Source organism: Pongo abelii, chromosome 10 (genome assembly GCF_028885655.2).
Source record: "Pongo abelii isolate AG06213 chromosome 10, NHGRI_mPonAbe1-v2.0_pri, whole genome shotgun sequence".
NCBI classification, from domain to species: domain Eukaryota; kingdom Metazoa; phylum Chordata; class Mammalia; order Primates; family Hominidae; genus Pongo; species Pongo abelii.
Genome location: NC_071995.2, coordinates 43,579,881 through 43,724,059, shown reverse-complemented (window position 1 = coordinate 43,724,059; position 144,179 = coordinate 43,579,881). Strand labels below are relative to the sequence as shown.

At 38.4% G+C, this 144,179-nt stretch overlaps 1 protein-coding gene and 1 long non-coding RNA gene across 7 annotated transcripts; one reads left to right on the top strand and one right to left on the bottom strand.

Moving 5' to 3' along the window:
- Positions 1-55,252: 55,252 nt before the first annotated feature.
- Positions 55,253-134,595, top strand: SCAF11 (SR-related CTD associated factor 11). Of its 5 annotated transcripts, XM_054527178.2 has the most exons (16): positions 58,530-58,879; positions 89,406-89,487; positions 91,734-91,891; positions 99,935-99,964; positions 102,064-102,141; positions 105,205-105,305; positions 108,436-108,500; positions 119,233-119,291; positions 119,453-119,562; positions 120,497-120,598; positions 122,159-122,265; positions 124,975-127,692; positions 128,650-128,996; positions 130,576-130,794; positions 131,145-131,264; positions 131,530-134,595. In XM_054527178.2, the coding sequence occupies exons 2-16, from the start codon at positions 89,427-89,429 to the stop codon at positions 131,674-131,676; spliced, it is 4,422 nt and encodes a 1,473-aa protein (XP_054383153.1). In that variant the 5' UTR covers positions 58,530-58,879; positions 89,406-89,426; the 3' UTR covers positions 131,677-134,595. The 5 variants fall into 5 exon arrangements, with proteins under 5 accessions (XP_024112443.2, XP_054383153.1, XP_024112445.2 ...); XM_024256675.3 differs by lacking the exon at positions 99,935-99,964 and having other exon boundaries at positions 55,253-58,879; XM_024256677.2 differs by lacking the exons at positions 58,530-58,879; positions 89,406-89,487 and adding an exon at positions 97,597-98,960 and having other exon boundaries at positions 91,754-91,891.
- On the bottom strand, positions 93,889-110,489 carry LOC129049111 (uncharacterized). Of its 2 annotated transcripts, none has more exons than XR_008511912.1 (4): positions 110,336-110,489; positions 108,076-108,191; positions 107,697-107,884; positions 93,889-94,044 (listed from the first exon to the last, which is right to left on the bottom strand). It is a non-coding gene; the product is annotated as an uncharacterized LOC129049111 (long non-coding RNA). The 2 variants fall into 2 exon arrangements; XR_010135756.1 differs by having other exon boundaries at positions 110,349-110,489.
- Positions 134,596-144,179: the final 9,584 nt, after the last annotated feature.

Below are 144,179 nucleotides of genomic sequence, written 5' to 3'. Positions count from 1 at the left end.
GAGGTACTGTATTCAATGTGTAGATTACTTTGGAAAGTGTGGTGATTTTAACAATATGAAGTTTTTTAATCCAACACATAGAAGGCCTTTCTGTTTAATTTATTTAATGTCTTTCAGCAATACTTTATAGTTCTCAGTGTACAAGTTGCACCTCCTTGGCTAAATTTGTTCTAATGTATTTTGTTCTTTTTGATGCTAGTGTAAATGAACTGTTTTCTTAATTTCAATTCAGATTTGTCACTGCTAGGTTATAGAAATAAGATTGGTTTGGGTGTGTTGATTTTGTATCATACAATGTTTTTGTGTATTCTCTAGAAGATCCTGGATTTTCATGTGATCATGTTATCTGCAAATACTGATAGTTTACTACTCCCTTTCCAAGTGTGGATACCATTTATTTCTTTTTCTTGCCCATTTGCTCCAGCTAGAATTTCAAGTACAATGTGGTGAAAGCAGGCATCCTTGTCATAATCCTGACCTTAGAAGAAAAGCTTTCAGTCATTCACCATTAACTATGATGTTATCTGAGGGTTTTTCATAGTTGTCCCATACAATGTTAAGGAAGTCCCCCCCTTCTAGTTCTAGTTTACTGAGTGTTTTTATCATGAAAGGATATTGGATTTTGTCAAATACTTTTACTTCATCAACTGAGATAATCATGCGGGTTTTTTCCTTGATTCTCTTAATGTTAGGTATTACCTCAATTGATTTTTGTATGTTGAGCCACCTCTACATTCCAGGGCAGGGGCAGGAGGGGACAAATTTCACTTGGTCATGGTGTATAACTTTTGTAATATGCTACTGGAATTGGTATGCTAATATTTTGTTGAGGATTTTTGCATCTATATTCGTAAGGATATTGATCAATAGTTTTGTTATTATGTCATCTATGGGCTTTCATAGCAGGGTAATATTGGCCTCATAAAATGAGTTAGAGAGTATTCTCTCTCCTCTTCTATTTTTTGGAAGAATTTGAGAAAATTGGTATTAATTATTCTGTAAACATTTGGTAGAATTCACCAACAACGCCATCTGGAGGTGGGCATTTCTTTCCAGAACGTTTTTAGATTACTCATTCAAGATCTATACTTGTTACAAGTCTGTTTAGATATGCTACTTCTTTTCAGTCAGTTTTGGTACTTTGGGCATATCTAGGAATTTATCCATATCACCAAGTTTATCTAATTTGTTAACTAAAATTGTTTCTAATATTCCCTTATAATGTGACCACTTTTATTTCTAATTTTAATAATTTGAGTCCTCTCTTCTTTTTTTTTAATGTTTTTCTTTTTTTCTTTTTCTTTTTATTATTATTATTATTATTATTATTATTATTATTATTATACTTTAGGCTCTATGGTACATGTGTGCAACGTGCAGGTAAGTTACATGTGTATACATGTGCCATGCTGGTGCGCTGCACCCACCAACTCGTCATCTAGCATTAGGTATATCTCCCAATGCCATCCCTCCCCCCTCCCCCCACCCCACAACAGTCCCCAGAGTGTGATGTTCCCCTTCCTGTGTCCATGTGTTCTCATTGTTCAATTCCCACCTATGAGTGAGAATATGCGGTGTTTGGTTTTTTGTTCTTGCAATAGTTTACTGAGAATGATGATTTCCAATTTCATCCATGTCCCTACAAAGGACATGAACTCATCATTTTTTATGGCTGCATAGTATTCCATGGTGTATATGTGCCACATTTTCTTAATCCAGTCTATCATTGTTGGACATTTGGGTTGGTTCCAAGTCTTTGCTATTGTGAATAATGCTGCAATAAACATACGTGTGCATGTGTCTTTATAGCAGCATGATTTATAGTCCTTTGGGTATATACCCAGTAATGGGATGGCTGGGTCAAATGGAATTTCTAGTTCTAGATCCCTGAGGAATCGCCACACTGACTTCCACAAGGGTTGAACTAGTTTACAGTCCCACCAACAGTGTAAAAGTGTTCCTATTTCTCCACATCCTCTCCAGCACCTGTTGTTTCCTGACTTTTTAATGATTGCCATTCTAACTGGTGTGAGATGGTATCTCATTGTGGTTTTGATTTGCATTTCTCTGATGGCCAGTGATGGTGAGCATTTTTTCATATGTTTTTTGGCTGCATAAATGTCTTCTTTTGAGAAGCGTCTGTTCATGTCCTTCACCCACTTTTTGATGGGGTTGTTTGTTTTTTTCTTGTAAATTTGTTTGAGTTCATTGTAGATTCTGGATATTAGCCCTTTGTCAGATGAGTAGGTTGCGAAAATTTTCTCCCATTTTGTAGGTTGCCTGTTCACTCTGATGGTAGTTTCCTTTGCTGTGCAGAAGCTCTTTAGTTTAATTAGATCCCATTTGTCAATTTTGGCTTTTGTTGCCATTGCTTTTGGTGTTTTAGACATGAAGTCCTTGCCCATGCCTATGTCCTGAATGGTAATGCCTAGGTTTTCTTCTAGGGTTTTTATGGTTTTAGGTCTAACATTTAAGTCTTTAATCTATCTTGAATTGATTTTTGTATAAGGTGTAAGGAAGGGATCCAGTTTCAGCTTTCTGCATATGGTTAGCCAGTTTTCCCAGCACCATTTATTAAACAGGGAATCCTTTCCCCATTTCTTGTTTTTGTCAGGTTTGTCAAAGATCAGATAGTTGTAGATATGTGGCATTATTTCTGACGGCTCTGTTCTGTTCCATTGATCATTGATCTATATCTCTGTTTTGGTACCAGTACCATGCTGTTTTGGTTACTGTAGCCTTGTAGTATAGTTTGAAGTCAGGTAGTGTGATGCCTCCAGCTTTGTTCTTTTGGCTTAGGATTGACTTGGCGATGCAGGCTCTTTTTTGGTTCCATATGAACTTTAAAGTAGTTTTTTCCAATTCTGTGAAGAAAGTCATTGGTAGCTTGATGGGGATGGCATTGAATCTGTAAATTACCTTGGGAAGGATGGCCATTTTCATGATATTGATTCTTCCTACCCATGAGCATGGAATGTTCTTCCATTTGTTTGTATCCTCTTTTATTTCCTTGAGCAGTGGTTTGTAGTTCTCCTTGAAGAGGTCCTTCACATCCCTTGTAAGTTGGATTCCTAGGTATTTTATTCTCTTTGAAGCAATTGTGAATGGGAGTACACTCATGATTTGGCTCTCTGTTTGTCTGTTATTGATGTATAAGAATGCTTGTGATTTTTGTACATTCATTTTGTATCCTGAGACTGCTGAAGTTGCTTATCAGCTTAAGGAGATTTTGGGCTGAGACGATGGGGTTTTCTAGATATACTATCATGTCATCTGCAAACAGGGACAATTTGACTTCCTCTTTTCCTAATTGAATACCCTTGATTTCCTTCTCCTGCCTAATTGCCCTGGCCAGAACTTCCAACACTATGTTGAATAGAAGTGGTGAGAGAGGGCATCCCTGTCTTGTGCCAGTTTTCAAAGGGAATGCTTCCAGTTTTTGCCCATTCAGTATGACATTGGCTGTGGGTTTGTCATAAATAGCTCTTATTATTTTGAGATACATCCCATCAATACCTAATTTATTGAGAGTTTTTAGCATGAAGCGTTGTTGAATTTTGTCAAAGGCCTTTTCTGCATCTATTGAGATAATCATGTGGTTTTTGTCTTTGGTTCTGTTTATATGCTGGATTACATTTATTGATTTGCGTATATTGAACCAGCCTTGCATCCCAGGGATGAAGCCCACTTGATCATGGTGGATAAGCTTTTTGATGTGCTGCTGGATTCTGTTTGCCAGTATTTTATTGAGGATTTTTGCATCAATGTTCATCAGGGATATTGGTCTAAAATTCTCTTTTTTTGTTGTGTCTCTGCCAGCCTTTGGTATCAGGATGATGCTGGCCTCATAAAATGAGTTAGGGAGGATTCCCTCTTTTTCTATTGATTGGAGTAGTTTCAGAAGGAATGGTACCAGCTCCTCCTTGTACCTCTGGTAGAATTCGGCTGTGAACCCATCTGGTCCTGGACTCTTTTTGGTTGGTAAGCTATTGATTATTGCCACAATTTCAGCTCCTGTTATTGGTCTATTCAGAGATTTAACTTCTTCCTGGTTTAGTCTTGGGAGGGTGTATGTGTTGAGGAATTTATCCATTTCTTCTAGATTTTCTAGTTTATTTGCGTAGAGGTGTTTGTGATATTCTCTGATGGTAGTTTGTATTTCTGTGGGATCGGTGGTGATATCCCCTTTATCATTTTTTATTGCATCTATTTGATTCCTCTCTCTTTTTTTCTTTATTAATCTTGCTAGCGGTCTATCAATTTTGTTGATCCTTTCAAAAAACCAGCTCCTGGATTCATTTATTTTTTGAAGGGTTATTTGTGTCTCTATTTCCTTCAGTTCTGCTCTGATTTTACTTATTTCTTGCCTTCTGCTGGATTTTGAATGTGTTTGCTCTTGCTTTTCTAGTTCTTTTAATTGTGATGTTAGGGTGTCCATTTTGGACCTTTCCTGCTTTCTCTTGTGGGCATGTAGTGCTATAAATTTCCCTCTACACACTGCTTTGAATGCATCCCAGAGATTCTGGTATGTTGTGTCTTGGTTCTCATTGGTTTCAAAGAACATCTTTATTTCTGCCTTCATTTCGTTATGTACCCAGTAGTCATTCAGGAGCAGGTTGTTCAGTTTCCACGTAGGTGAGTGATTTTGAGTGAGATTCTTAATCCTGAGTTCTAGCTTGATTGCACTGTGATCTGAGAGATAGTTTGTTATAATTTCTGTTCTTTTACATTTATTGAGGAGAGCTTTACTTCCAAGTATATGGTCAATTTTGGAATAGGTGTGGTGTGGTGCTGAAAAAAATGTATATTCTGTTGATTTGGGGTGGAGAGTTCTGTAGATGTCTATTAGGTCCACTTGGTACAGAGCTGAGTTCAATTCCTGGGTATCCTTGTTGACTTTCTGTCTCGTTGATCTGTCTAATGTTGACAGTGGGGTGTTAAAGTCTCCCATTATTAATGTGTGGGAGTCTAAGTCTCTTTGTAGGTCACTCAGGACTTGCTTTATGAATCTCGGTGCTCCTGTATTGGGTGCATATATATTTAGGATAGTTAGCTCTTCTTGTTGAATTAATCCCTTTACCATTATGTAATGGCTGTCTTTGTCTCTTTTGATCTTTGTTGGTTTAAAGTCTGTTTTATCAGAGACTAGGATTGCAACCCCTGCCTTTTTTTGTTTTCCATTTGCTTGGTAGATCTTCTTCCATCCTTTTATTTTGAGCCTATGTGTGTCTCTGCACGTGAGATGGGTTTCCTGAATACAGCACACTGATGGGTCTTGAGTCTTTATCCAATTTGCCAGTCTGTGTCTTTTAATTGGAGCATTTAGTCCATTTACATTTAAAGTTAATATTGTTATGTGTGAATCTGATCCTGTCATTATGATGTTAGCTGGTTATTTTGCTCGTTAGTTGATGCAGTCTCTTCCTAGTCTCCATGGTCTTTACATTTTGGTATGATTTTGCAGTGGCTGATACCGGTTGTGCCTTTCCATGTTTAGTGCTTCCTTCAGGAGCTCTTTTAGGGCAGGCCTGGTGGTGACAAAATCTCTCAGCATTTGCTTGTCTGTAAAGTATTTTATTTCTCCTTCACTTATGAAGCTTAGTTTGGCTGGATATGAAATTCTGGGTTGAAAATTCTTTTCTTTAAGAATGTTGAATATTGGCCCCCACTCTCTTCTGGCTTGTAGGGTTTCTGCTGAGAGATCCGCTGTTAGTCTGATAGGCTTCCCTTTGATGGTAACCCGACCTTTCTCTCTGGCTGCCCTTAACATTTTTTCCTTCATTTCAACTTTGGTGAATCTGACAATTATGTGTCTTGGAGTTGCTCTTCTCGAGGAGTATCTTTGTGGCGTTGTCTGTATTTCCTGAATCTGAATGTTGGCCTGCCTTGCTAGATTGGGGAAGTTCTCCTGGATAATATCCTGCAGAGTGTTTTCCAACTTGGTTCCATTCTCCCCGTCACTTTCAGGTACACCAATCAGACGTAGATTTGGTCTTTTCACATAGTCCCATATTTCTTGGAGGCTTTGCTCGTTTCTTTTTATTCTTTTTTCTCTAAACTTCCTTTCTCGCTTCATTTCATTCATTTCATTTTCCAGGGCTGATACCCTTTCTTCCATTTGATCGCATCGGCTCCTGAGGCTTCTGCATTCTTCACATAGTTCTCGAGCCTTGGTTTTCAGCTCCATCAGCTCCTTTAAGCACTTCTCTGTATTGGTTATTCTACTTATACATTCTTCTAAATTTTTTTCAAAGTTTTCAACTTGTTTGCCTTTGGTTTGAATATCCTCCCGTAGCTCAGAGTAATTTGATCGTCTGAAGCCTTCTTCTCTCAGCTCGTCAAAGTCATTCTCCATCCAGCTTTGTTCCGTTGCTGGTGAGGAACTGCGTTCCTTTGGAGGAGGAGAGGTGCTCTGCTTTTTAGAGTTTCCAGTTTTTCTGCTCTGTTTTTTCCCCATCTTTGTGGTTTTATCTACTTTTGGTCTTTGATGATGGTGATGTACAGATGGGTTTTTGGTGTGGACGTCCTTTCTGTTAGTTTTCCTTCTAACAGACAGGACCCTCAGCTGCAGGTCTGTTGGAGTACCTGGCCGGCCGTTTGAGGTGTCAGTCTGCCCCTGCTGGGGGGTGCCTCCCAGTTAGGCTCCTCGGGGGTCAGGGGTCAGGGACCCACTTGAGGAGGCAGTCAGCCCGTTCTCAGATCTCCAATTGCGTGCTGGGAGAACCACTGCTCCCCTCAAAGCTGTCAGACAGGGACATTTAAGTCTGCAGAGGTTACTGCTGTCTTTTTGTTTGTCTGTGCCCTGCCCCCAGAGGTGGAGCCTACAGAGGCAGGCAGGCCTCCTTGAGCTGTGGTGGGCTCCACCCAGTTCAAGCTTCCAGGCTGCTTTGTTTACCTAAGCGAGCCTGGGCAATGGCGGGAGCCCCTCCCCCAGCCTCGCTGCCGCCTTGCAGTTTGATCTCAGACTGCTGTGCTAGCAATCAGCGAGACTCTGTGGGCGTAGGACCCTCTGAGCCAGGTGCGGGCTATACTCTCCTGGGGCACCGTTTCCTAAGCCCATCGGAAAAGCACAGTATTCGGGTGGGAGTGGCACCCCTGGAAAGGGAACTCTCTGACCCCTTGTGCTTCCAGAGTGAGGCAATGCCTCGCCCCTGCTTCGGCTGGCACACGGTGCACTCACCCACTGACCTGCGCCCACTGTCTGGCACTCCCTAGTGAGATGAACACGGTACCTCAGATGGAAATGCAGAAATCACCCGTCTTCTGCGTCGCTTGCGCTGGGAGCTGTAGACCGGAGCTGTTCCTATTCGGCCATCTTGGCTCCTCCCCCTTTTTTTTTTTTTTTTTGTAGTTAGTCCAGCTAGAACTTTAACAAATATGTTGACTTTTTTTTTTTTTTTTTTTTTTGAGACAGAGTCTTCCTGTTGTTGGCCCAGGCTGGCATACAACAGCATGATCTCGGCACACTGCAAACTCTGCCTCCCGGGTTCCAGCAATTCTCCTGCCTCAGCCTCACGAGTAGCTGAGATTACAGGCACCTGCCGCCACGCCCAGCTATTTTTTGTATTTTTTAGTAGAGATGGGGTTTCACCATTTTGGCCAGGCTGGTCTCGAACTCCTGACCTCAAGTGATCCACCAGCCTTGGCCTCCCAAAGTGCTGAGATTACAGGTATGAGCTGCCACGCCTGGCCAATTTGTTGTCTTTTAAAGATTCAACTTTTGGTTTTGTTGATTCTATTGTTTTTCTATTCATTATTTTGTTTATCCCCACTCTAATCTCTATAATTTCCTTCCTCTGCTTGCTTTGGGTTTAGCTTGCTCTTTTACTGTATGTTGGGAGCAAGCCCCTCAAAATCTGGCCGTAAACTTGCCCCAAGACTGGCCATGAACAAAATCTCTGCAGCACTGTAACATGTTCATAATGGCCCTAATGCCTGAGCTGAAAGGCTGTGGGATTACGGGAATGAGGGCAAGGAATACCTGGCCCGCCCAGGGCGGAAAACTGCTTAAAGGCATTCTTAAGCCACAAACAATAGCATGAGCGATTTATGCCTTAAGGGCATGTTCCTGCTGCAGTTAACTAGCCCAACCTATTCCTTTAATTTGGCCCATCCCTTCGTTTCCCAAAAGGGATACTTTTAGTTAATTTAATATCTATAGAAACAATGCTAATGACTGGTTTGCTGTTAATAAATATGTGGGTAAATCTCTGTTCGGGGCTCTCAGCTCTGAAGGCTGTGAGACCCCTGATTTCCCACTTCACACCTCTATATTTCTGTGTGTGTCTTTAATTCCTCTAGCGCCACTGGGTTAGGGTCTCCCTGACTGAGCTGGTCTTGGCAATTGTAGTTCCTTAAATTAGTATGTTAGTTTATTGATTTCTTTCCTACTTTTAAACTGTACGTATTTACGCAATAATTTTCCTTCTTAGCACTGCTTGCACTGCATCCTATAAATGTAAGTATGTTGTATTTTCATTTTAATTTGTTTCACGATATTTTCTGATTTCCCTTCTGATTTCTTCTTTGACTATTGGTTAAGTGTGTTGTTTAATTTCTACAAATTTGTGAAATATCTAGGTTTCTAGCTTTATTTCATTCTGGTGAGAGAAGAAGCTCTGTATGCTTTTTCACACCTTTAATTTATTGATAATTTTTTTTTACATAACATGTGGCCAATCGTGTAGAATGTCTTATGTGCACTTGATAAGAGTGTGTATGGTCTTGTTAGATGCAGTGCTCTGTATGTCTCTGAGGTCTAATTGTTTCACATTGTAGCTTAATTCTTTATTTCTTGATCTTCTGTCTATATGTTCTAAACATTATTGAAAGTGGGGTGTTAAAATTTCCAACTATAATTATTGACCTATCTATTTCTCCCTTTGACTCTATTTTGTTTTGCTTCATATATTTTGGGGTTCTGTTGTTAGGTGTATATATGTTTTAAATTGTTACATCTTCTTGATGGGTTCACTCATTTATTAATATATAATGCCCTTAGTCTATTTGGTCTGATACTAGTATACCCACAACTCTTCTCTTTTAGTTATTATTTGCATAATGTATTTTTTCTACTCTTTCACTTTCAACCTATTTGTGTTTTTCCACCCAAAGAGTCACAGATAGCATGTAGTTGGATCATTTTTAAAATTCATCCTACTAATCTCTAACTTTTAACTGGAGATTTCAATTCCTTAACATTTAATATAATTAATGATAAGTGAGGAGTTACTCTGCCATTTCATTTTGGCATTTATTTTCTATGTGTCTCACATCTTTTTATTCCTCTATTACTGCCACTTTTGTGTTTCTTCTTTCTTTTTAAAATTTTATTTTATTTTTAACTGACAATAATTGTACATATTTATAGAGTACAATGTGATGTTATGATACATGTATACATCATGAAATGATTAAATCAGGCTAATTAACATATCATCTCACACTTATTATTTTATAGTGTGGTGAGAACATTTAAAATCTACAATCTTAGCAATTTTGAAATATGCGATACATTATTATTTACTATAGTCACCATGATGTGCAGTAGATCACTAGAAATTATCCCTTCTATCTATTTGAACTTTGTCCCCTTTGACTAACATCTCCTCTTTCCATGGTAGTTTTTTTTTAAAAAACTTTTATTTTAGATTCAGTGGGTACAAGTGTAGGTTTGTTATCTAGGTATATTGTGTGATGCTGAGGTTTGGGGTACAATTGTCACCTGGGTACTGAGCATAGTATCCAACAGTTAGTCTTTCAATGCTTGTTCCCTCCGTCACACCCCCCTCTAGTAGTTCCCAGTGTCTATTGTTGCCATCTTCATGACCATGAGTACCTAATGTTTAGCTTCCACTCGTAAGTGAGAACATGTGGTATTTAGTTTTCTGTTCTTCCATTAATTTGCTTAGCATAGTGGCCTCCAGCTGCATCCATGCTGCTGCAAAGGATAGGATTTCATTCTTCTTTATGGCTGTGTAGTAGTATTCCACGGTGTATATTTATCACATTTTCTTTATCTAATCCACCATTGATGGGCACCTAGGTTGATTTCATGTCTTTGCTCTTGTGAATAGTGCTGCAATGAGTATGTGAGTGCATGTGTCATTTTGGTAAAAAGATTCATTTTCTTTTGGTTATATATTCATTAATGGGATTAGTGGGTCAAATGGTAGTTCTGTTTTACATTCATTGAGATATTTCCAAACTACTTTCCACACTGACCGAATTAATTTACATCCCCACCAACAGTATATAAGCATTCCCTTTTCTCCACAGTCTTGCTACCATCTGTTGTTTTTGGCTTTTTTAATAATAGCCATTCTGAGTGGTGTGGGTTTTGATTTGCATTTCTCTGATGATTAGTGATGTGCAGCATTTTTGATGTGTTTGTTGTATGTCTTCTTTTGAGAAATGTCTGTTCATGACTTTTGCCCATTGTTTAATGGGGTTATTTGTTTTTTGCTTATTCAACTATATAATAAAGTCCTTATAGATTCTGAATATAGACCTTTGTCAGATACATAGTCTGTGAATATGTTCTCTCATTCTATAGGTGGTCTGTTTAATTTTTGGTAGTTTCTTTTGCTGTGAAGAAGCTCTCTCTTTAGTTTAATTAGGTCCACTTGTCAATTTTGGGGATTTTTTGCAATTGTTTTTGAGGACTTAGTCATAAATTCTTTCCCAAGTTCTATGTCCAGAATGGTGTTTCCTAGGTTTTCTTCTAGGATTCTTACAGGCTGAAGTCTTACATTTAAATCTTTAATCCATCTTGAGTTAATTTTTTTGAATGGTGAAAGGTAGGGGTCCAGTTTCATTCTTCTACGTATACCTAGCCAGCTATCCCAGTACCATTAATTTAATAGAGACAACATTCCCATTACTTATTTTTGTTAACTTTGTCAAGGATTAGATGGCTGTTAGTGTGCAGTTTTATTTCTGGGTCTACTATTCTGTTCCACTGGCCTATGTGTCTATTTTTGTACCAGTACTATACTGTTTTGATTACCATAATCTTATAGTATAAAGTAGAGTAATGTGATGCCTTTGACTTTGTTCTTTTTGCTTAGGATTGATTTGCCTATTTAGGTCCTTTTTTGGTTCCATATAAAATTTAGAATAGTTTTTTTCTGATTCTGTGAAAAATGGCGTTGGTAGTTTGATAGGAACAACATTGAGGCCTTGTGCAGTGGCTCACACCTGAATCCTAGCACTTTGGGAAGCTGAGATAGGCAGATCACCTGAGGTCAGGAGTTTGAGACCAGCCTGGCCAACATGGTGAAACCACATCTCTACTAAAAATACAGAAATTAGCCAGGTGTGGTGGCACGTACCTGTAATCCCAGCTACTTGGGAGGCTGAGGCAGGAGAATTGTTTGAACTTAGGGGGGTGGAGGTTGCAGTGAGCCAAGATCACGTCACTGCACTCCAGCCTGGGCAACAGAGCAAGACTCCATCTCAAAAAAAAATTAAAAAATAAAAATAAAAGGAAAAGGAATAGCATTGATCTGTAGATTGCTTTGGGTTGTATGGCCATTGTAATGACATTAATTCTTCCAATCCATGAACATGGAAAGGTTTTTCCATTTGTTTGTGATTTCTATGATTTCTTTTTCTTTTCTTTTTTTTTTTTTTTTTGATGGAGTCTCACTCTGTCACTCAGGCTGGAGTGCAGTGGTGCAATCTCAGCTCACTGCAACCTCCACCTCCTGGGTTCACGCCATTCTCCTGCCTCAGCCTCCGGAGTAGCTGGGACTACAGATGCCCGCCATCATGGCTGGCTAATTTTTTTGTGTTTTTTAGTAGAGACAGGGTTTCACCATGTTAGCCAGGATGGTCTCAATCTCTCCTGACCTGGTGATCCACCCGTGCTGGGATTACAGGCATGAGCCACTGTGCCCAGCCTGTGTCATCTATGATTTCTTTTAGTAGTGTTTTGTAGTTTTCCTTGTAGAATCTTTCACCTCCTTGGTTAAATGTGTTCTGACGTATTTTATTTTTTGTGTGGCTATTGTAAATGGAATTGAATTATTGATTTGGTACTCAGACTGAACATCATTGGTATATAGAAATGATACTGATTTTTGTACATTGATTTTTGTATCCTGAAATATTGTTAAAATTGTTTATCAGTTATAGTAGCCTTTTGCAGAGTTTTCTAAATATAGAATCATATCATCAGTGAAGAGAGATAATTTGACTTCTTCTTTTCCATTTGGATGCTTTTTATTTCCTTCTCTTGCCTGATTGGTCTGACTAGCACTTCCAGTATTATGTTGAGTAGGAGTGGTGACAGTGAGCATCTTTGTCTTATTCTAGTTCTCAAGGGGAATGCTTCCAGTTTTTGACTGTTCAGTATGATGCTGACTGTGGGTTTTTCATTGATAGCTCTTATTATTATGAGGTATTTTCCTTCATGCCTAGTTTCTTGAGGGTCATTATCATGAAGGGATGTAGGATGTTATCAAAAGCTATTTCCGTGTCTACTGAGATGATCATATGGTTTTTAATTTTGTTTCTGTGGTGAATCACATTTATTGATTTGCATATGTTAGAACCAACCTTGCACCCCAGGAATGAAACCTACTTGGTCATGGTAAATTAATTTTTTGTTGTGTTGTTAAATTCAGTTTGCTAGTATTTTGTGGCAGATTTTTGCATCTATGTTTATCAGGGATATTTGCCTGTATTTTTCTTTTTTGTTGTGTCTTTGCCAGGTTTTAGTATCAGGGTGGTGCTGGATTCATAGAGTAAGTTAGAGAGGAGTCTGTCCTCCCCCATTTTTTAGAATAGTTGCAGTAGAATTGGTACCAGCTCTTCTTTGTATATTTGGTACAATTATTTGGTACAATTTGGCTATGAATCCATCTGGTCTGGGGCTTATTTTGGTTGGTAGGTTTTTTATTACTGATTCAGTTTAGGAACTTGATATTGGTAGTTTCAGTGTTTCAATTTCTTCCTGATATCACCTTGGGAGATTGTATCATTCTAGGAATTTATACATTTCCTCTAGATTTTCCAGTTTGCATGTGTAGAAGTGTTCTGAAGATCTTTTATATTCCTGTGGGATCAGTTGTAATGTCAGCTTTGTCATTTCTGATTGTGCTTATTTGGATCATCTCTCTTTTTTCTTTGTTAATCTAGCTAATGTTCTATTAATCTTGTTTATCCTTTCAAAAAACCAATTTTTTTTTAATTCTTTGTGTGAATGTTTGGCTCTCAATTTCATTCAGTTTTGCTCTATTTTAGTTGTTTATTTTCTTCTGCAAGCTTTGGGGTTAGTTTTTTCTTGCTTTTTTAGTTTCTGTAGCTATGATGTTGATCATTAATTTCAGATACTTCTAACTTTTTGAGATAGGCATTTAATGCTATAAACTTTCCTCTTAACATTGCTTTTACTGCAGCCCAGAGATTTTGGTATGTTGTGTCTGTTTTATTAATTTCAAAGAATTTTTTTATTTCTCCCTTGATTTTGTTGTTTTATAAAAGATCATTCAGCAGTAAGTTATTTAATTCCATGTAATTTGGGGGGGGGCTTTTTTTTGTTTGTTTTTGTTTTTAGTTTGTTTGTTTGTTTTGAGATTGGAGTCTTGCTCTGTCGCCAAGCCAGAGTGCAGTGGCACAATCTTGGCTCACTGCAACCTCTGCCTCCTGGGTTCAAGTGATTTTCCTGCCTCAGCCTCCCAAGTAGCTGCGACTACAAGCATGTACCACCATGCCCAGCTAATTTTTGTATTTTTAGTAGAGATGGGGTTTCACCATATTGGCCAGGATGGTCTCGACCTCTTGACTTCATGATCTACCTGCTTCGGCTTCCCAAAGTGCCGGGATTAGAGGCAAATTGTGTGGTTTTGAGAGATCTCCTTGGTATTGATTTCTTATTTCTATTCTACTGTGGTCCAAGAGTATAATTGTTATGATTTTGAGCCTTTGAATTTATTGAAACTTGCTTTATGCCTGAACATGTGGTCAATCTTGGAGTATGTTCCATGTGTAGATGAGAAGAATATATATTCTGTGTTTGATGAGCAGAGTATTCTGTAGATGTCTATTAGGTCCAATTGGTCAAGTGTCAAGTTTAAGTCCAGAATTTATTTGTTACATTTCTGTCTTGATGATCTGTCTAACACTGTCAGTGGTGTTTTGAAGTCCCCCGTTATCATTATGTGGCTCTATTAGTCTTTCTGTAAGTCCAGAGTACTTGTTTTGTAATCTGGATGCTCCAATATTGGGTGCATAGATACTTAGAATTGGTAAATCTTCTTGTTGAATTGAACTCTTTATCATTATGTAATGCCCTTCTTTGCCCTTTTTTACTGTTGTTGGCTTAAAGTGTATTTTATCCAATATAAGAATAACAACCCCTGCTCTTTTTTGTTTTCTGTTTGCATGGTATATCTTTCTCCAACCCTTTACTTTGAGCCTATGGGTGTTACTACATGTGAGATGAGTCTCTTGAAGACAGCAGACAGATGGGTCTTGGTTTTGTTTTGTTTTGTTTTGTTTGACACAGAGTCCTGCTCTGTCACCCAAGCTGGAGTGCAGTGATGCAATCTCAGCTCACTGCAACCTCAGCCCCCCAAGCTAAGTTGATCCTCCCACCTCAGCCTCCCAAGTAGCTGGGATTACAGGTGCATGCCACCATGCCTAGTTAATTTTTGTATTTTTCATAGGGACAGGGTTTTGCCATGTTGCCAAGGCTGGTCTTGAACTCCTGGGCTTAAGCAATCCACCTTGGGTCTTGTTTGTTTTTTAATTCAACTTGCCACCATCTGCCTTTTAAATGGGATGTTTAGGCCATTTACATTCAAGGTTAGTATTGACATGTGAGGTTTTGATCCTATTATGAAGTTGTTAGCTTGTTGCTTTGTAGTTTTTATTGTGTGGTTGCTTTATGGGATCTGTGGTCTATGTACTTATATGTGCTTTTGTGGTAGTAGGTATCATTCTTTTGCTTCCATGTGTGGAACTCCCTTCAGGATCTCTTGTAAGGCTGGTCTAGTGATAATGAATTCCCTTAGTGCTTGCTTATCTAGAAGAGATTTTATGTAGTTTTAACTTATGAAGCTTATTTTGGCAAGATATTAAATTATTGGTTGGAATTTCTTTTCTTTAAGAATACTGAATATAGGCTTCCAATCTCTCCTGGCTTGTAGGGTTTCTGCTGAGAAGTCTGCTGTTAGCCTGATAGGGTTCCATTTGTACATGATCTGCCCTTTATCTCTAGCTGCCTTTAAGTTTTTTCTTTAGTGTTGACCTTGAACAATCTGGTGACTGTATGCCTTGGTGATGTTTATTTTGTATGGTATTTTCAGGTGTTCTCTGGGTTTCTTGTATCTGGATGTCTCCCTCTCTAGCAAGATTAGGGAAGTTTTCTCAAATTATTCCCTCAGATATATTGTCCAGGTTGTTTACTTTTTCTCCTTCTTTCTCAAGAATGCCAATAATTTCATAGGTTTCATCACTTTACATAATCCCATATTTCTCAAAGACTTCGTTCATTTTTAGAGTCTTTTTCTCTATTTTTGTCTGACTGGCTTAGTTCAAAAGACCAGTCTTCAAGTTCTGAAATTCTTTCTTCTGCTTGGTCCAATTTATTAATAAAGCTTTCTATTGTATTTTCAAATTCCTTAAGTGAGTCTTAAAATTCAAAAGCTGTAATTGATTTCTTTTTAAGATGTTTATTTCTTCCTTCACTTTCTGGATTGCTTTATAAATTTCTTTGTGTTGATTTTTGGTCTTGCCTTGGATCTCATTGAGCTTCCTTGCAATCCATGCTTTGAATTCATCTATCATTTCTGAGTTTCCATTTTTATTCGGGATTATTGCTGGAGAGCTAGTGGAATCCTTTGGTGGTGTCAATACATTCAGATTTTTCATGGTGCCAGAAGTCTTGCCCTGGTTCTTTGTCATCTGGAGACACTCGCACTTCTAATTTTTGTAATTATTTTCATGTGGGTAGAATTTTTCTTTTTTTTACTTTCCCTATAATGTTATTTTTTTCTCTCCCTTTTCCTTTTCCCCCCTCCCAGTGGGGAGGGGTAACTGTAGTGAATGCTGGGTAGGGTATTTTGACTTTGTTCTATAGCCCTATGCACTTCTTTCAGAATCTTTATATTGGGCTGTGCAGTTTAGCTTGCAAGCCCATAGATGGCGCTTATAGGTAAGAGCTGGCTATAGCCAACATGGCTGGGTATATACTTGATCCTTGTTTACTGGCAGAAGCTCTCTGTTGCCTCAGGAAATGGTCTGACTTATGGAATGCACAGTGGTCTCAGCTCCCTGCTCAACCCTGGGGAGGTGTAGGGCCATGAAGGACAGGGGCAGGCTTGGCAGGTGCACCTTCTTTTCCCCCAATAGCGGGCACCAGCACCAGCACTGAGGGAGAATCCAGTGGGCAGCCTACTAAGTGTCCAGAGGTGTGCCTAGGCATGATGTTGGGAAAACTTGGCTCCAGATTCACTGCAAGGGGTTTGGAGATGGCCTAAACTTCTAATCCAAGAGAGTGAGTGCTCCAGATGCCTAGAGATCTGCCTGAGTGTGTAGCAGAGAGGGCCCCACACACAAGGATCTCTGCACAGGAAGGGTGGGATGACTCAGACTGCTGAACCAGGCAAGCAGGTGCTCTGAATGCCTTAAGGTCTGCCTAGATGTGTAGCACAGAGGGTCACCCTGCACCAGGATCTCTGCACAGGAAGGGTAGGATGGCTCAGGCTACTGATCCACGTTAGACAATGCTGCAAATGCTTAGAGATCCGCCTGGGTGTGGTACAGAGAAAGTCCCACTGCACCATGATCTATGTCTGGGAAAGGTGGAGTGGCTCAGGCTGCTGAACCACTCCAAGTGGATACTCTTAATGCCTGGAGATCTGCCTGGGCACAGGACAAAGAGGGCCCCCAATTCCAAGATCTCTGCACAGGAGGGATGGGGTGGCTCAGGCTGTTGGACTAAGCAAGCAGGTGCTCCACATGTCTGAAGATTTGCCTGGGTGTGGAGCAGAGAGAGCCCCAATGCACCATGATCTCTTCATAGGAAGGGTGAAGTGGGTCAGGCCGGTAATACAGGTGAATGAATGCTCTGAAAGCCTGGAGATCTGCCTGGACATGGTGCAGAGAGAGCCCCACTGCACCATGACCTCTGCACAGAAAGGGTGGGTCAGTCTGCTGAATCAGGTGAATGGGTGCTCCAAATGCCCGCAGATCTACCTGGGTATGGAACAGAAAGAGCCCGCTGCAAAATATCTATGTCCAGGAAGGATGGGAAAATTCAGGCTGTTCATCCAGGCAAGCAGGTGCTCCAAATGCCTGATTTCAGCCCAGGGGTAGAGCAGAGAGGGCCCTGCTCCATCGCTATCTCAGGAGAGCAGGATGGAGGGCCCTGCTCTATCGCTATCTCAGGAGAGCAGGATGGAGGACCCAGCAATGGCACACACAGACCAGTTCCAGGTCACCAAGCTGGCCCTGGCTGCAAGTCTTGCCACCCAGGAAAAACTGCAGCTGCAGCAGCTCTCCTCCCACCCTAGGCTTGCAACAGGGGAGAACATGATTCCAGAGCCTAGTGGTGAGACACTCTCCTCATTTCTGGCTATGGAGGCTCCTACTCAGCTCCAGAGCAAGTGCTGCAATCTGTGGCCTGGGACTAAAATGCCCGCACAGCCATGCTGCTGGCTCACCAAGGAACAGCTGACTTTGTACACGCCCAGATTAAACATGGCATCCTGCTCTCAGCCCTGGGTCTAGGAAAATGTCTGCAGCTCTTCCTGGTTTTTTTCATTCACAGTGTCTCCAAGCCTCTCCCCAAGTTAGCTGCAGGGCTTGGGAGAAACAAAGTGCTCTCCTACAGCCTGGGATGATGAGATCCACAGTGACAAGGTGAGTCACAGAACGAGGCCCTCTGACTGTCTCATGTACTGGGGCTTCACTCACTTATATCAGCTGGACACCATAATGGAAGCTGTTTGCTGGCATTCTCCTTTCCAGGACTCGGACTGTCCTTCATGATTCCAGTGGATTCCTATTTTCCTTCTTAAATTAAAGCTCACAGAGTTGATCTTCATGTACTATCTTGCTATTTCCAAGTGGCTGAGGCATGCTGAAAGTCTCTAATCTGCCATCTTGGGGGAAAAAAGCTTTTTCTGTTTCATAGATATTTTCTTGTGTACCATTTTATTCCCTCCTGTTTCTTTTACTACATATTTTTTAGTTATTTTCTAACTGGTTATCTAGCAATTACAATTAACGTCTTAATTTATAACAACCTGGTTCAAATTCATACCAACTTAGTTTCAGCAGTATGCAAAAAACTTAGCCTTTATGTTGTTACTGTCACAAGTTACATCTTTGTACATTGGGTTATAAATTATAAACATATACTTATAATTATTGTTTTATGAATTTGCCTTTTAAATCATATAGGAAAGAGTGTTACAAATCAAAAATACATTAAAACTGACTTTATATTTACCTATTAGTTAACATTTTTTTAAATTTATATATTTTTTTGTTACAGAGTCTCACTGTGTTGCCAGGCTGGAGTGCAGTGGTGCCATCTCAGCTCACTGCAACCTCCGCCTCCCAGGTTCAAGCAATTCTTCTGCCTCAGCCTCCCAAGTAGCTGGGACTACAGGTGTGCACCACCACACCTGACTAATTTTTGTATTTTTAGTAGAGATGGGGTTTCACCACGTTGGCCAAGATGGTCTCAATCTCCTGACCTTGTGATCTGCCCACCTTGGCCTCCCAAAGTGCTAGGATTACAGGTGTGAGCCACCGCACCCGGCCATTGGTTATCTTTACCAGTGTTTTTATTTCTTCACGTGGATCTGAGCAGGTCTACTAGTACTGTCAAAGTTTATCTGGGAATATCTTAATTTTGCCTTCATTTTTAAAGCATAGTCTTGCAAAATATAGAATTCTTGCTTGTCTTACGCTGCTAGGACCACAATAACCATAGACTGGGAGGCTTAAACAGCAGAAATTTGTTTTCTCACAGTTCTAGAGGCTGGAAGTATAAGATCAAGGTGCCAGCAGGGTTGGTTTCTGGTAAGCCTATCACTTTGGCTTGCAGGTTGCCCCTTCTTGCTATGCCTTCACATGGGCTTTTCTCTGTGTATGTGTACTGAGAGAGAGATCTCTGGTGTCTCTTCCTCTTTTTATAAGGACATCAGTCCTATTGGATTAGGACCCCACCTTTATGACCTTATTTAACCTTAGTTACCTCCTTAAAACCCCTATATTTGAATACTGTCACATTAGGAGTTAGGACTTAATATATGAATTTTGGAAGGGACTACAACTCAGTCTATAAGAATTGTCTTTTGACAATTTGATTATAATGTGTCTTGGTGTGTACCTCATTGAGTTTATCTTAAGAGTTTTTTGAGCTTCTTAGATGTGTATATTCATGTCTTTCATCCCTTTGGGCCATTATTTCTTCAGTTATTCTTTCAGCCTCTTTCTCTTCTCTCCTCTGGGACACATGTTTTTATATGTTATGTAAATGGGTTGGAGATGGTCCTTCAATTCTGGCCTAAAATAATTCCCATGTTGTTTACTTCTTGACAGCAGCCCAGGACCATTAGCCCAAAGCCCACTGGTGCCAAACACAAATTCTCACACATCCAGTTCCTTTGGATATAGTCCAAACAATTTTTAGCCATTTACAACCTACTCACTTTACACATCCCCTGAAACTGCTCTCAATATTTTTTAACCATAGATAAGATAAACCCTGTAACTATTTTTAAAAACAAACAAACAAACCCACTGCTACTTTTTGAAGCTCTCTGACTTCCCACATTGCTACTTAGCAACATCACCTAGACATCTAAGCCCCTTCTCCTATTTTCACTTCTTCCCTGGGAGTGCTCTTGTCCTGTTTCCTTTCTAGGTGGTGGGTTCATGATGTTGTGTTGAAGATTTCTTCTTGGGAGGAACATCTTTCATGCAGCCCTATCTAAGCACTGCCCAACAAAGCGCATGTATTACTTCTTCTCATGGTCCTGTCTCTGCCTTAATCCTAGATGTTTGATGGTGACTCAGAAGTATCATTACCTCTGTTTATTTTTTCATCATTCATTTTTCTTTCTTCTACTCACACTGGATAATATCAATGGGCCTATCTTCAAGTTCAGGGATCCTTTCTTCTGCACACTCAAATCCGCTGTTGAACTCCTCAGTGAATGCTTCATTTCAGTTATTGTACTTTTAAACTTCAGAATTTCTATTTAATACCTTTCTATAATTTCTTACTCTTTGGCTAGGTGCAGGGGCTCATACTTGCAATCCCAACATGTTGGGAGGTCAAAGCAGGATAATTGCTTGAGTTCAGGAGTTCAAGGCCAGCCTTGAAAACATAGAGAGACCTCATCTCTACAAAAAATGAAAAATTAGCTGGGTGCAGTAGCATGCACCTGTAGTCCCAGCTCCATAAGAGGCTGAGGCTGGAGGATTGCTTCAGTCCAGGAGTTTGAGGCTGCAGTGAGCTATGATAATACCACTTGCACTTCAGCCTGGGCAACAGATCAAGACCCTGAGAAAGAAAAAAAGAATTAAATTTCTTACTCTTTGATGTTCTCTGATGAGGCATTTTTCTTGTGGTTTCTTTTTGTTCTGTATATATTTTTTCCTTAAGTAGTTTGAGCACACTTAAATTACTTGAATTAAAGTCTAGTAAGTCCAATGCCTGAGCTTCCTCAGAGACAATTTCTATTATTATTTTTCTTCTTATATATGGGCCATACCTTATTGTTTCTTTGCATGCTTTGTAATGTTGTGTTGAAACTAGACATTTCAAAATCTAAAATGTAGCAATATTATAATATTCTCCTCCCTCAACAGGTTTCTTACTGCTGCTTGTTGTAGCTGTGAACTCAAAAGTATGAGACAGGTCCAAATCAATTTGGAAAGTTTATTTTGCCAAAGTTAAGGATGTGCCCATGACACAGCCTTGGACGGTCCTGATGACATGTGCTCAAGGTGGTTGTGATACAGCTTGCTTTTATACATTTTAGGGAGACATAATACATCAGTCAATACCTATAAGATGTGTATTGGTTCAATCCTGAAAGGCAGGACAACTTGAAGCAGAGGCATTCAAGTTATACATAGATTTAAAATTTTTCTGATTGGTAATTGATTGAAAGAGTTAAGTTATTATCTAAAGACCTGAAATCAACAGCAAATAATGATATGATGATAAGGAGTTGTGAAGACCAAAATTTTATCATGCAGATGAAGCCTCCAGGTAGTAGGCTTCTGAAAGAATAGATTGCAGATGTTTCTTGTCAGACTTAAGGTCTAGGTTGATGTTAATGCTGGTTGGTTTTTCCTGAATTCCAAAAGGGAGGAGGGTATAATGAGGCACATCTAACCCCCCATCCCATAATGGCCTGAACTAGTTTTTTAGGTTAACTTTGGAATGCCCTTGGCTGAGAGGAGGGGTCCATTTAGATGGTTGGAGGGCCTTAGAATTTTATTTTTGGTTTACATAGTTATTGCTTGTTATTCAATTAATGGCTTTCCAAACTAATTTTCTAAAGTCTGTGTCCTTTATCATATGTAGCCACTGAAGTCTCTGTTTCATTAACTTAGTGGTCAGCTAGTGATTTGATAGAGATTTCTTTAAACACCTGGAACAGCAACAACAAAACTCTTCCTGTCTTTGCCAACACTCCCCGTCTGGGTTAGGGCACTTAGCCAAGCAGTTTACAATTCTACCTCAGCCTTCCCTTGCTGTTTGTGTGGACTCTGAGGGTCAGATAGAGATGAAGACATAAGGCCTCCTGAGGTATTTCATAAAATGCACCCAGCACTGGGCATCATATGGCCTTCTAGATTCCGCATAATATGCAGGAATTTATCAAGGTCTTTATTCCCCAAAACATCTGTTCTCTACCCTTGCCTTCCAGGCTTTTTAGCTTCTCTGTTGTTCATCCCAACTATTATTCCTTGCTCCAGGTGGCAGCAGCAAATACATTTGCATTATAAGTTAGACAAAATAAATGCAAAGCTCTGAGCTGGTATTTAGGAAGCCATCAGACAGGTCAAAACTAACAGCCACTATTCTTTGAGAATAACACCTATATTGCTCTTTCAGGTATCAGCAATATATAACAGGAATAAGGGCTGTGGTTCTTAAAGGTCACTGCCATGCTGGGGAGTGAGAAATGATACCAATGGTTCCAAGGAAAATTGTACCAAGCTGTGTATAATTTATTAATGGTTGCCTTTCTTGTAATCTTTAATTAGATTCCATAATCTCCACCCCCACCCTCGCAACACACACACACACACACACACACACACACAGTTAATTCTGACAGTTTTTGCCAGCTTATTCATTGCTTTTGTGGAATCATGGACTTTTGGAGTTCCCTCTTCTGCCATTTTCACTAATATCTCTCCAATCATCAAATTCGTTTGTTTGTTTTCCTATTGTTGAGTTTTAAGAGTTTTTTGTGCATTTTGGATACAAATTCTTTACCTTATATGTAATCTGTAAATATTTTTTCCAAGTTGATGACTCATTTTTCATTTTCTTAACAGTGTTTTTTTGCAAAGCAAAGATCTTTAATTGTATTAACCTAATGTATCAAAGTTTTTATTTTACAAATCATGCTTTCGGTATTGTATCTAAAACCTCATCACCAAACTCAAAATCATGTAGATTTTCTCATATGTTTTCTTCTTCAAGCTTCATAAATTTTTATTTTGTAGGTCTATAATCTATTTTAAGTTAACTTGTGTGTAATGAGTAAGGTCTGTGCCTAGGTTCACTTTTTTTTCTTTTTGCATATGGTTGCCTGATTATTCCAGCACTATTTGTGAAAAGACTATTCTTTCTCCATTGAATTGACTTTGCGTTTTTATCAAAAATCATTTTACTATATTTGTGCCAATATATTTCCTGATTCTATTAATATATGCTATTTCATTGATCTATATGTCTATTCTTTCACCAATACATGCTGCTTGATTATTGCAGCATTAGAGTAGGTATTAAAATAGGGCAGTGTCAGCTGAGTGCAGTGGCTCACGCCTGTAATCCCAGCATTTTGGGAGCCCAAGGCAGGCAGATCATCTGAGGTCAGGAGCTCAAGACCAGCCTGACTAATGTGGTAAAACCCTGCCTCTACTAAAAATACAAAAATTAGCCAAGCGTGGTGACACACACCTGTAGTCCCAGCTATTCAGGAGGCTAAGGCAGGAGAATCACTTGAACCCAAGAGTCAGAGGTTGCAGTGAGCCAAGATCGTGCCACTGCACTCCAGCCTGGGCAACAGAGCAAGACTCAGTCTCAAAAAATAAAATAGGTTAGTGTGAGTCCTCCCGTTTCTTTTTATTTTTTTCTAGGGGAGGGGGGTCTTGGGTTGGCTATTCTGTGTCCAACTCTATATCTTTGGCATTGTCTTTTTTAAACACCTCATAAATGAATAACCACCAAGCATGGCAAACTTTAAAACTATGAAATATTAGGTAAATGTGTTTGAGAAAGAGGAATAAAGGTGTACCATTGGTCCCCTGTTAGTCAAACATGAAAAACAATAGAAGGATTTGTTGAAAAGACATTTAAAAAGTATGAAAAATTAGAAAATGTGTGAAGCTTGCTACTCTAAAAAACTGCGAAGAATGTGGAGTTATTAACACCACAATTTTGGATCCCTAGACTCCATGTATGATTATCATACAAAAGATTTAGTTAGATCAATGTTCGAATTTGTGAATCTACTATTAAAAAAACTGTTACTATTACCAGAACCACTATGACACCTTGATCATCATGACAGAAATCTAACTTTACTAGATTTAACACACAAAGGCTTCGACCCAAGCCTATGCTTTAAAATTAGGATAACTAAGAGTGTTGGGATTTTCATCTAAAAGTAATGTCTGTGACAAAATGCACCCAAGAGATAGTCTGTCACATTCCATGCTAGTATTGCCAATGAATAATTTAAAAAAAATTTTTTTTTATTATACTTTAATTTCTGGGATACATGTGCAGAATGTGCAGGTTTGTTACATAGGTATACACGTGCCATGATGGTTTGCTGCACCCATCAACCCGTCATCTACATTAGGTATTTCTCCTAATGCTATCCCTCCCCTAGCCCCCCACACCCTGACAGGCACTGGTGTGTGGTGTTCCCCTCCCTATGTCCATGTGTTCTCATTGTTCGATTCCCACTTATGAGTGAGAACATGCAGTGTTTGGTTTTCTGTTCTTGTGTTAGTTTTCTGAGAATAATGGTTTCCAGCTTCATCCATGTCTCTGCAAAGGACATGAACTCATCCTTTTTATGGCTGCATAGTATTCCATGGTGCATATGTGCTACATTTTCTTAATCCAGTCTATCATTGATGGGCATTTGTGTTGTTTCCAAGTCTTTGCTATTGTGAAGAGTGCTGCAATAAACATACATGTGCATGTGTCTTCATAGTACAATGATTTAAAATCCTTTGGGTATGTACTCAGTAATGGGATTGCTGGGTCAAATGGTATTTCTGGTTCTAGATCCTTGAGGAATTGCCACACTGTCTTCCACAATGGTTGAACTAATTTACATACCCACCAACAGTGTAAAAGCATTCCTGTTTCTCCACATCCTCTCCAGCATCTGTTGTTTCCTGACTTTTTAATGATCACCATTCTAACTGGTGTGAGATGGTATCTCACTGTGGTTTTGATCTGCATTTCTCTAATGACCAGTGATGATGAGCTTTTTTCATGTTTGCTGGCCACATAAATGTCTTCTTTTGAGAAGTGTCTGTTCATATCCTTTGCCCACTTTTTGATGGGGTTGTTTGATTTTTTTTTGTAAATTTGTTTAAGTTCCTTGTAGAGTCTGGATATTAACCCTTTGTTGGAAGAATAGATTGCAAAAATTTTCTCAGATTCTGCAGGTTGCCTGTTCACTCTAATGATAGTTTCTTTTGCTGTGCAGAAGCTCTTTAGTTTAATTCGATCTCATTTGTCAATTTTGGCTTTTGTTCCCATTGCTTTTGGTGTGTTAGTCCTGAAGTCTTTGCCTATGCCTATGTCCTGAGTGGTATTGCCTAGGTTTTCTTCCAGAGTTTCTATGGTTATAGGTCTTACGTTTAAGTCTTAAGTCTTAATCCATCTTAATTCTTGTATAAGGTGTAAAAAAGGGGTCCAGTTTCAGTTTTCTGCATATGGCTAGCCAGTTTTCCCAACAACATTTATTAAATAGGGAATCCTTTTCCCGTTGCTTGTTTTTGTCAGGTTTGTCAAAGATCAGATGGTTGTAGATGTGTAGCATTATTTCTGAGGCCTCTGTTCTATTCCATTGATCTATACATCTGTTTTGGTACCAGTACCATGCTGTTTTGGTTACTGTAGCCTTGTAGTATAGTTTGAAGTCAGGTAGCATGATGCCTCCAGCTTTGATCTTTTTGCTTAGGATAGTCTTTGCTATACAGGCTCTTTTTTGGTTCCATATGAAATTTAAAGTAGTTTTTTTCTAATTCTGTGAAGAAAGTCAATGGTAGCTTGATGGGGATAGCATTGAATCTATAAATTACTTTGGGCAGTATGGCCATTTTCGTGATATTGATTCTTCCTATCCATGAGCATGGAATGTTTTTCCATTTGTTTGTGTCCTCTCTTATTTCCTTGTGTAGTGGTTTGTAGTTCTCCTTGAAGAGGTCTTTCACGTCCCTTGTAAGTTGTATTCCTAGGTATTTTATTCTCTTTGTAGCAATTGTGAATGGGACTTCACTCATGATTTGGCTCTCTGTTTGTCTACTGTTGGTGTATAGGAATGCCTGTGATTTTTGCACATTGATTTTGTATCTTGAGACTTTGCTAAAGTTGCTTATCAGCCTAAGGAGATTTTGGGCTGAGATGATGGGGTTTTCTAAATATATAATCATGTCATCTGCAAACAGGGACAATTTGACTTCCTCTCTTCCTATTTGAATATGATTTATTTCTTTCTCTTGCCTGATTGCCCTGGTCAGAACTTCCAATACTATGTTGAATAGGAGTGGTGAGAGAGGGCATCCTTGTTTTGTGCCAAAGGGAATGCTTCCAGCTTTTGCTCATTCAGTATGATATTGGCTGTGGGTTTGTCATAAATATCTCTTATTATTTTGAGATACATTCCACCAATACCTAGTTTATTGAGAGTTTTTAGCATCAAGTGGTGTTGAATTTTATTGAAGGCCTTTTCTGCATCTATTGAGACAATCATGTGGATTTTGTCATTGGTTCTCTTTATGTGATTGATTACACTTATTGATTTTCATATATTTACCCAGTAGTCATTCAGGGGCAGGTTGTTCAGTATCCATGTAGTTGTACAGTTTTGAGTGAGTTTCTTAATCCTGAGTTCTAATTTGATTGCACTGTGGTCTGAGAGACTGTTTGTTATGATTGCCATTCTTTTGCATTTGCTGAAGAGTGTTTTACTTCCAAATATGTGGTCAATTTTAGAATAAGTGCAATGTGGTGCTGAGAAGAATGTATATTCTGTTGATTTAGAATGGAGAGTTCTGTAGATGTTTATTAGGTCTGCTTGGTCCAGAGCTGAGTTCAATTCCTGGATATCCTTGTGAATTTTCTGTCTCATTGATCTGTCTAATATTGACAGTGGGGTGTTAAAATCTCCCACTATTATTGTGTGAGAGTCTAAGTCTCTTTGTAGGTCTCTAAGAACTTGCCTTATGAATCTGGGTGCTCCTTTATTGGGTGCATATATATTTAGGATAGTTAGCTCCTCTTGTTGCATTGAATCCATTTACCATTATGTAATGCTCTTCTTTGTCTTTTTTTATCTTTGCTGGTTTAAAGTCTGTTTTAATCAGAGACTAGGATTATAATCCCTGCCTCTTTTTTTTAGCTTTCCATTTGCTTGGTAAATATTCCTCCAGCCCTTTATTTTGAGCCTATGTGTGTTTTTGCATAAGAGATGGGTCTCCTGAATACAGCACATCAATGGGTCTTGACTCTTTATCTAATTTGCCAGTCTGTGTCTTTTAATTGGGACATTTAGCCCATTTACCTTTAAGGTTAATATTGTTATGTGTGAATTTGATCCTGTCATTATGATGCTAGCTGTTTATTTTGCCTGTTAGTTGATGCTGTTTCTTCACAGTGTTGATGGTCTTTACAATTTGGTATATTTTTGCAGTGGCTGGTACTGTTTTTTTCCTTCCATGATTAGTGCTTCCTTCAGGAGATCTTGTAAGGCAGGCCTGGTGGTGACAAAATCTCTCAGCATTTGCTTGTCTGTAAAGTATTTTATTTCTCCTTCACTTATGAAGCTTAGTTTGGCTGCATATGAAATTCTGGGTTGAAAATTCTTTTCTTTAAGAATGTTGAATATTGGCCCCCACTCTCTTCTGGCTTGTAGAGTTTCTGCCGAGAGATCAGCTGTTAGTCTGATGGGCTTCCCTTTGAGGGTAACCCGACCTTTCTCTCTGGCTGCCCTTAACATTTTTTCCTTCATTTCAACTTTGGTGAATCTGACAATTATGTGTCTTGGAGTTGCTCTTCTCGAGGAGTATCTTTGTGGCGTTGTCTGTATTTCCTGAATCTGAATGTTGGCCTGCCTTGCTAGATTGGGGAAGTTCTCCTGGATAATATCCTGCAGAGTGTTTTCCAACTTGGTTCCATTCTCCCCGTCACTTTCAAGTACACCAATCAAACGTAGGTTTGGTCTTTTCACATAGTCCCATATTTCTTGGAGGCTTTGTTCATTCCTTTTCATTCTTTTTTCCCTAAGCTTGTCTTCATGCTTTATTTCATTAAGTTGAGCTTCAATTTCTGATACCCTTTCTATTGCTTGATCGATTTGGCTATTGATACTTGTGTATGCTTCACGAAGTTCTCGTGCTGTGTTTTCCAGCTCCATCAGGTCATTTACGTTCTTCTTTAAACTGGTTATTCTAGTTAGCAATTCTTCTAACCCTTTTTCAAGGTTCTTAGCTTCCTTGCATTGCATTAGAACATGCTCTTTTTGTTCAGAGGAGTTCGTTATTACCCACCTTCTGAAGCCTACTTCTGTCAATTCGTCAACCTCATTCTCTGTTCAGTTTTGTTCCCTTGCTGTCGAGGAGTTGTGATCCTTTGGAGGAGAAGAGGCATTCTGTTTTTTGGAATTTTCAGCCTTTTTGCACTGGTTTTTCCTCATCTTTGTGGATTTATCTACCTTTGATCTTTGATATTGGTGACCTTTGGATGGGGTTTCTGTGTGGATGTCCTTTTTGTTGATGTTGATGCTATTCCTTTCTGTTTATTAGTTTTCCTTCTTACAGGCCCCTCTGCTGCAAGTCTGCTGGGGTTTGCTGGAGGTCCCCTCCAGACCCTGTTTGCCTGGGTATCACCAGTGGAGGCTGCAAAACAGCAAAGATTGCTGCCTGTTCCTTCCTCTGGAAGCTTTGTCCCAGAGGGGCACCCGCCAGATGCCAGCAGGATCTCTCTTGTATGAGGTGTCTGTCAACCCCTGCTGGGAGGTGTCTCCCAGTCAGGAGGCACGGGGGTCAGGGACCCACTTGAGGAGGCAGTCTGTCCCTTAGCAGAGCTCTAGTGCTGTGCTGGGAGGTCTGCTGCCCTCTTTGGGGCTGGCGGGCAGGAACATTTAAATCTGCTGAAGCTGCACCCACAGCTGCCCCTTCCCCCAGGTTCTGTCCCTGGGAGATGGGAGTGTTATCTATAAGCCCCTGACTGGGGCTGCTGCATTTCTTTCAGAGATGCCCTGCCCAGAGAGGAGGAATCTAGAGAGGCAGCCTGGCTACAGTGGGGTTGCTGACCTGCAGTGGGCTCCACCAAGTTCGAACTTCCCTGTGGTTTTGTTTACACTGTGAGGGGAAAACCGCCTACTCAAGCCTCAGTAATGGCGGATGCCCATCCCCCTACCAAGCTCCAGTGTCCCAGGTCAGCTTCAGACTGCTGTGCTAGCAGCGAGAATTTCAAGCCAGTGGATCTTAGCTTTCTGGGCTCTGTGGGTGTGGGATCCACTGAGCTAGACCACTTCAGTCCCTTTTCCAGGGTGTTTCATGTGTCCATGTGAAGAGATCACCAAACAGGCTTTGTGTGAGCAACAAGGCTGTTTATTTCACCTGGGTGCAGGTGGGCTGAGTCCAAAAAAGGAGTCAGCAAAGGGTGGTGGGATTATCTTTGGTTGTTATAGGTTTTGGGATAGGTGGTGGAGTTAAGAGGAATGTTTTGGGGGCAGGAGGCGGATCTCAAAAAGTACATTCTCAAGGGTGGGAAGAATTACAAAGAACCTTCTTAAGGGTGGGGAAGATTATAAAGAACCTTCCTAAGGGTGGGGGAGATTACAAAGCATATAGATCAGTTAGGTGGGGCAGAAATAAATCACAATGGTGGAATGTCATCAGTTAAGGCTATTTTCACTTTTTTTGTGGATCTTCAGTTGCTTCAGGCCATCTGGATGTATATGTGCAGGTCACTGGGGATATGATGGCTTAGCCTAGGCTCAGAGGCCTGACATTCCTGTCTTCTTATATTAATAAGAAAAATAAAACAAAATAGTGGTAAAGTGTTGGGGCAGCAGAGATACTGGGCTGCAATTGTTTGTTAAAGAAGGATTAGAAACGGCTACGAGAGAATGACTGAGATTGATAGTGTGGTGGAGATAGCTGGAGAGAGGTAGAGGGTGGCATAAGAATAGGAACCAGAATAAGAGTAAATATAAAAGTAAAGAATAGGACTTCATCAGGGTGAAAGTATTGGAGGGTACGTTGCCATTGAAGATGTTCTATCCACTTAAAGAGAGACTTAAGGGTGGCGATTTGAGGTAAAACCAGGAGCCACTAAATACTAAGAGCCTGAGAAACTGCTTGGGTGATTTGACTAATAAAGGCCAGCCCATTATCGGACTGTATAGAGATGGGAAGGCCAAACTGAGGAATTATGTCTGACAGAAGGGAAGAAATGACTGCGGTGGCCTTCTCAGACCCTGTGGGAAAGGCCTCTACCCATCCAGTGAAAGTGTCTACCCAGACCAAGTGGTATTTTAGTTTGCTGACTTGAGGCATGTGAGTAAAGTCAATTTGCCAGTCCTGGGTGGGGGCAAATTCCTGAGCTTGATGCATAGGGAAGGGAGGGGGCCTGCAGATGGAACACTGAGAAGTGATTTCCTTGAGGATAGATTTCCATGATGGAAAGGAAATGAGAGGTTCTAAGAGATGGGCTAGCAGCTTGTAGCCTATATGGAAGAGGTTAGGAAATGATGACAGAATAGAATGGGCCTGTGAGGCTGGAAAGAGATATTTTCCTTGGTCCAAGGACCATTTGCCTCATGTGGGAAGAGATTGATGGTGGAAACTTCAGTAGGAGAGTAAATAGGAGTGACCAATGAGAAGGAGAAAAACTGGCCATGAGGGACAGAAGTTGGAACGCCTGCTGCTTTTTTAGCTACCTTATCAGTATAATCATTGCCCTGAGTGATGGGATCTGATGCCCTTTGATGGCCCTTGCAGGGAATGTCTCCAGCTTCCTTTGGAAGTAAAGTGGCTTTGAGAAGAGTTTCTATTAAAGAGGCATTAATGATGGAAGACCCTTGAGTAGTGAGGAAACCTTTCAGCCCATGAAACAGCATGATGGTGCAGGATATGGGGTCAGTATAAATATTGACTCATAGTCCCTCTGCAAGAGTGACAGCCCGAGTTAAGGCAATGAGTTTGCCTTGCTGAGAGGTAGTGGAGGGGGCAGAGCAGTGGCCTCAATGATAGATGTGGAAGATACCATAGCATAGCCTGCCTTTGCTGGTGAGTGGCTATTAGGCCTAGTGGAACTGACATCAATAAACCAAGTGTGATCAGGGTGAGGAACAGGAAAGAAGGAAATATGGGGAAATGGAGTGAATGCCAAGTGTATCAGAGATACAGTCATAGGAGTCAGGTGTGGTATCAGGAATAATGTGGGAGGCCAGATTGAAGTCCGGGCCAGGAGCAATGGTAACTGTGGGAGACTCAACAAAGAGTGAGTAAGCTGAAGGAGCCGGGGAGCAGAAAGTATATGTGTCAGGGGTGAGGAAGAAAATAGATTTTGGAAGTTATGAGAACTGTAGAGTTCAGCATAGTTTGTGAGTTTGAGGGCCTCTAAAAATATTAGGGTGGCAGCAGCCACCATACACAGACATGAAGGCTAGGCTAAAACAGTAAGGTCAAGTTGTTTGGACAGAAAGCCTACAGGGCGCAGTCCCGGTCCATGTGTAAGAATTCCAACTGCAGAGCCCTGTACTTCAGCTGTGTATAATGAAAAGGGTTGAGATGAGTCAAGGAAAGCTAGTGTAGGGGCAGTCTCTAAAGCTGTCTTCAAGGAACGGAAAGAGGAGTGGGGAAAGGACTTAGGATCTGTGGGGTCAGCTAGGTTTGCTTTTGTGCGTTTATATAATGGTTTAGTCAGGATGGTAAAACTAGGTATCCAAAGGTGGAAGTACCTAACCATGCCTAGGAGGGAAAGGAGTTGTTGTTTTGTAGAAGGGATTGGGGTTTGGGAGATTAGCTGGACATGATCAGCAGGGAGAGCATGTGCATTTTCATGAGAACTATGCCAAGATAGGTAGCAGATGAGGAAGAAATTTGGGCTTGAGTGAAGTAATGGGGGCTGTCTGTGAAGCCTTGTGGCAGTACAGCCCAGGTAATTTGCTGAGCCTGATGGGTGTCAGGGTCAGTCCAAGTGAAAGCAAAGAGAGGCTGGGATGAAGGGTGCAAGGAATAGTAAAGAAAGCATGTTTGAGATCCAGAGCAGAATAATGGGCTATGGAGGGGGTGTGGAGGGAGGTATTGAGGTTAGGAGAGTATATGGCTTTGGCACCATGGGGTGGATAGGCAAGACAATTTGGTTGATAAAGCCCAGATCCTGAACTAACCTGTAAGACTTGTCCAGTTTTTGGACAGGTAAAATGGGGGAATTGTAAGGAGAGTTTATAGGCTTTAAAAGGCCATGCTGTAACAGGCGAGTGATAACAGGCTTTAATCCTTTTAAAGCGTGCTGCGGGATGGGATATTGGCGTTGAGTGGGGTAAGGGTGATTGGGTTTTAATGGGCTGGTAAGGGGTGCATGATTGGTCACCAAGGAGGGAGTAGAGGCGTCCTATACTTGTGGTTTAAGGTGGGGAGATACAAGGCGAGGATGTGAAGGAGGCTTTGAACTGGGAAAAAAAGGTGGCAGTGATGTGTGGCTGTAGCCCAGGAATAGTCAGGGAAGCAGATAATTTAGTTAAAATGTCTCGGCCTAATAAGCGAACTGGGCAGGTGGGGATAACTAAAAGAGTGCATAAAAGAATGCCCAAGTTGGCACCAGAGTTGGGGAGTTTTAAGAGGTTTAGAAGCCTGGCCGTCAATACCCACAACAGTTATGGAGGCGAGGGAAACAGGCCTTTGAAAAGAAGGTAATGTGGAGTGGGTAGCCTCCATATTAATTAAGAAGGGGACGGACTTACCCTCCACTGTAAGAGTTACCCAAAGCATCTGTGATGGTCCAAGAGGCTTCTGAGGCGATTGGGCGGCGTCAGTCTTCAGCCACTAAGCTGAGAAGATCTGGGAAGGAGTCAGTCAGAGCCTTGGGCCAGTTGGACAGTCCAATTTCCAGTGGGGTCCCACACAGATGGGACATGGCTTAGGAGGAATCCCAGGCTGTGGGCGTTCCTTGGCCCTCTGGCCAGGCTTTTGGCATTTGAAGCAAGGCCCATGAGGATGTTTTGAAGGAGCCCCTGGGAGCTGTGGCTTGGATGTTCTGAAGTTTTTGTTTGCTGGAGACGTGGTTGTGGGCTGTCTTACAGCGGAGGCAAGTAGCTGTAACTCAGAAATGCATTGCTGTCTGGCTACCTCCTCTCTATTATCGTACACTTTGAAGGCAAGGTTGATTAATTCCTGTTGTGGGGTTTGAGGGCAGGAGTGAACGGTTCTGTGCTGCTGGCATTCCAGGTGCCACTGGGTATGAAAAGAAACTCCTGCAGCTAGCTTGGTGTCTGCCCAAACAGCCTCCCAGTTTTATGCTTGAAACCCAGGGCCCTGGTGGCATAGGAACCCAAGAGAATCTCCTGGTCTGAGGGTTGAGAAGACCATGGGAAAAGAGTAGTTTCTGGGCAGGAATGCACCATTCCTCACGACACAGTCCCTCATGGCTTCCCTTGGCTAGGGGAGGGAGTTCCCCGACCCCTTATGCTTTCCAGGTGAGGTGACACCCTACCCTGCTTTGGCTTGCCCTATGTGGGCTGCACCCACTATCTAACCAGTCTCAATGAGATAAGCCAGGTACCTCAGTTGGAAATGCAGAAATCACCCACCTTCTGCATTGATCTCACTGGGAGCTGCAGACCAGAGCTGTTCCTATTCGGCCATCTTGCCAGCCCTCTACCAATGAATAAATTTTTTTTAAAAATGTTGCTAATATGGACAAATGCCCTATATTGATTCCTGATGTCTCTGAAAGATGTGAGTAAACCTGAGAAAAAGTCATAAGAGTAGGTTATTTCAAAGGACTGTAAAAACCCTTTTAGCTTCAGGGACAATTCAAGGCTGCAAAAGAATTAATGTTCCTGCCTCTAAATTACTCAAGGTACTCAGAATGATGGGTTTTTTAAACAAGCAAGAATTCTCAGGGAAATTCATTTTTATTATAATTTAAAAAGAAATTTAATAATTCTCACTTCTTCCCTTGAGTAATATAAATTTCAAATGTCTTCTCTTTAGTAAAAAATGTTTCAGAATTTTCAGGAAATGTTAAATGTTAGAACTAAAACAATACGATATTAAAATAATCAATGAGGATTCCTCTTGAAATAACTTTATCTCTACTTAAGGGAAACCGTCTATCCAATATTTTCCTCAGGAGACAATAGAGCGGGACAGCATTACATGGTCAATTATCTAACATCTCACTTCCTTGTGCCTCCAGAACACAGGAATTCTTTCTTTGGGGTTCTGTAATGAAGAAACTTTTTCTATTAGATGCTATTAAAGTTTTCTTTGTGTGTTTTAATTTGGAAGAAACAGTGTCGAAGTTGGTGGTCTTTAATCTAGATTTGTACTTTATTTTAAAATGTGCTGTGGGTGGGGGAGTGGAAGTTCTCCAATTTCCTTATTAGAAATTAGGAAGAGTCCTTTCTTCAATATAGATTAATACAAAAAAACATTTTGAAGAGTGAATAATGTGACTTATGGGTAATAAATATTGGCTTGCTCTATCCCCTTTCACACTGTATGTAAGCCATCCCCTTTCACACTGTATGTAAGAGGATGAAATGAGTGATATTTCATCCTCTCAGCAGATGAGTAGTTGTGATTTTAGTAGAGGTTCTTTCACCTTATTTGCTTCATTTCCTCAATGATTGCACTTCAGTCTAAGAAAAAAATCTTCTTCTTACTTATGGTAACAAGAGTAGGGAGGGCACAAGTCAAGGTATTACGTGGATATTAATATAGTGCAGCCTAAATTTCATTTGGCATCACTAATTATGACACAATGTTATTAACGTCCATATTTATCTCCTAGTTACTCCCTGATGATGATGCATAGTCTCTGATTTCTCACAAAGTGTCTCTAAGTATTCCTGAAATGTCTCATTTGTCCTAAACTTCTACCATATTTATTCCACTGGACTGCAAAAAAAAAAAAACTTCTGTTGTTCCATCTAGCAAAGTAATTCACTACTGATGACTAGTGCTACTCTATCAAGCACTTGTGGAAATTTAACGCCATCCCATACTGTTCCCCTATATTCAATATAATCCCTACTGAGACTTTGCCACATGCAGCAGTTCTCCAGAGATACACTTAGACCTCAAGGTGTGCAAACTGCATCGCTGTGCATATCAGGGATTAGCAGATGTTTCCTCAGCATTATAACTCACTCTATGAGTGCAATACGAAGGATATTTGGGAACCCGTGGGTTAAAGATTTTAATGAAACAGTTCTTTTGGTTTTTACTTAAATATGTAGTTTTCTCTCCCTGAAACCCAGAAATGTATCCAGAAGGCTGGATTGAAGACAGATTGATCAACAACCATCAGGCTTTATGCAGAATCCTTATTCTCTCAGAAGAAAATATGGCCAATTCTCAAGCTGAGATTTGAGAATCTTCTATGCTCAATTAGAGAGAAACTTCAACAAGTTGTTGTTTGTCTTATTAAATATAGTGTTCAAAAGGATAATATCTAACTTTCAACTGTTTTATTTTTGATTTGGCAGTTATTTATTATTCCTTCAAGTTTTTGTTTTAATCACTGTAAAGCTATCATGAGACTTTTGGTCTCTGCTCTAGCATGTAAAGAGATTGAAAGTCACCACGCCATCCTAATTACAAGTAAAAGCCTGAACAAACTGAAAAATGAACAACTCTTCTTAGATCTGTCAGAGGAGCAAGGTCACAGGGCAAACAATTGTCCTACAAATTGGAGACACAGAGAATCACAACTTACAGGAGCTGAAACTCTCAAGAAAAAAAATCTCCATGAGAACAAATGCCTGGGTAGCAAAATGTGAACTGTAACTGATGAATTGCTGGAGGCTCAGTGTGGAAAAACTCCAATGCAACCCAGTCCTAGGGCTGAAGCCATAGTTTTGTGAATTTTAAAATTCAGAACGTTGACCAGGTTTTCACAGTGAATATTGGAGGAAAATTCCTTCATGCTTATGGTGATGAAGGGGGAAAGAAACCTTTTGAAATTTGCCAGAACCTTTTGTCTTCTTAAGAAGGTCTGCTCTCCAGAGAAACTAATTTACCAGAGCCTAAATTATTGGGGTTTTGCTAGAGCTTAACTGACTTTAGGGAAGGAAAATAATCAACTCCAGCCTACTCTAACCATCTTGTCCCCAAATCTAAGAGGTGAGGGAGAGTGTCGGAGACGGAGAAGCACTTGGGAAATTCATAGTCCAGAGACACAGTTTCACTAAAAGACTGAGACCTAATCATAGGACTACAGAACACATCCCCATCCCCACATATTACCACCACATTACTAAAGTACCGTTTACAGTAATTCTTTAACTACAATACATCAAAAAAAAAGATTATAAGGCACACTAAGAGGCAAAAGACACATTTTGAAGAGAAGAACAAGCATAAGATCCAGACTTCAATATGGCAGGGATATTGAAATTATCAGAAAGGGAATTTAGAACTATGACTAATATGCTTAGTGTGGCTACAACTAACCTGCAGATAATCACCAGAGGTCCTCTCCCCGGCTTAGCACAGAAAGAGTAGGCAATAAACTCTAGCTCACAGCTTCTTCCAGAAGAGCAAAAGAGTTAGACTGCACATCTAATGCCCCAAATTATTTAGGTGCTACCTGAGGAGCTGGCTTCCATCTTTCTGTCTTAGAAAGTTGACATGGCCTGGCATACACTGTCTTCTAGGAGTGACAGAGAACAAAGCAGTGGTTTGAACTAGTATCCAGGCAGTCAGCACAACTCCTCTCTATGGCTCAATTCAGAGCAAGTGGGTAAAAAAACAAAAACCCCAAAAACCTCAGCAACCAGCTTATCCCTGCAGAGGGAAAGAGTTGGACCATGTACCTAGAGTTCCAACTTCTATAGGAGCTACCTGATGACTTGGCTTCTTTTCCAGCTATCTAAGGGTGTTGACAGAACCTGGCATACTCTAAAGGCCTGGAAGCCACTAAGAACAAAGACAGAAGTTTGAACTAGCATGAAGGTTTGAGAGGCCCACAAAAGTTTGGGCCACGTTGATTGGCGAAGCTCTTCTCCTGTACAAGACAAATCCAGAAAGACTGGGAGATGGTAAAGTTTTTTCTAATGCATAGATACCAACAGGAAGAATCAAGGAAAATTAAGAAACAGAGAAACATTATCCAAACAAAAGAAAAAGATTAAACTCCAGAAACTGATCCTAATGAAATGGGAATATATAAATTACTTCAGAGAAAAATTAAAATAAGTGTCACAAAAAATACTTCATGAGCTTGGGGGAGCAACGTAAAAACAAAAGGATAATTTCAACTAAGAGAGAAAATTTTAAAAAGGACCAAACAAATCATGGAGCTGAAGAATACCAATAGCTGAACTGAAAAAATCAAAAGAGGGGTAAAACATATGAGTAAAGCAAACAGAAGAAAAAATGAAAGAACTTGGAGAAAGATCACATGAAATTATTCATCAGAGGAGTAAAAAAGAAAAACAGCAAAGATAGCTTAAGGGATATACAGCACACAATTAAGAAAGACCAATACAAGCATTATAGAAGTCTCAGAAGAGGAAGAGAGACAGACAGCGAGAGAAAAAATAAGCAGAAAGCTTATTCTAAGAAATAATGGCTGAAAAAGTATCAAATGTGAGAAAGGAAATGGACATTTAGATGCAGGAAACTTATGGAACCCAACTTAAGATGAACCCTAAAAATCCACACTGAGAAACATTATAATTAAATTGTCAAAGACAAAGAAAGATTTTTAGAAAAGCAACATGTCACATATGAGGGAATCCTCATGAGATTATCACTGGTTTTTAGCAGAAATCTTGCAGGTCTGAATGGCATGGGATGATATATATTCAAAGTGCTGTGGGAAAAAACAAACAATCAAATAATAAAATACATGGCAACACTATCCTTCAAGAATGAAAAAGAGATAAAGACACTCTGAGACAGAAAGGGGCTTCCAGTTCCAAAAGTGGCATACAGTGCTGAGATTATCACCAGCAATATCCCAGAACTCAAAAATGAGATAAAGAAGTTCCTGGGGTCACAGGGAAGTGAAAAACCTCTGAGTAGATGATAAGAAAATCAGAATTCCATGTCCATAACACCCCTTCCCTCAATTTTCCCCACACCAAACATGCAGAAAATTTCTCCCCAGCTCACAATTTTTACACTGGAAAAACTGAGCTCAAGATGAATAACCAGCTTCCCCACTATGTTGAGTTCCATGACAGAAGACATGTCCCTGCCCCAACCCACAGGAAGCATTGTGAATGCCTAATGGGAGAAATAGCCCTGTGGACAGCCAGAGACAAAGGGAGATGGTGAGACTGCCATCCCCTACCCTGGAAAATGCTCTGTAACTCAGCCAAAGACGATACTAAACCCAAGTGAATGTTCAGCAGCACCATGCTGTAGGAAATGTGTTCCATAGGTCTCCTGAACATGAACCCCTAACCAGCCTTCCCATACTGCTGGGATGTACCTTTGGGGCATTCTCCATTTGGGACAGGCAGCACTCTGATCCTTTTCTAGACCTGAAACAAACCTGGGCTTAAAATACTGTCTAGTGCTAAATGGACACAGCAATCTAGTGGGAAAAAAAGAAAGAAATTCAACAGGAAGGCCAGGCGCAGTGGCTCATGCCTGTAATCCCAGCACTTTGGGAGGCCAAGGCAGGCGGATCATGAGGTTGGGAGATCGAGACCATCCTGGCTAACATGATGAAACCCCATTTCTACTAAAAATACAAAAAAAATTAGCCAGGCGTGGTGGCAGGCACCTGTGGTCCCAGCTACTTGGGAGGCTGAGGCAGGAGAATGGCATCAACCCAGCAGGCGGAGCTTGCAGTGAGCCGAGATCACGCCAATGCACTCAAGCCTGGGTGACAGAGTGAGACTCCATCTTAAAAAAAAAAAAAAATAGAAATTCAACAGGAAAATTACCAAAAAAAAAAAAAAAAGTCTAAGAAAACTATCCAATTAAAAAAAAAAAAAAAAAAGCCAGTCAGAGAAGACTGGAAAAATAAATAATCAGTGCAAAGACATAGATGCACATCATCAATAAACAACAGCAAAGAGGGAATCAAGACCTCCACAAACGAATGAAGCAAGAAACCAGTGATGGACCCTAAAGAGATGGCAATATGGTAAGCTCACTGACCAAGAATTCAAAATAGCAAATTGCTGGGTGTGTTGACTCACACCTGCAATCCTAGCACTTTGGGAGGCCAAACTAGGAGGGCCAGTTGAGCCCAGGAGTTTAAGACCAGCCTGGGCAACATGGCAAGACCTCATCTCTACAAAAAAAATTTAAAAATTCGCCAGGCATGGTGATACGTGCCTATAGTTGCAGCTGCTCAGGATAATGAGGCAGGAAGATCGCTTAAGCCCAGGAGGTCAAGGCTGCAGTAAGTCAAGTTCAGGCCACTGCACTCCAGTCTGGGTGACAGAGTGAGACCCTGTCTCCAAACACACACACACACACACACACACACACACACACCAAGGCACAGTTTTAAGATAATTCAATGATCTCCAAGATAACCCAGAAAAGCAATTCAGAATCTTACCAAAAAATCTAACAAACAGATTGAAATAATGAAATCAAATAGAAATCTTGGAACTGAGATATACATTGGCTGAACTAAAAAATTCATTAGGAGGTCCTCAATAGCAGAATGGATCATGCAGAGGAAAGAATCAATGAGCTTCCCCTCTCCCCTGCAAGATGGGGAATTGGAGGCAATGTCAGCATGCCTTTCCACTTGGAAGGACAAAATAGTGCGTAGAGATTCACATTGTGAACTTTTTTCCAAGAAGCAATACAGGAACTTAACAGGAAAAGTGAAAGAATCCACAGACTCTTTGAAAGAAGTGGCAAGCTTCAGCCTACACCGTGAAACAGGCCAAAAACTAAGTCCCCAGAGTGTTAGAGTGGGAGAGAGTGCCTCCAGGATACATATCCCCATCAAGGAACTTATAAATCCAGGCCACAGGTGAAGGCCTTAATCCAACACAGAACTGGAACTGATTTAGGGAACAGTGAAATATAAAAATAGAAGCAGCAGTGGGAAGTGCCTTGCAGGCATTCCCAATCTCCAATGCAGACCAAGGGAAGCCATTCCTTATTATATCTCACAGAAACCTCAGCAAAGTCAACCAACCAGCTCAGACATTAGTCACAACTCCCAACTGAATTTCACAATATAACATCAAGTGGGGACAAATTCTCTTGGCCAGAACCCTGGAGGGGTGGGGTCGGCAAGTGGAAAGTATGCTATATTCGTGAGCAGAGGAGCCAGGCACCCATCCTTGCAGGTGGATGGGGAAGGATGTGGCCTGAAAGCTGTGGTTGCTATCCTCATGGGGAAAATTTATGGCCTGAGGAAGGTTTGAGTTCTGAGTGCAGGCTACCTGAAACTTAGCCCAGTGCTACTAGCAGGGCACTGTGGGAGTGAGATTAGCCTGGCCAACTGTGTGGGATCTAAGTGAGGCTTACTGCCACATATTACTCCCCACCTCTTGTACAAGTTCTTCTGAACAGCAGATGCAGTTACACTCACCTATGGAACATTACCTCAGAGGCTTAAGAACGACCTTCCTACCCCAACAGGGGTCACAGCTTGCCCCACACACAGAGAGTCAGAACGCAGACCCACCTGACTCAGACCCCACCCAGTTATGGCCCTCCACACACCCTGATAGCTTAACACAAAGACAGAAACTTTGATGATCATATGCCTCTTCCCTAGCACCAAGGAAGATTGCAAAAGTAAATTTTTTTAAATTCTTTTTTTTTTTTTTGAGATAGGTCCTCGCTCTGTTGCCCAGGCTGGAGTGCCATGCAGTGGTGCGATCACAGCTCACTGCAAGCTCCAACTCCTGGGCTCAAGTAATCCTCCCTCCTCAGCCTCCTCTGTAGCTGGGACTACAGGCACAAGCTACCACACCTGACTTTTCTTTCTTTTTTTTTTTTTTTTGAGACAGGATTTCACCATGTTACCCAGGCTGGTCTTGAACTCCTGGGCTCAAGCAATCTGCCCATCTTGGCCTCCCAATTATAGGCATGAGCCACCATGCCTGGCTTTTAATTCTGATAGTAAGAAATAATATTAAATTCGTATAGTAATAAAAATTTGTTTTAATTCTTACAGTAAGAAATGGACTTTGCCCCCTAGCAAGACTCATAAAGAGTTCCATTTCCAGGTACCAGAATGAGTGCAAAATGACCAAAACAGTCTTATCTGGGGAAGTATCAGGAAGTGGACATGCTCCCCATTTGGCCTAATATCTGGACATTGACAAAGAATCAATTGCAAAGTACAGAAGAGAACTAGCAAATGGAATCCAGAAACACATAAAAAGAATTATACACCATGACTAAGTAGGGTTTATTCCTAAAATGCAAGCTGGCTAATATTAGAAAATTAATTAATTTAATATACCATATCATTAGGATAAGGAATAAAAATGACATAATTATATCAATACACGCAGAAAGAGCATTTGACAAAATCCCTTCAGGATGAAAACATTCAACAAACTAAGAATACAAAGGAACTTCTTCAACCTGATAAAAGATATGTCTTTCATCAGGCATCTCCCTCCGACTTCTCCCTCCTCAACCGCCTAAAGTGTTAAGATTGCAGGCGTGGGCATGGTGGCTCACTCCTGTAATCTCCACACTTTAAGAAGCCAAGGTGGGAGGATTGCTTGAGCCCAGGAGTTCAAGACAAGCCTAGGCAACATAGTGAGACCTCTTCTCTATCAAAAAAAAAAAAAAAAAAAAAAAAAAAAAGCTAGGCACGCTGGCACACACCTGTGGTCCCAGATACTCCAGAGGCTAAAGTAGGAGGATTGCTTGAGCCTGGGAGGTTGAGGCTGCCATGAGCCAAGATTGGACTACTGCTCTCCGGCCTAAGTGACAGAGTGAGACCCTGTCTCAAAAAAGAAAAAAAAAAAGATATCTATGAAAAGCCACAACTAACATTATACTTAATGATGAAAGACTGAAAGCTTTCCTCCTAAGATCAAGAACAAGAAAAGAATGTCTGCTCTCACCACTTTTATTCAACATTGCATTGGAGGTTGTAGAAAGGGCAATTGGGCAAGAAAAAGAAGTAAAAGGCATTCAGATTGGAAAGAAAGAAGTAAAACTATATTTGTAGATGACACAATCTTGTATATAGAAAATCCTAAGGAATCCACTAAAACATCATTACAACTAATAAATAAGTTCAGCAAGGTTTCAGGCTACAAGATTGATATATGAAAATTAGTTATATTTCTATATGCTGCAATGAACAATCTGAAAATAAAAGTAAGAAAACGGATGCAATAGCATCAAAAAGTATAAAATAGTTGGGAATAAATTAAACCAAAAAACTGTAAAACCTATATCCTAAAAACTATAAAACATTATTAAAATAAATTAAAGAAGAATTAAATAAACGAAAAGGCATTCCATGTGCTGGATTGAAAGACTTAATACTGTTAAAATGGCAATACTTCTCAACTGACCTACAGATTCAACCTATCGTTGTCAAAATCCCAGTTAAATTTTTTACAGAAATTGACAAGCTGACCCTAAAATTTATATGGAAATTCTCTTGAATTTCCTTTAGAATAAGTTTGAATTAGCTTTAGAATAAGAAAAACAACCTTGAAAAAAAAAGAGCAAAGTTGAAAGACTCACACTTCCCAATTCCAAAATTTACTACAAAACTACAGTAGCCAAAATGGTAAGGTACTGGCATTAAAGATAGACATATAGATCAATGGAAGAGAACTAAGGGTCTAGAAATAAACTCTCAAATTCATGGTCAATTGGTTTTTGAAAAGGGTGTCATGACAATTCAATGGGGAAAGGATAATCTTTCCAGCAAATGATGCTGGTACAACTGCATATCCACAAGCAAAAGAATAAAGTTGCATGTACACAAAATTTATGCATATACATAGGCAAAAATCAATGGATCAAAGGCCTAACTGTATGAGCTAAAACTGTTAAATTCTTGGAAGAAAACATAGGCATAACTCTTTGTGACATTAGATGAGACAATAGTTTCTTAGATATGACACCAAAACACATTCAAGGAAAGAAAAAAAAGGATAAATTGGGCATCATGAAAATTAAAAACATTTGTGTTGCAAAGGACACCATCAAGAAAGTGAAGACAATCCATAGAATGGGAGAAAATACTTGCAAACACATATCTAATAAGAGACTTGTATCTAGAATACGTTAAGAATTATTACAACTCAATAATAAAAAACCAAATAGCTCAATTAAAAGTGGGCAAATGATCTAAGTGACATTCAAAGAAGATACACAAATGACCAACAAGCACATGAAAAGATGTTCAGCATCATTAGCTATCAGGGAAAGGCAAATTAAAACCACAATGAGATACCAATCCACACTCAACAGAATGGCAATAACCAACAACACAGACTATTACAAGCGACGTTGAGGGCATGAGGAAATTGGAACTCTCATGCACTGCTGGCGGGAATGTCAAATGGTGCAGCTGCTTTGGAAAAGCAGTTTGGCAGTTCCTCAAAAAGTTAGACATAGAGTTACCATATGACATTTCACTCCTAGATATATACCCAAGAGAAATGAAAACATATGTCTACACAAAAACTTGTACATGAATGTTCATAACAGCATTATTCATAATAGCCAAAATGTAGATACAACCCAAATGTTCATTAACTGATGAGTGGATAAATAAAATGTGATATGTATATACAACAGACTATTATTCAACAATAGAAAAGAAGTACTACTACATACTGTAAGATGAATGAATCCTGAAAACATTATGCTAAGTAAAAGAAGCCAGTGGCAAAAGCCCCCATACTTGATTATTCTATTTTTAGATAATATCCAGAGAGGGTAAATCCACCCAAAAAGTAGATTAGTGGTTACCTAGGACTGGGGGGTTATGAGAAAATAGAGAGTGACTGCTGAGGTATATGGGGTTTTAAAGGGTGATGAAAAAAATATTGTGGCAGGGCACAGCGGCCCATGCTTGTAATCCCAACAGGCATGGGCCTGTTTGGGAGGCTGAGGTCAGTGGTTTGCTTGAGCCCAGGAGTTGGAGACCAACTTGGGCAATATGGTGAAACTCCATCTCTACCAAAAACACAAAAATTAGCTGGGCATGGTGGTGTGAACCTGTAGTCCCAGCTACTTGGGCAGTTGAGGTGGGAGGATCACTTGAGCCTGGGAGGTGGAGGTTGCAGTGAGCCGAGACTGGCCACTGCACTCCAGCCTGGGCAAATGAGTGAGACCCTGTCTCAAAAAACAAAAAGAAAAGAAAAGAAAAGAAAGAAAAGAAAAGAAAAGAAAAACATGTTCTAAAATTGATCGTAGTAACAGTTGCATGTCTCTGTGAATGTACTAAAAACCACTGAAGTGTACACATTAAATATGTGAATTGTGTAGTGTATGAAGTATATCCCAGTATAGCTGTTATTTTTAAAAAATGGAAAAGAGAAACCAATTAAAGTCAGAAATTAAACCCAGAAATTACTAGAAATAAAGTAAAATCCTGGAACTTTCAGAATCACTTGAAGGACTCTACCCCAAGACACAGAATAGAAATTTTAAGAAAATCTTAACTAGTTTTTAAGGGAAGAGTGACTTGCATATGCAAGAGGACTACATTTGTCACAGTCCACTTAGTGTTGCTGTAATGGAATACCTGGCGCTGGATAATTTATACAGAAAATAGATTTATTTGGTTCATGATCCTGGTGGCTGGAAAGTTCAAGATTGGGCAGCTATATCTACAGAGGGTCTTGTACTGCTTCCTTACACTCATGGTAGAGAGTGGAAGGTGGGGGAGGTGTATGCAAAGAGGCCACATGGTGAGAGAGGAAGCAAGAGAGAGAATCCGAGGAACCCAGGCACTATTTAGCAAGCTGCTCTCTCTGATGTAAAATAATCCATTCCTGAGAAAGGAAGAACTCATTGCAGCCGGAAGGCATTCATGACAGTGGTGTCCCCATAACCCAAACATCCCCAAGTAGGTCCCACCTCTGAATACTGCTGCCACATTGGGGATCAAATTTCAATATGAGTTTTGGCAAAATAATCACATCCAAACCATGGCAACATTATTGTTGGTGAATATATGAGGAAACTGGCACTCTCATGCCCTGTTGGTATATAGGTGAATTGGTACAATGTGCCAGATTTCTGCACATGTGTACCATTTGGCCTAACAAACCCACTGCAAAACATGAATATACAAAGGTGTTCATCAGAATATTTTTAGTATTGAAAATTGAAGATACTCTGTGTCCGTCTACAAGCAGTGCTTCTCAATCCCAGTTGACTTCGTGCCCTTTTTATAATAAATACTTTGTAACACTCCTCACAGTCCTGAAATGAAAGTCATAGGTACATACAACAAAATATACCTAACTGTAATGTGAAAAAAAAAGTAATTTATAACAAAATATGTATTTCATCATGTACATAGTCTAGACACAAAACATACTCTAGAGGGCAGTACCACTCAATTAAGAATTCTTTATCTATAGGAAACTGGTTAATTTATGTTATATAAAAATAGTGTTTAATCAAAAAGCAGCAATTTGGATGGGTTCAGTAGCTCATGCCTATAACCAAAGCACCTTGGGAGGCTGAGGAGGGAGGATTGACACCAGGAGTTTAAGGTCAGCTTGGGAAACACAGCGATACCGTCTCTACAAAAAACAAACAAACAAACAAACAAAAAACAATTAACCAGATGTGGTGGTGTGCCTATAGTCCCAGCTACTGGGGAGGCTGAGGTGGGAGGGTCATTTGATCCCACGAGTTGGAGGCTGCAGTGAGTTTGATTCTGCCATGGCACTTCTGCCTGGGTGACAGAGCAAGACCCTGTCTCTATAAACAAAGTAAATAATAAATAAAAAATAAATTACAGATATAGTTCTATTTGTATAAATATATAGTAAAAGGTCTAAAAGAATGGTCACTAGGATACTGATGAATCGACAAATTGTCTCCAGTTATAGGATTTGTAAAGATTTTTATTTTCTTAAGCATTTCAATGTTTGAATTTCCTTGCCTTTGTAAAAATAAAAAAGTTCACATCAAGTCCCGTTTGAAGAATCACAACACAGATCTCTATGGTTATGAAGCAAGGTCATGCCATCTGCAGTGCAGACTTAAATCCCTTTGGTAAAATAGTTCCTGGCCTTTTCCAAGTGGCTGTTGAAGATGTTGAAGGGGCAGGTTCTGGTGATCAGATGGCCTAGGCCTCTCCTGAGTTGCCTGGTGGTCATAATGGCCAAGTAAGTACTGCTGGGCAGGAAGCTGGAGGTCCTGCACTGCAAGGACATCAGCATTTTTATCAACATCTACAGGAACAAGTTTCAGTATCTAACCTTCCACAAGACCATGAGCACCAACTCTCTCTTTAGACCCTACCACTTCTGGGTCTCTTCTACTTTCGGGCACCTAACTGCATCTTTTGGGTGAACCATGAGTGGTATATTGCCCCATAAAACCAAGTGAGGCCTGGCCACCTTGGACCACCTCAAGGTATTTGATGTGATCCACACCCCCTGTGCCCTGCCCTTTGCAAAAGTGGATGGTGATTTCTACTCTACTCAAGGTTGTGCACCTGAAGCCCACACAGAAGTTTGCCTACCTGGGGCACCTGGTTCATAAATTTGCCTGGAAGTATCAAGCAGTGACAGCCATTCTGGAGGAGAAGAGGAAGGAGAAGGTCAAGATCCATTAGGAGAAAGAATGGGGAGGGGCAAAGGGAGAAGGAGCAGTTTATGAGGCTGCAGAAACAGGCTGAGAAGAATGTGAAGAAGAATATCGACAAATACACAGAAGTACTCAAGACCCATGGACTCCTAGTCTGAACCCAATAAAGACTGTTTATTCCTCACTCTTGGCCTAGCCTGCCCTTTTTCCATTGCTGCCCTAGTTTTTGGGGGGACCCAAAGGTGACAGTTCTGATATGCAAGTGCCACAGGCAATCACTTAGGAGTGGCCTGAAAGACAGTAGTGAGGAGAATACCTCTAAGTGGGCAGAGCTTTGGTTTGTGGCTCAAAGTAAACTTACACATTAATTTATGGGCACTAGCAAAAGGCTTACTGTTTGGTCAGGGGCTGGAAAAACAAAGATTGGGGATAAAGAGTTCTGGGAAAGAGGCATGTGGATGACCCTATAAAATGGATATGAAATGCGAAGATCTTTGCTTCATGTGTTAATACCCAACAGAGAGAATCCATCACAGAAGAAGCACTAGACAACCATAAGGAACAATGTCCTGGCCAGATGACATCAGCCAGTCTCTGCCATTGGCTACACTAGTATTGGCCCAATAGGCACATGACAAGGGTAGCCATAGGTGCAGAGATGGAGGTTATACATGGGCCTAATAGCATGGCTCCCAATTAACAAGGCTGATCTAGCTACCACCACTGTCAAATGTCCAATTTGCCAGCAACAGAGGCCAATGCTTGGCCCCCAATGCAGCACCATTCCTTCAGTAGACCTACCAGCTACTTGGTGGCAAGTTGTCTACACAGGACTCATTCCATCCTGGAAGTAGTATCAATTTATCTTTATTGGAACTTAAACATATTCGAAGTTGGATCTCCTGCCTGAAGGGTCTCAGGTAGTACCACTGAGGGCTTAAATTGTTTGATCCACTGACCTAGGATTTGGTGCAGCAGTGGGCACAGGACCATGGGCTCCACTGGTCCTACTATATACTATACCACCTCGAAACTGTACTGATTGAGCATTGGGATGACCTGTTAAAGGTTCAGCTGGGGTGCTAGTTTGCAAAGGATACCCTGTGAGGAGGCATCATACCCCAGGACTCAGTGTACACTCTAAATTGATATTCTCAAAAGTAAGAATACAAGAATCCAGGAGCTAAAGAGTGCAAATAGGAATATCTCCATACATTATGATTCCCAGGGATTTGCTTAGGGAAGTTGTACCTTCTTTCTCCTTAAGTTAGAGATTTTGGCTATGAGAGAGAAAATGTTTCCACTAGCAGACACAGGCAGAGTCCCATTAAACTCTAGCTGCTGCCTGGTCATTTTAGTCTTCTCATTCCAAGAAACAAGGAGAGGAGTCACCATTCTGGCAAGGGTAATTGATTCTGATTTCAGTAGGGCAGCTGTTCCACAAAAGGGATAGGAAAGAATATGTTTGATACCCAAGTGACCCATTTGTTTTTCTCTTGGTTTTCGCTTGCCCAATTTACATGGTCCATGGAAAAGTGCAGCAGCTACAACCTGGGAAGAATTTGGTGATGAAGGACTTGGGTCCCTCACTGAAGAGGGTTTGAGTTATTCCACTAGATAAGCTACTGTCTTACTGTGTTTGGGCTGGTATAATAAATATCACAAATTACATGGCCTATAACAACAGAATTATTTCTTGTAGTTCTGTAACCTGTAAAATCCAAGATCAAGGTACAAGCAAATTTAGTGTTTAGTGAGGGCCCACTTCCTGGTGCCTTCTTGCTGTGTCTTCACATGGTGGAAGAGGCAAGGCAGCTGTCTGGGACCTCTTTTATAAAGGCACTAATTCCATTCATGAGGACTCTGTCTTCATGACCTAATCACTTCCAAATCACCCACCTCCTAATACTATCACATTGGTGACTAGTTTCAATATACAAATTCTGGGGATACCCAAACATTCAGTCCATAGCAACTACCTAGACCAGCAGAGAGTGAGGGGACTCTAGAATGGGTAGTGGAAGAAGGAAATGATCAGCACCAATTATGGCCCCAAGAGCAGCTTTCAAGGCTGTAATTAATCCCACCAACCTTCTTCTAGTAAGTTTCTCCAGTTTCTTGGAAGCCCCAAAGAATTTTGGAAGAGCTGCTCCTAGATCTTATATTCATAGAGGTAGACAGTAGTGGATATCATGCATGGTGTATTGTAGATTTCTCCCAATCCAGGAATGAAGCAGTCATTCCACCAGATGCTGAAAGTGTTCGAGGCTGACAACTCTCAACTGAATCCTTCAGTATCACTTACCCTCTGCTGAAGAGGGCCTCCTCACCTTTCTGGGTACAGCCAAAATGATTGGTCAATGAGATGGCATAAAGTCTTCAGAGTTCCCTGTAGGAATGGCTGAGACCTCTGTTGGACTTCACTGCAGGTCAACTTCTTCCTTTGCCTAAGCCTGCTTTCTTTACTCTCTCTACAGGTGGATGCTAAGAGCACCCACCAATGACATTTCTGCACTCTAATCTTTATCTTAAAGTGTTTCCCAGGGAATTTGACCTGTGACAGTTTCCTTTCCCCACATATCCCTTAACTGCGAAGACCCTTAGTATTGTAAATTTTTAAAAAATCAAAATTGCTTAAATAATGAAGGGGACTTATTGGCTTACATAACTAGGCAGGTATCAGGATTTATTTGATCAATGGCTTACCAATTTCAACAAGAAACTAGTTTTGCTCCACCTCTCTTCTGGGCCTTCCACAGAGGCAGCATTATTCCAAAGCTAGGTTAGTTTATGATAACAGAGTAGCTACAGTAATTCCAGGTTTAAATTCTCACTTCTCATCATCCAAACAGGAAGAGAGCACACTTTTAGTAGCTTTATCTGAAGAACAAGGAAGTCTTTCTCAGTCACCAGCTCTTCAAGTGTTACTGACACAAATTGGCTAAAGGAATGCTTGTGTTTCCTAAACTACCCACTGTAGCAAGAAGTATAGGATTACCTTGAATGGTTTAAAATAGTCAGGGCTGATTCCTGGAATTGGTGTTGTGTTTTAATCTTTGCCCCCCCGCCCCACAATCGCATGACTACTACACAAGCGGTTAGAATGGAAGGGATGTTGTGGAGGCAAACTCTATTGGTTTGCTAGGGCTGCCATAAAAAAAAAAAAATCACAGACTGGGAGGCTTCAACAAACAGAAATTTATTTTCTCACAGTTCTAGAGGCTTGAAGTTCCAGATCAAGGTGTTGGCAGGATTGCTTCTTCAGAGGTCTCTCTACTTAACTTGTAGATGGCTGTCTTGTCTCTGTTTTTATGGTCTTCCTTCTGTGTGCACACATGTCTGTGTCTGTATCCCCTCTTCCTATAAGGACATCAGTCATATTGGATTGAGGCCTACCCTAAAGAGCTCATTTTAAAACAGTCACCTCTTTAAAGACCTTATATCCAATAGGGTTATGTTCTCAGTTACTGGGAGTTAGGACTTCAACACATGAATTTCAGGGGACACATTTCAGCCTGTAACATAAACCCAACATCAGCATCAATTACAAACTAATTATGTTGATCTGCTTGACTGCTGCACTAAACTGTAATTTCTTTAAGGGCAAGGACAACATGCCTAGTGTAGAGCTCCGTACACAGTAGGTACTCAATATGAGATAATTGCTTGTTGAGGACTATAAAGAGTTCATTGTAGGCCGAGTGTGGTGGCTCACGCCTGTAATACCAGCACTTTGGGAGGCCAAGGCGGGCGGATCACCTGAGGTCAGGAGTTTGAGACCAGCCTGGCTAACTAATAGTGAAACCCCGTCTCTACTAAATATACAAAAATTAGCCAGGCATAGTGGTGCATGCCTGTAGTCCCAGCTACTCAGGAGGCTGAGGCAGGGAGAATTGCTTGAACCTGGGAGGCAGAGGAGGTTGCAGTGAGCCAAGATTGTGCCACTGCACTCCAGCCTGGGTGACAGAGCAAGACTCCTTTTCAAAAAACAAAAAACAAAACAAAACAAAAAAAGACTTCACTGTATTTGGCATGTATGAGGTCACAGTGACTTTTTCCAGGTCAGACTTGACAATATAAAAATTAAAACCTTCTTATGACAAAAGCTACCATGAGCAAAGTCCAAAGATGATTATGAAAAAAAAAAAGTACCTGCACATATGGAACACCAGGAGTTAAGAGTTGTAATACACAAGGGATCATATAAACAGATCAGAAAAGGATGAAAACTCAACACAAAAATACAACGACTATGAACAGTCCAAAAATATATGAAAAGAAATCAACCGCACTAGCAGTCAGCTAAAAGCGAATTGAAACAACAGTGAAATAGCATTTAATGCCTATCAGACTGACAAAAATTTAAGATTCATGCATTAGTCCCGGCAAGGGTGAGGGAAATGGGTTTCTTCTACATTTAGATTGGAATATGAACTAAAATAATCCTAGAGGTAGAGGTAATCTGGCAGTGTGTCAGTCATAACAGCATTGGTCACAAGTAACAGCAAACCCAACTCAAAAAAGTTACTTATTAAGTCACATAACTGAAAGTCCAGACACAGCTGTATTTAGGTTACCTAAATGGTATCATCAGAACATAGTCTCTTTTCCTGTCTTACTTTTGTTCTCTGAGAAGTCATTCTCAGTAAGGGTCTCTCTTTGTGAAGGGAGCTTACATATTCACATTGACAAGTCCAGCACAGAACAAAAGTCTTTGATCTAATTCTGCTTGGCTTGAATTGATTCATGTACCTATCCCTGAACTACAGAACATTAAAATTAGTGGGGTACTACATTCTTATTAGCCAGTCCTGAGTTGAAGTCCAATGTAGAAGCCAATGGAGGACCCAATTCCATTGGTAACCCACAGATTAAGAGAGGAAGAAGACTAATTCATCTGAAAACTGTTACCAAAAAATCCCAACAAAACAACAAAACATAAAACCTCACAACCCTCTACAGGCAGTATCTATTAAAATGTATTTTTAAAGGCACATATCTATGATTTTGACAATCTCACTTTTAGGCTCAATTCTATACAAAAATGCATAATTTAAAAAAGATATACATATAAGGATATTTATTCCAGCATCACTTGTAATGACATGAAATCTGGAGAAATCTGTATTATTTATCAATACAGAAATAGTTTCAAAAATTATAGTACAACCGGCCAAGTGTGGTGGCTCACATCTGTAATCCTAGTGCTTTGGGAAGCTAAGGCAGGAGGATCACTTGAGGACAGGAGCTGGACACCAGCCTGGGCAACATAGCAAGACCCTGTTTCTACCAAAAGTTAAAAAAAAAAAAAAAATTAGCCAGGCATGGTGGCTCATGCCTGTAGTCCCAGCTACTGGCAAAGCTGAGGCAGAAGGATCACTTGAGTCCAGGAATTCAAGGCTGCAGTCAGCTATCATCACTCCTGGGTGATAATAGAGAAAGATCTCAAAAAAAAAATTATGGTACAATAATACTATATAATATTATGCAGCTAGTTAAAACAATGAGCTAAATAAGCTAAATATTTATAATTAACTGTTGAGTTAGAAAATTTGCAGAAAAACATACATAGTGTGATTACTTGTAAAAATAAAAATAAAAACCTCCTATGTGTTTCTAAAACACATTAGAAAAAGCATTGAGAGAAACGTCAATCTTTTAACATTGGTTTTGTCTAGGACTGGGATAGGGAGAAGAAAATTATCTTTTTCTTTATATACTTCTGAATATATTCTATATGGTTCTGTGTTGTTAGAATTGTTAAAATGAATGCTTATTACCTTTTAAAAAGAGTAAATAGAAACTGAAATGAAGAAGTAGTCTTAGAATTTAAATTGTGTTTAAACCTGGAGGAAAGAGACATAAGTTAGTCTTTAGTAAAGGAGACATTAAACCTATCGAAGACCAACTAACTCACGGAGCCACATCCTGAGGGGACAGAAGGGAGCTGTTTCAGAGCAGAGCCCCAATGTACAAGGGCTGTGATGTCTTCACTGTTCCACAGGGAAATGTAAACAAACAGAATAGTATTTCATAAAATTTAGTTTTTTTGGCTTGAAAATGTATTTCTTTTAAGAAATCATGGTGACAAATATGGAAGGACTTTACAAATATATAGTTATTTGTCAAGATTAAAAAGTTACCAGCCCTATATCTGTTTTCAAATTGTTAGAAATGTGAATGGCCTATAAATCAAAGTCTGAAAAAAACAGATCTACAGCACAAGTAGAAAGCTAAGCCATGCCTAGCGTTCCATTATTGGAACGCTAAGCATGTGGGAGTTATTTATATCCTACTGCTCAAGGTCATCGCCGAGGTCTGATTGCAAAAATTCAAAAAATTGTGGCCTTGCGCGGTGGCTCACTTGTAATCCCAGCACTTCGGGAGGCCAAGGCAGGCAGATCACGAAGTCAGGAGATCGAGACCACCCTGGCCAACACGGTGAAACCCCGTCTCTATTAAAAATACAAAAAATTAGCCGGGCGTGGTGGCGGGTGCCTGTAGTCCTAGCTACGTGGGAGGATGAAGCAGGAGAATGGCGTGAACCCGTGAGGCGGAGCTTGCAGTAAGCCCAGATCACGCCAATGCACTCCAGCCTGGGCGAGAGCGAGACTCCGTCTCAAAAAATAAAAAAATTTTGCAACCTCAGGAGTGAATGGGTTAAACAAGAGACTAGATAGTTCTTCCTCTGTGATAGAGGAAGACAAGTAGGCATGGATGTACACAGTTCTAGATAGACTTTGTCAGTAGAGGGAAAGAAGTTGAGGAGTTTCTCTCTTATAATGACTGTGGTGAGATCATTTGCTGGGTTCAGGGTTAAGGGGCTCAGCAGCAGTGGCAGTGAGGTTGAGACTTGAGGGAAGTGATAAACATGTAGAAGAAGTGGTGTCGGGGATGGAAGACCAACCTGAGAGTGTACTAGAGTCTTCAAATTTGGAATAATACCTGTCTGTATTTGGTTTGGGTTACCATTTCTTTAATGAAATTGTCTTTGGTTCCTGTATTAGGGTTCTCCAAAGAGAGTTCTCCCTGTCTCAAAAAAAAAAATTATGGTACATTAATTCTACATAATATTGTGCAGCTAGTTAAAAGAATGAGCTATTTATAATTAATATATTAATATAATATATTAGCTATTTATATAATGAGCTATTTATTTATAACTGAGTCAGAAAGAGTTGAAGAAAAATATATATGGCATGATTATTTGTAAATACACAAATGAAAACTTCCAAGTGTTTTAAAACATTAGAAAAAGTATTGAGAGAAACTTCAATCTTTAACATTGGTTTTGTCTAGGACTGGGATACGGAGAAGAAAACAATCTTTTTCTTTATATACTTCTGAGTACATTTTACATACTTCTGTGTTGTTTAAATTGTTAAAATGAATGCTTATCACCTTTAAAAAAGAGTAAATATAAACTGAAATGAAGAAGTAGTCTTAGAATTTGAACTATTTTTAGATCTGAGGCAAAGAGAACTAATAGGATATATAGATACATGAGGGGGGCTTTATTAGGGGAACTGGCTCATGTGATTATGGAGGCTAACGAGTCCCACAACAGGCTATTTGCAAGCTGGAGATGCTGGTATGCTGGGAGTGTGGCTCAGTCCAAGTCTGAAGACCTGATGGCAGGGGTGCTGGTGTTAAGCACTGGAATCCAAAGGCCAGAGAGCTTGGTGTTTTGATGTCCAAGGCCAGGAGAAGAGTGTATCCAAGTTCCAGAAGAGAGACTGTTTTTGTTCTACCCAGGCTCCCAGCTGATTGGATAGTGCCTGCCCACATTGAGGGTGGATCCTCCCCTTCTAGTCCACTCAGACTCACATGCCAATCTCCTCTGTAAACACCCTCACTGACATACCCCAAAATAATGCTTTACCAATTCTCTAGGTATTCCTAATCCAGTCAAGTTGACATCTAAAATTAACCATCGCAGTTTCCTTTCTATTCTCTCTTTCTTTTATTCCATCTCCCTCCCCAGGCTTTGTTTTTATTATTTTATATTCTTTTTATATTTATATTCTTCCTTAGTTTTTTGTTTTCTATTTTCTTTCAAGGAATACAACTTTGTCTTTGTACATATTTGAAACCACTATACTGTCTGTGAGACACTGTATTCATTCATATACAAGCTCAAAGCACCTCCCGAATAGATGTCCAATTAATTGTTGCTGAAATAAATTTAATTCCACATGGAAAATAATAGGATAGTATCATCCTGATTAAAATACTTCATAGTTGTGACATGAAATAACTATTCTTATTACTGGAGACAGGGTCTTACTCTGTTGCTCAGCCTGGAGTGAGGTGGCATGATCATGGTTCACTGCAGCCTCAACCTCCTGGGCTCAAATGATTTTCCCACCTCAGCCTCCCAAGTAGATGGACTACAGGTGTGTGCTACCATGCTCAGCCACCACTGGTTTTTAAAACCAGTGGTTTTAAAATTTTTTTAAAATTTTTTAAAAAATTCCTGCAAACTATTTTTTCCTCACATGGATATTGTATATTTGGTCATGTTTTCCTTACATGAATTTTAAAATTTACATCACCCCTTTTTTTTGAGACAGGGTCTCGCTCTGTCACCCAGGCTGGAGTGCAGTGGCGTGATCACAGCTCACTGCATCCCTGACCTCCCAGGCTCAACCAATCCTTCCAGTGCGCGCCACCACTGCTGGTCATTTTTTTAATTTTTTTTTGATTTGATTTTTAAAAATATTTTATTATTATACTTTAAGTTTTAGGGTACATGTGCACAATGTGCAGGTTAGTTACTTATGTATACATGTGCCATGCTGGTGTGCTGCACCCATTAACTCGTCAGAACACAGTTTTTTTAATTTTTATTTTTAGTAGAAACTAGGTCTCACTATGTTGCCCAGACAGTATACCCTTTGAATTCATACATTTTTATTGCCATAAAAATGCCAGAGATCATTAAAATAAAAATGTCCTGTCTTATAGAAACTAAAGACCAAAAAGTTAGGTGATTTATTCAAAACTGAAAAGGTGTTAAGTGACAGTATTAGAACCATGTTTTTCTTTTTTTTTTTTTTGAAATGGAGTCTCACTCTGTCGCCCAGGCTGGAGTGCAGTAGCGCCATCTCGGCTCACTGCAACCTCCACCTCCCAGGTTCAAGTGATTCTCCTGCCTCAGCCTCCTGAGTAGCTAGTAGCTGGGATTACAGGCACGTGCCACCACGCTGGGCTAATTTTTGTATTTTCAGTAGAGGTGGGGTTTCACCATGTTGGCCAGTCTGGTCTTGAACTCCTGACCTTAAGTGATCCAACGACCTCAGCCTCCCAAAGTGCTGGAATTACAAGCATGAGCCACCACGCCTGGCCAGAACCATGTTTTTCAATCCAGTATATTTATACCACGATTTCCTCCCTTAATTTGAATTTTATACTGTATCCTATTTATAAGTTAAATTAAAATAGCAGTTATTTCTGAAAAAGCTCCATCAAAATCAATACGTTGATTACCCATTTTTAAACGTGCCACTGTGGGTTTCTGTTGCTATGTGACAGGACTGATATTTTAAGTGCCTGGTAAAGTGCAACACACCAAGTGGACATTCAGTTTAAGGTGGTTTTATGATGCATACCATTTGTGCTTTTTACGGTTAAAATCAAATCTAAAATGTTGACAACGATGGTTTGTATATCAACTTTACTCCTCCATTTTATAGCCCATCTTTTATTGATTTAGAACTCTGTACCTCTTTATTATATTGTAAATTTTAAAAATATGAAAACATCAGAGAGAATAATAAATCTTTACGTCCAAACATAATAAGGAGGATGCTGCATATACAGAAATACACATGATCTTTTCTCTGGGAAGAATGGCCTATTACAAGCCACCACTCTCGTCTATTTGCACATGAAGGTAGAAACCACAGTGGCATTAAGAGCATTTTTCCTTAAGACATGCTCACATGATATCTAGGAGGCCAACAGTAAGAACGTGAAAACTTAATTTTCTGCTAGGAAATAAACACATCAAAAGATTTGGTATTTTTTAGTTTTGATGAAATCATACTGTTATTATCAATTTAAAATAGTTTTCTATTTAGCAGATTTTATCATTTGGGCTTTAATTAAATTTTGAGAAAAAACACTCTCCTAAAACAAAACTGAGATTTTTAAAAATATAGATTTTACACATACATAGATTTTTTAAAATATAAAACATACAGAGAAGCATGTTGTACCAGGAGTCCATATCAGGAGTTACATTCTCTAGAGTGAATCCTAGAGATTGTATACATAACAAAGCTACACCCTTATTCTGTTGGATGGCTCATAAATGTTGATATGGTTATATCTTTCCACACTAATTTTCACTATCTCTTAACAATCATCCTTTGTAATCATTCTTTATATCCAAATAGTATATATCCTTTACTATTTGCTCTGATTTTGACAGGGAAAGGTCCTTCATAAGAATTTCGTTCTTCCATCAGAAGAAAGCATTTTAACGCCTCTAGCTCATTTTTCCCTCAAATATCCCAAATACAGTAAAGCCATCTAAATTCCCAAACCCCATATCAAAAATAGTACACTGAAAAACTCCAAAGACTTTGACAGCTACAAGACCGCCATTCATGTGTTCCTTCAGCAAGTGCCAGACGCTGTTATGAAAGTGATAAGACACTGTCCCAATCCTCACAGTGTGAGACAGTGAGCAGACTCAACAGAATGCATAGGATTAAAGTGCCAGAAAAGCGACGTCCTCAGGGCGGGAGCAGGGGACGCGGCAACGTAGTCTGCGAGAATGCGGTAAGGCGGCAGTGAAACTGTCGGTCGGCGGGGCCGCGGCAAAGTGGGGAGGAAACTCTTCCCAGGCAGGCGTCAGGGTGGCTGGAAAGCGCAGCACGCGCGGACAGAACGGGGGCAGGCGACAGGAAAAGGTGTGAGCGCGCGACTGAAAGCGACTGAGACCTGGGTGAGCCGTGCGCGGGGAGCAGAGCTTAGTCCTGTGGGAGCCGCAAGCAGGACAAGGGCGTGGGTGGGAGGACTGGAAGGTCAGCTGGTAGATGGGGTACACTGAGGGCAGGCAGAGCAACCGGAAGCTTGCTGCAGTCGACGAGAAGAGAAACTAGAAGGTTAAATAACCAGTGACTTTGAAAAAGTCAAAATACTTCCGAGGTAAAATAAAACATTTAACAACACGCCGGGGGAAAAAGTGGAGGCACACACGTCACTAACCACAACGCGGAGGCCTTTTAAATAAATAATGATAAAGTTTTTGTTGTTTGAGAAAGGGTCTCGCTCTGTCGCTGAGGCTGGAGTGCAGTGGAACGATCGCGGCTCACTGCAACCTCCGCCTCCCGGGTTCAAGCGATTCTCCCACCTCAGCTTCCCGAGGAGCTGGGAGCGCAGGTGCGCGCCACCACGGCCGGTTAATTTTATTTTTTGTAGAAACGAGATCTTAATACGTCGCTCAGGCTGGTCTCGAACTGCTGAGCTCTAGCGATCCGCCAGCCTCGGCCTCCCAAAGTGCTGGGATTACCGGCGTGAGCCACCGCGCACCTGGTCCAAATTTAATTTTGTGATGTGGGGTTAAGACATGGGAAAGCCCCTAGGCTCGGGGAGTCAGGCGGGAAAGCTCTCCCCCCGGCATCTAAGAAAATGCCCACCAGAAAGGAGGAAAGGTGGGCTTCCAAATTGCCGACTCTTCACTCCACGGGCTGCATTTCAGGTGGGCAGCGCAGCCAGGTGAACACTCAATCCACCGCAAACATACGGACACGTTTCAACATCAGATTACCATGAAGATAGAGGAGCACACCCTGCGCAAAATCCTTCCTGTCCAGTTCCCTTAAAGCCTCTTTCATTGCCCTCCGCGACGCAGCCTGTAAAACTGCCAAAGGAGCGCAGAGGCCAATGTCCACGCGCTGCGCATGCGCACCATCCGCAGCGTGGGCGAAGGGCGGGGCTGGAAGGACGTTTCCCAGAAGGCCCCTCCGTCGCAGCTGCCCTTCCTCCCGCTCACAGGCCGCGTGACGTGACTCCACCCACCACGCTTCTCAGTCTCAAACAGCAGTTTGCCAGCGCCCCCCTGCGGCCCAACTGGGTACTGCGAACATGCACTCAGGGCCAGAACGACCGAGTAGGCAGAGTGCGGCGAGTCCGGCTGCCGCCGTCGTCACCTTAGCGCGCCGACAGTGAGCCGAGCGAGCGAGGGAAGGGAGGAGGAGGGAAACGCGCGGGGAGGGGAGGGGAAGGAGGAGGCTAGACAAGGCGGGGGATGGGGGAGTAGCGGTGGCGCAAGCCGCGCGGAGCAGCGCAATCTGGGTCGCTCCCTGCTTCGCCACCGCCTCCGGACCGAGCCAGCGGAGTCAGTGTCCTAGAGACCCTGTAACACCACAAAGCGGACGAAGGAGTCCATGTTGGGGAACTTGGCGGCGGAGTGACTGGGACCTGGGAACCTGCTGTGGGGCCGCGGCCGGACCGAGCGCCTCGACCTCGGCCTGAGGTAAACACTGGTCGACCCGCGGGGTGGATGGGCTTGGGCAGCTGTCTGGGCGAGACGAGGGTTAGCGGCCGGCGCAGAGCGCTGGAGCGGGCCTAGAGCGACGCGAGGGCTGACAAAGTTTCGGAATCTCGCGCGGCCCGTGCGACGTCGTGCGCTGGGAGGAAAGTTGGAGCTGCCTCTCGAGGTGGGGGAGGCTGCGGCCGGGAGGGCCCCTTTCCCTCTCGCTGCCCCGCGAGGGAGGCTCGGCCCGGCGCTGGGCCGCCGCCGCCTCTCTGTCGCATTCCGTCCCATTTCCTCCTTGTGGCCTACGCGCCTCCCGACGCCTTAGCCGGCGAAGCCTGTTCCCGCCCGGGTGCAGGGTCCTACGGGGGAAGAAGGGGCTCCACGCCAGAACCGCCGCAGACACCCTCCTCCCTGCAGTGGAAACGTGTCCTGCTGAGCTTCCGGGCGCTCCCGACCGCGGTGTCGGCTTTTCTTGGGAGACTTTGGTCGCGAGCGTCCAAGCCCGCTAGTGAAACCAAACTTTACTACGCCGTGACCTCTCGAGTGCGCGAATGGGGAAGAGCCGACGCTTCTAAGCATCAGCTTTTTTCACTCCGTGATCTGAACTTCAAACTACTCATCCACCCCCCAGTGTTTTAAATTCGCTACCTGGGCTGACAACTACGGGGCCGGGAGATATAAATTTAGCCTAATCAGTCGCTCCTCCTCAGACCTAGGAATTTTGAACCATTAAAAAGATTTCTTACAGATGGCTGGGGGTCTTGCCACCAACACGTATTTTGAAGTATTGTTTCAAAAGCAGACGCCTGATTTAGAGTACTTGATTTAGACATTCACGGATTCAAATGTTGAATTTTGAAATACCTCCAATATATTTCCGTATTGTATTACATACAGTGTCTACCAGCTGACTGTTGTTCATTCATTTTGGATTACATTTTAGCTAACATGCTACCACTGACCTAAGATACTTAAGCAAAACTGCTGAAAAATGTTTTTAATGCTTTGTGTAGTAGATGCTGATGTTACATTTTCTCCGATTTGGGAATTTTCCCCGAATTTTGGGAAAAGCATATTAATAGATGCATTATTTTTTCGTTTTAAAAGAAAAATTAATTTCTACATATCACTACCTACCTCAGCAGCAGAATATTAGGGCAGTACATTTTAAAATAACTGTTGGTTTTTGTATTTTATTAGTAATTGTATTAAAATTTTGACATGTAATCAAGTCTGTTTCTAAACAATTGCTTTCTCTTTCCTGTTTCTTTGGCAGTTGGCTTGATCTTGTCACTATTTTGGTTAAAAGATGCAAGAAGAAGTTTATGGGCCTTTTGTTTTTGTTGTTTTAACTGAGCAAGAGAAATGAAATCTTGAAACTGTCTTTGGATTTCTTTTGTTTTATATTATCCTATCGGATAATCTGAATTTATATTTTTTATGCAATGTGAGTTTTTTAAAAATAGTTCTTAGGGTAGCTGCATTTTAGCTATAATATTTTTTGGTGCTTGCAGATATTTTAACAGTTATTCGGTTTTTCACATTCAGATAGTGAACTTTTTCCCTGAGAGTTTGAGTACATTTTAAGATTTCACTGGGGTAAAATTTGGATGTTTGCTTACTGTAAGTACACTTATGCTTTAAAGACGTTCTTCAGTATAAAGGGGAAGAAACTGTAGAAGAAAATGTAAAGTTTCTAAATATGTTGCCAGAAAACATGTCATGGAGAAAATTTTACGGAGAATTTTTCATTTTTTTCTGTTAATACCTTCATGTGGTAATAGGGCTAGTGTGTTAAGATCGAAACTTTTCAGGAGTTACTTAGCTCTCTATCGTCCTTTGGCACCAACTAGAGCTTAGACAGTTTTCTTGAAAACCTGTGCTTTTATTCAGCAGAGATAGGATGAATCAGTGCAGTTACATGATACTGTTGATTCATCATCAGTAACATCTTTTAGTAATCAGAAAATACAGTATTATACTACCCATCAACTTAATACTGAACTTTTAAAGTATATCAGAGATAGTTGTAGCACCTTAATTAAAGAGAGTAGCAGGCATAAAAGTAATAAAAAGAAAGTCAACTGTAGAATAATTTTCATTGTAACTTCCCTTTAGCAAGCCCTGCTGTCACCTGCTTTTGTCTTTTAAGATGTAAATTGTACCTTGACTTACCTTGCCCAGTGAAATAAACTTAAAAATCCAGATTTTTAATTATAGTCTGTCCCCCAAAATAAGTTAATAACCTTGCACCTTGTCTTGCTTCTGAGAAGTAATAACTGTTAGTAGTGCTGAGTAGAGCCCAGAGTTAAAATATCCAATATCATTTTCTTGCTATTCCCAAAACTCATCTTTGCATTGTATTTTTTTTAAGTTGTGTCTATGAACTTAATGTATGAATTCCTAGTACATAGACACATAAAAATTCAATACAAAACGTAAAAACACAACCACTATTTTGCTTTCAAAAATATCTTCCTAAAGAGTCACTGTGACCTTTGCTGATCTACAGTCTTTAACACTCCATAGCCAGAGTGATCCTGATAAAATGTCAGGTCATATAACTTCTTTTCTCAAATGGCTTCCCTTCTCAGTCATAGTAAATTCCATACTCCTATGGTCTACAAGGCTCTATGATTTAAGTCTCTTCTTCCTCTCTGACTTCATCTCCTCACTCTTTCTCCAGTCTCCTTTCACCTAGACTGTTGTGGTCTTCTCTAACTACTGTGTATAAAACAACAGCCTTCCCCCTGATATTTCGTATCTGTTTTTATGCCAGATTTTTCTCCATAGCATTTATCATTTTGCAACATATTGTGTAATTTAACTTAGGTTTATTGTTTATTTTCTTCACTCTAATTTATCTTCTGTGAGATCAGCATTTGTCAGTATTTGTCACTGTTTTGTGCCTAAACACCTGAACAATGCCTTCAATGTAAGTTAATGAATTAACATGCTTGCAGCTGTAAACGTTACAAATAGTGATTGTGGTTTGAAACTTTAGACTAAGCAAGTCTCAGTCTGTGGCATAAACTGCCAAGTTACTTGTATCCATGCATGTGGGCCATGTTCATTTCAGGGGTTCTTGTTTTTTGTTGTTGTTTGTTTTTTTGCTTTCAGATAGCCTCTCGCTCTGTCTCCCAGGCTGGAGCGCAGTGGTGTGATCACAGCTCTCACTTTGGTGCCCAGGCTGGTCTCAAATTCCTGGGCTAAGTAATCAGCCCGCCTTGGCCTCCCAAAGTGCTGGGATTATGGGAATGAACCACCACACCCAACCTAAGGGGTCTGTGTTTTTAGAGGAGTATAACAGTATGTGACCTTGAAACTATCATTTGTCTTAATATAGAAGGAGCTAAGAATGCCTCAGCTAAGAGTAGAGCAGTGCATTAGCCTGTTTTCACACTGCTGATATACCTGAGACTGGGAAGAAAAAGAGGTTTAATTGGACCTACAGTTCCACATGGCTAGGGAGGCCTCAGAATCGTGGTGGGAGGAGAAGGGCACTTCTTACATAGTGGTGGCAAGAGAAAATGAGGAAGATGCAAAAGCGGAAACATCTGTTAAAACCATCAGATCTTGTGAGACGTGTTCACTACCATGAGAACAGTATGGGGGAAACTGCCCCCATGATTCAAATTATCTCCCAACAGGTTGCTCCCACAACACGTGGGAATTATGGGAATACAATTCAAGATGAGATTTGGGTGGGGACACAGCCAAACTGTGTCAAGCAGTATAACTATCTTATTGTTAAAAATGTTGTCATTTAGAAGCCGTATTAATTTCTTATAGTTCCAGCAGGCAAAACTAGGATTGTGGTGATATGTATTGAAAGGGAGGAGAGAGGCAGCAAGCGATCTGGGAGAATTAGTTAGCAGGCTTTTTTAGTAGTCTGGGAGAGATGAGGATAGCTTGAATTAGGATGATAGTTGTGGAGATGGGCTCAGTGGATGGGATTTGAGACCAGCAGGCCTCAGTTAATAGATTGAAAGTGGGGGAGAAAGAAATTTGAACGATGACTTCTGGATTACATTCCTGGGTTGTGCCAGATAAGGACCAGAGCTCTTTTGGTTTTAACATATCAGGCTTAAAGTACCTTTGGAGCTTTCAGGTAGAAATTCCTGTAAGCAATTAGATATATGGTTCAAAAATTCAGAGAAGTATGGGCCGTAAATGGAAAACTGGAGTTGCCCATACAGGTAATTGGAACTATAGGTATGGATGAAATTGCCTAGGTGAGGGAATATAACTTGGGGGAAAAAAAGCCTAGGATGGAACCACAATGACCTCTAACATTTAAAAAACTTTGCTGGAAGAACGTGAGCTCCCAGAGAATACCATGAAGATCAGAGAAGCAGAGGGTGAGTGGGGTGTTACAGAAACCAAAGAAAGAGAATGTTACAAGGAGAGAGAAGTCAAGAAGAGAGAGTTGGGTCAAGTGTTGATAAGAGCTTAATAAGGTAAGAACTAAAAAAAATTTTGTTGAGTGTAACAGTGTGAAGCTCATTGGCCTTTTGAACAAGCAGGACAGTAAGGTTCTTATTTTCAGATTGATGCTTCTCTAATTGCTTAACTAGATCTAAAAGTATTGAGATCAAAGTTTAAGAAATTATCACCCATATTACAGAAGACAGCTAATGTTTATCAGATATTTACTATGTGTCAGCCACTCTGTTGTAGACATTTTACATACATTTTCATTTGATCTTTTTGGTAGCCTTGCAGTGTTGACTGTATTAGTCCATTTTACAGAAATGAGTCTGGGGCTCTGGAGAAGTTAAATGACTTGTTAAGTGTCAGAGAAGTTGCTAAGTATCTATACCTGGGTCCATCTGACTTTTGGCCTTTAGTTGTTTCACTGATCTAGAGGAACCTCTAGATCAGATTAAGGTACTAGAGCTCAAACAGAATGGTAAAATCTTCAGTATGGGGTATCTAAGAAGTATAGGGTAAGGGGTGCATCCCAGGACAGGATGTCAGAACCTAAGTAGAGAAAAAAGTTATGCAAAGAAGGTAGGGAACAGCAAAGGCAATGGGAAACTGGCCACATGCAGGGGGTTGATCGAATTTAGTAAGTAATGATAATGAGTCAGAGTTCTCCTGGTGAGAAGGGAGTTATAAATTTGGTAATGGAGAAAATGAGAACAAATCTTGTGGACTGAAATTGGAGAAATTGGTACCAATTCATGGTTTTCTACACATAGACATTGAAATAATTAGAGCATCCAAATCTCGTTTTCTAAATACCTTTCTCCACTAAAAGCAACCACTCTTTGGAGGAATGGCTGCAGGGAAAGTACAAGGTGAGCTTCATTTTCTTATGTCCAAAAGTAAGAAAGTGGCTGGGTGTGGTGGCTCACACCTGTAACCCCAGCACTTTGGGAGGCCAAGGCAGGCGGATCACTTGAGGTCAGGAGTTCAAGGCCAGCCTGGCCAACATGGCAAAATCCCGTCTCTACTAAAAATACAAAATTTAGCCAGGTGTAGTGGCCCATGCCTGTAATCCCAGCTACATGGGAGGCTGAGGCACAAGAATCGCTTGAACCTGGGAGGCGGAGTTTGCAGTAGGCCAAGATCACCACACTGCACTGCAGCCTGGGTGACAAAGTGAGACTCCACCTCAAAAAAAAAAAAGGAAGTGCAAAGAGCAAGTCAAAAGAAAACAGAAACTATCTTGAAGGGCTTTCACTAGCCAAAGCTGAGATAATCTTGGAATAAATAAATAGGAAGTTTAATAAGGAATGGGCTATTTTTACAGTCTCAAAATACTTTTCCACAAAAATGCATGTTAATTACCAATGGGACAAAGTAACTACAGTGAAGACACTTGGACGATATTACCTCAATCAAGTTATCAAAGTGCACATCATCAGTAATGAGATAAACAAACTGTATGCCATTTGACAGGACACAATGAGAAAAACACATCATAATTACTGTCAAATAGTGTACAACCTGAATCTAACCATAAGGAAATATCTGGCATCCTACAGAAAGAAAACTACATCTGAAAAAAAAAAAAGAAGTATCAGGCAAACCCAAATTGGAAGACATTTTGCAACAAAACCAATCTATAAGCTTTAAGAAGTACAAACAAGGTCATGAAAGTTAAGACTGGGGAACTGTTCCAAGTTGAAGGAGTCTAAAAAGAAGTAATCCCTTTTTCTTTTTATTAAGGTAAAAAGAACCTTAATCTGGGTTCCCTCACTATTCATAACATGGGCATTTTGCTCACTAACTTGGGCTCCAATGCCTCCAGCCAGAATAGCAGCATACAGACATGTTCTTTTAAAGTTTATACTTATTCCTTTTTGTAAAAGATTATTATATCAACACTTTTAGTGAAAATTAAAAGTGTTCTCAATCTTTAAATTTAAACCCTCTTGAGTAAATTTAAACCCTCTTGAGACTCTCACATCTCTATTAGGGATAAGACTAAACTTCTTCCTTTTTTTATCCTTTCTTTTACCCTAGACTTCTCAGATGTACTTTTAGGATTGTCTTTTTATTGTAATTTTGCCAGTAAGGTAAAAATTAGTTCAGTCGTGTGTGTGTGTGTCAGTCAGACCTGATTTTGAACTCTGGTTGTCCTAGATGACTGATTGTCACCTTTTATAGGTGATCTAATCAGTATCTCAATTTCCTCACCTGATTTTTTAATAACATTTATCTAAGTCCAGTGGTAATAGCAGCTAACTCTGTCTCTGTTCATACTCTTTAAGTTAGCTCTGTTTAGTGGGTGATTTTTAAGCCTTTTTAATGCCGTGTTCTGTTGTTCAGTATTGACGGTGTTTTAATTTTTTAAATGTATCGTGTTCTGGTATTTTGAGGATTAAATGTGGAAAGGCATGCCAGAATGTGTAGTTCATTACCTAGTATATTGTAGGCATTCACTCTACCCATAGTTCTGAACTCCAGGTTTGTTGATATCTATGTGTCTATTAGGTCTGTGCCCTAGGGGAGCTTAGTCCTTATCAGGCCTTCTTTATTGATATCTAGTCTTCTTTCCATTTTCTCCTAACTAGTTTCTCGTACTTTCCATCTCCCCACCACCTCCACCTTTCTCCTACTACATTAAGCTCAAAATCCCCAATTTAAACATCTTATAAACCACTTTCAAAACAAATAAATGGGAGAGAGGTAGACTTGAAGTCCACCTAAGGAAACACAATGTAAGTCCTAATTTGGACTTAAGAACATTAACTTTTTGCACTTTATTATTATTTTTCTTTACTTGCCTCAGTCGTTAGTTAGTCCCCCACTGGCACATTTAAAAAATGTCTTAGGAACTCTTTGCCTATTTCTCACATTTGGCACTTGGCATATGCTATCTTGTTCATCTTCTGTATCCTATGTCTCCAAATCTACTCTTTGTACCGGGAAGGGATACAGTATCTTAATCCGTCTTTATATTCCAATACCAGGCTCAGTACCCTGACCACAGTAGTTATTTAGCAGCTTAAAGTAAACCAAAACAGAAATACGAACATGAATGAGAGCGGCCAAAGCAACACTGTTTTAAAAATTCTCTGGGATCAATGAAACAGTCTACAAATGATAGGTTTTGTTTGTTTTGTTTTGAGATACAGTCTCATTCTGTCACCCAGGCTGGAGTGCAGTGGCACAATCTCGGTTCACTGTAACCTTTGCTTCCCAAGTTCAAGCAATTCTCCTGCCTCAGCCTCCTGAGTAGCTGGGATTACAGGCGTGTACCACTACACCTGGCTAATTTTTGTATTTTTAGTGGAAACAGGGTTTCGCCATGTTGGTCAGGCTGATCTCGAACTCCTGACCTCAAGTGATCTGCCCGCCTCAGCCTCCTGAATTGCTGGGATTACAGTCATGAGCCGCCGTACCCGGCCCCAATAGGTGATTTTTTAATGTAAATATACTTATAGCACTATTTTGTATGCCTAGATGGCTTGTCAAGAAGAATGTTTCTGTAAACTGTTATAATGGGGAATAAATATTAATGACTCAAAAAATTTATAAGCTATCATTCACCTGAAAACTTCATCATAGAAAACCCTTCAGATAGGACAGTTTTAATGTAATAGGTCATATTTCTTTAGGAACTGTTGTGCATGTCCAGTTACTTAAGGCATCAGCTTGAGTAATATGAGGGAGATGCATGAAACGAAATAGCTTCATTGTTTCGAAACTACCACAGAACTAGATATAATTAAAACTGAATTGGAGGGTAAACAAATCCACTTAGACTCTTTAAAAAGGTTTAAAATATAGTTCATATTAATATAGCCATTCCAACCATCGTTTATTATTGTTTGCATTATTTGGCATATCTTGTTCTATACATTTAACCTATCTTTATTTTTAAAGGGAGTTTCTTGTAGACAGGCATGTAATTCAGTCTTTCTTTAAAATCCAGTTTGATAATCTCTTTTAATTGATGTGCATGATTATTTACATTATTTACATTTAATATAATTATTAATGTTTGTTCCTCTATTTTCTTCCTTTTTTGGGAGGTGTGGGGAGAGACAAGGTCTCACTCTGTCCCCTGGCTGGAATGCTGTGGATGGCCATAGTTCCCTGCAACCTTAACCTCCTGGGCTCAAGTAATCCTCCTGCCTCAGCCTCCAGAGTACCTAGGTGTCTCACTGTGTTACCCAGACTGGTCTTGAACTCAGCCTCAAGCAATCCTCCTGCCTCAGCTTCCCAAAGTGTTTGTCTTTTTTGGATTATATGAATATATTTTGATATTTTATTTTCAATGTATCCCTTGGTTTTTTAACTCTTATGTCTTTGTATTATTTTTTAGTGATTGCATTAGGGCTTCATGATCCAGTTGAGTAGCCAGTAACTAAATATGTGACTCTTGAGCACTTGAAATGTGGTTAATTTGAATTAAGATGTACTATAAGTATAAAATACACACTGGATTTTACAAAAAGAATGTAAAATAGCTCATTAAACAATTATTAAATCGATTGCATCTTTAATAATTTTTAAATTTATTGCATGTTGAAATGATAATATTTTGGACATACTGGGATATACCGTTTGATCCAGCAGTCCCACTACTGAGTACCCAAAGGAAAAGAAGTCATTGTATGAAAAAGACACATGCACACACATGTTTATAGTAGCACAATTCGCAATTGCAAAGATATGGAACCAACCTTAAGTGCCCATCAACCAACAAGTGCATAAAGAGAATGTAGTATATATACACCATGGAATACTACTGAGGCATTATGTCTTTTGCAGCGACTTAGATGGAGCTGGAGGCCATTATTCTAGGTGAAGTATCTCAGGAATGGAAAACCAGATATTGTATGTTCTCACTTATAAGTGAGAGCTAAGCTATGAAGATGCAAAGGCATAAGAATGATATAATGGGCTTTGGGGTGGGTGCTGTGGCTCATGCCTGTAATACCAGCACTTTGGGAGGCCGAGATGGGTGGATCACTTGAGGCCAGGGGTTTGAGACCAGCCTGGCCAACATGGTGAAACCCATCTCTACTAAAAATACGAAAATTAGCCAGATGTGGTGGTGCGCGCCTGTAATCCCAGCTACTCCAGAGGCTGAGGCGTGAGAATTGTTTGAGCCTGGGAGGTGGAGGTTGCAGCGAGCTGAGATTGCACCACGGCACTCCAGCCTGGGCGACAGGGCAAAACTGTCTCAAAAATAAATAAGTGGACTTTGGGGATTCGGTGAAAGTTGGCAGGGAGTGAGAGATAAAAAACTACATACTGGGTACAGTGTAACGCTGCTCAGGTAACAACTGCACAAGAATCCTAGAAATCGCCACTAAAGAACTCATCAAACTATTGACATAAAAATAAATGTAAAAAAAGATTTTTTTCTTCATGTTTGCTTTGCTGCAGTTGATTATGATTGATTGATTGATTGATTGATTTTTGAGACAGAGTTTTGCTCTTTTTGCCCAGGCTGGAGTGCGGTGGCACGATCTCAGCTCACTGCAACCTCTGCCCCCACAGGTTCAAGTGATTCTCCTGCCTCAGCCTCCTGAATAGCTGGGATTATAGGTGCCTGCCAACATGCCCAGATAATTTTTGTATTTTTAGTAGAGACGGGGTTTCACCATGTTGGCCAGGCTGGTCTTGAACTCCTGACCTCAGGCAACCCACCTGCCTCGGCCCCCCCAAAGTGCTAGTATTACAGGCTTGAGCCACTGTGCCTGGTCTTTGATTATGATTTATAAGCATGTTTTTCTATTGCCTTTATCTTATTTGGTGTTCTCTGAGCTTGGTGAATTTCTAAATTTGTGCCCTTCTTCAAGTTTGGGAGGCTTATGAACATTATTTCTTCAAGTATTTTTTTCTGTACCAATTTCTTCCTCTTTCTGGTACTCAAGTGACAAATAAAACTTTTGATGTTGTCCACAGGACCCTGAGACTCTTTATTTTTTTCTTCTTTGTTTTATTTCTCTGTTCTTCAGATTAGATCATTTCTGTTGATTTGGCTTCGTGTTCACTGACTCATTCCTTTGCATTTCTATTCTGTTGTTGTACCCTTTTCTTAGACATCATATTTCTTACCTCTAAAATTTTAATTTTTTATACTATTTCACTGCTGAGAATTCTGTCTTTTCATTTTTTTGAAAGTGTTTATTTTTTTCTCCATGGAGAATAGTTATAATAGCCAAAGTCCTCAATAATTCCAGTATCTGAGTTATGTTGGGGTTGGCAATTATTGATTTTCTGTTCCTGAGAATTGGTCACATTTTCTGGTGCTTTGTATGTCAAGTAAGTTGGAACTGTATCCTGGACAATATTGTGTTATATAGATTCTAGGTCCTGTAAATAGTCTTCTAGAGATGTTTTGTTTCTGCTTTGTTTTAGCAAACAGCCCATTAGATTCAGTCCGTACATTTTGGTGAGGTTTTTGTTGTTGTTTTGTTTTTGAGACAGGGTCTCACTCTGTTGCATAGGCTGGAGTGCAGCGGCACGACCATAGCTCAAGCAATCCTACTGCCTCAGCCTCCCAAGTAGCTGGGACTGCCTGTGTGCACTACCATACCTGGCTAATTTTTTGTTGTTGCTGTTAGCAATGAAGTCTCACTATGTTGCCCAGGCTGGTCTTGAACTCCTGAGCTCAGTCTTGCCACCTTACCTCCCAAAGTGCTAGGATTACAGGCATAGGCCACCATGCCTGGCCTCAGACTGCAAACTTTGTCTTACCTTTTGGGGGTGATAGTTCACCTTTAGTTTAGTTTTCAAAGTCTTTGCTGTATTGCCCTGGGTCTGTCCTGTGCTAACTGAATGCTTGCATAGCTCAGCTAGGACTTGGGTAGATTCATGCAGAGAATTAAGGAATCCCCTTGATCAGACTCTCTCCAGAATTTTTTCTCCACCCTGCAGTGTCCCCTTTTCCTGGTTCCTTTGGCTAGAAACGCCCAGAAAAATGGGACTTCTCTCAGACTTTTAGCCACCTGTGCCACTGCCACCGTGTAGCCACCCTTAGGACAAAGCTATGAGAGAAAAGATGAAAAATAAAACAGGAAGACTCAATGCAGTTCACTTCTCCAGATTTTTACTCCCCTCCACATTCCACCCGCTTTAATTTACTTTTCAGAGTATAGTACTTGGATGAATTCCTTTAGTATTCTGCCCAGATTTTTTGAGATAGGTTATAATGGGGCCTACTTTGTGTTAGCCAAAACCATATTCTAAAATATGTCTGAAAATAAAATTTGAATCAAATATTTCTAAAACTTAAGAAATTTGAAAACCAGTGGACTAGGGAGAATACTCCAAATTTTCAGACTGAATAGCCCCGTGAACAGCCTAGAGTTAATCTGTAACTAGAATAACTGGGGGAAATGAGATAAAAAACAAAAGCGTATTTATTCAAGGATGACAGATTATATTTATTCCTCAGAAAATGGGAGAATGGTGTTTGGGTCTTTGGATCTTTTTGGGAGACAGGAATCTCAGAGCTCTAAGGGGCTATTTGTTTAGAGATTATTTTGATACAACTTTAAGGGACTTGGATTAATATCAGGGTTATTTCTTTGGCATGGATTTGTAAGACTGTTCTCTACATTATCACATCATTTAGAATAGTTTGTTTTAGGGATGAGTTCATTCATCGTTTTTGACTCTTCATCCCTGTTTCCTTTCTCATTAACATGTCTTACTGATATACTTTTATAGTGTCAAACAAATCATATCCTGTGTTAGTCATGGCGAACATAGCAGAAGACTGACCAGTTAGAAATTTCACTTGAAAAGGTAGTTGGCAGTTTGTAGCATTTATAATAAGATTACATTTAGGCGATAATCCGAATATCACTCAATCTCTAACAGCATTATTTTGGTCTGAGTTGTCTCTTCCAAAAACCAACTATATATACTCTTTGACAATATTTCTTTATTTTGTTAATTTATAAATCACCTGCCCTGTTTCCCTAAAACAAACTATTCTAAATGATGTGATATATTAGGTTATGTCCTAAGACATTGACAACTAGTATCTTACTAATATCAGTTTAGCTTTTCCTATTAGTGTATTTTGGGAGGAGGAACACTAATGGTATTTTGGAACCTGGTGGAGCAGGACAGTCTTAATCCAGTTATTCTACTCTCAGATTCTTTGCACTAAAAGGGCATGAGAGTCACTCACTAAATAGAGCTAATTTAAGAGAATAGAACAGAGTTAGCTGCTATTTATTACCACTGGACTCAGATAAATGTTACTTAATTAGTTACTTAAATACTGTAAGGATATGGTGTTCAGGTGAGTTTTTGGGTAACTTATGACCCTTATAGTGATCTTTTTGTGTGTTAGGCTGTTTAGTGTCAATGGTTAAGAGCATAGGGGAGCCTGATTACCTCAATTTCAGTCCCAGCTCCACCACTTGCTAGGTGTTTCCACAATAAAATGGGGGTAATGACAGTATCACTGTAAAATGAAGTTAATCTCTCAAGATCATAGTGGTTTGTTAATATATGTAGAGAGAGGGGCTAAGTGTGTTTAGAATCATGCCTGACAAATAACATGTGCTATGGTTGCTAAACATATCCATAAATAATTGGGCACTCCTTTGAAGGCATGCTGTTGGATCCTAGTAATATGGTGATAAAGAAGGCAGGTTAAAAGCTTAACATTTTTGCAGTCATTTGAATCATTAAGAATGTTACCACTTCTTGTTGTTTGAATACTCGTAATTTCTAGTGACTTGGATTAATATTTGTGTTATTTGTTGGTAAATTGCTAATGGGTTCCAGTCCTACTACTTAATGCTGGCTTTTTGATCTTGGGCATGTTACTTATTTTCATTGTATGTAAAATTGAGATACCTCTTTCACCAGGTTCTATAAAAGTTAAATGAGATAATTCGTGACCTGTTAGAAAGTAGTAGCTAAAAATAATATGAAACACTTAACACAAAAATCTAGGTTATGGGCATTTGTAGCATTTGTAATATGATTACATTTAGGAAAGAACCCCAATACCTATTCATGCCTTATGCTAATGTGGCAGAATTTTTTTTTTTTTAATTTTAAGTTTGCATAGTATGTAATACAATCAGTATCTGGGTTAGAGTTGTATTTCATAGGAGTAAGATTGTGAAATGCTTCTTTAAATTATGTGTAAAATATTCATATGAGGGCACATTGATACATATACATTTATGTAACATAATTGTACGTATCTCTGAGGTACCTAGAAGGATGAGTTTGTGTTTAAGAAATTCAGATAGTAGGCATAGCTAGAGAAAAGAGTAGATGTCCTGTTTACACTGTGCAAGATAATTGCTTTTTTCTGTCTTGGTTTTGTAATAACTACTTGTACCAATTTGTAAGGGATTAGTATGAAGAAAGTGATCAGTTCTCAAGAAACCAATGAAAGAGTAACTTTCAGCGTTTGTGCAAAATAAACTAATTTCTGGAATTGAAACTCTGTAAAGTTTTAAAAATCTTGTTTAAACAGAACAGGATAAAATTTCAGAAGCAGTGTTTTGAACGTCATCCCTTTTTTCCTATTAAATCCATTCTCATTTTTCTGTAACAAGTATTTTTATGTGGTCATTTATTTTCACTAATTCTCCCCCTTTAACTCTTAGGATTTTTCTGTGGTTTCAATGTTTACGCTGTCTCCAAAATTCATGTTGAAACTTAATCCTGAATGCAACAGGATTAAGTGGTGGGGCTTTTAGGAGGTGATTAGGCTGTGAGGGCTCTGCCCTCATGGATGGAATTAGTGCCTTCTATAAGGGCTGGAGAGAACTAACAGGGCCCTTTTATAAGGCACTAATTCCATCCATGAGGGCATTGCCCTCACAGCCTAATCACCTCCTAAAAGCCCCACCACCTAATACTTCAAGATGCAGTAACAGATGCCATCTTGGAAGCAGGGACCGGGGTCCACACCAGGCACTGAACCCGCTGATGCCTTGATCTTAGACTTCTTAGCCTCCACAACCGTGTAAGAAATTTCTATTTTTTATAAATCACCTGTCTCAAGTGTCTTTTTTTGTTTGTTTGTTTTTGTACAGCAGCACAAATGAACTAAGAGAGCTTTGTTATTTGCAAGTATTTTCTATTTCCTACACAATTTTCCCATCTCCCTTTTTTGGGAGGTGAGTAGATGGACAGGCATTGTCATTTCTGCTCAGAAGTCTTTCCAAGGTACACCAAGTGTTAAAGTAAAAATATAGTTGACAGTTTTCCTGTTTTTCTTAAAAGGATAAAAATTCACCAGTTCTTCCTCTACTTCCATATTTCCATCCAGGATGCCTTTCTTCTCTTTGTTATTCTGCCTCCCAGATGTGAAAATACAGTGCTGTCGATCCAAGTGCTCCTGTAGTCTTCTTGGGAGGTTTGGTTGTAAAATGAGTCTGTAACATCTCACTGCTCTTTTGCTTTTTGTCACTAATAGGCATAAAGTTTAGTTTTCTACATGTAAACTCTACTTTTCCAAACGTATAACTCTTCCCTTTAAAGTACCTGTAACAGGCATTCAGAAATTGCCTGGCGGAAATAAATACAAGAGAGCTTTAGGTTTGCCCTTAGCATATAAATTAGTTATGTCATTGTACTTCAGTAAATGGGGATGAGAATCTTGAGGATAAATGAAGATTGTGTAACCAACTCTTTGTATTCTGTCCTCCATACCTTAAGCAGGAGTGGGGTTATTAGACAACAATTGCATAAATATATTGAAGTTATCAAAGGACATATGCTACTGTTTACAGTTGTTTCTCATTTGGAGAAATAATGGAAGCCTGTCATATTTGATGATTTTTCAGACTCTCATGGTAAACTATCCAGGCACATAAAAGGCACTCATTTTTATTTTCTTAAATAAAGTATTGTGTTGTAAATATATTCTTCCCATAGAGTGGACGACTGTCACATAAGAGTGTAACCTAACTGGGAGTCATAATAGATGTCTTCCTTTGGTGATCACCAATGCTATCATTAGGGTTTTGGAACTAATCTGTTTCTGCAACTCTGCCTTAGAATTTAGTGCAGTTGTTAAATTGAGCCTGTTGTTTTTAATCTCTGTATCTCTACAGGTTATAGATATCTGTTGTCTCAGACCTGTCAGTGCTGTAGAAATGGAGAAAGCAGAGATAAAACATTCAAACACCCCCTCCCAAGCTCATCTTGTGGCAGTATAATTTGGGTGCCTTCTGTGTTGGCTGTAGTTATAAGAATTGGAACAACTGAAACTATGAAGTTGACAGTGAAAAAGTGCCTTTCTTGAAAATGTTAACAATTTATATTTTAGTTCATAATATTTTCAAAAAATTGCTCTCATGTCTTTTTAAGAAAATTTAACTTTTATTATATACAGTAAAATTGAGCTTTTTGAGGTGTATAGTTCTGTGAGTTTTAATACATGTGTAGACCTGTATTACCACTACAGTCAAGATTTGCAATGGTTCTATCATCCCACCCCCGCCAAAAACTGTGTTGTTCTATCTCTGTAGTCATACATTCCCCTAACCCAGGTAACTGCTAACAAGTTCTTCATCACTATAGTTTTGCATGTAAATGCAATTCTAGAATATGTTGCCTTTTGAGACTGGCTTCTTTCACAAAATAGAATGCCTTTAAGATGCATCCAATTTGTTGCATGAAATGCTAGTTCATTCCTTTTTATTGCTGAGCAGTATTTCATTATATGATTGAATGTACCATAGTTTTTGTTTTGATGAGGAGCAGAATATAAATTTGTTCTTTTCATGTACTTTTTTTTTTTGTACAAGGATATTGCTGGATTCATAAAATGATTTGGGAAGTGCTCATTTTCCATTTTCTGGAAGAGATTGTGTTGATTTGGTGTTATTTCTCCTTTAAATATTTCTTAGAATTCACCAGGGAAATTATGTGGGCCTAGAGGTTTCTTTTTTGGAAGGCTTTTAACTACAAATTCAATTTCTTCAAATAGTCCTAAGGCTATTCAGGCTACCTACATCATCAGTCTGGCAAGAGGTTTAAATTTTATTGATCTTTTAAAAGAATGAGCTTTTGGTTTCATTGATTTTTATCTGTTTTTCTGTTTTCAATTTCACTGATTTCTGTTCCTTTATTTTCTTCCTTCTGCCAGTTTTGTATATACTTTGCTCCTTTTTTAGTTTAAGATGCAAGTTTAAATGACTGATTTGAGACCTTTTCTGATAGAAGAAATTTAATACTATAGTGCTTTTGCTACATCTCACATATTTTAAATATGGATATGTTTGGGTTCAGGTCTATTTTCTGTTTGTTCCTCTGTTTTTGTTCCTCTGTAACTTCCTTCTTTGGGTTATTTGAACATTTTTTTAGTATTCATTTTAACTGGCCAACTTGGACTGATTTGAAGGGAACTGGGTATAGTAGTTACCCCTTTTCCATGTGGGATATATTCCAAGTAGATGCCTGAAACTACAGATAGTACCAAACTCTGTGTATATCATGTTTTTTCCTATATGTACATATTCATGATAAAGTTTAACTTATAAATTAGGTGCAGGAAAAATTAACAATAACAAATAATAGAACAATTATAACAATATACTGTAATAAAAGTTATGTGAATGTGGGCTCTCAAAATATCTTACTGTACTTTACTCACCCTTCTTGAGATGAAGGTGGAGCGACACAAGACATTGACTAATGTTTTTAGTGGTAGCTCTAAGAATTATACATACTTAAAATTTTAGTCTACTTAGAATTGATATTTTACCACTTGAAGTGAAATAGAGGTCTTCCCACCGTGTATGTCCCTTTACCTTCCCCCTTTATGTTGCAGTTATCTTGTGTTAAATGTACACATATAGGCACACCTCTTTTTATTGCAGTTCAGTTCATTGTGTTTTGTAGATACTGCATATTTTACAAATTGAAGATTGTGGCAATTCTGCATCAAGCAGGTTTGCTGCCGTTTTTCCAACAACTTGTGTTTACTTCATGTTTCTTTCACATTTTGGTAATTGTCACAGTATTTCAAATATCTTTGTTATTATTATATCTGTTGTGATCTGTGATCAGTGATCTTCATTGTTACTATTGTAATTATTTTGGGGCACCACGAAGAGTGCCCATATAAGACAGGTAATTTATGTTTGCCTGTGTGCTGACTGCTCCACTGACCAGCTGTTCCCTCATCTCTCCCCTTCTGCTTGGACCTCCCTATTTCTCAACAATATTTAGACCAAACAGCCTTGTCACTGATATGAAGAAAGTTTGACTGATCTGGGTAGAAGGTCAAACCAGTCGTAACATTCTCTTAACTCAAAGCCTAATCCAGAGCGAGGCTCTAACGCTCTTCAAGCCAATGAAGTCTGAGAGGGATAAGGAGGCTGCAGAAGAAAAGTTTGAAACTAGCAGAGGTTGGTTCATGAAGTTTAAGGAAAGAAGCCATCTCCATAACATAAAAGTGCAAGGCGAAGCAGCAAGTGCTGACGGGGAAGCTGCATCAGGTTATCCAGAAGACCTAGCTAACATCATTGATGAAAGTGGCTATACTAAACAAAAGATTTTTAATGCAGATGAACCAGCCTTCTATTGAAAGTAGATGCCATCCAGGACTTTCATAGGTAGAGAGGAGAAGTCAATGCCTGGCTTCAAAGCTTCCAGTGACAGGCTGACTGTCTTGTTAGGGGCCAATGCAGCTGGTGACTATAAATTTATAAACCAGTGCTCATTGACCGTTCTGAAAATTCCAGGACTCAAGAATTATGCTGAATCTACTCTGTGCTCTATAAATGGAACAACAAAGCTTGGATGACAGCACATCCATTTACAGCATGGTTTACTGAATATTTTGAGCTCACTGTTGAAACCAAATGCTCAGATAAAAAGATTCCTTTCAACATAGTACTTACTTATTGACAGTGCACGTAGCCATCCAAGAACCTGATGGAAATACACAGGGATAAATGTTGTCATGCCTGCTAACACAACATCCATTCTTCAACCCAATGATCAAGAAGTAATTTTGACTGTTAAGTCTTATTCTGTTAGAAATACATTTCATAAGGCTACAGCTGCTTTAGACAGTGATTTCTTGGATGGATATGGGCAAAGTAATGGAAAGGATTAACCATTCTAGATGCCATGAAGAACATTCGTAATTCGTAGAAGGAGGTTAAAATATGAACAGGATTGTGAAGAAATTGATTCCAACCCTCATGGATGACTTTTAGGGATTCAAAACTTGTGCGGAGGAAGTAACTATTACAGGTGTGGTACAAACAGCAGGAGAACTATTATAGAATTAGAAGTGGAGCCTGAAGACATGACTGAATTGCTGCAATTTTATGATCAATCTTGAATGAAGAGTTGTTTCTTAGGGATGAACAAAGAAAGTGGTTTCTTGAGATGGAATATGCTCTTGCTGAAGATGTTGTGAACATTGTTAAAATAGTATTTAAACTTAGTTGATAACACAGTGGCAGAGTTTGAGAGGATTAACTCCAATTTTGAAAGACATTCTGCTGTGGATAAAATGCTATCAAATAGCATCTTGTACACAGAGAAATTTTTTGTGAAAGGAGTCTGTCAGTGTGGCATACTTGAATGTTATTTTAAGAAATTGCCACAGCCAACTCTGCCCTTCAGCAACTACCATCCTGTGATTAGTCAGCAACCATCAACATCAAAGCAAGACCCTCCACCAGCAAAAAGATTATGACTTGCTGAAGCCTTGCTGAGATGATTGTTAGCATTTTTAGCAATAAGGTATTTTTAAATCAAGTATGTACAGTTTTTAGACATAATGCTGTTGCACACTTAATGGATGACAGTATAATATAAACATATATACTAGGAAACCAAAAATTTTGTGTGACTTGCTTTATTGCAGTATTGTTTTATTACTCTGGTCTGGACCTAGACCCATGATGTGTTTGAGGTATATGCCTGTACTGGAAATCTTACCAGAAAGTGTTATAAATATTTGCTTTAATGCCAAACATATTTTAAAGAATTCAAGATGAGAATAGTTAACTATGTTTCCTCAGGCATTTACTGTTTCTGTTGATCTTCCATCATTCCTAACATTGTTTTTCTTCTGACACAACTTCATTTAAGAATTTTTTTAGAGCTAGGAAAGAATTCTCATCATTTTTCTTCCACTTTGAATACCTTTTGTTTCACATTCATTCCTGAAGGATATTTTCACTAGATAGAGGATTTTAGGTTTACACTTCTTTTCCATTTTAGCGTTTGAAGGATGTTGTTCCCCTTTCTTCTGACTTGCATGGTTTCTGATGAGAAATCACTGGTGATTCAAATCATTAAAGTCCCTCCCCCTCGTAAGTAATGCATCATTGTTTTTTCTGGGTGCTTTCAAGGTTTTCCTTTGTAATTTTCAGCAGCTTGACTCTGATGTGTGTCCAGGCATGGATTTCATTGGGATTATTCTGTCTGAGGTTTTGAGAACTTCTTAAATGTAGCAGTTTATGCCTTTCACCAAATTTCAGGAAGTTTCCACCCATTATTTCTTCTTCTTCTTCTTTCTTCTTTTTCTTCTTCTTTCTACTTTCTTTTTTCTTCGTTTCTGCAGTGATTTTCCTTTCCTTGCATTCTTGATGTGAATGTTGGGTTTTTGGTACTGCCTCACAGGTCCCTAAGCCTTTAATTTTTTTTTCCAATATTTTTCTCTTTGTTTTTTAGGTTGGGTAATTTCTATTGGTTTATCTTCAAGTTCACTGACTCTTTACGCTTTTATTTCCATTCTTCTGTTGAGTCTATTCAATGTATTTTTATTTCCGTTTTCACTTTTTTTTGGTTTCCATTTGGTTGTTCTGTATGTCTTCTATTTGTTTGCTGTGATCTTTTGGCTTTCCATTTGTTTCAAAAGTATTTACTTATACTTGTTGGGATATATATATACTGGCTTTAAATCTTTGTCTACTTGTTAGGTAATTCATTTTAGATAGTTTACCCAGCTGTGTCATCTTGGTGGTGTTTAATTGTCTTTTCCCATGAGAGTGTTATTTTTCCCAGCTCTCTCTATGCCAAGTAATTTTGGATTGTGTTCTGTACATTTTGAATATTATGTTACAAAACTTTGTCTTTTGTTTAAATGCTATGGAAAATGTTGATGTTTTTGTTTTGGAATTTTTTTTTTTTTTTTTTTTTTTTTAAGAGACAGGGTTTTGCTGTCGCATCCAGGCTGAAGTGCATGGCATGATTGTACCTTCCTTCATCCTTCAACTCCTGGGCTCAAGGGATCCTCCTGCCCCAGTCACCTGATTAGCTGGGACTACAGTGACACACCACTACGCTTGGCTACTTTTTTTTCTATTTTTTTGTAGAGAGAGGATCTCCCTTTGTTGCCCAGACTGGTCTCTAACTACTAGCTTTAAGCAGTCGTCCCATCTTGACCTCTTAAAGTGCTGGGATTACATGCTTGAGTCACTGTGCCCAGCCAATATTTTTATTTTTACAGGCAGTTGATCCAGTTGGGTTCAGGTTGGCCACAAGTTCCAATCAGCTTTCTGTAGGTTGTAGTTTTTTAACTTCAATTCTGTTTTCAAAACTTTACATTACTATTTATACTTTTTCAATATGCGTACCCAGTAGGCAGTCTGTGACATGTGTGAGGTTTATCTTATATTTCAGTTTTCAGAGTCTGTGGTATGCTGCTTGGGTTTAAATCCACATATGTTCAGCTTGGGTGAGCTAGTAGTTCAAAAACAGCTGTTACTTTCTTGAGTTCTTTTCTCTCTGTTATATCCATGGTATTTTCTAGATCCCTGGGACACTCTTTTCTGTCTTTTGGCCAGAAAATTGGTTTTCATTTACTCCATTTCCTATAACTGTGTCTGGATCCAAGTAACAGGAAGACAGAAGTCAACAAGATTGGCCCAGAGTTTTTTTATTTGGTGAGGATGGTTCATCTCTGTCTTTTCTTAAGAGTTTTAGGTTTCTGCTGCTGCCACTGTTGCACCCACTACCACCACCAGATCATTTGGGAGTTGGGGACATGAGGAATGAGGAACAGAGAAAGGGGGAACACAAAAAAAAAAGGAGCAGTTTCCCCCTCTCTTTCCGAACATTAGGAAGGAAACACTCCTTCCCCCCAGCTCCCCTACCCATTACCCACCTCACTTTATATTTAGAGGGATTCTCTTAGAGCTTGCTCTCTGTTGTTACCAATGCCTACTTTCTAGGTTTCAGGCTTTATTAATCCCAGGCTAGGGGATTCTGGATGGAGAAAAGGTGGTAAACTTACTGACAGTTTGATGATGCATCAGATTCTGGTGTCTTCTCTAGTCCATATGCTATTATTTACTCCTGAGTCTTCAGATAGCTGCTCCATTCATTCTGTCAGTATTTTGTAGTTTCATTCAGTGAGATTAACAAGGTTGGATGTGTTTATTCCATCTTACCTGGAACTGGAACTCCTTGATCTCACTTTTGATCTATTTTAGAATGTAATGCCAACTTTAATCACCTCATATTCATGTTAAATACAGTTTGAGAATTATATTTTATAATTTTTTTCAACATATATGTGACCCTGCTGCATGCAACAGTACAATTTCTGTTAAGGAGATGATGCTACATTAAATGAAGAAGGAAGCAGGAAAATTAATTTCTTTTTTTAGAACACTTCTGATGAACTTTCTAAATAAATGTATTAGCTTTGAAAAACTTGTCCTATTTTCACTTTAGTCTTCATTGTCTGGCTGAGGATTTCTGGCTTGCCTTTCACTTTGAAAATGTTTTATTCTTCATTCATTTTACTCTTTAGAAAATGATTTGTTTCAATAATTAGGTTTTTGATCATTGTAGAGCATAGTGTGAGGTGACATGCATCATTATGGATTATTTTGGCACTCGCTTCCACACTGCATGAGAATTTTAGAGACGTTCTGAAACATATCCTTACTTTCTGGATTGATAAAGGAAACTGATTTTATTAAAAGACCTGTAAATGTGGGTGACTTCAGCTTCCTAATTTTCCGTTTATCTGGTAAGCACAAGATAATAGGATAATTTGTTCATCAGTGAATGGTGCTTGGTCCTTTTCTTAATATAGGTCCACAGTGGAGGAAGTGAATATGAAAGATTCCTAGAAATTGCTTTTGTTGATCACCTGCTAACAAGCAATCAGGTCACTGATAATCTTCTTAGAAACTGAACTAGAAACTAATTCCGGAGACTGGTATGCCCTTGGCATAAGTGTGCCCAACATAGAGACTGCTCCTACTTTCCCTTTTATTCAACCCTGTCTCTAATTTATCATATCAGTGCTCTTCCATAGTAGGGTCTGTCATGGCAGGATTGGGCTTGGGAGTAGGGTTGGTAATAGTGTGATATTTCCTCATGGCCATTTATATCCCTCTTCTTTCTGTGTAACCAGAGAATCTAATTCTACCTTTTTGACAAAATATCACTAGAAGGCTGGGCACAGTGGCACATGCTTGTAATCCTGGCATTTTAGGAGACCAAGGTGGGAAGATTGCTTGAGGTCTGGAGTTTGAGACCAGCCTGGGCAACAGAGTGAGACTCCATCTCTACAAATAAAAAAATCAGTTGAGGCCGGGCGCGGTGGCTCATGCCTGTAATCCCAGCACTTTGGGAGGCCAAGGCGGGTGGATCACGAGGTCAGGAGTTCAAGACCAGTCTGGCCAAGATGGTGAAACCCCGTCTCTACTAAAAATACAAAAATTAGCTGGGCATGGTGGTGGGCACCTGTAATCCCAGCTACTCAGGAGGCTGAGGCAGAGAATTGCTTGAACTTGGGAAGCGGAGGTTGCAGTGAGCTGAGATGCGCCACTGCACTCCAGCCTGCACTCCAGCCTGGGCGACAGAGAGAGACTCCGTCTTAAAAAAAAAAAAAAATGGTTGAATGTGGTGGTGTGCACTTGCAGTCCTAGCTACTTGAGAGGCTGAGGCAGGAGGATTGCTTGAGCCCAGCAATTCAAGGCTGCAGTGAGCTGTAATTGTGCCACCACGCTCCAGCCTGGACGACAGAGCAAGACTGTTTCTCTTAAAACAAACACACACACACACACACACACACACACACACACTCTAATAGGAGACTTGATCAATTTAGTTGTTATTTAGTAATGTTGATTTATCTTTTTTCAGTCGTTGCATTTGCTTTAGGGAAAATAAAGTGGCAAGCAACAGTTTTATTACTATTTCCTATTTCTCTGTTGTTTCTCACAATAAGAATAATAATGATCTTGATAACAGCCATTTATTGTATGATGGTAGAGTTAGGATTTGAATCTAGACCTGTTGGATTCTAAAGTTTGTAGTATTAACCAGGATGTAGGTATCTTTAGATACCATGGGCTTACTTGAAGAACAGCAAGAGCAAGCAGGGAGAGGGAGTTTTGAAGTGAACTGGAAGGGAAAGGAGCTCTGTTTTGTAACAGCAGAAAGAAACAGACTTTGGAAGAAAAAAAATAGAAGGAAAGAAGGGTAGTAATTTGAAACCAAACCAGACTAGGCTAAAGAATAGTTTACATTATTAGGAACCCTGGCTACTTCTGATTCCCTGAGGCTTGAGGTACCCAGCAACTGTTACAATGGAATGTACATTCTTAGCATCCCAAATATAATTTGAAACAGGTTTTTAACAGCTGTGTTCTACCGTAGCAGTGCAGCTATTAAATATATTTTTAAATAGCTGTACAGTAGCACATTGGGCTATTTAAATTAACTAAAACTTCACAAAAATTTAAAATTTATTTTCTCACATGCACTGTCCACACTTGAAGTGCTTGATAGAAGAATTCCCTGTTGGGCAGCACTATTCTAGAGAACTGAAATGCCTTAATAAAGACCATTTTTGTTTTTTGCTTTTTTGGGTGTTCTTTAAGATGGAGTCTCACTCTGTCGCCCAGGCTGGAGTGCAGTGGCGTGATCTCGGCTCTCTGCAACCTCCACCTCCTGGGTTCAAGCAATTCTCCTGCCTCAGCCTGTAGCTGGGATTACACCACGCCCGGCTAATTTTTTGTATTTTTAATAGAGATGGGGTTTCACCATGTTGGTCAGGCTAGTCTCGACCTCCTGACTTCAAGTGATCCGCCTGCCCCAGCCTCCCAAAGTGCTGGGATTACAGGTGTGAGCCATTGTGCCCTGCGTCACTACCATTATTTGAATGCGGTATAGTGGCTGGCCTAGGACACTCATTTCCATGTATTCTACTGTGGGAAAATGAGTTTTGAGTTCCTAAAAAGTGATTTGTATCAGTGCTTTTTTTTTAAATTTTAAATTCCAAACTTTAATGCCTTATATGATAAATAAAATTTAAAACTTAGACCATTCTTCCCTAATTATTATATGAACATATTTGGAGTATCACTTTCAGTATCTAGCAGAAACAATATGTTAAGAAATGGAAAAGAGCAACTGGAAGATAGAAGTATGTTAGATCATTATATTAGGGGTAACAGACTAAAAAGATATTTTAGCTTGGAAAGATAAAGCCTAGGAAGAAACATTAAAGATTGACATTTGTAAATTAAAATAATCAGAAAAGCAAAGTTTACTGAAAATCTAGAATTAACATCCATTTAGTAAATGTAGAACCAATAAAAGAAAATACAGTTTCACTTATAGATAATTAACTTACAGAACTTAGTAGAGCTAATAAGTAGTATAGGTAGAATATAACTTATGATTATAAAGCTATAAATAGTTAATAACACAAAATTGAGATATATCTAACTTTTCAGGTAACTACAAGGAAGGGTAGTCCTACCTACCCACATCTTACCTCTTAGGGCTATTGACCACAAATTACTGGCTAGGACTATAACTCTGTGTGGTATTACTGTGTTCCTGTTAGTGGATATTCAAAGCAAAGCTTATATTCAAAAATACTTGTGGATCCTTGGATTGAAAACTGGAGTCCAGGCAGATAGAACAGATAAACAGGACAAGTTACAAGTTTATAAGTTGTTGAATTGAGACTTACGACTTTCATCTAGCAAAATGCTAAGTTCCTGTCATTTTAAATGACTAAATTAGTAACATGGCATAATCATTTTCAGGTATAAAAACAGTTAATACAGGACATGTTAAGGAATAAAGCGTGCAACTTCTAAAACTTTGGAATGCTTAAACAGTTTTTAAAGCAGATTTCTTTCTTTTTGAGATGGAGCCTCACTCTGTTGCCCAGGCTGGAGTGCAGTGGCGCAATCTTGATTCACTGTAACCTCCGCCTCCTGGGTTCAAGCAATTCTCCTGCCTCAGCCTCCCTTGTAGCTGGCATTATAGGTGCCTGCTACCACACCTGGCTAATTTTTGTATTTTTAGTAGAGACAAGGTTTCGCCATGTTGGCCAGGCTGGTCTTGAACTCCTGATCTCAGATGCTTCTCCTGCCTCGGCCTCCTGAAGTGCTGGGATTACTTGCATGAGCCATTGCACCCAGCCATTAAAGCAGATTTCTAAGAAAGGCAGTCTGTAACTTCATTGAGGTTTCTCAGTTTCTCATGTATATTTCACTATATGGGTCTTAAAATAGAGAAGACAGTGCTTACTATAAAATGTTAATTATAGGTTTGTTGTTGTTTTTTTTTTTTTAACAGGGTCTTGCTGTGTTGCCCAGGCTGGTCTTGAACTTCTTGGGCTCAAGCGATCCTCCCACCTCGGCCTTCTAAGTAGCTAGGATTATAGGCATACACCAATGCACCCCACTTTAAAATATAAATTATAAATTATGTATCAGGTTAGTATACTTAAAGGAGGAAATGTGAAAATAGCATAGGTTAGACTATTAAATAGGACAAATAAATCACTGCGTTACATAAAGGGATAGTATATTACATCTGAACATCTCTTAGGTTTTTAAAATATTGTGTTAACTTTCAAATGACATTTTATCACATTGAATTAACTCCAACCTTAATTTTTTTTATTCTCAGATATTTAGGATAATGAAGGAGATAGTATGGTATGAATTTCCCCAAATAAAAAATAATAATATACAGCAGTGCAATATAACTCTAAAAGTAACTAAATTGGGAAGTTCTCTAGCGTGGTGCTTCTCACACTTTAATGCACATATGAATTATGTAGAGATCTTGACAAAATGCAGATTTTGATTCACTAGGTATGGATGGTACCTGAGATACCGTGCATTTGTAACAAGTTCCTAGGTGGTACTGATGCTGCCTTTCTGCATGAATAGCAAGGAGATTAACCTGTAACTCTGAATTTTTAAAAAAGTTTTTCTTGATACATAATAGATGTATCATATTTTTCTTGGTACAGAATAGGTGTATCAAAATACATGTATGTGTTTTGGGGGTACATATAATACTTTACTACATTCATGTAAGATATGATCAAACCAAGGTAATTGGGATATCCATCACCTTAAACATTTTTCTTTATGCTGGGAATATTCAAATTCTCCTTTTCTAGCTGGTTTTGAAATATAAATAGATTATAGTCACCCAACTGACCTTACTCTGGGTCTCATTTCTTCTATCTTAACTGTATTTTTGTATCCATTAATCAACCTCATTTTATCCCCTGGCCCCCAGCCTCTTGTAACCACCAGTCTACTCTCTGTTCTCATGAGATCCACTTTTTTAGCTCCCACATATGAGTAAGACCATGCGATATTTGTCTGTCTGTGCCTGCCTTATTTCACTTTACATAATGACCTCCAGTTTCATGCATGTTGCTGCAAATGATAGGATTTATTCCTTTTTGTGGCCAAATAATGTTCCCTTGTGTATATATACCACATTTTCTTTATTCATCCATTGATAGACATTTGGATTGATTTTATATTTTGACTGTTGTGAATATGCTGCAGTAAATATGGGATTGCAGATAGCGCTTCATTATATTGATTTCCTTTCTTTTGGATATATACCCAATAGTGGAATTGCTGGATTTTATGGTAGTTCTCTTTTAGGTTGTTTTTGTTTTTGAGGTGGGGTCTTGTTCTATTGCCTGGACTGGTCTTGAGCAACTTGTCTCAAATTGTCCTCCCACTTCAGCTTCCTGGGTAACTGGGATTATAGGTGCACACTACAGCACCTGGCTTATTTTTAGTTTTTTTTGAGGAGGCTTCATGTGCCCTTCCATAATAGCCATACTAATTTCATATCTGAATTTTTAAAATAATAATCTTCTGTTCAATCAGCTCTATCATTTGAGCTGCTTAGATCAAAATACTTTGGAGTTATCCTGGATCCTTGCCCTCTAACAAATACTCCATATTGAATTTACCAGCAAATCCTGATGGCTGTATTTTCAAAACATCTGAAATCTGAGTACATTTCATCACCTTTGCTACCACTATGGTGTAAGCCACTGTCTATCTCTCCCCTAGATTATTGCAGTAATCTCCTTGCTGGCTTCTACTTTTTCCCTTGCTTCCTCTGTTCAGAAACCCCTAGTCGCTCATGTCACTCAGAGAAGCCAGTCTTACCTTAGCCTAGAAGGTGCTACATGATCTTATATTACCTCTCTGTCCTCATCTACTTTTCTTGTTTCACTGTATTCTAGTCATTCATCTCTTTGTTGTTCCTTGAACATACCAGACATGCCTTAGGACTTTCATATTGGCTATTCTCTCTGCCAAGAATGCTCAGCCTGGAAGCACTGGATGATATTCACATAACTGTCTCCTTTGCTGCTTTCTGATTGCCAGTTCAAATGTCCCTTTATCACAGAAGCTTTCCCTGAGTATTCTGTATGAAACAACAGCTTCCTCTTTTTTTATTCCTTAATAGCCACACTGTTTTTAATTTTTCTCCATAGCATTTCTCAACGTCTAACATACTAGATATTTTACTTACTATTTTGTTTATTTTGTCTTCCCCACTACAACATAAAGGTAGAGATTTCTGCCTTGTTCAGTACTAAGAGAATTGCCTAGTATACCTATAGTATTCTATAAATCTTGGAGCTAAAAAAAAAAAAAAATCCCACAAAAGATCACTAGGCCTTTGCTTGAATACTTTAATTGATAGATTATTCTACCTCCCTTCAGAACAGTTCATTTTATTTGAAGATAATTGCTAATGTTCTTAAGCTTTCTGTTCTTCCAAGCTAAACATCCTTACTAGTTTACCTTTCTGCGTATGATAGGGTTTCCAGGGCTGTCACCATTTTAGTCATCTTCCCTGGACATTTATCATTATGTTGTTTGTCCTTAAATACCAGAACTAAAACAAGTTAGTTTGCATCAGAACTAAAACAAATGTTGCACACATAGGCTAAGAGTGCGAAATATTCCTCATCCAAATTTATTGTCAGATTGATTGGATTAAAAAAATTTTTTAGATTCTAATGCTGACTCATTTTGAGGTTGTATTTAATCTGCTACAACATTTAAATCATTCTTACGTATGCTACTAAGTTTCTTCTGCTTTTATGGTTGGTTTTTGAACTATAAGTCTGGGACTCTGTATTTCTCCTTATTTAACCAAATAGGGAATTTTCCTGGGCAGTTCATACCTTTAATGTAGAAACTATCATATGTAAATTATTTTAGAAATTAATAGAAAAACCCATTCAGATACATAGAGGAGAATCACAACTGATAAAATCAGGGATTTCTTGTGCCTAGATATAAATGCATATTTGGACATTTCATTGCAATTATGTCTTGCATCAGTTCAGGAAGGAATATTAAGAGTTGATTTAAGCCCAGGTGCAGTGGCTTATGCCTGTAATTCCAGCATTTTGGGAGGTGGAGGCAGGAGGATCGCTTGAGCCCAGGAGTTGGAGACCAGCCTGGGAAACATAGCAAGACCCCATCTCTTAGGAAAAAGAGTTGATTAAAAAAAAAAAAGTTACTGTATGAATTTCTTGCCTTTTGCCAAATTAACATCCTTTCCCACTTTTCTCATTTTTACCTTTTTATAAGCACCATTTTCCTAGTCTTTTAGGCCAGGATATTGTCTCTTTCACTGTAGTTGCTCACCAAATCTCAGAAATTCTTCAGCCCTTTAATTTCGTGCGTTTCAAATATACTTCACAGCCAGTTATTTTAGCTATGCAAATATCTCTGCTTATAATCTCTTTGCATTGTAATCCAATCCATACTTGGCTGGCATATCAGTCTTTTTTTAAAAAATTCACTTATATCACTTTTATCTTGTCACTCTTCTTCAGAGAATCTATAAGATTGAATCTAAGGTTCTCAGTCAATCATTAGTGATCCATCTATAATCTAGCCATACTTGATTTACATTGCTCTGCTTATTTCTTATTACCTCTCACTGTGATTTTTCAGATAAAATTCATGGCTTACATGCCAACCCCCTCCTCAATAGAGAGACACACACACACACACACACACACACACACACACACACACAACTGTCTCTTTAGTAGACACACACACACACACTTTCACCCACTCTTTTCTCTCACCCACTCAATTGTGAGATTGGCCTAGCTAAATGCTATTGTATTTCTCCATACTGTGTTGCTCCTTGAATGCCTGAAGTTCCTCAACACATATAACCTATCACATTCTCTGAAAACTCTATTCCAAATTGATCTCTGTTCCTTAAGCTTCAATTGCATTTATGTCTGTGCCACAAAATATATCATTTAGGCTTTGTTGCTTAATAGTTATAAAAGGCTTTTCCTTTCCTTTTTTTTTTTTTTTTTTTTTTTTGAGACAGAGTCTCACTCTGTCGCCCAGGCTGGAGTGCAGTGGCGCGATCTTGGCTCACTGCAAGCTTTGCTTCCCGGGTTCACGCCATTCTCCTGCCTCAACCTCCTGAGCAGCTGGGACTACAGGCACCTGCCACCATGCCCGGCTAATTTTTTGTGTTTTTAGTAGAGACAGGGTTTCACCGTGTTAGCCAGGATGGTCTCGATCTCCTGACCTTGTGATCTGCCCGCCTCAGCCTCCCAAAGTGCTGGGATTACAGGCGTGAGCCACCGTGCACGGCCAAGGCTTTTCCTTTCAATAAGACTGTGCATTTTGATAGCAAGGAGTATAAAAGAGTACTGGATTATCCACAAACTGGCTTGGCTCGTACTGTGTTCTTTTATGTGTAAAATAATTTCTTACAGTTTAGGATTTTTTTTTTAATATTATTGGGAGAAGGCAAACATAAAAATTCTCTATTATAATTTATCTTATAGGAAACCCTTTTCCAAAGAGAAATGAAGAAGAAAACTGAATGTACCCTAAATATGGGAGATAAGAAGTATGAAGACATGGAAGGTAACTTTTCATTTTTATAAAGTTTGTTTGTTGAAAGCAAAACAGTTGTTTCCAAACTGTGCACTTGTATACATTTCAGAATACACAGGAGTTTTTTGTTATTGTTGTTCTTAAATTCCAAAATAAGCTGCCTAAGTATACACATTTTTTTTCTTCCCATATCTTATTTTCGACTGATCAAGTTTTTTGATTTGTTAAATTGTTTACTTTTCCCTTTTTTCTTAAAGGTTTACTCTCTACTGGTTTGGGAATTACTGTTTCTGTTTTTGTCCTTGTCTTTTTAAAAAAGAAAAAAAGTTAGTGTTGGTACTATCCTCTGCTTCTAAAGCTAATTTAATCTTCACTACCAACAGAAGAAGAACCCAAGAATGCTCTAACTCTGATAATCCTAATCTCAATTTATAGGTTATAGTTCCATTATTTGAGTTCTTTTATTTCAGACACCACCAGTTAGATGATGTTTTATGCAATGTTGCTTGAGTTTATTTCCTCTTCATTTCTTTTCTTTCTGAAAATAAATCTGAGAAGTTTCTTTAGTGAAGGTCTGTTGGTGGTAAACTCTGAATTTTTTTTGTCTATTTTATCCACTTTAAAACTATTCAAAGATAGTTTTACTGGGTATATAATTCTGGAATGATAGTTTTTTTTCTCTTAGCACTTTGAAGATATTAATCATTTTTTTTCCTTGCTGTCTGGAGATTTCTTCCCAGTCTAATTATCATTCTCTTTTGTAGGTGATCTGTCTTTTCCCATTTTCTGCTTTTAAGGTCTTGGTTTCGTCTTTGATATTTTACAGTTTTACTCCATTGTTTCTAGGCATGGATTATTTTTATTTCTCTTAACAGTATGCATTGTGTTTCCTTTGTTGGTTCATGTTTTTAATCATTTCCCGACCATTACCTCTTTGTTGCCTTTCCTTTATTCTCTTTTGGATTTCAATTAGTATGTTAGACCTTTCTGTAACCTCATTTCTTAACCTCTGTTTCACAGGCTATGTCTTATATTTCCTTTTCTGTCTCCTAGAGTCTAGCTGGTTTCCTCAGATTTGTCTTCCAATTCACAAGTATTTTTCTTGGATCTAATCTGCCGATTGTCCATTTTATGTGGTATTTGAAACTTCTGATATTTGAAGTTAGTGGATTTCTAAATGTGTTTCCTGCTGCTTCTCACTCAAGACAGCTTATTTTCTTAGGTTTGGTAATGTTTGATTATGAGCTTACATTTGATAAATTAAATCTATGAGGGCCTAATTTAGGTATTCTTTCCTCCAGAGGATTTGTATTTGTTTCTTCCCAGGCCCATGCTGGGACCTCTTTAGCCCCATTTTAAAGTCTTAGCTTGATACTGGAGTCTATCAGGATTAGTTTTCCTTCCTGAAGTGGTTCTAAGGCTTAGTCTCCAGATCTAAACACTGGTTTGGACAGTTGTGCCCAGGACAATTCCAACTTTGCTTGATATTTACTGTTCACATTTCAGCTCACCAATCCTTTATTTCTGTTTTATTTTTATGTTGAGTTTCAGAGTATCTATTATTTTCTTATGAGCCAGCGATGCATACTTTTGTATGAGTTGATTACATTACTGGTGGGAGTTTAAAGTAGTAATCCTAAGGAGAATAATTTGGCAATACCTATTCATAATACAAATGTATACATACATTACTCTAGCAGTTCCATTTTTAGGAACTTACACTACAGATATACTTTTAAAAATGTGAAATAACTAAATTTTTATTGCAACATTGTCATAGCCAAAAGTTGAAAACAAGTGAATGTCCATGAATAGATTTGAGTAAAGAAAAAAGCAGACTAGTGTGTGTAGTATTCTTGTATTTGTGTAAAGAAAGGAATGTGGAAGAGTTTGTATTAGCATTTGTTTTTCTGTACATTAAAAATTCTTAGGAAGAACACAAAAGAAATTTAACAGTTGTTACTTATTGGATTGGTTGGAACTGGATGGGGATAAATTTGAATGAGAAATTTGCTCTTAAATTTTTGAACCGTGTGAATGTTACTCACTTTAAATTTAATTAATGAAAAGTTTGTTTCACTCCCCCGTTAAAAAAATTTAAGAAAGTAAATGTTGGGCATGTTGAGCTCAAGCAGTGTGTTTGTTATATTTTATCTAAGATCTATTTTCTTTATAGTAGGAGGGTCCTTTAGCGTATCTAATCCACTATACTCTAGAAACACAAGATTTTTGGTCTGGAGAACTTGAAAGCACATATGGCTGTTTTACTTTAACAGGTGAAGAAAACGGAGATAATACTATTCCCACTGGTCTGTTGTACAGTGAGGCTGACAGATGCCCAATATGTCTTAATTGTCTAATAGAAAAGGAAGTTGGTTTTCCAGAAAGCTGTAATCATGTCTTCTGTATGACTTGTATTCTTAAATGGGCAGAGGTAAGTCTGACACATTAATGTATTTTAATTTCCTAGCATGATTTCATTTCACGTAAAGAGTTGATACTGCCTTTCATAAATTATTTCACAGTAATGTATTCCTACTTTGCACAAATTTCCTTGTATTATTCAAATTCTGTCAGTCATTTTCTTCTAATTTTCTTTTATCAGCTTTTGATTTTGCAAATAACATTTTAAATGCATACTCTTTTTTAAAAAGTTAATAACCTTACAGGAAGAACAGATCAAACATTTTTTTTTCTGGTAGAAATGCAGTAATTCATTTTTCAGTGTACTTGACTCTGTACTTAATAGGATAATATCTGTTTACCACTAATAACACCTTCTGTCTGCTTTTTGTTTTGTATTTTTCAGGGACTTTTCACATAGGTTATTTGATTTCTTCTTTATATCAGCCTTGTGGAATAACCAGAGCAGATACGATAGTGTCCTTCCATTTTACAGATGAGGAAACTTGGATTTTATGTTCTATGACTTGGTCAAGATCTCATAGTTTAAGAGGCAGAAGTGAATTTAGAACTGATTTTCTAATTCCTGTTTTTAATTTAGTGTGGACTAATTTCAGAGTCTGAATTAGAGATATTACCGTCATAGACAGCGAATAAGAAACAAGACATTTGTGACTTCTAATGTATTATGTTGACTCAATTTGGGCCAAATACTTTGAAGTAAATATTAATTTAATATAAGCCTTATTGTTATGAAATGCTAAGTAAAAAATTATTGTTCATATTAATCATGCTATATTTTCTAAGTTAATATTTGTCAGTCTGTAAAAATTAGTAAAGAAGATAATATCTTAAAAATATTTTAACATTAGCTGCATTCAAATTGTTAATGTTCTTAAATACATTGGAATTAATTGCATATTACATCATCGGGGTTTTCAAAGCGCTATGTTTTGCTTAAATTTTCATTAATAGTGTGGAAAGGAGAATATAACTGTGTAGTGACTCTGGCTGAGTTCTCAGAAGAGGGAAGAGAAGATTTGTTATACAAATTGAATTAATAATAGTATACATATAAACTATTTTAATTTAGTAAAACCTAAACTGGTCTTTAACAAGAAGTGACACTAAGGATAGGTGAAAATGTATTTTGGGGAAAAGTATTTTGAGTTTTGCTGAATTGATATGGTTGGTAAATCTCTCTCTGTAGGATCACTGTTTAATGAAATAATGCATATTTTTTTCTGCCACCCGAATAAAGATTTTTATCTGTGTTGAATTTAGTGCACATGGTTGCTTTGTGGTTAAATTTTTTTAGATATTTTGCTTTGGGTAAAGAAATAATATTGTTGGATGGGTGGAAGGTTTCAATACAGTGCTTTTTATAAGATTGTATTTGGTGACCACATAATTGTGAACTTCAACAACTTAATCTGAGTATATGTTTTTCTCTAAGAAAATTATAATGTGTATGTAATAAGCAGATAATGGTTCTCCATCCTTTCTTTCAACTTCAAGTGCATCTTTCACACAACCTTTACCCTGATGTACATGTTCCAGGTTTCTCTAGGGTATGTATCTAGAGGTGGAATTACGGGTTGTAGATGATGCACATACTCAACTCTACTAGATAGTGGCAAACTTTTCTATATTTTTAACTCTTGTTGAATATTTTTAAGTTGAAAATACTGGAAAACATACATGGTATGGCAGCCAACACCTTTCCCGCGTGTAATATTTTTCAAATTGCTTTTCAAAAGAAAGTACTTATCTTTATGCTGCTATTATAAACTGTGATGCTGGGCAGGCAGGGAGGAGTTGTGATAGTGTTTAAACAAAGGTAATTAACCTTTAAAGGGGAGAATAAACAGAACATTCTGAATTATTTCATTGTCCCTGATGGGGATAGCAATCATCAGTTAAATAAACCTTTCAGTTGACCAGTAACAAGAGAGCAATCTATTAATCAATTGCTTATTATAAATTATAAGTGAATGCTGGCTAAAAAAATCACGTAGACTAAGTTTTCAGTTTGAATCTTTTATTGCTGTGATAAAAATAGATGTTTCGAAGCATGTAAGTGCTTTCACAAATAGAATCAGATTTCAAATTCAGGAGTATGTTTCTTTTTTTCATCATTATAAATTAAGCTCCATCCTCTCATTTCCCTCAGTCTCCTTCCATCTAAAAGCAAAGTTTACAGTTTACTTCGGATTTCAGGATCAGGAATAAGTGTCTTCAGTCTTCTAACAGGCCATGCCTTATGCCTAGGCTGTCATACACATTCCAACATTTAATTTCATTTAATTCACTATGTTAATATTTATTTGCTGTACAAGACAAGGATTCTAAACTTATGATTTTTAAGTACGTCAAGGGATAGCCCGAAGTTAAAATCTTTTTTAAAAATTGGTCTGTGATGTACAATTTTATGCATGTTCACTCCTTTTTTTTTTTTTTTTGAGACAGAGTCTCACTCTGTCACCCAGGCTGGAGTGCAGTGGCACCATCTCGGCTCACTGCAACTTCTGCCTCCCAGGCCAAGTGATTCTTGTGCCACAGCTCCTGAGTAGCTGGGATTACAGGTGCGTGCCACCATGTCAGGCTCATTTTTTTGTATTTTCGGTAGACATGGAGTTTTATGTTGGCCAAGCTGGCCTCAAACTCCTGACCTCAAGTGGCCCACTCGCCTCAGCCTCCCAAAGTGCTGGAATGAATGTTCATTTCTAGTAGTAGAGTAGAAATCAAAGTGAGATTTACAGTGGTTGGAAATCTGCATAAGAGAACAGTACAATTTGCATCTTTCTAGATTTCTGTATCTTTCAAAATTTCTGTGCTTTCTGAGATTTGTACCCAAGGTTCACTGAAATATGATTCAGAAGGGATATCAAGCACCAAAAAAGGACTCATTTATTTACTTTCACCTTAATATTTTAGGTATTGAACACATTCTTAAAAACACTGGTCTGTAAGAAACTGGTGTTTTGAAAAATTGAAGTGTGTTGTAGTCTAGTATATTTATTTTGGACACATAGATCAAAGTTAGTTTCAGTCTTTTCAAGCTCTAAAATTTTGGTTCTGTGGTTATTTAAACAAAAACTATGTAAGAACTTTAAAGTGATTAAGTAAAAGTCTTTAGGTATGTCAGAATCCTCTTTACTTAGGGCAGAATGTTTCAGGGTGAACCTGTGGTAGCCTTTATGGCCCATAGCCTAATTGCCTGCCAGGGACACTAGAACAAATTGAAATTAATCATGTCCACTATGATTATCTTTAGTTTCAAGGAATTCATAGATGGTAAGCCTGTTGATTTATAAAATAATGATGATTATATAGAAATAGAATATTGAACAATGACACAATAATTGACATTAAGGAAGGCTGAAATTTTTGTTAATTTAAACTATCACTGTTAGATCCAACAATCTGAAATTAAACAAAAGACATTTGAACTGATGAAATGTATATAGAGCCAGTATGCTCAAGCTTACCTATTCAGTTAGGAAGTTATTTGTTTTACCCATATTGTGGGCAAAAACAATATATATTTATTGATAGCTTTTAATAAATGTATCTGAGTTTGCATACTTTAGGAAGGTAAAGGACAGAGAAGTCTTGACACACATTGTAGTAGTGACAATTGATTATGATTTCCTGCAGGCAAGATAATCTCCAACACATACAAACACACACAGGTTAAGTAAATGGGATTTATTGGCCAGGCATGATGGCTCACGCCTCTAATCCCAGCACTTTGGGAGGCCAAGGAGGGTGGATCACTTGAGCCCAGGAGTTCAAGACCAGCCTGGGCAACATGGTGAGGCCTCATCTCTACTGGGAAAAAAAAAAAATTAGCCAGGCATGGTGGAGTATGCCTGTAGTCCCAGCTACTTGGGAAGCTGAGGGAGGAAAGATTGGAGGATCACTTGAGCCTGGTGGGAGGTCGAGACTACAGTTTTCTGTGATTATGCCCCTGCACTTCAGCCTGGGTGACAAAATAAGACCCTATCTCAAAAAAAAGAGAGAAAGTAGGATTCATTATTTCCCACAGTTGCCGAGAAGTGATTAAAAATTTGGCCCTTAAAAATAAGGTCATGGTTTGAAGACACATGTTTAAAGCATTAAAGAGTTCTTAACACTATTTAATGGAACCTGCAGTATATGTGATGAGGATGTTCTTGATATCTGCTGGCATTCTTTTCCCTTTTACATAATATAAAATATTTCCCTTATCTTTTAAGTATTATTTTAAAAAATGTGATTAGTTTCCCATTATAAGCAGATTATTCTCCCTCCATTTTATACAAAATCATCCATTTTGTATAAAATGCCGACAGCTTCAGTATGAGAGAGTAAAGGTTAATGAAATCAAAATTGGGCAGTTGGCAAAGGCATGGTTTCTCTCATAAACTAGAAATGAAGTGTCTTATTAAGGTGACATGCAGTTCTTGAAGAAGTCAAACAACAGTGTTCAGCATAGATGAGGGTTATATTTTTGAATTAATAATAAATACCAAAAAATCAAGATGTGAGTTCTTATGTCTGGACTGCAAATGTGTTTTATATACAGGTGTTTCTTTATGCAGTAGGTGGAAATTTGTCCATTCTGGTTGTTAGACTACTTTTAAGTAATATAATTCAGTAAAGCTTTATTATCTGGAATTCTCAATCAATTTTTCCTCAAATTCTAATTTTAAAAAAATTAACCAGAACTAACCCAGACCCCTCTGTTACGTAGCTCTCTGTGAACAGTAATGTAAATGTACCTGTGCAGTACCACTAACATTAGTCCTTTATAATTTATAAAGTATTGTCAAATAAATTTTTTAAAGTTATTACACCTATGCAATAGATGATCAGGGCTCTCTCCATCTTCATCCTTAGTGTGAGTTGGAGTGATTGCTAGCTCCACAAGAACTTGAACTTGTAGCTAATTTTTTCAGATCCACCACTATTTTCACCCTGTGAATTAATCCTTTGGGAAATTTTTTAGTAGAGCAAAGAGGATTTTTGCATTGTGAACACCCATTACCTAAAGCATATATCTAAAAGAATTTAAGTACTCTGTTTACCAGTAAGGTAAATTAACATGCATTTCTTTGTGCCTAGTTTTAAATGTCAGAATATGTAAAATGATCCATATGGGTAGTTTACTGAGTTTTTTGTTTTTACACTAGATAAAGTGTTACCTGTTAATTGTCAGAATAAATTAAGATTACATGTAATTCTTCCCAACTGTTATCTTGGAGAACATGAAAGGATTTTAAGTAGTTTGATGAAATGCATTCTTACTGGGGGTTAATTTTATCACTGACAGCCATTTGTCCTTTAGGGATACACTCCTGAATGCTGGTATAAAGAACCACAGTTTCACTAATATGTATTAACAAAGGCTGTCTTGAAAGAACTGGTTAAATGTGATAGGGAACATGTGGGCTGACTGCAGGTGAACAATTAATTTGGAAGTACAGGTGAGGTACTTCCTCACCTTAGAACCATAAATGAAAAAGATAGGTCCTGGAAAAAGCTTTAAAATAAGCATTAGCCACTAATGGTATGCATTCCTAAGTCATCTTTATTTGATTTTGAACTAGAATTTTGTATAACATGCTCTATTTTTTTAGTAGAGAGATAGATGTTCGAGATTCTCACGAACAGGCAAACCTACCTATAAGCATAGGTGTTGAGATTTAGTTTTTAAGCACTTGTCTTAACACTTGTTTCTCTCTCTCTAAGAGGAGCTATCTATAAGCAGCCTATGTGATTGAGGATAGAGCAGCAGGAGGAAGCGAGAAATTAGAAATCGAGGATCCTGAATTCCCAAATAAGGAAGGTTTCTTGTTCTTACATTTAAATGTGGGTTTGTCTGAGCTGAGAATTTATAATGCTTCAGAATAGTAGGGTGTGTTTTACTGAAATCATTAGGAAGATTATTTTTTTCTATCAAAATTGCCTCCTTAACTGATACAACCTTAGTACAGAGCATTCACAGTAAAACATATGCTCTGTTTAATACACATTACGCTGTAAAGCAGTGAGCAAATTCCATTAATTTTGTAGCTGTATCATAAAGCCAGTGATGTTATTAGACTACTTGGTTATGAAACTGAATTAGATACTTTAAAAATTATTGAAATGAAAGTCAGTAATTCAAACAAGTGAATCATTGAAGGATATTTTGTTGTATATAAGGAATCAAAATGGTAAATAATTGAAGGATATTTTTATTGTATTTAAGGAAACAAAATTTGAGATAATTTTCTTCAAAATTAAAATAAAAAATAGAGTAAGTATTAGTTAAAATTTCTCTACATTTGTTTAAAATGTGAACTTTTAAAACCTCACAACTTGGAAATTTAATTGTAAATTTTACTCTGAAAACTAAAAACATCTTTGAGACCTTTCTGGATGGATATCTGCTGGATATAAGAGTGAGGCATCCTTGGGAGCTCCTTAAAATTAGGCCAGTCGGGGCCGGGTGTGGTGGCTCACGCTTGTAATCCCAACACTTTGGGAGGCCGATGTGGGCCAATCGCTTTGAGCTCAGGAGTTCAAGACCAGCCTGGGCAACATGGCAAAACCCGATCTCTACAAAAAATACAAAAAATTAGCTGGGCATGGTGGTGCATGCCTGTAGTCCCAACTACTTGGGAAACTGAGGTGAGGCCATCGCTTGAACCTAGGAGGTTGAGGTTGCAGTGAGCCGTGATGCCGCTGCACTACAGCCTGGGCAAGAGGGTGAGACCCTGTTTAAAAAAAAATTATGATGGCTGAGTCTGTGTCAAAGAAAATTAACTTATTTTTTGGTGTTAACTAAATTATCTTTAGGAAATTACATTTTATATAGATTGTGATCATATATGGTAGTAGTTTTCCTATTACTACTACTTTTTTTGTTTTGTTTTTCCTTTGTGTTTTTGTAATACCAGTGGAACCTTTTCTTAAAATGAAACTTTAGACAAATCTAAGACAATTATGCTTAAGGAAAAAAAAGGAGGAAAATCTTACTCAGAACTCTGTTTTTTGAAACAGATCAAGTGGAATGGCTCAGAGCAGGTGTGATGGCTCCTCCTGTAATCCCAACACTTTGGGAGGCTGAGGTAGGAGGATCGTTTGAGCACAGGAGTTCAAGATGAGCCTGAGCAACATAGTGAGACCCTGTCTCTATGAAAAAAGTTTAAAAAAAAAAAAGAAAAGAAAGCTAGGCACGGTGATACATGCATGTAGTCCCAGCTACTTGGGAGAGTAAAGTGGAAGAATTGCTTGAGCCCCAGGAGTTCAAGCCTGCAGTAAGCTGTGATCAGGTGACTGCACTCCAGTGTGAATGACAGAGTGAAAACCCTATCTTAAAAAAAAAAGTAACAGCTTAGATTAAAACTGTCTTAATTCAAAATTGTAAAGGAAGGCTGGGCACAGCAGCTCACGCCATTAACTCCTCCAAGGCAGGTTGATCGCTTAAGCCCAGGAGTCCAAGACCACCCTGGGCAACATGGTAAAACCCCATCTCTACGAAAAATACAAAAATTAGCTGGGTATGGTAGCATGCACCTGTAGTCCCAGCTACTCAGGAGGCTGACATGGGAGGATCATCTGATCTCAGTCTGGGAGGCAAAGGCTGCAGTGACCCATGATAGTGCCACTGCACTCCAGCCTGGGTAACAGAGCGAGACCCTGTCTCAAAAAATTTAAAAAATGAAGAAAGAAAAAATTGTAAAGGAAAGAATGCAATTTAGCTGATGTCAATAGAGGAAATTTAATAAAGAAAAAATGAGATTGTATGATTTGAGAGTCTTTGAAAGATTTGATGCATCTGATACAAATTTCTTGAACACGTGACTTTCTTTGGCTCTTAGTGTCAGAGATCAAAATAGCTAAAATAATGAAGTACTTGGATTTCCATCTACGTCATAAACTTTGCAAATTCCAATAAAAATTGTTAAGAACTCATGTCTCTCACGTGTATATGTATCATATTGTGGTTGTCTTTTGTTAATTAACCAAGTTTTTTTGTTACTAAAACTAGTTGATTACAAGACCTTACATAATATTTAGTATATGCCACACTTTCTTCTAGGAATTATTTATTCCCATAAAAACCTTAGAGGTAAGTTATTTTTTCTCATTTTCACAAATAAGATTACTGAGGCACAGACAGACTGTAGCTTGCTCAAGTTTACCTAAAAGATACGAAAGTAGTACAGTAAATTCACGGCTTCTACACATCCTAGTTTTTACAAAAAAAGAAATTTTCATTTATTACTGTATAACCTTTTATTAACGTTTCTCTAAATTTCCCTTTAAAATAGGAATAAAAAATATATTTTGAAGCTCTTGTAAAAATAGGAAGCACTAGAAGTATTTCACTTTTAATTTTATTTATCTATGTTTCAGAGATGGGATCTCACTCTGTTGCCTAGGCTGCAGTACTGTGGTGTGATCATGGCTTACTGCAGCCTCGAACTCCTAGGCTCAAGGAATCCTCCTGCCTTGGCCTCTCAAAGTGTTGGCATTACAGGCATGCACCACCATGCTCAGCCAGATTTCAACTTTTAAATATTTTTGAAAACCGTAAATGTAGCATTAATATAATCTCTAAGAAATTTCATACAGGGTATGCCACTGGGATAAACAACAATAGTTAAGATGTTAAGTTCTCCGAACTAGACAATGCATTATTAAAAAATATATGAACTTCTTTGTTGCTGAAGCAAAGCTTCTTAAGGTCAGGTTTTCTATAGGGAAAATAATAGCCTCCTAAATCCATAATACTTAAAAGTAGGCTAAACTGGCTTCTTCCAGTCTGAACCAATTTAATATAGTAAGGTCACATTTCCTAATTCAGATGTGGTAAAGCTTTTTTCCCATTGAAGCCCACTTAAAAGAGAAAGAAAATAGTAACTTAGCCCATATTTTGGCTGCTCCCAAAGTGACTTGTGAGTGTTGTGAAAATGTGTTAAATGATCAAGGACCGTACACAATCTGCTCTACTTTTACTTGTATAAGCATGTCTTGATACATGGTAAAACCCAGAAAGGCAAAGATCACATTTTTTACATAGGAATGATATATCTAGTTTCCATTACTATCTTTGAGACTATTGCTATTAGATTGTTAAAATTCCGTTTTATTTTTGTAACCATAAGTATTAAAATATCACGTTTTGGTAAGCTCTTTGCAGAGTTTTCCCTCCTACCCTAATAGAAAATACACTTCATCTTAAATTCTTTAAATAATGTAAACCCATTCTTACACAAATATTTAGTAGTTTTATCACAGAAACTCTTATAGTTGATGCACAGGAATTTTAAAAGGACAGGAAATAAAGCAAGATAATAATGATGACTTATAATCATAGAATCACTTAAGGACTAATTTCCTAAATAAATAAAGAGCACCTATAACTCAATTTGAAAAAGAGTAGCAACTTTATAAAAACGTAAGCAAAGAACTTGAATAGACAGCTTAAAGAAAAGGAACTTTGAATAGTCCTTAAAAATAGGAAAATATGCTCAACCTTACTCCTATAAAAGGAAATGTAAACTAGAAAACTCTTATTCCTATTATGCTGTTAAGGATAAGGCAGCTCTGAATTACTAATATGAATCAATCTTAAGTTTATATACTAAAAAGATACGCATATATGCATATGCAATGGATATCCACAAAAGGTTATGTAAGACACTGCCTCTGGAGTGGCCATCTAGGTGGCTGAGGGGAGGGGTGGAGGAGTACTTCATTTTCTTCATATATTTCAAATGTTTTTATTGCTGGCACAACTGCCTATTTAATGTAACTAATTTGGGGGGAAAATATTAAGTCATAGAATATTAAAATTTGTGAGGGACCTTCTGGAGCCATTTGGAGTGGCCCAAGTTTAGCATAACAGCCAGCTTTACATCACAGAACTGCTGTTGTCAGCCCAACTCATCTTTCACTATGCTAGTAGTTCTCAACTGGGCAGCATATCTTAATGGGATTTTAATAACAGATTCTGTCTTGTTCATCATTGTATTCCAATTATCTGGCATACAGGAGGTATTCAGTAAATGTTTGAATGAATGAAACAAATTTAAGGTATAAAAATATTTTTTACTTTCGAAGATAGAGATGAAAATAATTTTATTATAGAAAATTTACAATTGTATTTATAATTTTGATCTAAAGAAACATTTGTAAAGATACAATTTGTTAATCACTTTTCAGACACTGGCTTCATGTCCTATTGACCGTAAACCTTTTCAGGCTGTGTTTAAATTCAGTGCATTGGAAGGTTATGTTAAGGTAAGTCTTTTTATTCTGCAACATGAATTATGTAAAAATTAATTGAAGCTGTTTGACTTTGATTTCCAGTTTGTGTATATTTGAAAATTGTTCAACTTAAGGTTTAATATGTTATTTTAATCCTCCTTAGCATGATAAATTTATACCTTTCAAGTAATATACTTAAATTCTGAACCTTTTATTCATTTGCCCCCTAAAGAGGGCATATCCATAATGATCACCTTGTAATATACCACAAAATGTATTAGATCTCTGATCATCTGAAGGACGTTTCCTACTAAGGCTTAATTATAAAATACTTAACATTTTAGAATATCTTGAATGTGAGGACTTGTTCCCATATTTCAAACAATTTAATTGGATAGCACTTTGAATACATGTTTTCCATTGAAAAAATGTTTGAAATGAAGTATTAGATTCAAAGACCAACTCCCACAAAACCTTAAGTCCAAAATAACTGAAAACTGTGTTTTCCTGAAAAACATAATTTTGAAATTAGCCAATAAAATTAAATTCTGCTTACCTCATTAATGTTACTTACTGTTGTGAGCCATGATTATGATTTGTATTTATGTTAACTTTTTGCTTACCTGAAAAAACAAAAAAAACATGTCTGAGTTGAGTAAGAAGAAAAGAGAAAAGGAGAAGAGTAGTAGTTAAGTATATGAGAAAGATTTCTTGATGTATCACTACCAAGTCATGAATGAAAAATAGCTAAAAATGAGAGTACTCAATATAAACATAAGTGATGCCGTTAATAGGAGAAACAAACCGTTTTTAGGTAGCACTGTTAGCTTTTGTCCACTTGGTTACTGTCTATGTAAGTAGAAAAGGGGATGGAAGCATTGTACAACTATTTAATTATTTGTATTTCTCAGTGTAGGTTCTTATAATTTGTTTTGATATATTTTTACCAGATGAATCTTGATGCAAGGTACAAACAGGACTGCAATTCAAATAAACGGTTTGCTTGTTGTAAAACTTTGCCATCAATGCAAATTAGTTTATATCTCAGAAAAAAGATAAAACATTATGGAAGTGTAATATAGTAAGTGTGGCTTTTCCTGAAGACATACTCTCCATTTTTCCAAATGCTGATTGTGTGTATAATTACATTGCAAAAGATTCATTAGTGTAAAGTAGATTCCAAATATATTTTTCTGTGAAATTATGTTTTCTTGCTTAGAATAAAATTTTGTTTATTTGATAGAGTTTGTATTTTACTTAAAAGTTTGGTACAGTGCTAGTTTAATTTTGTTTAACTTAAAAGGTATTTCTTGGCACATGAGATATCTTCCACATTGTCTTAAGTGCCTTCCCTAGACCTTTACTTCTTTCAAATCTTCACTTCATTATCTTTCTCCCTTTACAATTGAACTTCTTGAATTCTACATCTACCTCTTCTCAATTATTACTCACTTTTCAGTTCCCATAGAACATTTACCTCTATTATCTTATTTTACAAACACTACCCTCACCAAGGTCCAGGCTCAGACTTCCACATTCCATAGTTTGTTTTCTGCTGACTACCCTCTACTTCCTTCGGCTTCTAAAACATCCTTCTCTTGTGGGTATGTATATATGTATGTATGTATGAATGATTGTTTTACTTCTCTGTCCTTTCACAATCTTCTTTGTCATATCCCTACCCTCCTGTTCCTTTTCTTAATCATTAGGGCTCATAGGATCTTCATTTAAATTCTCTCAGTATACTTTCTTTCTAAGTCTTCTCAGCTATTATATACTTCAGTAGCTTTAAGTACTGCCTATATTTGGATGCTTCTAAAATTCTGTCACTATCCTAGACTTCTTTACTGAGAGCCAGACCTGTATTTACAACCACTTGTGCATCTCTATCTGGAATACCAACAAAATCTAACATTAACAACTCCAAATTAATCACATTCCCTACCCCTTTCCCCAGCCCCAGTTGTTAATGGAATCACAGCCCCAGTCACCAAGATCAGAAATATCTGGGACTTTTCCAGTTTTCTCTCCCTCATCTGTTTTTTTTCTGCTCAATGTCTTAAATATGTTTCTTCTTTATCCCTCCATTGTTGCCTCTTTGTAGACCCCATTCTTTCATCTAACTAGTGCTGTCTGATAGAAGTATACTATAAGCCACTAAATAACTAAAATGTTAAGTAGGCATCCTAAAATAATAAAAAAATGAAATAAATGGAATGATTTATTTTTAATCCAATATATCTAATGTATTAGCCCAACATGTAATATTTTAAAATTATTATTATTGAGAGATTTTACATTCTTTTAAAAAATTATACTAAGTCTTTGAAATCTTGTGTCTATTTTATACTTGTGGCACATTCCAATTTAGATGAGCCACATTCCAAGCACTGAGTAGCCATATGTGGCTAGTGACTGTTGTCTTGGACAGCATAGATCTAGTCTATCTTAAGAGCTTTCTTTTTGATTTCCTGGTTTTTATAGTCTCTCCTTAACTGGTTGATTCTCCATATCACACCAAAGTTATCTTCCTAAAAACAAATTTGATCATCGCATTCACTTGCTTTAAAAAGTCCACTTACTCTCTGATGCCTGTAGATGTTATTCAAGAACCTTTACAGTCGAGTCCTAACACATTTCACCAATTTCACATCTAGCTACTCTGTTTTTCCCTGTCTACATTGGCTTCTCACTGTTCCTTACAACTCTGTTCTTTCCTCCACCTATAATATTTTTTTCTTAGACCAATTCCTAACTATCCTTTAAGACCAACTCGTATATCATCTACTCATTAAAGTCTTCTGTGACATCCTCAGTTAATTTCTGAGTCCTATATGTATATACAAATCTGTGTTCATATCTCTGTTATAAGCACTTAATCTATTTATGCTTAGCTGTCACTGTTTTGTTTCCCCAGAGCTAAGCACACTTACTAAGCTTATGGTTTAGCATGCTTGAATGAATAAGCATATGTATTTAGACTACACTTTTTAATTGGACAATTTTGTTTCTGTAATTTTAATCATTTCAAGGAAGAATTTAAAGTTATTTGTAATGCTGGATTGTTGCTCTCAATTGATTTTGCTTTTCTCATAGGTTCAAGTAAAAAAACAGCTGAGAGAAACAAAAGACAAGAAAAATGAAAACTCATTTGAGAAACAGGTCTCCTGTCATGAAAATTCTAAAAGCTGTATAAGGTTAGTGATTAACTTTAGAAGTGGAATGCAAATGAGTGGAACAGAAGTGAACTAGTACAAAAAGGGTATTAAAAAAAAATGAAGTGGGGTTTAAATGTATTTAATCACTTATTCAAAAGCACACAGTTGATAATTTAAGGAGGGACTAGCTGAAATCTGAGAATCTAATGTGAGCTCTACTCTGTTTTTGGTGAAGAATTGGTTCTGGCTGGGCATGGTGGCTTACTCCTATAATCCCAGTGCTTTGGGAGGCTAAGGTGAGAGGATCACATGAGACCAGGAGTTTGGTACCAGCCTGGGGAACATAGGACCGTCCTCCCCTCCTCTGTCTCTACTAAAAAATAACACAAAATAAAAAAATTAAAAGAATTCGTTCTTTTCAGTTTATTTCTGAATCTGTTTTAGACCAAACCTTTTGTAAAATAAAATGTTCAGCAATGTAAAATTTCTGAATGCTGGCCAGGTGTGGTGGCTCACACCTGTAAGGCTAGCACTTTGGGAGGCTGAGGTGGGAGGATCACTTAGCTCAGGAGTTCAAGACCAGCCTAGGCAACATAATGAGACCCTGTCTCTACTAAAAATTTAGAGATTAGCCGGGCATGGTGACACATGGCTGCAGTTCCAGCTACTCAGGAAGTTGAGGCAGGAAGATATCTTGAACCCAGGAATCTGAGGCTGCAGTGAGCTATGATCACACCAGTGCATTCCAGCCTGAGCAACAGAGCAAGACTCTGTCTCAAAAACAAACCAAAATTCTGAATGCTTACCCTCATTTTTGTACTTAATCACATACCAATGTTAAACACCTAATAGATAAGCATTGGTGCTCATACCACACTGTGAATAGCACTGATCGAGTTATTTATGGACAAAAAGTACGGAATACCTAATGGGGTAGCACAACATTCTTCATCAGTTATAATTTAAACTGTTTATTAACCTTCACATACTGCTTTCCTGTGTTGCAGCAGGCACTTGCTATCTACTATAACTGTTTATGTTAAAACATTTTTTTAAATATATAGGTTTCTTTTTTTTAGTTGCTATTAAAACCATTGCCTATTTTAACATAAATGCCTAGAAATGCGGTGTTTAATACTTGAGTTTAGTAGGTGTTTAACACATTTTTGAAGTAAATTGAATATGAGTAGTACACTGGAAATTAAGTAATGCTTAAATAACTTGTTCTAATACATTTGAAACTTAAGCTCATTTTGATCTGAAATGTATTTAGAGCTGTCCAAGAATTGAATTTTTAAGTCAATATGTTGTCAGATTCATAATTAAATCTATGATTCATTAGTACTTTTCATCAGAATACTAATTTCTTAAAAGAGTAAGTTTATTTAGTTCCTAAAACAGTTGGCAGTAGTCACTGAGGTTTATTCAACCTATCACTAATTTATAACACTGTAGCTCCTTAGATGTTAACTTTTGGGGAGTTGTGGCATTCTTTAAGAATGTGAAGAATGATTCAGATCCCTTCTGCTAGAAAAATACACGTTTACAGACATAAAACTTTGTATATGATTTCAAGGTATTCATGGAATACCCACTCCAAGAGCCTACCCATGAGCCCCAAAGTTAGTAACTGCATTAGACCAAATTTTATAATTATTTCTGAAAAATACTTATCAGCTTTGGTTCTTGCATTTGTATTTACATAGTAGATAGTAGTACACTTTTCCCAGGCATAGTGAAGAAATACCTTTTGGTAGAAATACTTTAATTCTTGATACAACTCATATCACTGGCTGTGACAGTATCATAGATGTGCCTTTTTTGTGTGTTTTTTTTTTTTTTTTTTTTTTTTGCTCCCTCAAAATTACCCAATTCTCTTGGCTCTTGCCAAGGGTGTAGTGGTCATCACAGAATGACCTATAAGGCTCACAGCTCTTATTTGAGTCTAACATAGCAAAAGTCGTCCCCATATTTAACTGCTTTTTCTGAGATTTGTCATAAGGAAATAACAGCTGCAAAATTAATAATTTGCCTTTGCCCACCAAGGCATAGCTTAACTATTTTTCCCAAGGTGGAAAATCTCTGTCAGCTGTTGGATATTTACATTATACTCTTTTTTGGAGTTTTGGATGTTTTTAGTAGTCCTGTCATTCAGTCTTCTGTTTACTGAATGCTTGGTCTTCCAACACACAGACAAACTCCATTCAATTTTCCTCTCCCTTCCAAAGCAATAAAACCCTGGGACCTCTCTCTTTCTGATACTTTTTACCAGTTCCAAAGAAGGCATTGCAGTGGCATTTTGTTTCTTGGTAGTGAACCTCCATTTTAAGTCATTGTAGAGAATGGTAACTGAGTGAGGAGTGGAACTAATCATGCTTTCTTTGCTAGAATTTCCTAATGGTCCTTTTAAAAAGGATAATATCTGCTTACCTCTACTCTGCATGGCTCAATAGCCAGTCAGTCATGATCAGTCAGTAAGATTATTGTTTAAAGACTGAGATGAGGCCAGACGTGGTGGCTCATGCCTGTAATCCCAGCACTTTGGGAGGCTGAGGTGGGAGAATCACTTGAGATCCGGGGTTTGAGACCAACCTGGGCAACATAGTGAGACCTCGTGTCTAGTAAAAAAAAATAAGAAGAAGAAGAAGAAGAAAAAATATATTAGCCAGGCATGGTAGCTTACACCTGTAATTCCAGCACTTAGGGAGGCCAAGGCAGGAGGATCACTTGAGCCCAGGAGAGAACAGCCTCAGGAACAAAGGGAAACTCTGCAAAAATAGAAAAATTAACCTGTCAAGGTGGTGCATACCTGTAGTCCCAGCTACTCAGGAGGCTGAGCTGGGAGGATTGCGTCCGCCCAGGAGGTCAAGACTGCAGTGAGCCGTGATTGCACCACACCCGTCCAGCCTGGGTGTCAGCAAAATCCTGTCTCAAAAAAAAAAAAAAGACTGAGATAATACAACTCAATAGATATTAAAACCTAACTTGACATTCTAATATCTCATAGGAGTCTGTGAGAATATCCTTAAACCATTTGCCAGATTTCAGCATAGTTACCAAAATCAGTGCATGATAGATTTCATTTTGAAGAAGGAGAATGAGTTGAAAATAAGTGAGCAAAATGACAGTTTTTTTCTTAATTCTTTCCTGTCTTTATTGATGTTTACAGAAGAAAAGCCATCGTAAGAGAAGATCTATTAAGTGCAAAAGTTTGTGACTTGAAGTTGATACATAGTAAGTTACTTTTTGCTTTTGTATTCTACCTTTTTTTGTTGTTTTTTAATTTAATGGTTGTGTCAGAGTTCTCATCAGTAACACTTCAGGCTGGAAAATAGTCCTCAGAGCTGTGTACATTGTGTTAAATCCTACATAAATTTTGTTTTCATGGAGCAATTTATACTGTTTTCTGCCCCTTTTTTTCTTCTTGCTCCTCTTAGAAGGGGTGTGTGTGTGCGTGTGTTGGGAGAAAAGAGTGTTTCACGATTTCGTGGTGTTGACCAGCTCATACTGTGGCCTTATTCCACCCATTAGTGCAGAAGTCCTTAGGGGAGATGAGATTAAATACCTTGTGGGCCAGTTACTGTAAGCAGTAGCAAAGGAAGACTGTGACAGCAAGAAAGTAATTCACAGTTCCTGAAGGAAATTGTAGTTTGGCCTCTAGCTAATTTGAAACTTTAGAAATAAAGCACCTCTAACGTATTTAGCTACATGAGCAGTTAAATATTCTTGTCTTCTCTTTTTGTCTGGTACATGATTTTCTAATACACAGGAAGGCTTTGCAGCAGAGCCTGAATAAAAATGACAACATCCATAGTTGTTTGTGACTCCTCCTTGGGGGTTCAGGCTGTTTATTCTGTCCCAAAGAACATCTTACTATGATCTGTTTGTAAGCAAGGAGGTGGGCATTTATTTTCCAGACTAAGTCACAGTGAATTTCCACTTACAGCTAGAACTAGTGAATTAGTGAGCTGTGAAAGAATTAATTTATTGTTTTCAAAAGTGAATAACTTCATTTTTTATGCATTATGAATACCAAGTTTTGTTGGTTTTTTGTTGGTTTTGTTTTTGATTAGAATTAATATGATCCCTCAGGTTAGATTTACAGATTAACAAACGTTCTACCTTTGAAATTTTACTATTAAAGTGAAATTGAAACAAAAGTTGTTTTGATCTCTGGACTTTTGTAGTTAAAAACGCATTTTTCTTTTGTCAGCTTTAGATATGAAAACAGTCTTTGCTTTTCTGTGTCATTGCTGTAGATTAGCATTCTTTTTTTATGAATAGCATTTGCTTGCCAATTCTAAGAACCAATATAAAATTTACTGCTGAGGAAGATTAAATGGTGTTACAGATTTTCTCTAGATAATTTGGCCCACTAAATTATTCTAGTCTTAGTTTTAAGACCACTGACCACTGTAATTTTCTTAAAGTGTATATCTCTTGCCTGGGCTCATTTTTAGAAGGTGAAATACAGGAAAATCTTAAATTCCATATGCTTCAGTATAGTAAAGCTCATTTATAAGCATCTATGATTAATTCTGATTTGAGATTTTGTTTTACTGTTTAGAATGTGGAATATTAGATTGGATAGCTATTTTAAAATTATAATGAGGAAAAAAACAATTTCTGCCAGAAGGTTAACATTGTCTAAGGCCTGTAACTCAATACTGTATCTACTTAAGATGCCTGAAGTCATTTGTTTGGTTTAGGATAGGCAGAAATACTCATTATACTTTGAGTGGCTAATACAAGAGTGCTGATGCCGAGGTAATTATGAGCAAATGTCTTCACTGACCAACCTGGACTGATCTGAAGGGAACTGGCTATAGTAGTTACCCCTTGTCCATGGGGGATATGTTCCAAGTAGATGCCTGAAACTACAGATAGTACCAAACTCTGTGTATATTATGTTTTTTCCTATATGTACATACCCATGATAAAGTTTAATTTATAAATTAGGTGGTGGAAAGATTAACGATAATGAATAGTAATATAGAACAATTATAACAATATACTGTAATAAAAGTTAGGTGAGTGTGGGCTCTCTCAAAATTTCTTACTGTACTTACTCTTCTTACTTACTCTTCTTGTGATGAAGGTAGAGTGACACAAGATTTCATCATGTTATTCAGAATGGTGTACAATTTAAAACTTAAGAATTGTTTGTATCTGGAATTTTCCATTTAATATTTTTAGGCTGCATTTGACCACAGGTAACTGAAACTGCAGAAAGAGACACCATGAATAAGGGGGGACCGCTTTACTCATGGATTATCCATTTAGTTATTAATAGTTTTGCTATGATGTTACTTTTTACTAGGGAAATTTGATAAGTCTAACATGGTCAGTTTTTCTTCCTATGTTGAAATAGATTATTTACTGGATGAAGTAGCTTATATTTAGGTATTACATTTGATGAAAATTATTCAGGTTTAAATTCTAGATTCATACTCAATACATACTCAGTCTTGGATGTTCATACTCGGAGAAGCACAAGGGAATTGAGATCACTCATACATTCAACAAATACCTAACTACTGAGCACAGTGACTCTTAGGGGTATAGTAGTGAACAAAAACAACAAAGTGCTTGTCAATGGGATCTTCTCGTAGACAAACACAAATATAAATATATATATAAAACAGGTGGTAATAAATGCTCTAAAGAAGAATAAAGCTGGGTAAAAGGTTAAAGGGTGATGACATTGTGGAGATGACAGTTTATTTAAAGTGTTAGGGAAACCCTCTTGAATAAAGATATATTTGAGCAGTGACCTTCAAGAAGTAAGAAGTTAAGCCCATGAAGATATCTCAGGGAAGATTGTTCGGGGCAAGGGAACAGCAAGTATAAAAGCCTGAGACAGCAATATTCTTGGAATGTCTCCAAAGAATATTAAGGAGGTTAGTGTGGCTAGAATGACAGAATTAAGTAGATGGAGGAGAAAGAGTAAGACGTAAGGGGAGATCATTTAGGGCCAGTGTGAGCTAGGGAGTGTTTTCAGGAGTAACATGATCTGGTACATTTTAAAAGGATTACTCTGGCTGTGAAGGGAAGAAAATCATAGACGAATAAGAGTGGAAGTGGAAATTGACTATTTAGGTGGCTTTTTTCTTTTTTGTTCTTTTTATTTTAGGTGGCGTTTTTCTAGGCCACAAATTGTGGTGGCTTGGGCCAAGGAGATATTAGTGGAGATGATGAGAAGTGGTTCAATTCTGTATGTACCATTGATCCTTGAAAACACAAGAGTTAGGGGCACCCCTGCACAGTCAAAAATCAGTGTATAACTTTTGACTGCCTCAGAACTTGACTACTAATAGCCTGCTATTGACTGGAAACCTTACAGATAACATAAACAGTTGACAAACACATTTTATATGTTATATGTATTATATACAGTATTCCTACAATAAAGTAAGCTGGAGAAAGAATGTTATTAAGAAATCATAAGGATGAGAAAATACATTTACTGTTCATTGAGCAGAAGTGGATCATCATAAAGGTCTTTATCCTTGTTGTCTTCACATTGAGTGGGCTAAGGAAGAGAAGGGGTTGGTATTGCTGTCTTGGATGGCAATGGCAGAAAAGGTGGAAGGGGAGGCAGGAGAGGCAAGCACACTCAGTGTAACTTTTATTGAAAAACATTCATGAATAAGCAGACCCATGAGTTCAAACACATGTTGTTGAAGGGTCAACTACATCATACTTAAAGATGAAGCTAACAGGATTCGTTGATGGATTGGATATAGGCTACAAGAAAGAAGGAAGTCAGGGTTGACTACAAGGTCTTGACCTAAGGAACTGGTAAAATAGGAGTTGCCAGTTACTGAAGTGGGGAAGGCTGGTGGGAGAACATTTGGGAGGGTATAATGAAGAATTCTCTTTTGGAAGTAGAATGGTGGTGGTTTTTGGGAGTGGGGAAAATAGGGAGATGTTGTCAAGGGATTCAGAGGTTCAGTTATGCAAGATGAATAAATTCTGGATACCTAATGTATAGGTGTACAGCAGTGTGGATATAATTAATAATGGTGTATTGTACACTTGAAATTTGCCAAGCCAGTAGATCTTGTGTTCTCACTACAAGAAAAAGGGAGAGCGGTAACTGTGAGGTGATGCATATGTTTAGTTTGTGGTGATTATTTTCACAATGTGTACATATATCAGAACATTAAGTAGTATACCTTAAATATATACAATTTTTGTCAATTGTACCTCAATAAAGATGAGAGGCAAATTCGTTTTTCGATAAGTAAAGTGTCTACGACCATAGAGATGCTCTGAAGAAATTGGATGTTTGCATTTCATGTACAAATAAGATCTATTCATCTTCATGTTATTTTAATGGTGAACAGTTTGTGTTGATATATGTTTGTTTATGCTTGACTCCTCAGTTAAATTGATGGTTTCTTCCAGTTGTCATTTCTTTTCTCACTCTTGAGTTCAGGCAGAATGTTTAAGACTATGATGATCAGAAGTAAGATTGAGGCAACATGGCAAAACCCACCTCTACAAAAAATACAAAAATTAGCCAAGTGTGGTGATACACACCTATAGTCCCAGCTACTCAGGAGGCTGAGGTGGGAGGACCACCTGAGGCTGGGGAAGTTGAGGCTGCAGGTGAGTCATGATCATGCCACCGCACTCCAGCGTGGGTGCCAGAAGTAAGACCCTTTCTCAAAAAAATCAGTAAAAGGAAATAAGACTGAAAAGGAAGATTGCTATGCAAGTAGACACAATTAAAAGTTTTTTTCATTGAGATACAATGCAGTGAAACTGTTTTAGAAAAACAAACCTGGTTAAAGTATTCCAAAAGGATGGGAAGCCAAGTAATCTGTTAGAAAGTTTCTAAAGATGTCAAGAGAGAAAGTTAATAAGATAACTCTGTCTTCTGAGATTATGTATTAACATCATTTTGTAAAGTCTTTTAAAAGGCTAAATGTCTTGTCCGAGATCACATTGCTAATAATTGGAGCCACCAGAATTTGATCCAGTCTTCTGACTCCATATCCAATGCCATTTTCTACTACAAAATAATACCAAAGCATGATATTGTTAGTGTTACCAACCTTAATTAAGCCTCTCACTTTATGGTTGTCTGCAACCTTTGTAACTGAAATTATTGCCATTCTGATGGATCTTGTTTGGATGTACTTTTGAGCTCAAAAATAATTTGTAATGTAAAATTAGCTCTCTTTCATCTTGATAACAGAATGTCTGCTCCCCACTTATCAGTTAACTGTGATTTTTTTTTTTCCTTCAGGCTAGAGGTCATAAATCATAGCTGTAAGATTAGAACCTTTAAGAGTTTTTGCCTTTAATGTGGACATTTTTTTGTTTTTAATTTTTCTTTTAATTTTCACATTTCTTATGAGGTTTCTTAGACAGTATTTATTCACAAACTGACTAATTAGAAGACTAAGAGAACCTGTAAGTGTAACTTGGAATGATTGCAAAGTTTAGGGGCAGAAATGAGCCTGTCATGCAACAGAAAAGACAGCTTGTATCCTTAAATGTTGACATTTGATGACTAAGCAAGGAACCAAGAGACAAAGTCACGAAGGTAGTTAGTTGGGGATTGTGCAAATTGAATACATCTTTATTTACCCAGTTACACTGAACAGAAACCATGATATAGCCAAAGGATAATTTAAATTTCTTTTTATAAAAGGACTGCTTGAGAAACTATTGTCTGTCTCTTTATCTAGGATTGATTGGTTAGATTTTAGAAGCAACTCTGCTTAGCTTAGCTTCTTTTTTTCTTTGCTTATTTATTTATTTATTTATTTATTTATTTGAGATGGAGTTTTGGTCTTGTTGCCCAGGCTAGAGTGCAATGGCACGATTTCGGCTCACTGCAACCTCCGCCTCCTGGGTTCAACAATTCTTCTGTCTCAGCCTCCCAAGTAGCTGGGATTACAGGCATGCACCACCATGCCCAACTACTTTTGTATTTTTAGTAGAGACGGGGGAATTTCACCATGTTGGTCAGGCTGGTCTCAAACTCCTGACCTCAGATGATCTGCCCGTCTTGGCCTCCCAAAGTGCTGGGATTACAGGCGTGAGCCACTGCACCTGGCCAAACTTCTTTAATTTCTTAAAGTTTTGTGAAGCAGAATGGGACTGTTCTTTAAACATAGGTCTGTGACTTTCTATCTGAAGTCATTTGTTATACAGTAATCAAACTAATGAATAGAGCTTATGAAGTTGCAAATTCTTATATCTTGATTAGAGATTATTATTATAGCCTGTAAATATAGTATAATATTAGTTAAAACTTCAGCAGGTCTAATAGATGATTTTACTGGAAGCCAAGCCCCTTGAGTTTTGTACAGTTTTTTACCATTAAAACACCTGTGACTTTAGTAAAATTAAATAAACGGTCTAGTTTTCTCATATAATGAAGATGATGTTGCCACACTAGAGGTATAGTGAAAGGTTAGACAGCAAACCTATTAGCAAATTTGTTGAGGAAATATCACTTTCTTTCTTCTGTCATACTAGATAACTGAATTATACATTTTTGTTTTTGATCTCCTTTATATTCACTTTGTTTCTTGGAATGAACATTAATCTTTGGTTTGGGATAGTAGTTTATAATTGATATAGTTTACAGAAAGGATCTCCCTTTCAGGCATTTCTTAATGTAGTACTTCTTTAAGTACATACTAGATCCATCTAATTATGTCTTTATTAAACTTCGGAATCAATTAATCAAACTTTAATTGGATGCCTGCCAAGTACTGGGTTCTAAGCTCAGAGACTTTATTATACTTGTTTGTATCGTACAAAAGGGTGTTTTCATGAAACATCCTTTGGGATTAGTGTTTCATGAAACATGTTTAGGGATGTGCTGAATTAAAATAAATAAAACAAGCTTCTAGTTAAGCATAGCAGATTGAGTACTTGTTTAATGCTCTGATCCCTCTCATCCCAAATCTCTACTAAAATGACAATAAAGGAATGAAAGAAAAATGTGTGTGTTTTTTTTGTTTGTTTGTTTTTTTGTTTTTGAGATGGAGTCTCACTCTTGTCACCCAGGCTGGAGTACAGTGGCATGATCTCAGCTCACTGCAACCTCCGCCTCCCAGGTTCAAGCGATTCTACTGCCTTAGCCTCCTGAGTAGCTGGGATTACAGGTGCACGCCACCATGCCTGGCTAATTTTGGTATTTTTAGTAGAGCAGGGTTTCACCATGTTGGCCAGGCTGGTCTCGAACTCCTGACCTCAGGTGATCCACCAACCTCGGCCTCCCAGAGTGCTGGGATTATAGGTGTGAGTCACCGTGCCTGGCCGGAAAGAAAAGTTTTAAGCCGCAAAGTTTAAGCCACAAAGACAAGAAAGCTGGAGAGAGGGGTACAGCACATAAGTGTCCACAAAATAGAAAGTAAAATAGTATGAGGGGGATGGTAAATTGTCTTAGCAGAAAGCTGATACATAGACATTTCATGGGGAGAATGGAGTTAAGAATCTCAAGACAGTTCACATACCATCAAACCTTAGAAAGTCGAGTTTGGAGGCCTCCATTATCTGTGAAGGCAGAGATATGGGGTGGTTTTAGAAAACAGAATTGGTTAAAAATTTTTAGATCCTGAAGATTCCTGGCTGTGGGTAGAGGAAGGGGAGTACCCAATGAAAGACTGGAGATTTACTCTCCAAAATAAGTATTTAAACCAGATTTAAACTTTAGCATAAATGATGGTACATGAAACAACAGAGAGGGAAATTAAGTCAAATGATGAGGCTTCTAGTCCTCTACCCAAGAGCATTTTTCAAAGCACTGGCAGTCTTGATTATTATAATTTTCCAAAGTAGGAAATAAGGGACATCTTTTGGAAAACTGACTTGCCCAAAAGAAAAGACTTAAAGATAATGTCATTTGAGAGTCCCCCAATGAAGTAACCAGATGTCTGCTTGATCACCCTACAGTGAAACACATTAGCTGAAAGGCTCTGACCACCCATCTGCACCATTTTTAATCAATATTTTAGTGTCCCGCAAACAATCAAGGATCTCCAGATGTTTGAGGGAAATCAACATAATAGACATCAAAACAAAGACAAAAGCAACCTGATGAGACAGACCCAATGCTGGAAAATAGGGAATAACTTAAAAAAATTTAATATCCTCAAAGCCTGAAATAAGTGATATTTTATCAATGATACAAGAAAACTAATATTTAAGAAAAAGCTTTTAGAAGTTAAAAATATTACAGCAAAAATACAAAAATTCAACAGGAGTAGAAGATAAGTTCATAAGTCTCAAAGTAGGACTAAAAGTCAAAGAGATGATAGGATATTCATTTAAGAGATTCAATATCAAATAATAAAATTTCAGGAAGGAAAAATGCAAAAATTTATTTTTAAAAAAGTAATACAAAGGAAATTTTTTCCGTAATAGTAGAGCACAGGTGTCCAGATATGAAGAAATAATATAATACGTAGTAAATGAAAAAAGAATTATACCAAATACTTCATAAAGTTCTAGAAGTCTGAAGATGACAAGAGAGAGAGTAAAAACAGACCATATAGAGGATTGGGGTTACAGAGTGTCATCCAACAACTAGTTGGAGTAGTGAAGCAATGCCTTGAAAACTCTAGGGAAAATAATTACTAACCTAGACAATTCTATAACTTATCAAACTATCCATCGTGCACTAACTCAGAATTCCCACCCTTTTCCACTTCTGCTGGAGGATGTATGTGTATACTTCACTAAATGAGATAGTAAATGGAAGAACAATGTGAGATTCAGAAAACGAGTTCCAACTCAGGAAAAGATAAACAGGACAAAGGATTATTGGGATAATGACAAAGGGCAATCCCAGAATGACTATTGAACAGCAGCTTTGAGAGTTACCAGTTTATACTGGACCAGGACAAAGAAAGAGTTTTGCCAGGAGAGTGGGGAACTAACTTTATAGATGAGTTGTTGTGTTTGAGTGTATTAAACTCAGATTTATACTTTTATTGTAGTTAGCTAAATTAATGGTGGATAGTAAGGAAGAAAAGGAAAAGAGAAGACAAAGCCATTATTAACCCTAGGGAAAATACCTGAAGCTGGCTGGGCGTGGTAGCTCACGCCTGTAATCCCAGCACTTTGGGAGGCTGAAGTGGGTGGATCACCTGAGGTCAGGAGTTCAAGACCAGCCTGACCAATATGGTGAAACCCAATCTCTACTAAAAATACCAAAATTAGCCAGGCGTGGTGGCATGCACCTGTAGTCCCAGCTTCTCAGGAGGTCGAGACAGGAGAATTGCTTGAACCTGGGAGGCAGAGGTTGCAGTGAGCTGAGATTGTGGCACTGCACTCCAGCCTGGCCAACAAAGCGAGACTCCATCTCAAAAAAAAAAAAAAAGAGAGTAGTATAAGGATGTTATTTAGAAATAAAGAAGTAAATGTTAGAAGAAACAGCCAAAGGATTTGATGAGTGCTTTGGGGAAGCAGAAATCAAGAGCGGGTATTTCCATAATTTTTCTTTATAAGTTTGGAAGTACTGTTTGACATCTTAAAGTATGTACATGGATTACTTTAATAAAAATTAAATGAAAAGGCGTATCACTGCCCACCAAAAACAGACAAGTAGGGTGGATTTGTGAAACGATCTTCGGGAAACCACAATTTAGACAAATTCACCAATATCAAATACTTTAGAGATTGTCATTGAAGCTGCTCAGTAATTACCTGAGAATTACCCAGAAATATGTGAAATAGCTTTTGAACTGGATTTTCACATGTAGCATTGCCCAGAGAAAACTAACAGTTCTTTCAGTACAAAGCATTTTATCTAATGATGGCTTTCTGAGATAGGTTTCCAAATGAAAGAATGCTATGTAAACACTACATACTCATTAAGTGTTGAGTGAATGCAACCTGAAACAAAACAACTCAGCATCTTTAGGGCATAAAAGACACTATGTGGGTCTAGTACAGCAATTCTATGTCTAGCTGAAGGAACATGGTTATGTCTAAGAGTGTTATCTGTGTACCTACCACACATTTTTACCATACATTTCAGCGTATCATCTTTTAGATACAGATTTTCAAAGGGGTAAGGCAGTAAAAGTTCCGGAACTCAGCCTGTTTGCCTTCCACTAACATTGAAATTACATTTGTTACAGTAGTTCTGAGAGGGACTTGTGCAAAACCAAACAGATGTTGTATAATAACTAAAAAGGAAGTTAGTATGCTATTAAGTAGAAAGTGGGCTGTTACCAACTGAACTAACAGAAGTAAACCAAAATACATATGATCTTGCAGTGCAGGAAACAAGCCTCCTAGTTAGTGTGATTTATTTTGAACAATGTCAATAGGCCCTTTGTGAGGCAAGCAAGGGGGAAAATTAAAAGGCAGTTGTCATATGCACTGTGGACAAGTCAGAAGCAATGCAGCCACCAACACTGTTGTAACAGAAAGCTGTTTCAGTCAGCACATCTACTTTTCCCTCTTAGTATAAAATTTGAAGGAAAGAACATACCTGAAGTGGGTGCCATTGGCTAAATGGTAATTTATGGTTAACAAGAGCTGATGGCCCCAGGCCCCCTAGTCAGCCTCTACTTGAGATAGCTACCTGTTTTCTAGATGATAGCTGGAAAGAAATGTTAAGTGTATTATTGATATTAAATAGCTTGACTTCTTGTGTATACCTTTTGTTACAAGATAGTTTAAGCTTGCATAAGGTAGCAGAAAATGTTGATTAGAATTTTAACTCACATGTTGTAAACATAGCAGGTTTGACATACTTCACCCAGTTTCTCTATTGTGGCCTTTTATATTTTACTTGTAGTTGTAGCTTAACAAGGTAAGATGAAATCAGCATTTGGGAAAATTGTGTAAAAAATTGTGTATTATTTGAAATGCAGCTTTTCTACGTATTTCAACCCTTGCCAATGTGCTGGTATCAATGCTGGTTTACAGCCTTTTTAATAAAAATTAATACAAGGTAACCAAGTCCTTTTATGTCTTTGTACAGGAAACTCTTTATACAGTGAAACAGGAGGAAAGAACAATGCAGCAATAAAGATAAATAAGGTTTGTTGAAACCAAGAAAAATCTTTTTCGTAGATAATAACACTTTAGGGTTATTTAGTCCATAAATAACCAGTGCTTCAGGTGTATCAAAATATTTAAGTATAACTATTATTTACCTATTATTTATTTGCTGTTTCACTAACTACTTTTTACTTTTGTAGCCTCAGAGATCAAATTGGAGTACAAATCAGTGCTTCAGAAATTTTTTCTCCAATATGTTTTCTTCTGTTAGCCACTCTGGAGAATCTTCCTTTACCTATAGAGCTTATTGGTTAGTATTTTCTACTTTTAATTTATGCTGTTTATACTTGATGTTTAATAATTATTAACTTTTGCTAGAAATTTAAACTCCGGGCCCAATAAAAACTGAAAGGCCCACCTTGGTTTGTTTGCTTTAGTGTTTTTTTTTCGGGGGGGGGAAGGTAAACTAGCTCTAGCAAAGAGAAAACCTGTTAATTTTGGGAGCTTCTCTATTGTGCAATGATTGCCTATGCCAGTGTGCTTTGTTTTCGTTAATAAGTTGTTCTATATAAGCTGTTTATATGATAGAGAAGTAGGTTATTTATTAGCTTGTGGGGATGTTACCTAAAGAAGAACCCTTTTACAGCTGATCCATTCATCTTTGAATCCTAGTGACTGGCATATAGATACTAAGTTGATATTTATGGAATTTGAAGATTAAATTGAGGCTTTAAAATCACGTACAGTTAGTTGAGCCAGCAGCATAGAATAAGATTGTGTGATTTAATTTTAGAACTTGGCAAGGTACCAAGAAAAAAATTATTTCTAAGCAGGCTTTTGAAAAGCTGAATTATACCCATTTTTGGTTGCAGTCATCTTACCCTCCTTTATTTTCTTTTGTCTTAGGCTTAGTTTCAAGTAGGAAACTATTGCACCTAGAATTTCTTCCTTTCAATAATGAGGATATTACTCTGACTTGACTTTATTTAAAAAATTCTGTCACTTAAGATAGAAATTCAAGGGTTATTTTTAACAGTCAAATACAACTCTGATTTGCAATATAAAAATTGTACTAATTTTAGGAATGAGTTTATTTTGAAAGTGTTTAAATAGAAAAGAGCTCGCATTCTTGTGTGATTCATAATGCCAGGTACAAAAACGGCTGCTATTCTTTGTATGACCTAATTGTTTTTTTGAACCTAAAATTGTGAGATTCTGATGAAGGTCTAAAATTTATCTTTTAGTACAGAATTTATAGAAGCCAGTGAAATCAGTGCACTGATTAGGCAGAAGAGACATGAACTGGAATTGTCATGGTTTCCTGATACATTACCTGGAATCGGAAGGTAAAAATAAAAAATTATTTACTCAGGTGTTTACATGCTAACATGAACAAGATAGCATTAGTACTTAAGTACAGGGGTACCTTATTCAATTGTTATTTTCCTAAGGAAGTTTTGTGCAAATTAAACTTTGGTGTTTCAAATGCCCAATAAAGATTGCTATATAAAGGACCCCTTAGAAAGTAAAGAATCCTTAATTTATCTGTTTAACAAGTATAGCTGTGTATATGCTAGATTTATTTAAAAGGGAGAGAACCTGAATATTAAGATTTATTGTTAGTAATACATCTGTCATCATTCCTCTACTCTTCTCCCGTTCCAGTCTTACCTGCGTGCTGTCAGCTGAATCACGCTTTTACCATATTCCTCTCCTCAAAAATGTTCTTCTAAATAACTATTTGATCAAGTGCCTACTCTACCCTGACACTCATGACTTTCTGTAATCTAGTTTTTTATTTCTTAGTTTAGTCCTGAAGCTGCTAAGATGGTGCTAGATATATAATATATACTTAAATCAAGCTCCTAAGTAAAGATTAGGGTCACTGCCTGAGTTTTATATTAATTCCTGTAACATATTATGACTTTATTTTATATGTCACTATAATATAGTTCTGTATAGGGCATTCACCCTCTAGGAATGATGGCAGAACATAATAGAAGTCAAATGAAGAAGTCCAGATGTATGTACTATGAAACCCTTCTTTATAGTTACATATTTTTATACATGTACAAGTTACATTTTTTTTTCCATGCTTCTCCTACTCCAGAATCTCACCTTATACTGAATCAGATAGTCTTTTGTTAGGAGACCTAAATGAATAAGAAAAAGAAAGCCGAGAAATGGTTTGGGTTTGAATGGAGAAAATTTGAAGGGCGGGGGGGGGGGGGATGGGGGGGACGGGGGGGCGGGTCTTAACAGGTCTCTAGGGACACTGAGAACTTTGAAGAGCCATACCCAGGTCGAGGAATTTTAGAATATAACATAGTGGTATAAATCAGTTCCTTGGTTGCCTGGAAAGGAGGGAGAACGATACAAAGGAGTGTGAGGACACTTTCTGGGGGGCAGAAATGTTCTCTTTCTTGATTGGGGTAGTGGTTAACACAGACATATATATATATATATATATATATATATGCACACACTTTGGTCAAAAGTTAGCAAATGTACTCTTAAAATCTGTGCATTTTATGTTGAATTACACCTCAAAGTTGATTTTATTTTTTTAGAGTAGTGAAGAACATAATGAAAGCTGGAAAATTCTTGACAAAATACTACATAAATTATTTCAAAGAGAAACGTCTGTGTTAAGTTGCTTTCATCTTTTCTTTGCCATGAATTTATCAGAAAAACATACTTTTAAAGGTTTTTTCTGCATTTTAGCCAGTTGGTAGCTATCTTTAGACAAGGAGTAACCTTGAATTTACATTTTTAGTTATTTGCGCAAAAAACATTTAAGCACTGTATTTTAATATTGCTAACCTGATTTAGAGAATTAATACTTTTAAATTGCTGGTTTAATTTTTTAAACCATTTAAACAAAAATATCTTTATTATGTTTTCAGAATTGGTTTTATACCCTGGAATGTTGAAACAGAAGTCCTTCCTCTCATTTCTTCTATGTTGCCAAGAACTATTTTTCCAACAAGTACCATATCTTTAGAACATTTTGGTAAAGTTTGTGAAATCATTTTCTATTTTAAAAATTATTATTATTAGTTTCTTCCAGTTTCATAAAAATGTGTGTTTGATGACTTAGAAAAGCTGTAAAGTAAGGCATAGTAACTTGTAAATACGTCTATAAATATTTGGACAATGACTTAACTTTAGAATTGCTTCAACTAGAGTGTATGTATATACATATATAGATAGATAGATAGTCTCTCTATATCTATATATATATATCTATATAGATATATAGTCTATATAGTCTATATAGATAGTCTCTCCATATGTCTATATACACACACAATCGAATATTATTCTGCCACAAAAAGAAGGAAATCTTGTTGTTTGTACCAACATGGATGAACCTGGAGGACATTAGGCTAAGTGAATAAGGCAGGCACAGAAAGACAAATAACCACATGATCTCACTTATATGTGGAATCTTAAAAAGTTGATCTCATAGAACTAGACTGTAGATTAGGGGGTGGGGTAGTGGTGGTGGGGTGGAGGTTGTTGGTCAAAGGATACAGTTTCAGCTGGATAGAATAAGTTCTAAAGATCTATTGTGAAACGTGATGACTATAATAATACAGTTGACCCTTGAACAAAGGTTTTAACTGGGTGCCGACATTTATACATGAATTTAAAAAATATATATATATCGCAAAATTTTTGGAGATTTGCAACACTGAAAAAACAGACAAATCGCATAACCTATAAATAGTGAAAAAATGAAGAAAAAGGTATGTCATTAATGGCATAAAATATATGTAGGTACTAGTCTATTTCATCATTTACTACCATAAAATATATACAAATCTATGATAAAAAGTTAAAATTTATCAAAACATATACACACTCAAACCACATGGTTCCACCATTTACAATCACAAGAAATGTAAACATCTGTAAAGATACAGTATTAAATCATAGCTGTGTAAAATTAAATGTAGTACATATTTACCAGTGTAACAATTTTTGTGGCTGCCACCTGTTGCTGTTCTGGTGTACTCAAGTGTTGTGAATGTCTGGGAGGTTGAGGCTACAATGAGCCGTGATTGCACCACTGCACTCCAGCCTGTGCAACAGAACAAGAGCCTGTCTCAAAAAAACAAAAACAAAAACAACGCAAAACTTGGTTTAATGTAATCATCTCCATGTGAGCGTTTGTCTTTCTAATAGATTGCATATCACAGTAAAAAGTGATCTCTTGCAGTGCTTGCGTATTTTTCATAGTGTTTAGTGCAATACTGTAAACCTTGAGTAACACCTTTGGGACTCACATGAAGTGCCATTAGTGATGTAGGAAGTGCTCCCAAGAAGCAAAGTTATGGCTTTATAAGAAGAAGTTTAATTCCTTGATAGGAACAGATTGAGATCTATAGCTGCAGTTGCCTGCCATTTCAGACAGATGATTCATCTTGTAAACAAATGATATAAACTTAGGGTATCAATAAATACAGTACAGCATTATAATGTATTTTCTCTTATGATTTTTGTAATAACCTTTTCTTTAGCTTCTTTTATTGTAAGAATACAGTATGTAACACATTAAAAAATATGTTAATTCACTGTTATCGGTAAGGAGTCTGGTGAATAACAGTTAAGTTTTGGGGAGTAAAAACTATGCCAATTTTTGACTGTGTTGGAGGTTGGTGCTCCTAATCCCTGTGTTGTTAAAGGGTCAACTATATTGTATTTTTGAAAATTGCTAGAGAGTGGATGTAAAGTGTTCTCACTAAACAAATTATAACTACCTCAGGTAGTGCATATATTAAGTAGCTAGATTTGGTCATTCCACAATGTATATGTACTTCAAAACATCACGTTGTACATGGTAAACACATACAGTTTTATCTGTCTGTCAGTTTTAAAAATAAAAAATATTCCAACTAGAAACTCTGTTGTAGTTTTTAGAAATTACAACTTGGAGGCTTTGAGGAACTGATTAGAAGTCTCCTTTCTGTTTCAGGCTTTCATATCCAAACCATAGATCTTTAGAAGTAACATCTGTTAATTAATTATTAATAAATAGTTTGAGTCTTTATTAATTCATGGATAACCTGACCATTTTCTCTCTCCTTTTGCCTAGATAATCCCAGATCACGGCCGGGCGCAGTAGCTCACGCCTATATTCCCAGCAGTTTGGGAGGCCGAGGCAGGCATATCACTTGAACTCAGGAGTTTGAGACCAGCTTGGGCAACATGGCGAAACTCTGTCTCTATTAAAAATACAAAAATTAGCTGGGCATGGTAGCGCATGCCTGTAGTCCCAGCTACTCAGGAGGCTGAGGCGGGAGGATCGCTTGAGCCTGGGAGATTGAGGCTTCTGTGAGCGATGATTGCTCCAGTGATCACGCCATTGCACTCCAGCCTGGGTGACAGAGTGAGACCCTGTCTCCAAAAAAAAAAAAAAAATTAAGCAAGTAGCAGTTACAAGACCAAAAGTTATTTTCCTTTTTTTCTCTATAAAATTGCCCACTTGGACCAAATCTAGTTATAACTTATTTCAGTGTCATTAAGAAAGTTGATGAATATCTCATATTACTCAAATGTTAGTAGCTGTGCATTTATTAATAGTTTTATTTATAAGTATTTTGTTTCACTCTGTTGCAGACTATTTTATGCTAAAATTAGCTAAAGCCAAATTACTATTTCTTAAAACATATTTTTTACCTTTTTTTTTTTTTTTTTTTTTTTTAAATATTATTAGGTACTTCTTGCAAGGGATATGCATTAGCACATACTCAAGAAGGGGAAGAAAAGAAGCAAACTTCTGGTACATCAAATACCAGAGGATCAAGACGAAAACCTGCAATGACAACTCCTACAAGGAGGTCTACACGTAACACAAGAGCTGAAACAGCCAGTCAGTCTCAGAGATCCCCAATATCAAACAGTTCTGGGTGTGATGCCCCAGGTAACAGTAATCCATCTTTAAGTGTTCCCTCTTCAGCTGAGTCAGAAAAGCAAACAAGACAGGCTCCAAAACGGAAGTCTGTAAGAAGAGGAAGAAAACCACCTTTACTGAAAAAGAAACTTCGGAGCTCTGTAGCTGCCCCTGAAAAATCATCTTCCAATGATTCAGTAGATGAAGAAACAGCAGAATCTGACACATCACCTGTGTTAGAAAAAGAGCACCAATCAGATGTAGACAGTAGTAACATTTGTACTGTGCAGACTCATGTAGAAAACCAGTCTGCTAATTGCTTGAAAAGTTGCAGTGAGCAAATAGAAGAAAGTGAGAAGCATACTGCAAATCATGATACAGAGAACAGAGTAGAATCTTCATCTTCTGAGTCTTGTGCTCAAGATCCTCCTGTGCTAGTTGCTAAGGAAGGGGAAGTTAAAAAACTTGAGAATACAGGTATAGAGGCTAATGTTTTGTGTTTGGAAAGTGAGATTTCTGAAAATATTTTTGAAAAAGGAGGTGATCCATTGGAAAAGCAAGACCAGATATCTGGACTTTCACAATCAGAGGTAAAGACAGATGTATGTACAGTTCATCTTCCAAATGATTTTCCTACATGTTTAACATCTGAAAGCAAAGTGTACCAACCTGTATCTTGTCCCCTAAGTGAGTTATCTGAGAATGTAGAGTCAGTGGTTAATGAAGAAAAAATGACAGAGAGTTCCATAGTAGAAATTACTGAACATAAAGATTCTACACTAAAAACAGAGGAGCTTACAGAGAGCCCCAAGTTAGAATCTTCTGAGGGTGAAATTATACAAACAGTGGACAGACAATCTGTTAAGAGCCCAGAGGTTCAATTGCTTGGGCATGTTGAAACTGAAGATGTAGAAATAATTGCAACATGTGATACTTTTGGGAATGAAGATTTCAATAATATTCAAGGCTCTGAAAATAACTTATTAAAAAATAATCTTCTGAACACCAAATTGGAAAAATCTTTAGAAGAAAAGAATGAATCGCTGACCGAACATCCTAGATGTACAGAGTTGCCTAAAACACACACTGAACAGATTCAGAAGCATTTTAGTGAGGACAACAATGAAATGATACCTATGGAGTGTGATTCATTTTGCAGTGACCAAAATGAATCTGAAGTTGAACCATCTGTAAATGCTGATCTTAAACAAATGAATGAAAATTCTGTGACACACCGTTCCGAAAATAATATGTCGTCTTCTGATCTTGCAGATGAAAAGGTTGAAACTGTTTCTCAACCATCTGAAAGCCCAAAAGATACCATAGATAAAGCCAAAAAGCCTCGTACTCGAAGATCTAGATTTCATTCTCCATCTACAACTTGGTCGCCCAACAAAGACACTCCACAAGAAAAGAAGCGGCCCCAGTCTCCATCTCCCACAAGAGAAACTGGGAAAGAAAGCAGGAAGTCTCAATCACCATCTCCTAAGAATGAGTCAGCCAGAGGCCGGAAAAAATCCCGTTCTCAGTCCCCAAAAAAGGATATTGCAAGAGAAAGGAGGCAATCTCAGTCTCGGTCTCCAAAAAGGGATACTACTAGGGAAAGCAGAAGATCTGAATCACTGTCCCCAAGAAGAGAAACTTCTAGAGAGAACAAAAGATCTCAGCCAAGAGTGAAAGATTCCTCCCCAGGAGAAAAATCCAGGTCCCAGAGCAGAGAACGAGAAAGTGATAGAGATGGGCAGAGGAGAGAGAGAGAAAGGAGAACCAGAAAGTGGTCTAGGTCCAGATCTCATTCTAGGTCCCCGTCAAGATGTAGAACAAAAAGTAAGACTTCATCGTTTGGTAGAATTGACAGAGATAGTTACTGTCCCCGGTGGAAGGGAAGATGGGCAAATGATGGTTGGAGATGTCCACGAGGAAATGATCGGTACAGAAAGAATGACCCAGAGAAACAGAATGAAAATACCAAAAAAGAAAAAAATGACATCCATCTAGATGCTGATGATCCAAATTCTGCTGACAAACATAGAAATGACTGTCCCAATTGGATAACAGAAAAAATAAACTCTGGCCCTGATCCAAGAACCAGAAATCCAGAAAAGTTGAAAGAGTCTCATTGGGAAGAAAATAGAAATGAAAATTCAGGAAATTCTTGGAATAAAAACTTTGGTTCTGGTTGGGTATTTAACCGTGGTAGAGGCAGAGGCAACCGTGGCAGAGGCACTTACAGAAGTAGTTTTGCCTATAAAGATCAGAATGAAAATCGGTGGCAAAATCGAAAACCCCTCTCAGGGAATTCAAACAGTTCAGGGAGTGAATCTTTCAAGTTTGTGGAACAGCAATCCTGTAAGCGGAAAAGTGAACAGGAGTTCTCATTTGATACACCAGCAGATAGATCTGGATGGACATCTGCATCCAGCTGGGCCGTGAGAAAGACTTTGCCAGCAGATGTACAAAACTACTACTCACGACGAGGCAGAAATTCTTCAGGTCCACAGTCTGGATGGATGAAACAAGAGGAGGAAACATCTGGACAGGGTAATGTATTTCTTGTTGGTTTATTGATACTGTTTTATTTGAAGAATTATAAATTTAATGTTATTTGTATGAGTTGAAATGATCCTCATTTATAGTTTTTATAATAAGCTGAACCTTAGTTGTTTACAAGTCACTTTGCATTATGTAAATATATATTACACGTACGTTTATCTACATAAGTATATTATTGATGCTACCTCTGCTCCAAACCTTGCCAAAGACTTAAATATTTTCAGCACTGTTTGCTACAATAAAAGAGTTTGGGATATTCCTATGCAGGATTTAACTTCTAATTTGTTTATTTTAGATATGTACACTTTTAATTTTTTGATAATTGTTCTCATACAAATAAGCCATTGTTTTAATAGCAAAGATTTATATTGCCTTGTTTTTTTTTCTTGTTAAGAACATTGCAAGAAAAAGGCTGTTGAAGATAGAAAAATTGAATAATCATTTTCAGGTGAATGTTTGTTTTGTTTTTCGAGATGGAGTTTCTCTGTTGTTGCCCAGGCTAGAGTGCAATGGCACGATCTTTGCTCACTGCAACCTCCACCTCCTGGGTTCAGGCGATTCTCCAGCCTCCTGAATAGCTGGGATTACAGGCGCTCACCACCACGCCTGGCTAATTTTTGTACTTTTTTAGTAAAGATGGGATTTCACCATGTTGGCCAGGCTGCTCTCGAACACCTGACCTCAGGTGATCCGCCCGCCTTGGCCTACCAAAGTGGCGGGATTACAGGCTTGAGCCACCGTGCCTGGCCAAATGTTTTCTTTCAGTTAGAAAATCAGTCCACATTATTTAGAAATGACAGGATTAAATTAGCTATTGGAGATTGGTATTGGTATACTGAGCCTATTAATTGCTATTTAATTTTACTGTAACCAGTGGTTCTTTGTTTCTCTGTCTAAAGAGATTTATAACATGATTTTTTTCACAAGCTTTTTTTCTTTTGATAGATTCTAGCCTAAAAGACCAAACAAACCAGCAAGTTGATGGTTCTCAGCTACCTATAAATATGATGCAACCACAAATGAATGTAATGCAGCAACAAATGAATGCACAACACCAGCCTATGAATATCTTCCCCTATCCAGTGGGTGTTCATGCTCCTTTGATGAACATCCAACGCAATCCATTTAACATTCATCCTCAGCTACCCTTGCATCTCCACACAGGAGTACCCCTCATGCAGGTAGCCGCTCCTACCAGTGTATCTCAGGGACTACCACCACCACCACCCCCTCCCCCACCATCCCAACAAGTCAACTACATTGCTTCACAACCAGATGGAAAGCAATTGCAGGTATGTTTTTAGCAACTCAAGTTTAATCAATATAGCCATTGTAAACATTTAGCTGTTCATGACAGATGTTCAAAAAAAGGCATCCTGGCATTCAAAAACAATTGTTTATTTGATTTCAGTTATGGTAAACCTTCATAATCCCTCTTTCACTATCCTTCTCAAAACCCCCCAACTCCCAAATTAGAAAATTAATTAAATACTTATTACCAAATCCAAGCTACATATATGCTGTTACTTATATCTGAACAGGATTTTTTTTTTCATATTAAGTAAACCAAATTATAAGCCAAATTAGAATCGAGTGGTAGGTGCTTTACATTTTTCCCCTGTTTTGCACTGTTTAGGGGGTGTATGGGGACGGTGGGAACTAGTGATTAAGTACTGTGATGAAGCTTTTATTGTCTTGTTCAGACAAACACTAGATAAAGCTGTTTATTATCCATTACCATCTGTGTTTCATTTTCATGAATTTATCATGCTAAAAAGAAAGGAGAAGTGCCTCTGTGAGACATAGAAAATTTGAATAATTTGCAAACACTGTGTTGCTTATAATTTTATGACTGCCTTTTAAAAATTTTAGAATCCTAGGCCGGGCATGGTGGCTCACACCTGTTATCCCAGCACTTTGTGAGGCCGAGGTGGGTGAATCACGAGGTCAGGATCAGCCTGGCCAACATGGTGAAACCCTGCTTCTACTAAAAATACAAAAATTAGCCGGGTGTGGTGGCAAGCACCTATAATCCCAGCTACTCGGGAGGTTGAGGCAGGAGAATTGCTTGAACCCAGGAGGTGGAGGTTGCAGTGAGCCGAGATCGCGCCACTGCACTCCAGCCTGGGTGACAGAGCAAGACTCTGTCTAGAAAAAAAAAAAAAATACAAAAATTAGCCAGGCGTGGTGATGCATGCCTGTAATGCCAGCTACTAGGAGGCTGAGGCTCGAGAATCATTTGAACCTGGTAGTCGGAGATTGCAGTGAGCCAAGATCGCACCACTGCACTCCAGCCTGGGAGACAGAGTGAGACTTCGTCTCTAAATAAATAATTAATTAATTAATTAAAATAAAATAAAATAGAATCTTGACAGTAAGATAGAGTTGAAGGAATAGGGAAATTGGATTTTAGTATTTGGGATCTTAATCTTTTTCTCCTGTCAACTTACTGCAGCCTTTTTTTCTCCTGTCAACTTGCTACAAGCCATTTGACTTTACTGCCTTATTTTTTCCAATCTTTAAAGTGGGCGCACTTTAATATTCGTTAATATTCCTAAAGATCCTTGCAGGAAAGATACAATATTTTAAATGCTATTCTCCTTCTCCTTGTTTTTAGTGTTGCTGTCAGAATGTTACAATACATATATATAATTTAAAAGTCATCTTGACATATCTAAATAAGGCCCCATTTAAGAATGTTACTGATTTTTCTTTAAAGGGCCCTTTAGATATAATTACCTGAAATACGCATTTTTCTTTAGTACTAAGGTTGGTTTGCTTTGTGTTTTTTAATGTTATTTCTAATACATCACTAAAAGACTTCTATCGAGTACAAGTAATTCATTAACTGATGATAACTCTTTAAAACAGGGTATTCCTAGTTCTTCTCATGTAAGTAATAACATGAGTACACCAGTTTTGCCTGCTCCGACAGCAGCCCCAGGAAATACAGGAACGGCTGAGGGACCAAGTTCTGGTAATACTTCGTCATCAAGTCACAGCAAAGCCTCTAATGCTGCTGTAAAATTGGCAGAAAGCAAAGTAAGTGTTGCAGTGGAAGCCAGCGCAGATAGCTCGAAGACAGACAAGGCAAGTTCAAGGTTGAGAGCAACCTCCATAATTCTGTATATGATAAAGGAGAAAAATTATCAGCTTTTTATTGTATGAGTGGTGAAGGGAATTTCTTATGGGCTGTCTAAATGCCATTATTATTTGAAGGAATCTCTCTAGATGTGTTGATGTCCCGTAAATTACTGGTAATATTTTATAATTGTTTTTAGAAATGTTTGATATGTTTTAGTAAATAAACTGTTTTGTATTTGTCATGTTAATAGTTGGAGAGTCTCATTGTAAATGTGAAGTATTTTCAATTTCTTGTTCGGAATTTTGTGAGAGCATATGACTGGCAAATAATAAATTGTACATTTTCTTTTCATCAGAAATTGCAAATTCAAGAAAAAGCAGCACAAGAGGTAAAATTGGCCATCAAGCCATTTTACCAAAATAAAGATATCACCAAGGAAGAATATAAAGAAATTGTACGGAAAGCAGTAGATAAAGTAAGTTATGGCTTTAGTGGAGTATGTGCATGTTTTGAACCACCTCTGTTTTAATAAATGAATGCTGAAGTTCAATTAAAATAATAAAAGCTAGCTCCTACTAATTCCTGTCTACTTTTTTGCCTTTTGATTAGTTTGTGTGAGATAATGAAACATGAAAATAAGTCTGATTATCTCTTTGGGGTTGTTTTTCACAAAGCTTTCTATTTTGGCTTTAATCCCTTTGAGCATGAAAAAAGTTTACCCCCCACCCCTTTTTTCTTAGGTTTGTCATAGTAAGAGTGGAGAAGTAAATTCTACTAAAGTGGCAAATCTGGTTAAAGCCTATGTAGACAAATACAAATATTCACGGAAGGGGAGCCAAAAGAAAACTCTGGAAGAACCTGTGTCTACTGAAAAAAACATAGGCTGAAATGGGGAACGCTGTCAAGGACATTATCAGGATATCTGCAAAGTGCAATTTCAACATGTACTATTAACTGAAAATCATACATAACTGTGATTGAAATTTGGTTTTGATAAAATTATTTTTTTAACACAGGATATGATGTTTTGTTCTAAATAAATATAGGTCTGCACTGCAACTTCTGTATCCTTCCTTCCCCTCCACCCTCCCCCACAAAATTCAAGGGAAAGTAAAGGGTTTAAAGGAATGTGCATCTTTACTAGGACTGTGTTACAGTGTGGATACTGGAAAATGTATAGCTTTTTGATTAGGGCAATGGAGTGCATAAATTAGAAACTTCTAAGTGCACTGGTTTTCAAAGAGATATATATAATGCATTTATTCTGTCAGGTTAAAATATAAAGTATGATCTTTATGATTTTTTCCCTCTAATTATAGAAAGTTAAATAATGTATTACCATGAAAAATATTCCTAATATTAAATAGAACGTATCAGTTGCAAAGTTCCTAATGTGTATTTTTAAAGCACATATCTGAATACATTGCCTAGATAGAAAAAAAATTATCACAAGTAAAATTTAGTGTTCAAAACATTGAGACACTCTTCACCTATTGTATGACCAAATAAAGGTTATGCTGCTTGTTTTTCTTTTGTGCCTTTTTTTACCCCTAATTGAGATAAGCAGTTTGAGTTACTAGATTACAACTTTGGCAGTTCAAAGTCTTTGTTGAAGACTTTGAGGAAAAAGATTTGGAAAAATTGTTGACTTTCGGCCGGGCATGATGGCTCACGCCTGTAATCCCAGCACTTTGGGAGGCCGAGGTGGGCGGATCACCTGAGGTCAGGAGTTCGAGACCAGCCTGGCCAACATGGTGAAATCCCGTCTCTACTAAAAATACAAAAATTAGCCAGGCGTGGTGGTGAGTGCCTGTAATCCCAGCTATGTGGGAGGCTGAGGCAGGAGAATAAGTTGAACCCAGGAGGCGGGTGTTGCAGTGAGCCGAGACCATGCCATTGCACTCCAGCCTGGGCAACAGGAGCAAATCTCTGTCTCAAAAAAAAAAAAAAAAAAGTGTTGACTTTGTAGAAATTATGTTCTTTCATAGTATCTTCTTCTACCCGTTGCAGACGATAAATTATTTGTGCCAATTCGAGAATTGCTGTTAGGCTGTTATCCTCCCTTCCTTGGGGCTAAGAATTACAAGACTCATGGCACTGGCGTAAAGTTGTTTATCTAATCACTGATTAAATTATTTTTACACTTGAAAATCCCCAAATGCTTTACAATGAATGAAGTGTTAATTTGGTGATCAGGTGGTAGCCATTAGCCATGTTGCAAAATTCTAGACAATAAAACCTGTGTTTTACAAACGGAGGGGAAATTTAAATAATGGAGTTTTGGTTAGCCTTTCAGGGACTAGGGATTTGGGGTTTTTTTTTTTTTCTCTTTTTAGTACTAGAATATCTCAGTTTTTATAAAAGGTAAGTTTAAAATGTTTTATCGTGCCATTATTTTAACTGGCATCTTGAAAGAACAGTGGGTTTTCTCCATGATAAACTGATTCCAGTAAGAATTTTCAGTACATACCAAGTATCTGGAAAGTTCTTCAGATAAGTTAATAGATCCAAGGAGATACATGCCTCAGTGAGATAAACTGACCTTTTTACTAGCTAAACTGTTTAGCCAGAGCAATACTCTGTAGAACTGTGCTTTTCTAAAGTAAAGAGTATCTGTTTCTCAATTTTATGTGCATAATACTTTTCCTGGTGCTAGCTTTGATAGGCAAAATATTTTGAAATGTTGGCCCCATAATGATTGTGCTAGTTCATAAGCTTTAAGTTATGAGTGTAATCATAAAAATATTTCCAAGCAGTTTTTGACCTTTATTCTACATTTCTGGGCATTTGTAATATGGTATTCTACTGGTATATATTTTTAAAGTTTGTGTTTAGATTATGATAAAGAAATTTCAAGCATATTTCTTCTAATAAAGTATTAAGACAGTGTTTCAGAATATCAAGGCACACCTCCTTAGTTGTTTTAGGTTAGAACTCTAGAAACAATTTTGTGAACGTTCAAAGTATTTTGAGTTAAGCCTAAGCTGATTAATCACACAATACATACTTTTCCTGCATTTTCTTTCAGTGACATTTGAGAATTGGGTGACATTTTAAAATGTGTTTTATACCATTTAGCTTTTGCAAACAAGTTCTAAAGTTTTGGAGAAAAAGTGGTGTGGTCAAGAGTTGAAGTCTCATATATCTTTAGTAGCACTCCCATGAATTATTTCTGTGACAGTAACAAGTGTGTGTTCCACATCTGATTGGGGCACTGGTTAGACTGCATTAATAGCTACTTGATTAGAATTCAAACTTTTAAAATTTTGAAATGTTTAAGAATGTATTAGAAAATGCATGCTTTATGTTGAAAAAATACATTGCTTTAACATTCCTCATTCTTGAGTTCTTTAAGAAATTTATGTTAATTTTGCATGGGCACAAACTTAATCAGAAACATTTTGTGGAGTTACACTTCCTCTTATTATTTATCAAGGTTCAGTATTGATCTTTGAAACCTTGGTCCCTTTAACTTACTAGTCACATTGACCAATGTTTTATAGAAATGCCTAGAATTTTGAGACTAATAGTAGTTATCCATTAACATTCCGAAAGTTTTGTGCTTTTTAAAATTTGTTTTGGTAATTATCACATTTTTTTCTCTTACCTTCGTTTAAATGGCCACAGTGTGTACTGCTTGAATGTTCCATCCAAAAGATGTAGCTTCAGAAGCACAGTGATTGCCCCAGGGTCCATGAGATATTGTTTGTATTATGAAGTTGGAGTGCTGTCTACTGAAATTATACTCTTAAATAAATATGTATGTAGTGTGTAATATTTTCTAATAAATTCTTTTGATAAACTTACGTCTTTAACATTTTATTATTAAGGTTCCAGGGGAATGGTGACTTTTCAATTATAATCCCTTACAAACGTGTTGAAGTGTTACTTGGATTTGTACCAAAGTCATTCGCATCATGGTTATGTAATACCCAAGCTCTAAAGCAAGCTTAGAGTTAGCTATAAGCATATATTTTAATGGCATTTTCCCCTAATTACATAATTATTGTAAGAAATTAGAAAAACTTTAGTAAATGTGTAAGAGACTGAAAAAGGAGAAAAATCACCTGTAATCCTACCAAAGGTAACAACTAATGCCAAGCAAACTGCACATAATTATGTTGTAACCTTTCATTTTCACTTGACGTACTGAGAATTTTCCATTTTAGTAAAAATTACAGCATGATTTATACTGGCTGTATAATTTTTTTTTTTTTTCTTTTTTTGAGATGGAGTCTCTCTCTGTTTCCCAGGCTGGAATGCAGTGGCACCATCTCAGCTCACTGCACCCTCCACCTTCCGGGTTCAAGCAATTCTCCTGCCTCGGCCTCTTGAGTAGCTGGGATTACAGGCACCTGCCACCATGCCTGGCTAATTTTTGTATTTTTAGTAGAGACGGGGTTTCACCATGTTGGTCTCGAATTCCTGACCTCAAGTGATCTGCCTGCCCAGCCTCCCAAAGTGCTTGAATTACAGGTGTGGGCCACCACACCTGGCCCAGTGGCTGTATAGTAGTCTATAACATGACTGTACCATTAAAACAATCCTCCACTGTTGGATATTAAGTTGCCTTTTTTTTTTTTTTTTTTTTTTTTTTGAGATGGAATCTCACTCTGTCGCCCAGGCCGGACTGCAGTGGCGCTATCTCGGCTCACTGCAAGCTCCACCTCCCGGGTTCACTCCATTCTCCTGCCTCAGCCTCCCAAGTAGCTGGGACTACAAGCGCCTGCCACCGCACCCGGCTAATGTTTTGTATTTTTAGTAGAGACGGGGTTTCATCGTGTTAGGATGGTCTCGATCTCCTGAACTCGTGATCTGCCCGCCTCGGCCTCCCAAAGTGCTGGGATTACAGGCATGAGCCACTGTGCCTGGCCTAAGTTGCTTTTATGAATATAAATTAGTAAAATATAAGACGTATAAACAATCTCTACCAATTTCAGATTTTCTTGGGATTCTAGAATATCTCATTTTATCATAAAAAACTTTTTAAATGTAATTAAACACACATGATGAATACTTTATAAAAATTGAATTACATGTACTGTGAAACTTCATTTTCTTAAGCTGATTTTTCTAATCAGAGAACCATACAGGGGTTTGTTTGTATATATTTCCAAACTCTTTAATCCATTTACAAAATTTTTTTTAACTTGGCAGCAGGGTGGTTGCCGCCTGTAATCCCAGCACTTTGGGAGGCGAAGCCAGGAGGACTGCTTGAGCTCAGGAGTTGGAAAGCACTCTGGGTAACACAGCAAGACCCCGTCTCTACAAAAAATAAAGTTGGCCGGGTGTGGTGGTGTATACCTGTGGTCTCAAGATACTTGGGAGGCTGAGGTGGGAGAATTGCTTGAGCCCAGGAGGCAGAGGTTGCAGTGAGCCAAAAATTGTGCCACTGCACTCCAGCCTGGGTGTTAGAGCAAGATACTGTCTCAACAAAATGTTTTGTAAAGTTGCAGGAAAGCAGGTTGCACAGATCATTTTTCCCAGCATATGAATTATATTTTGTAAATTGTTCTGCATCTCTAGTTTCCTTAATAAATTGAAGATGTATTCTAATGTCAGTACATATAAATGTGCCATGTTCTTTATAATGGCTACATCATGTTCCTCTAGTGGTGGCCATTTAAGTTATGTGCAGGTTTTGGCTATTACAACGTTTTAATGAACACCCTGCTTTGTGACTTAATCGCCGAACAATTTTTTTTTTTTTTTTTTGAGACGAGTCTCACTTTGTTGCCCAGGCAAGAGTGCAGTGGCATAATCACTGCTCACTGCAGCCTCAACCTCCCAGGCTCAAGCAGTCCTCCCACCTCAGCCTCCTGAGTAGCTGGGACTACAGGTGTGCACCACCACGCCCGGCTAATTTTTGTAGAGATGGGGTTTTGCTGTGTTGCTCAGGCTGGTCTCAAACTCCTGGATTCAAGCAGTCCACCTGCCTCAGCCTCCCAAAGTGCTGGGATTACAGGCATGAGCCACTGCACCTGGCCTGTTCATAGGTCTTATTGAACATTCAGTTGTTCATCAAACAATGCATGCCTACTGTGTATAAGGAATTCTTAGATTCTTCATGTCTTGTCAGGTTTAATCTTACCACAGTATTCTAAAAGGAATAGTACAGTAAATATTACCATATTAAGCTTTTAGTATGTGCTAGGCATTCTGTCAAACATTTCATATGTATTACCACATTTCATTTATAAAACCAATTCTAGTAATTTGACAAAATTGAGATGCATAAAGGATTAACTGAGTTATCTAGTTGCACAGATAACTAGATAACTCAGTAGCTAGATAACTCAGTTATCTAGCTACTTAATGGAGCCAAGATTCACATCAAAGTCCATGCTAGACTTCGGGATGTTACATTGTTGAGTTCAGATATATAAACTTACATTTGTATAGTAACGCAGGAATGATAGCTGATAGAAGTGAAAACAGCGTGGGGAAAGTGAGAGGGAGGGACATTTATCATGTGTCTAATCAGGTCCACTCATTTTTTACTTTCTTTTTTTTTTTTTTTTTTTTTTTTTGGAGACAGTCTCGCTTTGTTGCCCAGGCTGGAGTGCAGTGGCATGATCTTGGGTCACTGCAGCCTCAACCTCCTGGGCTCAAGTGATCTTTACACCTCAGCCTGGCTGGGACTACAGGCATGGGCCACTCCACCCAGCTGATTTTTTTAATTTTGTAGAAACAGGATCTTGCTCTGGTGCCCAGGCTGGTCTCAAATTCCTGAGCTCAAGCAACTGTCCTGCCTTGGCTTCCCAAAGTGCTGGGATTATAGGCATGAGCCGTGGTGCCTGGCCTCATTTTTGACTTTTTAATAGCACTCCCATATTTCCTATTTTGGAGATATTAAACATTTAACCATGAAGCCATCTGTAGTGAATTCTTTGCTTTTCTCACCCTGTTTTCATTTTCTCAAACAGTTGCTATCTCCTGTGCATCAATTCCTCCTTTACAATAAACTCCAGCTCCAGTTTCCAGCCATGTTACCTTTGACTTTTTTCAGTAGTTTTAACTCTTACTTAAATTCTGCGGAAACCAGTTTCATCTTAGAAACTATAGACTAATCATCCAATAGTACAGTTTTGGTCAAATTGTTCCACATCGTTTCTTCAACAGATAGTGCCAGCCTGTGTGTGTTACACAGTACAGAAGAGGGAGCAAAACAATATCATCATGGAGCCATATACTTGGTGGGGAAAACAGGTACATATATAACTGATGAGGGTGCAAATAGGACAACCAGATGCTCCAAGAATCTGATGGGTTTATAAAATCTAAGATTGGTCAGGGAGGACCCTTGGGGTGGGAAGAGGGTTGACACTTCAGCTAAGAGCCAAATGGTAGCTAGGCAGGGAGAGGAGGAGCTGGCAGAGGGAATGGGGCAAGAGTGGGTCTAGCCAGAGATAGCATGGCATCTCTAAACCTGGAATGGCTGGAATGAAGATTGGGAGGAGTTTTTCAGCAGCATATTTTGTAAGGAAAAGCTTTTAAACTGGAGGTGTTTGACATGATCAGATTTGCATTTTGAAATGAGTGCTCAAAATGTTTCAATGGCTCAATACAAGCGGTTAGAACAAGAGAAGTAGGCTGGGCGCGGCGGCTCATGCCTGTAATCCCAGCACTTTGGGAGGCCAAGGCGGGCAGGTCACCTGCGGTCAGGAGTTCCAGATCAGCCTGACCAACATGGATAAATCCCGTTTCTATTAAAAATACAAAATTAGCCAGGCGTAGTGGCGCATGCCTGTAATCCCAGCTACTTGGGAGGCTGAGGCAGGAGAATCACTTGAACCTGGGAGGCACAGGTTGCGGTGAGCCAAGATCGCGCCATTGCATTCCAGCCTGGGCAACAAGAGCGAAATTCTGTCTCAAAAAAACATAAGAAGTGTTCAACCAAAAACATTAAACAACAGTGTTTTAAATTTTGTCAAATTGATAATTTCCAATTGTGGCAAGAGTGCCACGATCAAACAATACTGTGAGGGGGTGCAAATATGTACTATTTTTCTGAAAGGCAATTTGAAAATAGGTATAAAGAACCTTAAAGGGATTATATATTCTTTTCATAATATAAACATCCTGGTCCACATATTTCTTTCCAGTATTAGTGGAAACCTGGAGGGGGATGGTTAACATAAACTATGGTTCATTCATATGAAAGTATTTTACAGCTATTTTAAATGTTTCTGGGGGACAGGAAATGGAAGAATGTACTCCTTTAATACTAAGTGGAGAAAAAATAGGACACAAATTATATACCATTATCCTAACTTTCTTTAAAAACTTTAAGGCAAAAAAATACATATTATTAACAGAAGTTGTTTCTGGGTAATAGAGGATTTTTTTCCCCTGTATGCTTTGTCTCCCAAATTTCACACAGTTAATAAAAATTGCATGATCAGAAAAACTATCTTCAAAATTGCAGGCCTCACTGCTTGTGGTATGAGGGTGAGAGATGGGGTGAAGGCTTTGCTCTAGGCTGAAGAGCTGAAAGTTTCCCACACTGGAACTGGTCTGAGTTCTCAGATGCTTGAGCATCTGGCTGTGATGGGCAAGTGTCTGGTGGCACCTCACACTCAGCTCCTCAGGGAGGAGCTTAACTTCTCTGGCAACTGATGAGTTCTAGTCTGTAAGTAGTCAGCACGCACTGGCTTTGTGGGGTGAGAAATGCTTTAGTCATGAAGCAGTGGACTTCCCAAACCATAACTAGCTGAGCATACTGCCCACCAATCCTGTGAGTACCACAGAAGATAATCCATTTCTGGTGATAAGCAGGGGTATCACAGAGGGCCCAGTTTTGTGACCGGGAGTATGCTATCTCTGAACCTGAATTGCCTATAAAGAGGGGTGCTGCCTATCTACCTTGCAGGGTTACTGAGGATTGAGATAATAGATGGGAATGTTTTGAAATTTCCTCCACATTTACTTGGGGAAATTCCTGCCTATATAACCAGGACTGTCTTCTCACTGCTTTCATCCCTGTTGGACAGTGATGGAAATGCAACTTAACTTGTCCAGTGGTTTGCAATCTAGCTGCATACTTAGGGTCATATGGAGAGTTTTATAAAAGGCCATGCACAAGCACAGGCCCACCCCAGACCAATTATATCTGTCTCTGGGGATGGGGTATTTTAAAATCTCCCAGGTGGAGTCTAATGTGCAGCCAAGAAGCAAACCATGTAACTTTTTTAGATCCCCTGCAGATCACAGCTGTTCAGTTAGAGTAACATAATTAATTAGATTACAACTTGTTCTCTTTTTGAGACAGAGTCTCGCTCTATCACTCAGGCTGGAGTGCAGCGGCATGATCACAGCTTACTGTAGGCTCAACCTCGCGGGTTTAAGTGATCCTCCCACCTCAGCCTCCCAAATAGCTGGAACTACAGGCATGTGCTATCATGCTAATTTTTGTATTTTTGTAGAAATGAGGTTTCACCATGTTGCCCAGGCTGGTCTCAAACTCCTGGGCTCAAGCAATCCACCTGACTCAGCCTCCAAAATGCCAGGATTACAGGTGTGAGCCACTATGCTGGATCACAGCTTGTTTGGAAACCATTTGGATTCTATCCCTGCTCTCAGAATCATCAACAGCACCTGATAGTTTGTACACACACGTAACTCCTTTTAACGTTGTTTTCAAATTCGAATCTACCACATTATCTGGAATTTTGAGCCCACTAAGCACTAGGAAGATGGCAAAACAGCACCTTCAGAGACAAGATGTCAAACATTTCCAGGATGTTCACACAGTAGTTCACGATGCAATCAACCTCTTGTAGGAACCCAGCTGTTGGTAAGGTTAGGATGAGTATACTTAATTTAACAAGATTTTTATTTACACTCTTGCCTAACGGAGTTATAGCTTCTAAAATTATCATTGTAGTATTGCTTTTTCAAATAATTTCCAGAAATCTTTTTCTTATACACTTTCAAAGCTGATAGCAGGTTCTCCTTACTGCTAGCTAAGTACAGTCAATCTTAATTACCAACAGCAGTGGCTAACACTGAGCACTTATTACTGGCTCTGTGCCAAGAATTTTATTGTATTATCTACTTTAATTTTCCTAACAACCTTGAAAGGTAGGTTCCATTATTAACTTCATTTTAGAATGGAAAAAATGCTCTCAACCATCTTATAATATTCTTCTCAGCTCATTACATGGTCTGCCCAGCGATATTTCCTTTGTGAAGTATCCAGGTCCTAACACTGACCCTTCCTCCAACCTATCTAGCAGTTTGGGCACTAGAAATAACATCTGTATATTTCTGTTCCCATTATCCTGCTCCAAAGTGTGTGAAGTCCTCATAATCGTCAAATATAACTATAATAAACTAAGTGGTCACCCTATTTAGTCTTTCAGATCATCCTGCTGACTTCTAAATTAATCATCTAATTCAACTAATATTAATTATGTACTTGTGATGAGCCACGTAATTCCTATATGCCATATTGCCAACAAACTTTACAGCAGAACTCCAAACAAAATCTTAATTACAAAGGAATGAGTCTGCTCAGGCTGAAGGTGAGGACTGCACATCTGCTCAGCCATCCTCTTGCCTCTGGCTCTCAATCTGACTTCCTTTGAGGCACCGCTGGTTAGTCCCATTCACCCTCAGAACCTAATTAGGATTGTATTTGTATTTGCCATTTGCACACTTCCAGGCTGCTCTGTGGAATTATCTTACTAGATAATAAGGGAAATTCCACTCCTAAGTTAATGTCCAACAGAAACACATGCCCCAGTGCATCAAGAGACGAGTAGAATGTTTATAGCATCATATGTAGTTGCCCCAAATTAGAAACAATCTAAATGCCATCAGTACTGGGAATATTCAGCAATAAAAATAAGGGAACAATTGCTACATCCAACAATATAGGTGAATCTCACAACCAAGCTGAGTGAAAGATAGACACAAAATATAATCCAATACTGTATTTCTGTAATAGTTCAAAAATTGACAAAACTAAATTATAGTGTTTAGAGATCCATACTTACATAGTAAAAGTAAAAAAACCATAAAGAATAGAAGCAATTGCCTTGAAAATTCAGATAGTGGTTACTGATGGGGGTTTAGGGGCTTTGATTGAGATGGGACATGAGAGGCTTCTGGGGGGACTATCAGGTCTTTTCTTGATCTGGGCAATGGCTACATAGGGTTTGCTATAAAATAATAAGCCAGGCACTGTGAGTCATGCCTGTAATCCCAGCTACTTGGGAGGTTGAGGCAGGAGGATTGCTTCAGGCCAGGAGTTCAAGACCAGCCTGAGCAACATAGCAAGACCCTGTCTCTAAAAAAATAAAAATAAAGCTCTACTCTACATTTTACTCACTTTGTTATATGTGTTATATTTCATAATTTAAAAGTTTTTAAAGAAAGTATCAAGGGGCTAGCAATTAACCCAAGGTTGTTTTAGATTTGATAGCCAAATCTACATTTTTCCCGTTCTGTCAATCCAGTCCCAATGGGAAAAAGAAAATCCATGAACTTGAAGGGGGAAAAAATCTCCATTCAAAGAATAATTTTGCATCACATAAGACATACATCTGTTCGGAACCAGAAATAAGTATAAAGCAATAAACATTCAAGGGCCTACTCTGCACAAGATTGAAGTTGTGTGTTCATTTCAAATAGTGCTCAGCCAGGCATGGTGGTTCACACCTGTAAATCCCAGCACTTTGGGATGCCAAGGCAGTAGGATTGCTTGAGCCCAGGAGTTGAGACCAGCCTGGGCAACATAGTGAGGCCTTGTCTCTATAGCCAATCAATCAATCAAAAACAGTGCTTTCTGTATTACATTGCACCAACTTTCAGGTCCTTTCTTTTTCTAAGTTACTTTAACCATGCCATTTTTTACCTAAAATGAAAAACAAACTCATTTTCAATGGCTGTACAATTTAGAAAATTGCCTGTCCCAGGCAGCTGCCTTGCAAAAGTGATTTTGTTTAAAAGGTCAACCTGAAAGCCAGTCTAGTTTTGTCTTTCACAGTTTAGCTATAAATAGAGCATCATATTTGATAATTCAAATCAATACATCTTCTCAAAAGCAAAAGCTAAACGTTTTCTCCAGTTTAGGGAAGTCATAATGTATAGTCCAGAGATTCCGAAGCCCCTCTCAACCAAATGTGTTGGTTAAACTTATTACATTTGATTTCAAAACTACACTTTGTGGGGCTCTGTTATTTCTGTTTACTAGGTGGCCAAGACATTTCTATCATCTCACTCTGCTCCTCCCTGATATTGTCAAGTTTCATTTTTGTGCATTTTGTGTGTGGAGAATGTTTATAGCTTTGACCTCTTACTAGTTAACCCCTGCACTTGTCAATCTATAACCTCCTCTCATCCTCAACAAGACCTCTCCAAACTCCAACTCTCTTACGACCATTAGGTCTGTCCATTTCTATTTTATTATTATTTTGAGACAGGGTCTCACTCTGTTGCCCAGGCTGGAGTGGAGTGGCACGAACACAGTTCACTGTAGCTTCAACCTCCTAGGCTCAAATATCCACATGCTTCAGCCTCTCCATTAGTTGGAACCACAGGTGTGCACCACCACCACACCCAGCTAATTTTCTTATTTTTTGTAGAGACAAAGTCTGGCCATGTTGACCAACTTGGTCTCAAATTCCTGAGCTTGAGCAATCTTCCTGCCTCAGCCTCCCAATGTGCTGGAATTATAGGTGCGAACCACCATGCCTGGCTGAGGTCTGTCAAATTTCTTTTTTTTTATTTTTTTATTTTATTTTTATTTTTATTTATTATTATTATTATACTTTAGGTTTTATGGTACATGTGCGCAATGTGCAGGTAAGTTACATATGTATACATGTGCCATGCTGGTGCGCTGCACCCACTAACTCGTCATCTAGCATTAGGTATATCTCCCAATGCTATCCCTCCCCCCTCCCCCCACCCCACAACAGTCTCTGAAGTGTGATGTTCCCCTTCCTGTGTCCATGTGTTCTCATTTTTCAATTCCCACCTATGAGTGAGAATGTGCGGTGTTTGGTTTTTTGTTCTTGCGATAGTTTACTGAGAATGATGATTCCCAATTTCATCCATGTCCCTACAAAGGACATGAACTCATCATTTTTTATGGCTGCATAGTATTCCATGGTGTATATGTGCCACATTTTCTTAATCCAGTCTATCATTGTTGGACATTTGGGTTGGTTCCAAGTCTTTGTTATTCTGAATAATGCCGCAATAAACATACGTGTGCATGTGTCTTTATAGCAGCATGATTTATAGTCCTTTGGGTATATACCCAGTAATGGGATGGCTGGGTCGAATGGAATTTCTAGTTCTAGATCCCTGAGGAATCGCCACACTGACTTCCACAAAGGTTGAACTAGTTTACAGTCCCACCAACAGTGTAAAAGTGTTC

Coding starts and splice junctions, on each gene's coding strand:
- SCAF11 (XM_054527178.2), top strand. CDS start 89,427: ATGAAGAAGAAAACTGAATGTACCCTAAATATGGGAGATAAGAAGTAT. Junction 120,599..122,158: donor ACATTACCTGGAATCGGAAG/GTAAAAATAAAA, acceptor TTATGTTTTCAG/AATTGGTTTTATACCCTGGA. Junction 127,693..128,649: donor GGAGGAAACATCTGGACAGG/GTAATGTATTTC, acceptor TTCTTTTGATAG/ATTCTAGCCTAAAAGACCAA.